Genomic DNA, 144179 nt, shown 5'->3' with positions numbered 1-144179 from the left:
TTCATTAAACCAATCTGAGTGGCAAATCTTTACAATGTACAAGAGGATTATTCCACAGCAGTCCTTACAGACACATGAGGTCAGGAGAGAAATTTGTTCTGGTATGTTTGTGCTTGTTCTGGAGGTACTACCATGGATGTGGGATGTTTTCATTCATTTTCTGTTTCTATATGAAAAATATCCAAGATTGGATCATCAGTAACAGAGAGAAATCAATTTATTTCCGATCCCAAGGAGGGACATGACCCAGCCCCTGCTTCTTGCTGCCTCAAGACAGTGTGGAGTCCATGACATGGTGAGAAAGAGGCCAAGTGTGCTTTTCAGGACTCTTCTCCTTGCTACAAACTCACTCACATATCATCTTTTCTAACCTTAATTACCCCTAGGTCTCTGTTCCACAGAACATGTAAATTTACAGATTGTTTCCAGCTCGTGAGTTCTACCAGGCACATTTGAATAACAGCATGGGAATGATTAAAATGCAGTAATGTTCCACAAAAATGCAGTTGAGAAGCTTTTAGGGATATCAGTGTTGAAGTCTCTCAATTCTGGATGGACTAACAGCCATCCGCTCTGATATCCCTCTAAGAGCTCAGGGCTTGAAGCTCTGCCCCCAGTAGTTTCCCTGGGTCATTTGTCCACAGGCTTCTCACAGAGCAGGTTTAAAAACAAAAGTTAACTCCCTACACCCACCACTCTGGGAAGAACACAGCCCAACTTGGATGCAAAAACCAATGACAGAGGGGTCCTAGGATGATGGAACATGTCACGTACATGCTTTGTTGATTTATCACTGATGGGCAAATTGAGAGGTCATGGAATCAAAATGTGAATCAGTGTGCAAAGTGTGCATATGCCCCATCTATATCACCCAGGACCTAGCAGAGAACTCCTAGAGACAAACTTGTGAGGCTCAGAAGTGGTTCTGTTCAGCAAGGAAGGCTGTTTTGACATATTCTGAGGACAGGACTAGAAATCAGATGCCCCAGACTCACTGCGTTTTTGAGTGACTTCTGCATTATGAGTTTTCAAACATAATTCACTCAAGCCTTTTATGTAACCCACTTCAATGCACTTGAATGTTCTGCGGAATGCTGTACATTTTGCCTGATGTATTACTTGGCCAAATAGAGGATGGACTTGAGTCTCCTTGTGGCACAAGTACACCTGTCTCACATAAAAACATTTTCCAAGATGTTTATTCTGTTTTTTTTTTCTCCAAAGCTCCTATGGTAGCCTCTGTCCAGTTTTTACAAACTATGAAAAGTAGATTTAACTTTATCATTGGATGCCAGCAGACGAATTCGTTATCAGTAAACCTGACATCAAAGCCTCACAAATAAAGAAGTCAAAAAATAAAAATAATAAATAAATAAAAAGAAGTCCTTCAGATTAAGAGTTCAATGCCTGAAATATATGTCTTTCCATAGCCAAAATATTCCCCATTTATAACCATAACCATTTAAATGCCATTCCTGGAGACTGGCAGATCCCAATTTCCATGTCCCTTTACAGAATAAGGAGTCTGTGGTATGGGGAACTCGGCACCTTCAGCAGGCTTTCAAACCCACAGCATGCACTGTGTATTTCAGTGGCTTCTCTGGCAAGGGGATACAACCAGGAGCAAATATAAGCCCTTCCAATAACAGTGCTCATTAAAATTTAAATGCAATAATTTGATCAAAACTACTCTCACCATCATAGCATTTAAAAGAATTCTGGGGGCCGGGGAGACGGTTCCATTGGTGAAGTGCCTGTCACACCAGCATGAAGACCCAAGTTCAGATTCTCAACACCCAGGGGGAAAAAATGCAGACATCGTGGTGAACAGAGACAGGAGGGTCCCTGCACCTCACTGGCCAGCTAGTCTTGTCGAATCATGAGCTCTGGGTTCAGTGAGAGACTCTGACTCTAAAAACTAAGGTGGGGAGCAACTGAGGAACACACATGCATGTAAATACACATGCATGTAAACATACATGCATGTAAACACACATGCATACACCACAGTGAGGAGGAGAGTGCAGAGAAAGAGGATTCTATTATATGGCACTCAGATCTTAATCACCACAAGTCATGGCATGTGGAAGGGATGTTCTGTGATGCTCGAATGCTCCTGTGCTTGGGGTAGGGAAGGTAGGACACACAGAGTGGAGCCCTGTGAGAAATACCCGTGCTCCACCCATCGATGGCAAATACTTGGTTCTATCCTCAGCAATCAACTTTCCTTCCGTCAAACTTAGCATTCAAAAACCTTCCCATGTGTAACAGAACACTGGGGCCTGGGAACTCGGGAGAGATCCTTCTTGCTCTGTGTAAAGAATAAGCACATACCTTGCTATCAGTGAGAAGCCAGTGGCTACTCCTGAAAGTAAAAAGAAAACAAACTGTCCTTGTAGGAACAGCAGCCATCAAGGTTTCCAGCAAACACCCAGCAAGTGTGTGAGCGGCAGATTATAGTAAAAGGAACATCAAGGACAAAACGATGTCACACCATAAAAATGAATCAGATATGAGGAGCCTGGTCCAGGTCAGAGAAGAATCTTCCCTCTCCTGAGACCACAAGCTATTTCATCCTGACCTCATGATAATGGGAGTAAAGAATTAGTGACCACATCCCTCTGTTTGTAACATGGTTGAACATAACTATGCTAAGTTTATGGAATAAATGAACTCACAGGGACTTGGGATGTTGAAAATGTTCAACAGACTCTCAGCCATACTCGAAATTTGGCACACATTGACATATAAATGTCTCCATCTAGACTCCAGATTCAACCTGGTCTTAGTTCCACTCTGGGAGTCTGGGTTTGGGAACTTCCTGTGATGTGAAAGCCAGTACTGGCCTAGAGACAGATGAGGGTCTCCAGTGATCTCAGGGGTTAAGACAGTCTCAGCATCTCATGGGTTCACATGTCCCCAGATGAGAAAAATGGGTTGTGCTTCAGTGAAATGCAAATAATTGTCTTTCAATTTCTGTGGATTATTTTTAAGACTGGATGGGAAAAAAATACATATTAGGTGATTTGAGATACTATTAATTACTAAATGAAATGACTAGACCTTTTAATGTAAAGGGCCTTAGAGAAAGTAACTGAGATATTCCAGGGCCACCAAGCTGCATAGGCTGCTCCATGACCACATAATGACTTAGTTTCTATAAACGAATCTTTGCATCTTAATTTGGTGCAATAATAAAGTGTGTCACATGGTTGTTTGTGTCTAAAGCAAGTTGGGGGGGGATGAAAGTCCCTCATCTTCCTCACTGACTTATAATCTACCCTGTTGATCTCTGGAGCTGTCTTTCCAGATGCCAGAACCTGTATTTCATCTTCAACAGTGGTGTTTCCTCCATTCAGGCACTGTTTACTGTTGCCTCTATCACATCATTTGGTCGGTTTCGATGGGGATGTCATCCTTAATGTGGGAAAGAAGCAGACTTCCAGGTGTCTCTGAAGACTATCCAGGAAACCCTTTTAATTTTAAATTTTACATGCAAGCTTAAATTTAAAAAAAAAAATTGTAAGAGTAAACAAAAACAAAACAAAACACAGCAGCAGTGGGTGAGAACTCATGTAGAGAAGATCATCATTTCTTTTTAATTACATATTTACTTAGTGGGGAGGGTGTGCAGGTGTGTGTGTAGTGTGTGTGTGAGTGTGTGTGTGTGTGTGTATGCATGAGCACGTATGCATGTGGACATACAAAGGTCAGAGGATAACCTACAGAAATTAGTTCTTTTTTTCCTTCACATGAGTTGGAGCCCACCAAGGTTTCCTAGTGGCTTTACCCAGCAGGGCTGCAGAAAAGGATGACTGGACCACAGGCCTGAGTACCAGGTATTTGGAAGGGTCTGCACTTGGCTCTATCTAGAAAGGAGGAGGAGGTCTTTTGCCCCTCCCCTTGGCATTGTTATAAGAAGCCCTTTTGAATAAAGTTCTGGGCTGGTGGATAAGGATCCAGGCCCACCGGAGGCTATCCTGCATTTCTCTGTTTATCTCCCCTCTATATTTCTAACTAAGTCTCTTACCCCTCACTCAAGAGTTCCTGAGTTAAACAAACATGGGAGCTCATCTCCTACACATGTGGGTGGGCTCCAGGGATTGAACTCATCCTTAGAACTGGTACTGAGCCCTTTGCCACTAAGCCACCTCTGTGGCCCAAAAAAAGCCACTTCTAGAAAATTAAACAACTTAGATCTGTAGCTAAAGTTTTCCTGCCTTGCCCACAGTCAGGACAAATCTTTGTCACCCGCCAGTCCCACAGCCACTCAGACCCAACCAAGTAAACACAGACACTTATATTGGTTACAAACTGTATGGCCGTGGCAGGCTTCTTGCTAACTGTTCTTACAGCTTAAATTAATCCATTTCTATAAATCTATACCTTGCCACATGGCTCGTGGCTTACCGGCATCTTCACGTGCTGTTTCTCATCATGGCGGCTGGCAGTGTCTCTCTGCTTCAGCCTTGCACTTCCCAGTTTTTTCTCCTCCGTGTCCCGCCTATACTTCCTGCCTGGCCATTGACCAATCAGTGATTTATTTATTGACCAATCAGCAACACACTTGACATACAGACCATCCCACAGCATAGATCCACACCTTCCTTCCAACTACAAGGAGGAAAAGGAAATACCGTGGCTATGCTTAGGCAGCTTGCTGCTTTCCCTTAGTCCAGAAGATGTGGGTAGGAATTCCTCAACTGAGTTCTAAGATGGAGAGTATCCAGGCAAGGCACAGCACTGAGCTGTGAGTTCTGGCCCCAGCACCCTCCCCATTGGTTCAAATCCTTCCCTCTGTGATCCCTCAAATGAGGGAACTTTGGGGGATCATGGAGGCCTTCTACTTCTGTAAAGAATGTTCCTGACCTGTGGCCAGATTGGGGTACGGGGTGTCTCTGCTTTATTAACTCTGTGAGGTCAGGGGATGCTGACCCGGAGGTATGTGATCCATATCAGAAAAAAACAGTTGGAGAAATAAGGCAGACTTGCCTTGGGGACCAAATGCTGAGAGAAGCAGCCACATCTAGCTTCTGAGTCCAAGATCTGATCTGGGTCTTGGGAGCAAAACTACCCATTTTCACATGTCTAGGGCAAGGGTAAAGCATGGGATGTTCATGATCCACATACCACAGGTCCATCCTTTGAGGGTAGCAAAACAGACTCATATCAAATGCTAAAATGCACTTTTCCACAGACGAACACAGCACTCAGCCTGAGAGACCAACAGTGGAAAATGGTCAAAGTCAGGACTCACAACTGGCCAAAGTCCTGAAAATAAGCAATAGCTGAGCGCTGGGCCCCAGGACATAGACATCAGCTCCTCCAAAGCCCAAGAGATATGGAAGAGGGAATGGAAAGGACCACGGGAGCCAAAATATGAGAAGGGGTGTGGTGGGGCACTATGGCCTGGATGTGACATGATCATTGTGACTGTGAGCACACGGGAGCTGTGACTTCCTGAATGGGGCCTAGAAAATAAAAGAGAAAGGAGAGGGTAGTCAGTCATGGGTGGGAGAGGACTAAGGGAGAAGAAGGACGTTGGTGGGAGAGAGAGAGTAGATGAAAGAGGGTTTGGGAGGAAGTTGAACATGATCACAGTGCTTTGTAATTAAGTACATTTGTGTCAAAAATAAAAAAGGAAAACTGAAAAACCAGCGTCCCCATAAAATTTTACAGCGGTAAAATGTACAATATGCAATGGGGCTTTTGGAATATGTTGGCAACATACTTCAGATTTATAACTCCAGATTTATGAGAGCAACTGGAAAGAGCTCAGCTATCCATTAATGAGAAATTAGCAAAGAAAATTCGAGCACATACATGTACTGTCCCGAGTCTGATAAGATTGGAGAGGTGATAATTTTATTGACAGGTACAGAGTTCCATGGACAATTAAGTAAAAATAAGTCTCAGGGAAGCCTTTACTCTTTGACCCCACACATAGAGGAGGTCAGTGGGTTTTCCACAGACATGAGCTGGGCCACTTGTGCCCTTCACGTGTTCTTACTGTCTTACTTTTACAGAGGGTGTATACTACATTCTTAAAACCAAAGAAGTAATCATAAGAAATAACCTTTTTCTACCACAATGTATCCTTAGTAGAAACATTAGAAAGTAAAACAAACCCAAGAAAGAAGTGACAGAGACTCCCATCCTCAATCACCACTTTCTTCTCTGTGGTCTGTTTATCTACATATTTATTTACATGTTTTTAAATAAAAAGAAGAAAATGATAAGCCTGTTAGATAATGACTTCGGCGTTTCCTCTTACAACTGATCATTAGTGATTTTTTAATGTTTCTGCATATTCTCACAAAATGTACTTTTTAATGGCTGCACATTGCAAAATATACATAATTCATTTAACCAACTACCTATTACTGAACAATTAGGAGGGGAGCTGTGTTTTAAAACAGCCATTAGGAGTTAATGACCTACACTTGTGTTCTTTCCAAAACAATATACACTCATAAAAGCACACAAGCCCCCGTGTGCTCTGTATTCTGTGCAATGCCTGGTATGATGAGTGCTCAGACAGAGCCTGATGGCTGCAGCCAGCCAGGATCAACACAGCACAGACATAATGGAACATGGGCTTTTAGAGCTGGGGAAAATGTAATACTTTCCCCCTCTTCTGCACATTTCAAAGCGCATTTAGATCAGTCTAAAAGGTCTCTCAAATTGCTCTATTTACAAAGCTAAAGGATTCTGTAGTTACACACACACAGCACCAGGCTTGAGAGCCAAAGAGACTCAATAGCTGCATTAGCTTGAGCAGGTTACACAACATCTTTTGAGCCTTGTTCTCTCATTTCTAAATGGGTGGGTGGGGGCAGGAGTGTCATCTGCAGGTAACACAACACTGGGTCCACAGTGGTTCTCCACGGACTATCTTACTGCTAATACATCTCCTACTACTAATGCTGGTGTTTAAATATTATACGCAAGATGGTGGCCAGGTCCATGCCTGGCCATTTCTGGAGACCTGTGAGGGTGCCTCTGTGGTGCCATATCTTGTGGATATAAGGTTGTTGGAACACACAGCTCCATGAGAAATGCCAAGCCCAGGTACAGCTATGGTAGGAACCCACGGGCAACCTTCTGCTCCTGTATTTCTAGTACACAGAGATAGAGTGAAAAGCAGGGAGACACCAGCTGCCCCTGTCCTCCAGAGTCTGCCTCAGTGAGCCCATCAGGAAAGATGTGGCTCTCACCCAGGGGTGAAGCTGCATAGACACACCCCTTGGGGCCACAAGTCCTGCTGAAGCTCACTTGTCTCGGGTTTGAGCAAGTGTCTCCTATGAGCTGGGCAGCCCCGCATCACATATGCTCTCAGGAGAGGGCCAGGACTCCAACTTCATCGGCAGTTAAGGGGACAGACTGGCTTCATATGGCACTAGATGTGTCCATCATGAGGAGTAACAAATGCACACCGCCACACCCCATACAAACCCTCAGATTTTAGAATCAGTTACTTCCCAGAAGCACTTTCTTTACTGCTGATCAAGTTCCCAGAACTCTGACTTCTGTCTCCAGGGGCAAAACAGGTCTAAGGGACAAACAGTGGACAAACAGCTCCATCCTGTAGGGACTCAGCTTCCTCTTCCCTCTGCTCTACCACAGGGGGTCAGCTGCTTTCATCTTTCAAGCATCCCGGGAAGACTCCCTCTTTATTATCCCATTCATCATCGCATGAAACTGTAGGTTTACCCCACAGACACCCTAGTCTCCTCTTTTGAATAACTGTGTTAGCTATTTTTTCATATTGTCATATCCTCTTCGACTTATAAACACGTGTTTCTCTTGCAGGATGAGAATCTTCACAGTGGTCCAGAGAAAGGGCCTGAAATTAATAGGAGCTGAAGTTTTCTATAAGGCAACATCATTTAACAGCTGCTATTCTGAGCTTCAGCTTCCCTTCCCCTGGTTACTACACAGAATGTTGAACAACGCCTGTAATTTACAATGTTTTGATTTGGAAATATGTGGGGAAAAAATACTATTTTATTTCTTCCGAGAGGGAGAGATGGAAAGATCCAGAGGCAACGGATGACCGCAAGGAAACGGTCTTTTCCAGACACACCAGGGGCACAGCGGTGGTGGTATGGTTGAGCATAGCAGCTACCTTGTAGACACTGTGTGGCAGATACACATACAGACTCATGACCCTGCACAAGCTGAGGCCACACAAAACCCCAGCATGGAGAGGGGAGGTGGGCATGAAGCCCCACCCCTAGCTGAAGAACTGTAATTGATAGCTGCCGAGAGAGTGAGAGTCGGTTTTCTTTAAGGGTCAATCCCTTGTAGGTTGACCATGCTCCGGTGGAAGGCCACCCAGCCAAGAATGTATGGACAGTGTAAATTGGACTATTATAATAAAGAAAAAAAAGACTCAAAGCTGGGTAGGGAATGGATGAGAAAGGCATGTATCCCGAAGGAATTGAGAGAGGAGGAACATGATGAAAATGCATTACATGTATGTGGAATTCTTAAAGAGCTATTTTTAAAAGTTGTCATCATAACACACTGGAGGCCAAGGCAGGAGGACTGTAAGTACCAGGCCAGCCTGGGCAATGTAGTGAGACCACGTTTCAAACACTAAAACAACAAACTAAAATAAAATATCCCAATGTCTTTGGGTTACAAGTCTGTCCTGAGGAGCCCATTTTAAATCCTTAAGACAGTCACATGTGACTTGGAATGTTGTAAACAGAAGCCTGCGGTACAGAAACCCTTTCGAAAATTATCCCATAAAATATGTGTGTTGTGTAGATTAAAACATACAGTATGAGCCACCACCTTGACTGGGTAATCCTTCTGGTGATTCGGACTATTAGACACAAAACTAAAACTCAGGAACTCGTGAGAGGGCTCAGTGGCTAAGAGCACTGGCTGCTCTTCCAGAGGACTCAGGTTCAGTTCCTACCACACATGCAGCAGCTCACAACCACCCATCACTCCAGGTCCAAGGACCCAGTGCCTTCCTCTGACATGGGCACCAGGCATACATGTATATACATACATACATACACATATGATTAAGAAAAACTAAATCTAAAAATGTTTTAAAAGCTAGAATCTCAGAAGACACCAAATGTCAATCTCTAACCTCTACAAACATGCAAATATACATACACACATGCATATACACACATATACACATACACACACACACACACGCATACATACACATACACACACACATACATACACACAAACTAGGACCTCAGATGTGTTATCAACCTACATACTTTGTTAGAAACCTTTACCTGACTTTAACATAAGTTTATATTTAAATGACCATTTTTTTCTTTAAGCAAATTATTTTACAAGTACAGTATCTCATATTTCATTTGGTAACAGATTCATAATCACATCATATGTTAAGTTCCTGCCCCAGCTGAAGCAGCAAACTGCCCATGTCTTAGATATTCATGTGTGCTCACAGCCTGTGTTTTAATTACAGAGACCAGTTCTTCAGTGTGTCATACATGGGATGTAAAGAACAAATGCAATAAGAAATACATTGCTGTTGTCTTTAAATGCTTATTGTCTTTAATGAAAACATCAATCGAGTCACATGGCTGGAAGCTATAAATGATTAGGCACAATCCACACCCCCACCCGTTTCCACAGCCACCCAGAGTATTTCAAGGTAGCATTCCCTCCAGGTTTGGGCTATAACACATCAGATGCCTCCTAGTGCACAGTTAAAACAACCAGCACATTATTGTGAATGTAACTGTAGTGGCCTTGTTTTTCAAGACATTAACTTGCCATATTTTATACAGCGTGGCAATCTTTGGGTAATTCTGTGACGTCTGGTGTCTCATAAGAGTGAATAATGCTCTGTTTTCTAGGCAGTTATGGGTTTGCTCGATGCAGAGGTGTGGTAGGTGACAGCTGCCGCTGGCAAGGGAGAGTCCTCTGCTGTGCCGTAGCTCTTATCCCTGAAGTTGAACATTCTCTCCCGGAGCAGCTACCTTTGAGCTGCCTGTGCTCCTGTAAGTGACCCCAGAGGCTCACTGGGTCATCCAACTAGACCCAGGTGGAATCATTTCCTCCGCCAATCAGCAGTGTCCTATCTGGGGGAGCAGACATCTGTTCACATCTCCTCAGAAAAAGACACCTATACTGAGCTCCCCGGGAAGATGCAACTATTCACATAGACAACTTGACTACAGTTCGCAAAGTGACCTGCGATCCCACAGTGCTGACTGCTCCATTTGAGATAATTCCCTTGGACAGAGTTCTTCCTGAAGGTCTAATCACTGAGTCAATGAATAAAGACAGAGAGCAGACTGGGGAAGGCCAGGCAGGTCTCTATAGGAGCAGCATTACATGAACCCTGGGAAGGGGGTGATGTTGGGAGATTCCCCACCAGACAGCATTCAGTAAGGGGGAATACCAGGGGGTACTGGGGGATATTGGCAGGTACTGGGGGGATACTGGGGGTGCTGGGGGATATTAGGGGTGCTTGGGGTACTAGGGGATACGGAGGGGATACTGGGGAGTAGTGAGGGGATACTAGTGGGTACTGGGGGAATACTAGTAGGTACTGGGGGATACTGGGGGTGCTGGGGGATACTGGGTTGTACTGAGGGGATACTGGAAGGTATTGGGGGTTATTGGTGGGTACTATGGGTTACTGGGGTTGCTGGGGATATTTTGGGTGCTGGGGAGATACTTGGGGTACTGATGGGATGTTGGGGGTATTGGGGTTCTTGGGGATACTGGGGAGCTAGGGATATTGGGGTACTGGGGGATACTGGAGGTGCTAGGGGATACTGGGTGTGCTGGGGGATATTGGGGGTACTGCGGGTGGTGGTGAGGGATACTGGAGGTGCTGGGGGGATACTGAGGATCTAGAAATAACAAGCTAAGTAAGTACCTGCCATTTCATCCCTGCCTCCTACAGCTTCCGGGGATTCACATGAGCTTTCTCTGTTGGTAAAGCAGGGGCAATCTGCCGACCTTGTAGGATGGCAGTGTAGACAAGCCCAGGATTAAAATCACTTAAGCATTCTCTCAATACTACCAAACCCAAAATGGTTGCCAATATTAAAGACACAGATAGCCTGGCTCTGTGGCATTTGTGAGGACATTTTAGTATGTTCCTGTGTTTCTGTTAATTGTGGAGCCACCTGAAGAGAAATTTTTTCTTAGACTTACTGGAAGGTGGGGTTTTTTTTTTAATTCTATTCTAAATCAAGATGGTATGTGCATGGGTGTGTAGGTGGGTGAGTGTAAAATAAAAATAAAATCCATTAAAAAGGATATGTACGAAAAATATTGTCATGTTTTTACTTCATCATGTTATAAAAAAAAAAGTGGGCAATTAATCGATTCAAAATATTTCCCACCCCCTATTTTGTGCAGGACAGTAGCAAGGTACACCGAGTAATAATATCAGCAGTACTCGGTCATTCGTGACTTTCAGACAACCGTGACAGTATGAGGGGAACACAAGAAAGAGCTAGGAAAGGGACTCTGACACACGCAATGGTATTAACATTGCACACCGCCTCGAACAGGAGAGAGCAGAAACAATTGAAAGAGAAATCAAACCAAGCCGAGGCACAGAAGAGTAACCATTCTGACCAGTAACACAAGATCTTGGTGTCTCAAGTCTGTCTGCCTCCTCTTTCCTTGAGTGGACAGGGCTCCACAGAGTCGAAGACACAAATAACAAGTGGAGAAAGTATCTGTGGTGGGGATTGCTGTTGACTGTGCAGGACTGAAATGTGTGGGGATGGTGTTGGTGTAGAGTCAAAGGGTCTGTACTGTTAGGACAGACCGGGTACAGCATGCAACACAATCAGAGGACCAGGCAACCGCCCAGGAAACCCTTATAGAAGGGAATGGATACTGGAATTAGAAAAAGGAGGAGCACATGAGAGACAGATCAGAATGTAATGGCCAAATGTTTATGACACTATTTGGAGAAATCGTAGATATCTGTAACTTTTACAGTGTTATTTCATAATATGATGGAAAGATCAAAAGAACCAGTACAGTGGGTGTCAATAATTTGGGAACTGCGGAGAACCAGCTGTGTTTTCCATGTTAACAGAACACTTTGGAAGGTTTAAACCTGTGGAAAATGTAAAATAAAGAGGGAAGCATCCGCACGTCATAGTGCCCACCTTCAGCATGTCTAGAAACATCAGAGGAAACAACATCCTCCTGACTAACAACTCTCGGACTCCAACCAGTGGCCTTCCTGCTAAAGACAACCCCACTCATGTCCAGAGTGTTCGCTGATGTACATGTCAGGGGAAAGTTCTAGAATCCTAATGCAGCAGTTAAAAGGTAAAGGGATGGTTGTGCCATACTCAGCCATTTGTTCACGCTTGAGTGTGCGGCAGGGTGCCAAGGGGCCCATTAGTTTGAATGTGGATGAGCACCAGGCATACCCAGATGAGAAAGGAATACAATCTAAAAGCTGGAAACACATTTACAAAAAGATATTCACAAATGAAAGCATGCTTTTCTATGCTGTTTTTTGTTCATAAAAGATAAAATGCTGTTTAGTTACAGTAGTAGTGCAGTCAAGGTGGATGGCCGAGCAGAATGCGTGGCAAGTCAGCTGCCATTGCAAATGGAACAGAGGAGCTTTGGTGTGGAGAGATGTGGGTAAAAACACAGACGTAAACTTAGACGTCTGTTTTCGTTGCTTTGAGTTTTGGTGAAGCAATGCTGAATGTTGGGTAAGAATCGATGTTTTCTTATTTGTCCTTACCTTTTTTTAAGTTGTTTAATTCTTTCAGAGTCCAACAGAGAAAAGAATCATCATTAAAGTTTCCTGAGTGCTGCATGCAATGTGAGTACTTCAGGAATCATACACACACACACACACACACACACACACACACACACACACACACACCACATATAGACACACAACACACACACATACACACAGCACATATAGACACACACATACACACAGCACATACAGACACACAATGCACACACATGAGCAGTATGTGCTGACATAACTAAATTGGTTGAAAACAGAAAGCAAGAAATTCTTTCTACTAAAACTTTGGATTCTACTAAAACATTCACGGGTTAGGGGATTTAAGACACCGTATTCTTGACGTTTTTTCTTATGAAATATTAATCCTGAATAATCTCACTGAACAGCTAACTGCAGTTGAGGGAGGCTTGCCTCATTTATTGATAGCAGCACATGATAGACTCATCAAAACATCTATCAGCTCCTGTGCTCTTAGCGGGTCTCTGCACACATCCACAGAGCGTGCGGTGGCACACACTCAAGAACAGATGGCGGAGACAATTAATAAGGCGCCTCGAGTTATTTGCATATTCATTAGATAATATCAGTTATTCTTCAGCCCGAACAAAGAATTACACAAACGGCATTTGTGTTTCCTCCCATTAACACGTTATTAAAAGCAAAATGTCTGTGTTAAAAATGAGGCAGAAAGTGATCCTTGACTGCATGGCACAGTGGCATTACCCATGCAGGTTTTAACATGGTAATAAAAGCAGGCTGCCCTCCTGTTATTTATTCCTGCTTTTATCAGAGAGCAGAAAGAAAGCCAGAGTTCTTCGCATCCTCCTGGCTCCCTGTTCTCTTTCTCCCCACTCCGTAGATGACTGCTAGGAGAGAGGTCACAGAAAAAATAAAAGATATTCTTATCTCAACTCTTAAAAAAAAAAAACCAGAGAACTAAAGAAAGAACTGAATGACAACATTTACTTACAAATTAAAAAAAAAAAAAAAAAAAAACTTTGTGCATTAGAATATATTTTTAAAGACTTTCTGGTGATTATTTTGTTGATAAAGCCAGAAGACACAGATTTCATTATTTTTTCAAGAAGATAGATAACACTGCATGTTTTTATCATGCATGACATGATATTTTGAGGTACAGATACATTGTAGAATGGCAAAAAAATCTAGCTCATTTACATTGACTTTTAGCACAACTAAAATCAAATGAGAAGTTAAAATTCAATGCAGATCACACATTTCACTCTCAACCTGACTTCTGAAGCATTCATACGTGATCACTTTCCTGTTATACCACAGATTATTCATTCCCCATTTGACTAATATAAAGAAGGCTGGGAGACTGCCAAAATTTGGAAAGAAATAATCTATGCATTGATTAAAAAATCAAAATAAAGTATAACAACGAAAGCAAAATAAAACAGCTAGGACATTGAAAATTGTTATTTCATTGCAGGAAATGGGTAGAAACAGAGGTACCACACTCAGCAAATTAAGCCAGGCTCAGAAGGACACAGATAACATGTTTTCTGCTGTGTATGGAGGTAGAATGGGTCCCATGAGGAGGAAAGGGAAGGTCTAAAAGAATGTTGTCCTTCAGGAAAGGGTTTACATGTAAGACCTCCATCTCCCCTCACTCACTATACTACCTGTCATGCAGTATTCGGGTGTGTGTGGTAGTGTATTGTTTGTAATGAATCTGAAATCCAGACAATCAGTTCATTGCTGAAGTTGAGTCACTAGGAAATCACTGAGGAGGAATTGAAAGAAGGCAGCTTATTAGGAACAGAGGTGTTCTTGTGACACAATGCTGTCTCATGCCTTCGGGAATTGTGTATGTGCTCCTGGTATGGACATTCTTGTTTGAGGGAAATAGACTTTCTCTACATGCCACCAAGAGAATGTGGTGAACAACTGTGGAGAAATCACAGCCACACCTCTCACACCTGGTATACTACCAAAGCCAAACCTAGAACCTTGATCGACACTTCTGAAAGAAAAACAGCAAAAGATAACACCGGGATGCATGGTGTGCGAATACCATGATATGTCAGACCCTTAAGTAGGTTTGAATGTCTTAAAATGGAATAGAAATTGGCATACATAACCTGAAATATATGGACTCAACTTTGCTAGCATATGGTTTCATAACAATCTATCCCAGATCCAATAACCACTTATGAAGTATGTAATAAAAACAAGGAACCTGTGGGTCAATAGGAATCTCTCTTGGCTTCCTGGAAGGAAAATCAGATCTACCAAGAGTAAAACTGTAGGACAAGATATCCAGACAGCTACCAAAAAAAAAAAAAATCGGGAGTATCAAAGACTGATAACAAAGTGAGCCATTCAGCCAAACTGAAACAGGGAAATGCTTTAGCAGTTACAGGAAATGGGACTGGAGACCCAAGGAATTGTACATTGGTGAATAGAACCCATTGGCAGAAGTTTCTGTCCCACCAGCAGCTCCAAAATAGACACACAGAGGCTTAATATTAATTATAAATGCTTGCCGATAGCTCAGGCTTGTTACTAACTAGCTCTTACAACTTAAATTAATGCATTTCTATTAATCTATGTGCTGCCACATTGTTGCAGAATATTATTTTAAGATGTGTTGCATTTGTTTATGCTGTGGAACATTTGTTTTAGTGATGCAAAGATGTGTTGCATTCTTTTATGTTGCGTTTTTTAACTCTGTGAAGCTGTGTTACTATGCCTGTCTAAAACACCAGATGGTCTAATAAAGAGCTGAACAGCCAATAGCAAGGCAGGAGAAAGTATAGGCAGGGCTGGAAGTCAGAGAGAATATATAGAAGGAGAAATCTTGGAGAAAAAAAAAGAAGAGCAAGAAGGATTAAGGAGGAGGATATTGGGGGCCAGCCACCCAGCCATACAGCTAGCTACAGAGTAAGAATGAAATATTACATAAGTAAGAGAAAGGTAAAAGCCCAGAGGCAAAAAATAGATGGGAGAATTTAAAGTTAAGAAAAGCTGACTAGCAACAAGCCAAGACCAGGCATTTATTCAGAATAAACCTCCATGTGTAATTTATTTGGGAGTTGGGTAGCAGGCCCCTCAAAAGACCAAAGACCAAAGAGCAAAAGAGCAAAAACAACCAAAACTATACCACATGGCTTTTACCTCTATCCCATTTTGTGTGTCTGACTCCTGGCTGGCGAAGTGTTTGTCTCCTCCCTTCTTCATCCTAGCATACTTAGTTTGGTTGCCCAGACTATACTTCCTGCCTGGTTACCAGACAGTCAGTTTTTTATTAAACCAATCCAAATGACAAACCTTCACAGTGTACAAAAGGATTATTCCACAGCAAGAACCCACATGGCTTTGGGGATTCTCAAGCACACTAGGACATAGCAAAGGAAGAGACTAAGAAGCAGGACTGTAGAGAATGGCTGGAGTGAGACCTGTGAGAAGCAAGTGAAGTCTCAAGAGAATGTGGATTATTGTTTGCCACAGACATGACAAGGACCCCAGTGGGAATGACAACGCCTTCTATGGGTAAGGCTCAGGTGAATGGCTAAGTCTTCTTCTGGTCTCTGTGTAAATGCTGATAGTGTATGCATAAAATTTCCACTGTATCTTTCTCTCCCTGGATCTTCCATGCTGAAGACTGTTCCCCCGCAGCAACTGCTCCTACCAAGCTCAACCAAATCTGCCTCTTTGATCCAGGTCTATACATAAGCTTAGCCTCCTTGTTTATCTGTATGTAATAATCCTAACTTCTTGTTGAATTGTATGCAATATCCTCACCTCCCTCTTCAACTTCATATGACAAACATGCTAAGCTCCTCTGTATCTGAGTCTGTGGCTGTCATGTCTTCATTTCCTCATTGCTCCTAACTAGGGTTCTGGGACCCAAGCTGTGCAAGAATGCAGCAAAGTGGCACTGGAACAGAGACCAGGACAGTGAACACCGAACTATAGGGAACTCACAGTGGTCAGCAAGGTGAGTCCCATGGCTGCCAATTAGGGAGGCAAATTGCTCATTCCTCATCATCTGCTTGTTTACGGAAAACAAGCATCAGGAATGCTTACAACAAATACTTAAGGCACTTCTTGCTAGCCCTCGCAGTGATGCTAACAGATTTTACAAATGCACCATCAATGGCTCTTAACATCTGCCCATGCTCCTGAAACAGGTCATGGAGATCAACCTCATCCCTCACATAGTCACTTGGCCTGTGATTAGTACCAAAATTGTTGCTAAGGAGATTGCAATAAAGCACATGCCTTAGCCGGGCGTGGTGGTGTACTCATCTGTAATCCCAGCATGCAGGAGGCTGAGGCAGGAGGATCTCATGTTGGAGACCAGCAGGGCTACATACATACTTCAGGGCTAGCTTAGACTACATAGGCAGAACCTGTTTCACAAAAGAAAACAAGACACTGTGCCTTCTTCTTAAGAATGAACTTTGAAAATAGTTTTAAATTACTTTATACTAAAAGGCTTGAGTAGACTCAGAATCTATTTCAGCATCACTGAGAAAATTCAAGACCATGTTTGTCAATAGAAATCAATTATAGGATTTGGATTGCTGTAAATATTTTCATGTGTTTTATCAGCTTGTGAAGATAAATATTTACATCCACATGATTGCTGAGAGTTAGAGGAGATAATTAAGCATTTGTCAGGAGTCAAGCATGGCCATTTCAAGCACAAAATCTCATGTAAACACCCAAGCTCAAACTTCTCACTAAATGTGTTGAAAATACTAAAAGTATTTTCTCTGAAAGTTTTACAAACAAGTGGGATGTGTGGTAGTTTGATTGAGAATGGCTCCCATAGGCTCATATATTTGAATGCTTGGTCTCTAATTAGTGGAACTATTTGGGAAGGATTAGGAGGTGTGGCCTTGTCAGAAAAGGTGTATCATTGGGGTTGGGCTTTGGAGTTTCAAACGCCTACACCATGCCCAGTTAGTACTGTCCATCTGGTGATTGAGGATATGACATCTCGGCTACTACTCCAGTGCCTGCTTCTATGCTTTCCACCATGGTGGTCATGGACTCACCCTCTGAAACTGTAAGCCCTAAACTCCTCCTTCTGTAAGTTTCTCTGGCCATGGTATCTCTTTACAGCAACAGAAAACTAACTGAGGCATAAATCTAACACTTAAATGCTAGGATATCTTTCTATACCTGAATTTAAAGAATTTTTTGCTTATTCTCAACACCTATCACTGAAAAGAAAAAGTTTCAAACAGATAACAATGTAACCAAAAGAATATTTTTGTGAATTAAAATATATATATATATATATATATATATATAATTTCTCCCAAGATAAATATACTTTTTCAGCTGCATAGTTAAAATCCACTCTAGCAAATCATACTATGAAACATTCATTCCAATCACAGCCCATCTCTGTCTCATTTTATTTCATAAAATGTTTAATAATTTTGACTCCCTACTACAATAAAGTCTCATCCTGGGTCATAGGCCAATTGCACTTTTGGAGGTTTTAATCTTTCTGCTACATTACACACAAAAGAAGAGTTTGGGCTCCGTGTCTCATGGACTGTGAACTAAATGATCAATTTGAAAAGCTAATCTTATCTATTAATTTCTAAAACCTTATCAGTATTGTCCCATAAGCAAGTGCATATGAATGTATGAATATTCAGAAAACAATAATGTATATGTGGGTCATTCTTCTCGCCACAGGAGCAATTTCAAATCACATTGCATAACTAAAAGCCAGGATATGCTTTTAACAGGTTATTCAAAGCACAAGCTGGTAACCTTAAATCCTGGACATTTTAAATATCAATGATTTCCTGATTTAATGAGTTAGCTGCCGTCAGTGCTTTGTGCTGAGGTGTTCACTTCCACTGAAAATGGTTATCATACTTCTATTCGCAGAAAATACACTGATTGGTACAGAAACCAAACTTGCTTTTAACAAATGGATTACAGAGAAAACATAGCCTCCTAACTGGAGAGAGTAATGTGAACAGCACAAAAGATACACTGCGTTGGTAAAAATATGCTGAAATTAATGTTTTTGTTTTTCCAATCTATGGTTATACAAAACCAACCTAAATTTCAGTGGTTTCAAAAAGCAGTTCCTGGGTCTGGTGAGATAGCTCAGTAGTTCAGAGCATTTGCTGTTCCTCAGGTTCAGTTCTCAGTTCTACATGGTAGCTCATAACTGTAACTCCAGTTCCAGAGGATCTGATGCCCTCTTCCAACCTCCACAGATACCAGGCACACTTGTAGTACACAGATATACATGGAGGCAAAACACTTACACGCTACAATAAAAATAATTAAAAAAAAAAAAAAGAAATTTCCGGTAACCAGTCAGTTGGAGGGTCCTGCTGGCTGTAGGTGGAGCAGGCTTTACTCCTATAGATATATCTCTGCCCAGTGGCCAGAGATGGCCAGCTGGGTTCTGAGACATTTGCCTCCTGTGTGATGGTCACGGGCAGTGATCCAGCCAGAGGCTTCATCATCCTGCATGAGGTGAGACTTCAGTCAAGAAGCCCCTGAGAACTCAGGCTTTGTCTGTTGGCCTCCCCGGGGCTGGAATTAGAGGCATGCACCACCACACCCAGCTCATTTTGTTTTTTAAATTTTATATGTAGGAGTCTATATCTATAGCATGTGTGTGGATGTTGCTTGTGTGAGTGATGACTTTCAAACACACCTAAACTCTGGAGACGTGTGATTAAAATGTTAAGTGAAGGGAGACGACAACCCATGATACAAAAGTTCTGTTAAAATAGAATTTGCTTAGGGACAGGCATGGGTGCAGGGTGCGTGCGTCTTAGTTAGGGTTAATTGTTGCTGTGATGAAACACCATGACCAAAAGCACCTTGGGGAGGAAAGGGCTTACAGTTCCATCTGTAGTCCAGCACTGAGAAAAGCCAGAGCAGGAACTGACACAGGGTGAAAACTGGAGGCAGCTGGTGCAGAGGCCATGGAAAGGTGTGAGTGGCTTGTTCCCTGGCTCAGCCTGTTTTCCTATAGAACCCAGGGCCACCAGCCCAGAGACGGCACCACCCACCATGGCCTGGGCCCCTCCTATCAATCACTAATTAAGAAAATGCTCTACAGGCTTACCTACAGCTCAATCTTCTGAACGCATTTTCTCAACTGAGGCTCTCTCCTCTCAGGTGACTGTAGCCCATGTCAGTTGACAAAAAAAATTAGCCACCACACCTGTCCCCTTGTCAGCTTGACACAAAACACTTTTTAAGACATGACCTTTCTTTTTTGAAGGGGTTCATCCCCAAGATCTCAGATTAATAAATACCACAAATATAAAATACATTAAAAACTCAAAAGCCCCACAGTCTTTACTAATTCAAACACTTTAAAAGTTCAATCTCTGAACTTTTAAATCCAAAGTCTCTTTTAATCCAAAATCCCTTTTAAAAAATTCAAAGTATCTCAACTGTGGGCTCCTACAAAATAAAAAAAAAAAAAATAAGCTAAATACTTTCTTACTTCAAGAGGGAAGAACCAGGGCACAGTCACAATCTGAACAAAGTGAAACCACACGAAACACGCTGTAAATAATTAAATGCCCAGTATCTGGGATTCACTCACCAATTCCTGGGCTCCTCCAAGGGGCTTGGGTCACTTCTCCAGCCCTGTGCTCTGCAGAAACAGCTCCTGCTGTTTCCACTCCATGCCTACTGTTGTTCTTGGTGCTCATCCCGCGGTCCTGCCATTTCCAAAATGCTGGGGTCTTTTGCTGCAACTGGGCTGCACCTCACCAGTAGGTTCTCATAGGCTCTCTTCATGGTGGCAAGTCTCAACTTCTCTGCATGACCCCTTCAATCCTGGGGCTTCATCTGCTACTGAGGCTGCACCTTCACCAATGGCCTCTTCTGGCCTCTCACATAGCCAAGCCTCAGCTGCTCTCCAAGACCCCTTCATGTCTTCAAAACCAGAACCACCTGGATGACTCTTGCACTACCAAGTTCTGCTGCCAATAGGAGGTACAACCTTGGCCACTTCTGGAACACAGCTTCTGTGTGTTGACCCTAAGGAAGCATTTCCCAGAAGACCTCACCTTAATGATGCTGGTCTCTTCTTAATCACAGATTATTCTTAATGAAGATTTTTCTTTAGTGGTTCTAGTCTCTTGTTGATATTAATCACAGCCAATTCTTTAGCTCCGACTGGCCAAACACCATAGATTCTTTAAACAAATGGTCTGGTAGGGTCTTGGTTTCCCTCTGAAACTTCACAAGCCAGGTCTCCATCACCTGCACTGCTCTCAACACTCTTGTCTTCAAGGCTACTAAAGAGCAGCCCGCTGAGCTCCCAACACTCAATGGCTCTTCTAGCCAAATGTTCCAAAGTCCTTCCACAATCCTCCCAAAAAAAACACATGGTCAGGTCTGTCACAGCAATACCCCACCGTCATAGTACCAACTTGTCTTAGGGTTTCCATTGCTGTGACGAAACACCATGACCAAAGCAACTTTAGGAGGACAGGGTTTATTTGGCTTACACTTCCAGATCACTGTTTATCACCAAAGGAAGTCAGAACAGGGCAGGAACCTGGAGGCAGAAGCTGGTGCAGAAGCCATGGAGGAGTGTTGCTTACTGGCTTGCTCCCCATGGCTTGCTCAGCCTGCTTTCTTATAAAAGAGAGGACAACCAGCCCAGGGATGGCACTATCCACAGTGGACTGGCACCTCCTACATCAGTCACTAATTAAGAAAATGCCCTACAGGTTTGCCTACAGTCCAATCTTATGGAAGCATTTTCTCAATTGTGATTCCCCCCTCTCAGATGACTCTAGCCTCTGTCAAAATTTCACAAAATTAGCCAGCACAGTATCCATATTGATGTATTTATAGTTTACACACATATTGATCATGCATTTTCCAACTGATAATAGTGGGCAAAATGCCACTATATTTAGAGGGCTTTGGATTTAAAAGAGCTTTGTATTGGAGCTGGAGAGATGTCTCAGAAGTTAAGAGCATATATTGCTCTTCCAGGGGACCACAACCCATGGTCAGTTCACAGCCACCTAAACCTCCAGCTCTAGGGGATTCGATGCCCTCTTCTGACCTCCTTGAGTACCTGCACACAAGTGCACATACCCCACACGAACATACACATAATTGAGACTCAATCTTTATAACAAGAGCAATACACCAATTCTATTATTTCAATGACTATCATCACTACAGTAACTATAGTAGCAATTGCATTTTGTATTTATTTAAATTTATGAAATATTTTAAGGGTCAGTCTGAAATGTGCCATAGGGTACTGCTCGGTTGCTTCTCATGTTGCTGTGACCAAATATCTGACAAGATGCCATTTGACAGACACAGGGCTTATGTTGACTCACACTCTGAGGGTACGGTCATCATGACAGGGACGGCACAGTGGAGGTGAAATGGTCTGTAAAGACCGCCTTCTATCTCCAGCGGGGCTCTGGTCTGACCCTCCTCCAAGAACAGAGTGGACAGACAATAAAGATACAAAGGGGAGTACTTGTTCGGCAGCTCAGGATTAACGACCTTCAAATGGTATGAAAACATCCTCAGACAAACTGCTATACAGGATTTAAAGGAAACTTGTTTGAACTCTCAGAAGAGGAGAACCCTAGCTGAGAGCCGTCATAGCCCTGAGAACTGTCTACAGCTCGAAAGGTCTTGGGAGGCTTTGGGGGTTTGGGTGGGTGTGCCAGCCAAGAGCACTCAGGATGCAAACTTTGGATAAGCAAAAGGGGGAGACATTAATGCACACATTGGGGGCAACAAGTTATGCCAATTAACCCAATTGTGGAAGTCAATAAGTATATGGGCACATGGAACTGGAACACTGTACACTTCACATATATTCTACCCTTATTTAACGATTACACAATGTAAGAGGATTAAAAAAAAAATCAAGTCGTGGATACTGAAAGATGTTCAGACCTCCAAAGATTTATTGGAAATTAAAACATCATAACAAAATCAAAATTCAACACATGAAAAAAATAGCCAATTAATTCCAAAGACAGCAAAGAAGAAATGTGTAAGAAAGTCAATGTTACCATAGATCTCTGCTTGTCAGCAGATAATACCCAACCCGGAAGCCAGAAGCTGAACAGCAGACCCTGATTAAGCTAAAGAGATGTGGTGAGACTGATGATGACGGGGTGAAGAGGGAGCAGAGTGTGGGTGTAACCAAGTGAGTTTCTAACGTCCGTGGCAGAAACTCAAAAAGGATGACCAAAAGGGGGTGGGCTGAGAAAACCCGGAACAGCAATGTTATCCAGACCTGTGATGCTAATTTAGAAAAATATAAATGGTCAGAATAGTACAGGAAGTAACCAGGGTGGCGGCGTGTGCCAGTCCTGATTCTTCCACACCATACCTCTCCACCTACACTACTAAGACAATACCCCATCAGAGCTTCTCTGCGGCTGCATGTAGGAGAGCTGAAAGCACTCTCCTCTGGGTACCGCACACCCACCCCAGGTCCTGTGGCTCAGGGCAACATTAGGATGCTGTCCCCAAATCAGATCCTCTGTACGCATTGCCTTCAGGCCTCTTATCCTCCTGAGCACTGTGTGAGTGACATGCTAAGCATGAATGCTAAGCGAGCCCTTCTCTTCAGAAACTCTGAAATGGTTTCTCTTAGAAAGCAATGTTGCCGGGCGGTAATGGCGCACGCCTTTAATCCCAGCACTCGGGAGGCAGAGCCAGGCGGATCTCTGTGAGTTCGAGGCCAGCCTGGACTACCAAGTGAGTTCCAGGACAGGCGCAAAGCTACACAGAGAAACCCTGTCTCGAAAAACCAAAAAAAAAAAAAAAAGAAAGCAATGTCTGTGGGTGGTGAATGCACTTAAAATTGAGTCTTCCTTCCCACTTGAAGCCATGGGCATGAGAAAATGGAGCATTTTCAGTAAAATCATCTACAAAACTTAATGTCTAGTGCTCGCTCCAGAAGAGCAACGATGGAAGCTCCTTAGTCAGCTGACCCACAGTGACAGCAGTGTGAACGCCTGTTATGGTGTAGTGAGGGGGACAGCTGACCTCCGCATTTCCTCCCTGGTTAGTCATGAGAAAACCCCCAGCTGTCCCAACGGTGGGCCATCACTCAGGTGTGGAACCTCACAGTCTGGTACATTGTACATTATTAGTTCATTAGTCCATTAGTACACAGCAGTAGTCATAGGAAGAGCCAGAGAAATGACCTCAGGCAAGGGCTTAAGAACACAAAACTACCGAGAAAGACGGCAAGCCCCGGAACAGGACACAGGCACTAAAAACCACCAAGCAGCCAGGCAGTGGTGGCGCACGCCTTTAATCCCCACACTCGGGAGGCAGAGCCAGGTGGATCTTTGTGAGTTTGAGACCAGCCTGGTCTACAGAGCAAGATCCAGGACAGGCTCCAAAGCTACACAGAGAAACCCTGTCTCAAAAAAACAAACAAACAAAAAACCCACCGAGTATGATTGAATAAGTCCTGGGCTTCAGTTAAAAATAGTCACTCTGGCTCCATTAACTGCATCATACCAACCACATTAAGATATGAAAAGTAAGAGAAACTGGGTGTGTGTGGAAACAGTGGTCCCTCTTATTGTGTATGTTTCTGTAAATTTTAAGGCATTCTAACTAGGGATGAGGCCCAGGTAGAGCATTTACGTAGCATCCCTAAGGAGACAGGTTTAATCCCCAGTGCGTGTATAACCGTGTGTGTCTTCTAAATATATATTTATATGTACACAAACATATATTCATATATTTACATATAATTCTAAACATTCATTAAGATACTTTTTCATTCAGATTTCTCATGAAAGAAATTTTCAGGGTATGCATTTATGGCTAATTTCAGTATAAATATTGGCAAATTAATGATAATATATTTCCTAACACCATGAGTTAAATATAAATACAAGTAAGCCTCATCTTCAAATGAAAATCTGAAGTCCTATGATGACTGGGAATTTAGCAAAGTTTTGAATATCATATATTATTTCTTTAATGTATATGTTATTTCTCATTCCCACAATTATTGATTAAGCCCTGAAAAAATTATATTCACACATCTTTTCAACTTTTACTGGCTCTGTTCAAAATATAATAATTTAAATATTTCTCCAGGAAATCAAGTTTTTAGCATAAAAACATAGCAAACAGAATCATATGTCCCAAAGGTGTATCTCATATATACATTTTTATATTCCTTTGAGAAATTAAATGATGTGTCAACTTTAAGTTGACAATAAATACTGTACTGTCCACCCTGCCAGATTTGTGCTCAGGAAACAGCCAGATACTCGGGGAGTCTTTGACATCCACCCTGACTGCAGGGTCTGGGTCTCATCTCCAAACAGCTTTAGTCAAAGCTTGTGTCTGAGCTGACTGTTCTGCCCTTTGGAGAGTAAGGGGTCACACATGTTCCTGCCATTGTCTGAGCAACTGTTACAAGTGAGAGGCTCTGTGTAAGGACATAAGGATGCCCACAGGGGTGTGCGTACCACCTGAATTAATATGTGTAGGTGTATGTGTGTATACTTGCCTATGCGTGTAGGAGGCAGAAGCCAGCTTCAGGGGTCATTCCTTCGAATGCCATACACCTTGCTCAAGTTTTAAGAAGCTGGAAAAATAAATGGTTCAGCAGCTAAAAGCACTGGTTGCTCTAAAAGGGAGCCAGCACCCATGTTAGATGGCTCACAAGATCCATAACTCCAGCCCCAGGGGATCTGATGCCTTCTTCTGGCCTACACACACACACACACACACACACACACACACACACACACACACACAGGGAGGATACACACACAAAAAAAAAACTTTTTAAAGTTTTAATTATTTTAAGCTCACATGTGTTTAGTAACAAAAGTGCTGTTTTTTTTTTTTTTAAGGTTCTTTTAAAAACCTGAAACAAAGATTTCCACACAAGTTAATCTAGTATTCTGATGGGTAAAGTACGATGTTAAAAGTGAAGCCACCTCAAGGGGAAGTCATGGTCACTTACTAGGGGTTGGAATAAGCGCATGATGCCGCCTCAAAGAAAAATGATCACTGGAGTCAGAATTTTGGGGGGGGAGAAGAAAAGAGATTTATGGGGTTCCATCCATCTCACGTAGACGATGAAAATGCAGCAAAATTATGAACTCTGAGTTTGTGAGAAACAAAAATGGTGTAACATTAGCAGGTGTTCATGCATGGGTCTCCACTGTGAGCAAATGCCCTTCTTCCTAAGACAGAGTGGGGAATAGCACGCACTGGGAACATGCCAGGAAGATGGATGGGGACTCTGCAGGTGAGGGGATGGACAGGGTGACAGTCATGGTGACCCAGACTGAAGTGGGATAGCAGACAGCAACACAGGAAAATGAACGTGTCTGGGGATACTTGTTCAGGATCTTCTTTGGATTGTCAAAAGCTGGGAATCCATTAGAAAAAAAGGAGGGAGGGTTGTTTGGTTTTGTTTTGTTTTGTTTTTATGCTGACATGCATCCCCGAGGTTTTCATTGCAAAGAAGCCGAGGAGGAGAGCCCTCTCTGTATTCACTGCTTGTAGACAATGTCCCTTACTTGGAATATGTTTTGTTGGCAGGAGTGGAGCATGATGGGAAGAAGGGGCTGGAAATAGGAACCACTGCCTCTGGCTCCTGGACACCGTTAAAACCTATGAAATGAGTTCTACTTTATATCGTGAATAATGAATTTGTAATGGGGCTGATGGCATTTGTGAATGGCCTTAGCAAGTTTTGTCAAACTAGTATCTATTCTTGCCATGGAAAAAAACATCACAAAGAAATTGGCTTAAAGAATTCATATAAATAGCAGGAGGAATGAATGCATCATTAATCATTTGAATGGAAATTCCAGGTTTTCATAGCTACAGAAAGTGACAAATATTTCCAATGATTTAGTAGAAAGGTGTGGCAAACTAATATAAAGCTACCAAAACAGACAGAAAACCACTGGAAAGGGTTTTAAGTGGTATGTAAACACTAAATATTCTATCATGAAGCATTGCAATGGCAGAAAGAAGCCCAGAGTTTTGTTTGTTTGTACCTGTGTCAGGGATGGCTCTCTGTGTACTTGATGTACACTCTTTACCTTGTTTAGTCTCGTCAAGGAAGGCTGGCTTCCTTTGGGTGGCTATGTGTCCACCGTAACACAAACAGGGATGTCACCTAGCATGATCCTGTGGGTGGAATCCCTGTGGGCACGTGAGAGTCGGCCTCAGGGGCAGGGGCCTCCACTCTCTTTCTCCTTGTATGGAAGTAGATAGGAAGCTGCAGGTGTCCGAGGGAACAAAGAAAGGGGGAAGCCAGCCAGGTCCCTCCCTAATCTCCGGAGCTCACACTGCAGTCATCAGACTAAGCCTATCCTTTTGGCTCCTTTAACCATTGTTCAGGATCCCTGAGGCTTGATGCCTCCCTCCCTCCCTCTGTGGTGTGATAGCGGAGGCTTGAGGCCTCCAGGGTGTGATGTGGGAGCTGGGATGCACTGTCGGGCCCCAGTTACAGCCTTCAGCTTACCTGTTCATGGGGAAAAGTCACTGGTGGAGAAACAGCTTCAAGTATTTGGAGGTTTTGGTCTATTTTCCTAAATTTTGCTCCTGAATCACTAATTTGTCCTTTCACCTAAAATTATTTATGCTATACAAAAATTGGCAGATTATTTAACCTTAGAATTCATGAAATTAGAAAGATCAGCATCAAATGGTAAGGTCTTCAAAGGATACCAGCACTGGTTAAAGTTTTTAAACTCTTCAGGGGCTGGAGAGAGAGCTCAGTCAGTAGGGTGCTTATTATTATGCAAACATGAGGTCCTGAGTTCAGAGCCCACATAAAAAAGCTGCATAATATGGTTCCTACTTGTAATCCCAGCTCAGAGACCGTATAGCATGTCAAGGCAGAGAGAGGAGCCAAAGCTTTCCAGCCAGCAGTCTGAACTTATTGGTAAGGCCCAGGTCCCAGCAAGGAACCCAGTCTCAAAAACAAGGAGGATGGTTCCTGAGGAATGACACCCAAATTTGACCAGTGGCCTACACATACATATCCATGTATGTGCATATGTACATATGTACCTACAAATACATGCACGCACACACATATACATAGACAATGATATGCATGTATAAAAACGTCCAATGAAACCCATTATTTTATACACCAGATAAAAATAACGAAAAAAAAATAGAGAGCTAATAAATGACCTATTGTTTTAGTTAGAGTTTCTATAGCTATAATAAAACACCAGGATGAAAAGCAACTCAGGAGGAAAGGATATAGGGTTTATTTCATCTTATAGCATGTAGTCCATCATCCAAGGCAGTCAAGGCAGGAACCTGGAGGCAGGAGCTGATGCACAGGTCATGGAGGGGTGCTGCTTACTGGCTTGCTCCACATGGCTTGCTCAGCCTGCTTTCTTTCTTTCTTTTATTTATTTATTTATTTTATTTATTTATTTTTTTTTTTTTTTGGTTTTTTGAGACAGGGTTTCTCTGTGTAGCTTTGCGCCTTTTCCTGGAACTCACTCTGTAGGCCAGGCTGGCCTCAAACTCACAGAGATCTGCCTGCCTCTGCCTCCCAAGTGTTGGGATTATAGGCATGCACCACCACCACCTGGCTCAGCCTGCTTTCTTATAGAATCCAGGAAAACCAGCCCATGAGTGGAACTGTCCACAGTGGGCTGGGGCTTCCCACATCAACACCAATCAAAATACTTTTAAAAAAATGTACCACAGGCCATTTTCTCAACTGGGAGCATTTTCTCAACTGAAGTTCCTTCTTCCAAATGACTATGGCTTGTATCAAGTTAACATAAAAATATAGCAAGCATACCTATCAAATGGAGAGGAAAAAGATTATTTCCATGTGCCAGGAAAGCTGACATTTAAAAAAAAAAAGTATCAGGCCAGGCACTGGTGGCACATGCCTTTAATCCCAGCACTCGGGAGGGAGAGCCAGGTGGATCTCTGTGAGATCCAGGCCAGCCTGGTCTACAGAGTGAGATCCAGGACAGGCACCAAAACTACACAGAGAAACCCTGTCTCGAAAAACCAAAATAAATAGATAGATAGATAGATAGATAGATAGATAGATAGATAGATAGATAGATAATCAGCATTTTATTTAGACTATTTATTATCCAGTTGATTAGCGAAGTCATTGTAGATTTTGATTAAGTTGAGAGACAGGGATGGAGACTCAACATGTAGTGAGATAGTCCCAAGTTCATCAGACTATGTGAATTTTAATCTTATTGACAAAGTTTGATGATCAAGAACTGTGTTTAGAATGTCTATACTGGGTGTTTAAAGAAGAACATGAAGGATCCTACCTCACTCACATTTTCTTATTCTTCTGACACAATAATTTCATGCAAAATTGATTATTTTGAGAAACTTTCAATTTGTTAGAAAATCACAGAAATATACAAAATTCATACATCTAAATCAGTGGTCCTTAACCTTCCTAATGCTGCAACCCTTTAATATAGTCGCTCATGGTGCAGTGACCCCCAACCATAAAATTATTCTTTTGCTACTTCATAAGTATAATTTTGCTACTGTTATGAATCATATTGCAAATATCTGATATGCGGGATATCTGATATGCGACCCTGTGGAAGGGTCATTTGACTATCCCAAAGGGACGGCGACCCACAGGTTGAGAAAGACTGATCTAAATAATCGTGGGGGTTGTTGGCCCACCTCTGAGAGCTCCAAGTTCCTGAGTCCTGTAAGGGGCATTTTCTTTTAGCACCAGGGAAAGCAAACTTTGCTTTGACACAAGGCCCTGCGAAGGAATTTCAGCAGGACAATGCTTTGTCTCTTTGACTGACAGGTTTGGACTGCCTGTGGCCATCTGCTTGCACACATTTACCTTGTTTACATTATAAGAAAGCAAGCAGCCACACATGTTTCTGCGGAGACATCAACAGTGTCTGCCTTTTCTGGCATGTCACCCTCAAAGGCATCTTCGTGGAGATGGGCATGTAGCCACAGGAACCTGAGTGGCTGAGAGGAGGAGAAATTGGAAGGGGGCCCTGATAGGTTTAGTTGGGCTTCTGTCTGTCTCTGTGGCCTTGGATACAATTGGGGAGATGCTAACTATGGCATGGACCCTCCCCCCTAAAGTTCTAGTCCATTTTAAGTTGTATCAGAACACTGCAGAGCAAAGTTATTTTGGGAAAATCAACTTGGAGGAATTGGCCATGAGTGGTAGACCTGTACCAAGCTGCTCTGGATACAAACCTCTTCCTTGGGGCTAGTTCATACACACACACAGGACATTCCTTGGAAAACAACCTTCCTTGCCCCACCCCCACCATTCCCTGGCATGATAAGAGAAGGAAGAATGGCATCCTTTCTGCACACCTACCTGAAAAACCATCATAGAAATACTTACCATCTGCTTTAGCTGAAGTCTGATGGGTGAAGTCAGAGCTGGCAGAGAACTACCCTTCAGCTGGAGGAGACGGAGGTCCCTGGCTCAGGACATGAAGCTACAGTGTGAGAAAGGCAGGACCTGAGAGGACCCTCCTGTGACAAGGCTCTGTCCTGCCTCACCTGTGCACTCCCAAACTTGAGTCCTACCTGCATGCCTCTCTTGAGGCAACCCTGATGAAGCCAACACACTCATCACCAGAAGAGCTTCATGTTGATGCAACAGATCAAAATGACCTTACAGATATCTGGAATATGCAATCCAATTGAAATGAAATATAACTTCATCTGAGCAGCACAAGAAGCCATTTCTAATCATGGAATACATTCTTAGGTCACAAAGCAAGTCTTAGTAAATACAAATGAACCAAAATCATTTTATATATCTTATCCAAATGTACAGGAATGAAACTACAGAATGAAACAAGAGAAACTACAAATACTTAGAGAATGCTGAGCAAAAGAGTTGTGAATGAAGAAAACACGGAAGAAATTTTAAAATCCCCCAGAAGGTAATGAGAATGAAGCACAGCTTTGCCAGAATCCTTTGGATGCAGTAGAGGCAGCTGTAAAATTTATAGCATGGGTGCTTATATTCAAAATCATATCCTACTGGAGAGATGGCTCAGAGGTTAAGAGCACTGGCTGCTCTTCAAAGACCTGGATTGGGTTCCCAGCACCCACATGTTGTCTCACAACCCTCTGTAGCTCCAGTTCTAAAGGATCCAAAACCTTCTTCCAACCTCCAAGGCCGCAGGCACACACACAGTGCACAGTCATACATGAAGGCAAACATTTATACATATAAAATAAAAGCAAATAAATGAAATTAATAAATCTCTTTAAATCACATCAAATGGAAATCAAAACTTCTTCGATATTTCACCTTATCTCAGTCAGAATGGCTAAGATTAAAAAGCATAATAGATGACTACAAATGCTGGTGTGGATATGGGGAAAGGGGAACATTGGTTACTACTAATGAGAATACAAACTGGTACAGCCACTATGGAAACCAGTATGGAAGTTCTCCCAAGAAGCTAGAAACAGATCTACCACAAGATCCAGCTGTACCAATCTTGTATATAATTTCAGTTCTAGAGGGTCCAAAACCTTCTTCCAACCTCCAAGACCCCAGGCAGACACAGTGCACAGACATACATGTAGAAAAACACTCATACATATAAAAATAAAAGTAAATAAAATAAATAAATCTCCCAAAGGACTCCATATCCCACTACAGAGATACTTGCTCATCTGTGTTCATTTATGATTTGTTTACAGTTGCTAGGAAATGGAAATGACTTAGATGTCCATCAATAGAATAATAGATAATGAAAATATGGTATACTCACACAATGGGATATTACTCAGCTGTTTTAGAAAAAAATGGAGTTGTGAGAATCACAAGTAAATGGATGGAGCTGGAAGCAGTCATCCTGAGTGAGGACACCCAGACACAGAAAGATGAAGGTGATATGGTTTCTCTCATTTGTGGATGCTAGCTTTGAATCACTGGATTTGTGTGTTTCATTGGGGATATCCATAGGATCGTGAAATTAGTAAGTAGCCATGTGGGGACACTTTCAAGAGAGGGGAGATAGAATACAGTAATACAAAGGTGAGATGGAATATAATGGAATAGGAAAAGTTCAATTGGGTGGAGAATGGGAGAGTAGGTGGCAGGGAGACCATTGGGTAGAGGTTAACTAACACTAAACACCTTTTGTAAAAGTCATTTAAAAACCTATTATTGTAAAGGCTTCCTAAAATACATACACATATGGATATAAAAAGTGTTTAAACTGAGTTGTCCTATAATGGGATGACAAGGCCTCTTTTAGACAACAGAGGCTAACAAATAAAAAGCCCGTTGCTGGGATTGGGTTACCTTTTGGGAATGGTTGGCCTTTGTTGTGGGGAGGTCCCACAGACAACCCAAATATTATAGACAGTTGCCAGTGCTGGTCTCCCTCGAGAACTTGAAGGTAAGGCTTTATTGCTGAAAACAATGCATACCTGAGTATTAGAACATGAAAGAATCAGGAGTATTAGAACATGAAGAAATCAGGCTGGCACTGATTTGGAAGCACCATCACTTCTGGATAGCTTTTGTAGTACTGAAAGGTGCTAGGCACATGACTAGAGTAAAATTATTTATTATTATTATTATTATTATTATTATTATTATTATTATTATTTATTATAAATAGGTTTTACCCAGCTGTGAATTTTGCAGGCTACAATGATTACCATCCTGGAGAGATGTGCCCACTGGTCAATAGTGGCACAAACATCATGGAAGTAACCAGTGATTTTCTGATTGGATTTAAGGCCTGACTCAGAAGATGGAATCCATATCTGGCTCCATTATCAAGACCAAGAACTGTGGCTAGTTGGCCATACACCACAGAGAAGGATCTACTACTACTATTCTGCTAAATAGACATAATGTTGAAATGACTTCTAATAACTTATCCATATATCCATAGTTTATGATCTATCTCAAGTCACATCAAAGAAGTTTCTTTTTTGCAGTAGACATAAGTTAACACAGAAACCCTCAACTGGTCAAGGTGCAGAGAATAAAAGACTGCAGAATTCTCAGCCTTACATGGGATGGCCATATTATACCCCTTTCTACCATGTTCAGAGATCACTTAGAAGAGGGGCCAGAAAGAGTATAAGAACCAGAGGTGGGGGGGGTGACTCCAGGGAAAACAGTGTCTCCTGGACACTGCAGAGAAGCTAGCACAGTAGTTGAGACAATATGCACAAGACACGGGCAAGATGGAGTCAGACAATGTCTCAGCACTGAGTGGGGAAGTATTCAGGAAACCCCACCCCTAGCTAAGGATCTGTTGGCGATTGAGAGCTGCTGAGAGGAAAGTTAGGTCTTTTTTTAAGGGTGTGGCTCCTGTTGAGTCCACCAGAGTTGGGGTTAGGGATGAATATGACAAAATACAATGTAGGAGATTCTCAAAGAATAAATAAAAACATTTTAAGTCAGAAAAATTCCAAATAACTTAATGATGCACCACAATATCTTTAAAAATACAAGAACAAGACAAAACCCCAGAACAGTGGGTGACAAGGAGAAGTAAAAGTCAGAAATGAATGACAGGAGACTGAGGGAACATCGTGGGCAATAAATCAGACAAGTGTTGGCTCCTTGAAAAGATAAACAACATTTAAAAACCCCTACAGAAACTAACTAAAAGGAAGAGAGAGAAGACCCCAACTGATCAAATTATAAATGAAAGGGTATGCAACAACATATTCCAAAGAAATTCAGAAAGTCATTAGGGAAGACTTTACAAGTTTATATTCCAAAAAGATTGGGAAATCTAAAAGAAATAAACCAAGTCTAGATGTGTAGGACATACCAAGATTAGAACAATGTCCATCAAAGCAAAAAGACTGAAGCAGTTGTGAAAAGTCTCCCCACCAAGAAAGACCGGGACCACGTACACTCACTGTTAAGTTCTACCAAACCTTTAAGGAATAGCCAGTACCAAGCCTCGTCCACTGGCTTCCTGTCAGGTATTCGATCCTAGCGATGAGCTAAACAGCCAACGGTGTAGCTTAATCCTGAGTAAAGGGCCCTGATCTGGCCACATGCGCCTGAATATTCTCTGGCAAGCTCCAAGGGCAAGGGATTTTCTCAGGTAAGTGCTACATACAGTGGCTCCCACAGCCAGAGAGCTAGTGGAGATCACAGGAAAAAAAAAAAACTTTTTAAGCTAGTGGTGATAGATATTGCAATAAAAACACAACTGAGAAATTCATTACCAGGTCTCCTGCAGGCAATGCTGAAGCTGGAGCGGTCTTCTAAGCAACTCACTTCACTTTGATAGAATCAGATTTGAAAAAAAAAAAAAATCAATTTCCCAGCATGGATCCGAGCTTCTTTTGAGCTATCTAGTTAAAATATTTATCTTAAAATAACAAGGTATCAAATAATTTTACATTGCTGATTATAGAAATGCCCCTAATCTTGATGGACTCAGAAGTAATTCAGGCACGGTGTGTTGGGATGTGTATTGCAGATAAAACCCATCTATTTATTTCAGATGGTACAGATATTGGCTACAGCAGTATTTTCAGAACCCTGGAGATGAGTTATCTGCAACGTTGTGTGCAGAATGCAAATGGCCTCACTACTGCTAAAGTCCCAGGCATCAGGGTAATAGCCCTTGTTTGCATTCTGAGCTGACCTGTGCTCAGTGTCTTGTGGGTTTTGTTTGTTTGGTTTGAATTGGTTTTTCTTCTGGGTGAGAAACAGTATGGTAAAACTGGATGTAGAATTCTTGAATTACTGTCATCGGCTAAATTCAATTTGGTTCTAAATAAATTGAATGGACACTAAAATTATTTCAAGGCTGAAGATGATTTTCTATACTGAAACATGAAGTATTTATAATTCTATATTGAGTGGAGATGGCTACAGAACAAGATCTGCTGGAATAATGCAGTGTATAACTAAGGAAAATAAGAATAAATGCAAGCCCAGGCTTCAGCTTTGGGAAGGGGCAGGTCATGTGGGAGTTTTCCTCACTGCTCTACTCCACCGCCCTTGTGTGGTACTTCCAATTCAAGCTAGAGTTGGCCTGTTTGGACCACTGGACCAGTGGAGCATCCCTGGGAAGTATTCCTACCCTCAGTGACCAGTCAGAGTCACAACAGTACACACAACTGCTAAACTCAAATGCGGGGCTCCTAAGCCAAACTCTTCAGAACCAGTGCCCAAAATGTGAATAGTCAGGCCTGTGCAAAAGCCCCAGAAGAAGTTAGGACATGTGGAGGGACATAGGGAGGAAGCATGTGGAGGAGACAGGTGGAGGGGGCAGGTAGAGAGGTCAAGTGGGGAGCATGTGGAGGGGATAGGTGGAGAGGCATATGGAGATAGAATGTGGAAGGGTTTATTTTCTCTGAGAGTGTCATAAAAACACAACCCTGGGAAAGCATGTGAGGTCCTTAAGTAACTTTGGAAAGGAAGTCCTACTGCACTTTGGACCCTTGGATAGGCCCTGATAAGGCTGACAGGGTAGGACTGTGTCTGTAGAGAGGATGGGGAGCAGACGGCACACACAGGAGAGTTAGCTAGACCTTTTCCTTGGAGGGGCTGCTTGATGAGATGCTGCAGAGAATGAGGAACAGAAAGTTCTGAGTCAGCTCCCGAGAGTCTCCCAGGAGAATCTCAGACAGGAGCAAGAGAAGAAACCTGCCAGGGGACACAAGGAGAAGGTGGCCCTGAGCATAAGGAACAGGCACACCCCTGGCACTACCCGCCCTGATACCTGAGGAGAACGCCGAAGACTTCTGTCAAGGCAGCCTGGGAGACGCCCTCCACAGAGGGTCCTCACCTGACACAGAGCACGGAAGGGTGTAGGGTGGATGGATTCAAGGCTGCAAAATTGAAGTCAGTAACACAAGTAATTTCTCAGGTCTACGTTAAAATAGAATAGATCCAGACGTACACACACCCAGAACACAGCCAGGCACACTGCATATCGTCTACAGAGAGCAAAGGAAAAGTAAAAACATCACGGCAACTGGTAGAGAAACAAGATGTTCTAATTCCTGCTATTTTCAGCAGCCCTTTTCTCCAGCTCTGTTCTCCAGGGAACAGTGAGTTTGCATTGAGAATCGGAGAAGCAACAGAGACAGTTCCGTGACCTAAAAATTCCCGCTAGCCTCACTTGGGGAGCAATGACTGCGCTTGGATTTGGTAGATGAGGATATACGATGCCGGGCGAGGGGACCTGGGGCTGAAGAGTATGTCTGGGCCAGAATGCTTGACAAACGACAGTGGAGAAAGGAGAGAGGGGGCACGCACTAACACGGTCAGGGGGTGTAAGACGGTTCATGCTGAATCTAAACAGCAGCCGATGGCTTACCCTATTTCAAACCAACACGTATTTGGTTTTGCACTTTTCACTCTACAAAGCGCGGGTCCGAGGGCGTGGCTCCTCAAATTTATCCCAGCTAAACACCACAAGAGAAAAGAAAAGAAAGGGGCAGGGGTATGGAAATCATAAAACCTACAAAGCACAATAACTTACATGCAACTACTTAAACCTTTAGAGTGTTTCTCACAGGTTAGAGAGAGAGAGAGAGAGAGAGAGAGAGAGAGAGAGAGAGAGAGAGAGAGAGAGAGAGAGAGAGAGAGAAACCAAAGAATCCCATTGTCTGAAAATCAGAGTTCAGAAGTTCCTGCACTGCGAGATGACAACGTGAGACTTTTCCTGGGGCTTTCGGCAAACAGTCGTCTCTTCTCTTCTGTGAGGCGACGGCCTGCACTGCACACGGTGTAATTAAAATAACTGACTTGCTCAAACATAGCCCCATTGTACTAGCTAAGCCCTGTGCTGAAGAATGTCATCCTAAAAGGTGGCAGCAAAATGAGCCAGGAGGACAGAGGGGTCACCAGAAGGCTGACATTTGGTTTCAAGAAAAATAAACAAAAACTCTGAGAGAAGAAAAAAAAATACCAACTATAAAATGTTCTTGAGATGTGTGTGCATCTTGGTATCAATCACTCTGCAAAGTGTGTGTCAAACTCTTCTCTGAAGAGCTTGTTTGTATTAAAAAAAAAAACAAAAAACGAAGTCAGCCATTATTGAGAAAAAGTGGCATGTCAAAAAATAAACATGCACAGAAGTCAAGGCTGAGGGCGGCTCCACAGGTTACTGTCAAAGCATGTGGCAGAAGAAGCTGAGACATTTGAGATGGGCATTTGAGCCTGTGCTCTGGTGCCCAGGCTCTGCCGAGGCAAGAGCAACCACTAAGGATACAGATAAGTGTGTAGAAGAATTACGTAAGGATGGGGGGTAGGGGTAGGGACTGGAGTGAGGTGGGGGTAGGGTTAGGGGTGAGGGTGGGCATTTAATCATGGCTTCCTGTGTCCGTGGTTCAAGGTCCTGCTCACAATATAACTTGGGGCTCAATTGTTCAGCTACTGCAACAAGACGCTTGTTCATTAAGGGTGTGGGAGAGAGAAGGACCCCTGGGTATCACCGACCAGACAGCCTAGCTGACTGGTGAACTCCAGGTTCAGAGAGAGACCCTATAAGAGAAAAAATAGAGAGAGTGGAGCATGATAAAGGACGTCACCCAACAATGACATCAGGCCTTCACATGCATGTGCACAGACATCTATACACTCACACATGCATGTACAGGGAAACACACACATGAAACCTACCTTATTCATAACAGTTCATAACACTTCCCACCTATTTCTGTACTTGTTCATGGAATGGGGAGTGCAGCTCAGGCGCTCTGGCCTGGAGGACAGTAAGAGCCATTGATCCCGTTCAGTATTTTATTTCTGTCCCTAGTCATATCACAACCATCTGACTACGAGGTACCATGACTCTTAATGCACGTGGTCCTGCTGACTCTCCTCTGGGAGCCGGCACACACGCTGCGTAGCTCTGTGCCCAGAAGAGGCAGAATTGAGATTTCCCCTTGGAAAGAAGACATTTGTTTTTATCTGTTTGTTTTTTCAGATCGTTTGAACAGGATATCGTGTATTTCTGTGTAAACAGAAACAAATCACAAAACCTACAAAGCAGAAACAGAGCAGCAAATGTCAGGCGTGGTCGTAGGGGAGAAGGCATGGAGAAGCCGCTCTGCAAATCATACCTGGTGCTCTTGCACAGGTTGTGGCTAATTATAAGCGTTGACATCTGTCGTCTCAGGTCAGCATCTCTCGAAATTTTAGTCTCATTTTACACAGTGGCTACCATGGCTTTAAAAAGTCGGCAGTCTGGTCTGGAGTCAGATAACGACATTGAAGTCTCAGACGTTCTTACTAAAAAATCTGAATTTTCAGCAAGATACAGCCTCGCACAGAATTTCATTTCTTTGCAGCAATAAAAATGTGCCTCACACTTTGACCTTGCTCAATTACTTAAGAGGTGACTGCTGCTTGATCCTTCTAAACAATTCATTGTTCATGGCCATGAAACCAGTGAGGCCATGTGTGAAAGGAGTCTTGGATGTATCGAGGTCCACACCCCACCCCCACCCCTGCAGAATCCAAGTCATTACTAAATAATTCCATCAACAGCTCATGGATCCCTGTGGTGATGTATTGTGTACCCTAATAAAATTTTCCTGAAGATCAGAGAACAGAACAAGCCACTAGATTAAACATAGAGGTCAGGCATTGGTGGCACATACCTTTAATCCTAGCACTCAGGAGACAGAGATCCATGTGGATCTCTGTGAGTTCAAAGCCACCCTGGACTACATGAGATTGATTCAGTCTAGGAGAGAAAACAGAACCAGGCAGTGTGGCACACACCTTTAATCCCAGTACTGGGAAGCACACACGGCTTTAATCCCAGGAAGTGACAGCTAGGTGGAGAAAGGTATATAAGGCGTGAGGAGACAGGAACTAAAGACTTTTCAGTTGAGGAAGCCCTTTTGGCTAGAGGTCTTTTGGCTAGGCTTTTCGGCAGAAGCATCCCTTTCAGCTAGAGGCTTTTTCCGCTGGAGCCTTTCGAGTGAGGACTCAATGACATTCAGTCAGAGGATTCGAGGAGTTGGTGAGGTGAGCTGTGGCTTGTCCCTTTGTCTCTCTGATCTTTCAGCATTTACCCCAATATCTGGCCCCGGGTTTTTTATTATAAGACCTTTTAGGAATTCATGTTACAGATCCCTGCAATAATGTATAAGAGCTTAATTTCCTTTTTAAATTCGATGCTAAGATTTAAAGTGACTATCTATCCACCATTGCAATATTGTTTTATATTAGTCCAATATTGTCCTGTTTTATATTAGTCATTATATTCAGCCTGACCTTGCTGTACACTCTCAAAAGCTTGCTTTTTTCCTCTTAGCATCCTTTCATTTCAACTCAGAGAACAATTTTAACAATTCTTCCTCCTTCTATTTTTTTTTTTTAATATCTTACTCTGTAGCCCAGATTGGCCTGGAACTCACTATGTAGCCAAACTATTGTACCCATTTCTTGGAAACCCCCAGAGACCACCAAGGAGCCAGTTTCCATGTGTAGAGAGTTTTTATAGGGAAAGACCACAAGCCAGGAATTGCATGCTTTGACAACTTGGGATTGGGTAGAAGGGATATGGGGCAAGGTGATTTTTTTTGAAACTATTGGTCTAGACTTTTAGAGCGAAACCACATTTGAAACTATTGGGTTGTACTTTCTGGAGGGGAACCAGGATTATCTGGACTGCTCAGCAGGATTAGCTGGGCTGCTGAGCAGGATTTTCTGGATATCTTCAAGGGCCATAAATCACAGACAGAATGTCTGCAGGAGCATACTGTCCTATATCTGTTCAAGTTGTCATGGCACATTCCTGAGGTCCTTTCTGGAACTGAGTACAGCAGGTGGTCTAAGATGGTGGCCCTACTCTTAGATGGGGTCTTTATTGCCTTCACAAAACCTGATCCAAATTCATGGCAATCCTCCTGCCTGGATTAAAGTGTTGGGATTATAGGCACAAGCCACTGTACCCAGCTCCGAAGCAGGTCTTGTGGTGAACTGTTTCAAGACTTGTTTGCCTGGAAAAGTAGAGAAAGCATCTCTCCTTTTGAAGGACAGCTTCATTGCGCTTAGTATCGTGTGTTAGTAGTCTTCCACTTTCTGCTTTTGAATTTATAATCAGCCATTCTATTCTTGCCTGCAATTTTTCTTCTGGAAAAAAATCCACTGAGAGACTAAGGACGGCTCTGGTCCATGTGGCAAGTGGCTTTTCTCTCTGTTTTTGTAATTCTCTTCGTCTTTTAACTGTCTGATGTGTCTCCCTGAGGTGGTTGTTACCAATGTTCTCGTTTTTGGACCCTTTTGTTCTGCTGGATCTAAATATCCTTTCCTACAGTCGTGAGAGCTGGTTAGCCACCACCCCTCTCGGTGGTCATTTGGTCTCTCTCTCTCTCTCTCTCTCTCTCTCTCTCTCTCCCTCCCTCCCTTCCTCTCCCTCCTTCCAGGCTTCCCCTCACAGGTGCACTGACCCCTTTACACTGTGTCACAGGCCCTTGATCTATTCTGACTATTCTGACTGAACAGTCTCAAGTGCCCTGTCACAGAGTCACATGCTCTGCCCTCCTGTGCTATGCCACTGAGCTTTTCAATTTGGTTATTGGATTCCCTGACCGACCTCAAGTTCTGTTTGATGCTTCTTCAAAACTTTGCTAAAATTCTAAATCTGTTCACACACTTTCAACTGAGCTCCTTAAGAGTTTTGTTATGGTTATTTTGAATTCTTTGTCATGGAATCAATATTACACCTTTTTGTGTATTTGCATATTTACATCATTTATATATTAATAAGGTGCCATTGTTTCATGAGGATCAGTTCCTAGATTCTTCTCTTACTTGTTTGGATCGCATTTCTGCATCTACCTTTTCCTTGACTTGTAGGCAGAAGTTTCTGTCCCATAAACAACTCCCGACTATCCAGCAGCTGCTTCCCAAATTACCACACAGAGGATTCTATTAATTATAAATGCTTGGCTTATTACTAACTAGCTCTTACACTTAAATTAACCCATAATTCTTATCTATGTTTAGCCACATGGTTTGGTACCTTTTCTCAGTATGACAGTCTCATCTTGCTTCCTCTGCATCTGGCTGGTGATTCCTGACTCTGCCCTTTCTTTTCCCAGCATTCTTAGTTTCATCCTTCTGCCTATACTTCCTGCCTGGCTACTGGCCAACAGTGTTTTATTAAACCAATTCAAGTGACAAATCTTTACAGTGTACAAGAAAGATTATTCCACAGCATTGACTCATTAATGCCAAGTACACATTAGAAAATCCTCCCTCTCCCCCAATTTTCACAGACTGACCTTACCAAATCATCACTAATACACCCATCCTGTGGACCTCTCAGACCTTCACACCTGCCCCAATAGTTCTCCTCACCCTTCCAGCCCAGAGGCATCTAAAGAATGTTGCATCTTATCAGTGTGAGCCAGACAAGACAGAAGCCAGTCCATCATGTAGTACTCAGAGCAGTGGGGAGGTTGTCTTTGCCATCAACTCCTTTTCTGTGAGCAGGTGGGGGCTGTGGCTTCTCAACCAATGCACTAGGTAAAGAGAGGTGCTCTGTGAAATGGTGATTGTTGATCCAGTCCACCTTCTCAGTACTCAGTGGTTTGAAGAATCTTTAATGTACCTACTTTAATCATCCCTACTCTTACTTTAGAATATGCAAGATAAAGCCCTTTCATGCCCCTACAGAAGGTGGAAACACTTAATGCACTATAGAGTCTCTCCTTCCCAGAGGAGTGTTAGCCCATGCACTCTGCACTGAGCCAGGGTCAACAGCTATAGTGGCTATGGGGTTCCAGTCCTCTTCCACCACCAGGGATCTGGAATAGTCTGGGTCTCATTGCTGCTCTTACACTAATGAAACAGAAACCAGTTCCTAGGGAGGAATCCCCAAAAGCTGAGTATGTGGTCATTCTTTGCCTTTTGAGACTCTAAGAATGAAGATTCACTCCAACTTAAATAAAACTGGGCTGGGGGTAAGAACAACGGTAAGGGGATGCCTGGAGTTTTCCTACTGGTTTTCAAAGTAACTATTCTTTGTGTTCCCCAGAGGGTAGGAGGGTGGTGCTCAAGTATTTCCTGCATCTCTTATGGAAGAAACTGATCTGTGTGTCCCTGCTCAGAGTTGATGGGGAGGGGGAGTTCTGGGCCTCTCCACCATCTCGCTAATGTCGGTCATCAATATTTAACATTTTCCCTCTCTTCAGTTTTCTCTTTCCCAGATCTAAAGAGACTCTGGAATCATTTTTAAACCACTGAGTGGGGGAAGAGTGGAGGGATAAGGGAGAGACTTTAAAAGTTTCTCTTTAACCAAGCAGCCATTGAATTGAATAAGTTAGTTGTTGGTGTGGTACGATGCTCAGTACTGTCTTCCTCTGCGGTGTCCCCAGTAGAAAATGCTGCAGAGCACATGAAAGCCCCTCCTTTCCCTGTGGGTACCAAAAACTTGACTGACAGACAGCAGGAGGGCAGCTCTGTGGATCTGAGGGAGCTTTTGCTTTGTTGTTAAATGCTGTGCTCTTCTCCTGTCCTGCAGCAATACTGATCTGAACGTGGGAGAATTTGCCTGAGAGCAAGAGGTAGGGATTAAGTAGAGAACTGTGCTGAGCCCATGTAGTGGGGTCTCAGATGCCCAGGCAGGAATTTGAACTTTATTCTATAGAGCAGAGGCAAGCAAAGCTTTCCATAAAGGGCTACGGAGTAAATATTTTAAATGTTGTGAGCCATATCTGCTCTCTGTTGCATTTTTTTCCTTTTTATTTATGTTTTACAATCTTAGAAGAGCCAAGGATTGTCTAAGCAGTTGGCCAGACCAGTCTTTGGGCTGTAGTTTGCTACAGGCACTCAATGTATGATCAAAGTATTCTCTAGTGAAAAAAACAAAGCCAAGCTGATTTTAAATATGACATCAGCCACCACTGAGGTTCTAAATCCAGATGCTATGAGAGAAATACACTGAGACAGAGACACTATGGGCTTCTAAACTCAGCAGCTGAAGACAAATGTATAGCTGGTGTGCTGAGAGCCAGGGCCCTAATGCATACTAAGAAGCAAGAATTTGGGAAGAAACAGTTTCTTGCCTCAATAGTTCTGTAGCCACTTATTACAAATACTTACAAATCTTATTGCCTGAGTAACTTGCTTTTGTAATTATTTCTAGAAAGTCCTCCACCACCAAAAGTTTTGTTTAAAAGTCTTACACATTGTTCTCCCTCCGCCCCAGGACATCCTTAAAATGGAGATCCACTGTCTCAATTTTTTTTTGAACCAGAATATTCTGAAATAAATAATGATCTTAACAGTTTTATGTCACACCATCTGTCTATGTCTTAGACTCCAAGATAAAACCTTGCAAGGAGCTACTGGCTACAGAATGCAGCCTGCAGCCGCTTGCAGAGCCTTTGTAGGCCCTGCAGCAGAAGCCGAATACTGCTTCACAAAATTAAATAATATAACACATTTTAATTCTCCTTAAATAACTAAAAAGATTACATTATCATCTAACCGCTTGTTGACTGGAGTGTGTACATCAAGCCTTACAAAACGCATCTAAGAAAATAATATTTTGTGCAATTATTTTATTTCACAGGAAAGTTTCTACATTATCAATATTTAGTCCTTGTGGTAAATCACCTTAGAAAGTTATCTGATTCATTTAGGTATGAATTTTGCACCAAAAGTCCATTGTGTAGAAGTAGAGAAACAGGTTTACCCAAAGCACTGGAGAGGTGGTGACTCAGAGGTCAAGAGTGCTCACTGCTTTCACAGAGGGCCTGTGTTCAGTTCCCAGCACCCACAGGGTGACTCACAACTGCCTATGCCTCCAGGTCCAAGGGCCCTGTATGCATGTGGCACACATAAATTCACACAGGCACACTCACAAACACATAAATAAAAAGTAAATTTTAAAAACAACAGCAAATTTGTACCTAAGCAATTTTAAATGCAGAGGCCCCAATAAATAAGATATGAAAATATATAGGACAGAAAAGGAGGATTGATGGGAGAAGGAAGGAGATAAGAGAGGGTAGTGTGTGTGTGTGTGTGTGTGTGTGCGTGTGTGTGTGTGAATATATACATACATATTATCAAAGCACATTATATAACAATTATATGAGACTGTGATAGAACAATTTAAATACAAGTAAAAATACCCATTTATTTGATTTATAGTGAGTTTGTCTATAATCTTGGGATGAACTAATGAAGAATTTAGCAGCTGCTGGATGAGTGACGAAGGAACTGTCTTCTTATGGCATTGCTCATTTTCTGTTTTACAATAGTTTTGTAGATTTACATATTATTTATATTTTCTTTCATTTCATTCCTTTTTCTTACAATTGGTCTCATTTGAAACAAGGTCTACCTGGTAGCCCAGGCTATCCTCAAAACCTGTAGGTAGCTGAGGCTAGCCTTGAACTTCTGACCCTTCAGCCTACAGCTCCTAGATGCTGGGATTACATGCCTCTGCCACCATGCCTGACTTTATATTTTTACAGAGGGTGAGGTGGAATCTCATCTTGCAGTGAACTATGAAATAAGGTAAGAAAGACAGAAGCTTTCCAAGAAGCACCAAGAAAAAACACCTTTGCGTGTGTATAGAGAGAATTGATTTCACAGCTCGTTTGAGGTGCTTGCTAATTATTTTAACTGTTAGGTTTATTTGGGCCAAGATGACTAAAATAATTCCTTTCGTGGTGAAATCTGCTTGTAATCACAAGTTCCTTTAAAGCCCCTTTTTAATTGAGCCAAAGCCAAGAAGATCTTGGTTCTCCCCGCATTTTTCCTGCTGTGTATTACGTTGTATCACTCGTGGGATGGCCTGGAGGAACTATTTTTCCTCCCCTTCCACGGCCTCCTCTGGCTTCCTGTCATAGCTGCTTTTGTTACCTGGTTTCTTTTACTTTGCTTTTCCTGAGGTTGCCATCACCCCCTCTTAGCCCCTCAACCCACCCTCCCACACCCACCCCTCCTGCAGCTCACAGGCTGTAGAGAGCTCTAAGATTCTACTTCCTGATCAGCAGATTTGTTGGCTGGAAGGGAACAGGGAGAAGGTAGTTCCACCCTCCCAGGCCTGTTGCCTGTGGTGGTATTGTGTTCCCCAAAATATTGTGTACCCTAATAAACTTATCTGGGGTCAGAGAACAGACAGCCACTAGATACAAAGGCTAGAAAATGGTGGCACTCACACCTTTAATCCTAGCATTCCAGAGACAGAAATCCTTCTGGATCTCTGTGAGTTCAAGGCCACATTGGAAAGGCCAGGCATGGTGACACACGCCTTTAATCCCAGGGAGTGGTGGTAGAAAGCAGAAAGGTTTATAAGGCGTGAGGACCAAAAACTAGAAGCATTTGGCCTGGTTAAGCATTCAGGCTTCTAGCAGCACAGTTCAGCTGAGAGCCATTTGGATATGAGGACACAGAGGCTTCCAGTCTGAGGAAACAAGACCAGCTGAGAAGTTGGCCAGGTGAGGTTAGCTGTGGCCTGTTCTGTATCTCTGATCTTCCAGCTTCACCCCAATACCTGACTCACAGGTTTGATTTTATTAAGACTCTCTAAGATTCCTGCTACAGTTGCCTGCAGCAAAGGTGCTGTCTACCTCCAGTTTGGTTCATTTGCAGCTTCTGGCAGTGCTGTCTTCTTTGAGGAAGCTTCCTGGGACTTGGCTTTCCGTGCTCTGTCAGGCTGGTCGGAAACTGGGAGGAAGGTGCCTGGTTTGTGTTGAGACTTAGAACCAGCTGCACCTGCAAGGACTTGGGACACTCATTTATTTATTCTCGGAAATCACATGGCCCAGGACCAACTTGTTCAGGCAGTGCTCGGGGGCTGAGTGGACTTTGTTTGTTTGTTTAAAGCCACACTATGCTTTAACCATTGTGCTATTTATTAATTGATAAAATGCATGTAAAGAAATTAAGATACATGGAGAATAATGCCTGATTCTCCCCCTCTCCAAACAAAACAGCCCTTTTCAGAGCTGCTTATGGATCACATCACCAATTTAACCTCTAGGCATGTCATTTTATGATATTCATCAGTAAATGGCCCGGTCGTAACAACTGATTCCCAGGCTCCAGCACAGTTGGCACTGGCTCCTGCAGCAGCCCTTCTCATGAAGAGAGTTGTGGAGATGGAGACTGTGGGCCAGGCAGGAAAACTCTAGCTACACATTTGTTTTCATGCCTGACAAGTTTAATAAAAACCTGAATGGCCAATAGCTAGGCAATAGAAGGATAGGCAGGGCTGGCAGGCAGAGGGAATAAACAGGAGAAGGAATCTAGACTTGAGAGAGAATGAGGGAGAAAGAAGGAAATGCCCAGGGCCAGACAGACATACAGACGTGGAAGAAGCAGTAAAGTAGGACATACAGAATGAGAGAAAGGAAAAAGCCCTAAGGCAAAACATAGATGAAGAGAAACAAGTTAATATAAGTTATATGAGCTAGTGGAACAAGCCTAAACTAAGGCTCAGCATTCATAATTGAGAGTAAGTCTCCATGTCATGATTTGGGGGTTGGCAGTCCAAGAAAGCCTGCTACAAGGGAGGGCCACCATCAAGGTACAGAGCAAAGAACTGGAAACCTTAGAAACTTCAAGCCTTTGTCTGGGGAGGAGTGAGCCCAGCCGGGCACTGTCTACCAACCCACACAGTGAGCTAAAGTGGAATGGCATCTCAAAGTGTCAGGGCAAAGCAGCTAGGAGAAAAACAATCCCTCCTCACTAACTCCACTGGCCAAGATGCAGGTAGAAAATGAGGCTTTTTCTGGTCCAGAATTAGAAGCATCTCCAGACACACAGCAAACAGATTCCAGAACCACTGGGGGTAAGAGGGGGCTCACCCCATGCTGGAATCTGAGCAACTATGAGAGGCACAGGGAAGGGAAGAGGAGGGAGAGAGAAAGGGAGGAAGGTGGAAGGGAGATATAGGGGTGGGGGAAGGGAGAGAGAGGGAGGGAGGAGAGAGAGAGAGAGAGAGAGAGAGAGATGAGAGAGAGAGAGAGAGAGAGAGAGACTGAAATTCAGAGGACAGAGCATGGTTAATTTTTTTAACGACTCCCAGAGCTGAACAAAGATTCCCCCTCCACATCTTTGTCATTTGTTGCCTGCAATTATGTTCAACTTAGCGGTGTTTCCTATAACAGATTGATGGTGATAATAACTTTTGATCCTTTGCATGTTCATAAAACATCAATACAAACAATATCTCAAGGTAGCTGAATGAGGTGGCTGTGTGTGCTAGTTATCTATTGGTGGGCAGTAAATCACCTTAAACTTAGCAGGTTACAAAAATATGTGGTTGTGTCCACATATATATGTGGCTTTGGTAGCTCAGAAGTCTAGATATGCTTGGCTGGACCTCTGGTCAGTACACTCCTCCATGCTGGCCAGGCCCAGTGTTTCTGAAGATAGCTCATTAGGAAAGTGTTGTTTGCCAGCCTCTGCACCTCAAGGACTGTTGGACTTCAAGGTCCTCACTGACTCAGTTTCTCCACTCTGGAGCAGAGGCATTCACAGTTCAGAAATCACATTCTCCAACATGAGGGGTTCTTGCAAGCCCCAAAGACAGCATCTTCCAGCAAGAGGAGGTCAAGCTCTTTTGTGACCTCATCAGGAAGTGGCATTCTCACCAAGTGTATTCAGTCATCTCTCCCTGGGGGTCAGCAGCCGTGATCCCCAGGGAGAGATGACATGGCTTGTGAGTGTCCAGAGGTGGAGATGAGGTCATCCCAATGACTTCCTGCCACTCTGTATTCCACTCTTGCATTAGAGGAGCACGTGACTGAGCAGATAAAGCTGGAAAGTCAATTAAGCACTATTCTTAGCTCTTCCAGGAGCCCAGTGCCCCCTACCCACCTTCACTTATTACCATGACAGTAGCTGCCCTTGAAAAGCATCAACTCTCATCCATCTGGGAAAGCCACACTGACCTGACCTCTGACTACTTTGGATATCCTCCTACTAGGAGAATCAATCCATCCAGATTTTGTCAGTTTCTCTCATGTGCTGTACATTTGCGTGCATACACACACACACACACACACACACACACACACACACACACACACACACACACACTCTGTCCCTTAGGAGCCTGACAAATCCTACTCCCTTTCAACCAGTCTGAGAAGCCCTGCTGAACATCCAGAATCTGGGTTTTGGTGTGTTTTCACATAATGCAGTTTCAGCTGACAGTCCTAAACACTGACCGCTGTTGCTGCTACCACATGGTTTTGTTGGGTGGAGGACAAGGAGATGTTTAGGAGTGTGGGTGTGGCAACCATTATCAGGCTCTTGAATGGGAAGATGAGAGAAGTGCTGGGTGTGGTGATGTGTGATGGATCTTCCTCTGGGCTCTCCACCTCATCTCTTGGTTACTTTTCCTTTGCGTGTGATAGAACATCACAACTAAGGCAACTTATAGAAGGAAAGGTTTATCAGGGCTTGAGCTTGTAAAGGGTTGGAGTCCATCGCAGCAGAGAAGCACAGCAGCAGGCAGGCATGGTGGCTTGGAGCAGCAAGCTGAGAGCTTACATCTTAAACTGAAAACATGAAGCAGAAGGAGCAATTGGGAAGGGTGGAGGTATTTAAACTCCCAGAGCCCACCTTCAGTGACATCTCCTCCTCCGGCAAAGCCATGCCTCCTAAAACTCTCAGAGCAGTGCCACCGTGGTCTCTTTTTTTTTTTTTTTTTTTTAAAGATTTTATTTATTTATTATGTACACAGAAGAGGGTGACAGATCTCATTATAGATGGTTGTGAGCTACCATGTGGGTGCTGGGAATTGAAACTCAGGACCTCTGGAAGAGCAGTCGGTGCTCTTAACCTCTGAGCCATCTCTCCAGCCCCCACCGTGGTCTCTTACTCAGCATTTAATTTGCTTTTCTGGAGTATGTGCTCCTGGGTCCCCTCTGCAGCCTCTCTTACCCAGTATTTTATTTGCTTTTCTGGAGTATGTGCTCCTGGGTCCCCTCTGCAGCCCTTACAGAACTCACTAGCCTGGACACCAACATGGTGGTTTTGCCTTTTTCAAAATAAAAGCTTGTGCTGGTATGGCTTGATTTAGGGGATGTGGGGATGTGGGGTGGCTTGGGAGGGAGGGAGGGCTGGGGAGATGGGAGGAGGGAAGAGGTGGGGTCTGTGGGTGGTATGTAGAGTGAGTGGAAAAATTCTTAATAAGAAAAATGGGAAAAAAATTGTTAAGATTATAGAATTTGAACCTAAGCAAATATTTCTTTTATGGTTATGTTGATCTAATTATGTGGAATTTTTATTTGTGAGTTTATTACAAAAAGTGATTCTTGCATAATAAAAATAAAATAAATGGTTTAATTTCCAAAAAAAAGAGGTCAATATGAATATTTTGAGTTTCATATTGTACTCACAAACCTGTACATAAAATTAAAAAAAAAAAGGCTTGTGCTTCCCTCCTCTGAACTCAAATTGTAGTACCAGGAGCCAGGGGGTGCTTTTTCTCCTTCTCTAACACTCTGATGCATTTCTCAGGACCTACAGTTTTGTTTCTTTCTCCATATTTGTTGTTTTAAGTGTTGTCTATAACCTACAGGGTGCCCACTGGCCCTCTAGCCTTTGCTGGACCTGCTGTTCTCCTCCCACGACAGACCCATGCTTTCCGGTTTTAATGAGAGGCCAGAGTAGACCACGCACAGCTGGCCTCCGCTCTCTGTGCTGTGTTGGTTTGGTGCTGCCTGCTTACATTTTGGATTTACCGCTGTGAATTCCAGGAGCCCTTCGGCTCCTTCTTAATTGTATTGTGTCCATTTAATGACAGACATAATGAAAAGCTCAGAATTTGAATGCTTGCCTGGGATTCGGAAGTTGTGTTACTTTGTTTAATGTTTAATGAAACTATCGCAGTGTGGCTGCCACAAAATAATTTCCTTAAACACAGATCCTTATGGACTAGCATGAGAAGTAGCTACAAACTTCATTCTGCCCATTTCTATCCTCCTTCAACCCACTGGCCTGACGGCAGCTTGCTTCTAATTCAAACATCAATACAATGCAAATTGGGTGTGTCATACTAATAGCTTTCCTTGCTGGGGAAATCCCATGCGATTATTGTTTCTTTGGTCATTTTCTTTTCAACTCTGTTTTGAGCTAATCTGAATGTCTTATAGTCATTAGATACGTAATTCATCTATTTGCACGGCTTCAGTGTTTAGTGCATGTGTGACAATACACACCAGTGATCATCATCCACTTAAGTTTGACACTGAATTGCTTTACTGAAATAGAGAAAGCTTGCCTGATTTTTCCTAAATTTGTATCTAGATATTTTATAATTTTAAGCCACCATACATTTGCTTTTTTTAGTTCTGAATTTATGGCGTGAAATGAGCACAATTTGGTTTTGTGCCATGATTTCATATCTGGGGCCTTATTCGTTCTTAACGGTTGGGTGGCCGACTCTTTGAGGTTCTCTGTGCATACAGTGACAGCAGCATGACCTAAGGCTGGACCTCTCTCTTTAAATATACTGCTTCCGCTTCCTGACTACAGCACTGGGTAGAAATCTCTAGTCAATTTTGTGTCTCTCTCCTAATCCACCTCACCTCTGCAAACACCATTCACCTGGCACACGATAACTATCATGTCAAACAGAAGGACGGGTCCCAGGAAAATTATAAGCAAAAGTGAACCTACTTGCAGTCATTTTTACTAATTTAAATATTTTTGAGAATTTCCGACATGAGTACTGTATTTACATACTTTCCACTCCTTCCATTTCCTCCTCCAACTCCTTCCCTGCCCCCAATTGCCTCTCCAGTTTCTGGCCTCTTCTTTGATAATTACTATCGTTACACACACACACACACACACACACACACACACACACACACACACACACATATATATATATATATATATATATGAATGAAACCTACTAAGTCCATTTAGCGATGCTCCTATGTACATATGTTTAGAGCTGACCGCTTGAGGTTGAATAAACTATTCGAGAGCTCTTTCATGGAGAAATGGATTCTCCCTCTCTTGGCAGCCACTGAGGGCTGGCCTGTGGCTCTTCATCTAGGGGTGGGATCTTGTGACATTTCCCCCATCCACACTGGTGTGTAAACTAATGTCACCATTGTGCAGGTCTTGTTTAGGTGACCATACAGTTGGGATTTCATGGGTGCAGGTTTTCCAGCATCTATATGATACTACTACTATCTTGCAGAAGGCATCTTGATCCTCCAGCTTTTTGTCTTCCATAATGTTCCCTGAGCCTTAGGTATAGGAGCTGCATTATAGATGCATCAGCTAAGGCTGAATACCTCATGGTCATTTATTCCTTTCATTTTGACCAATTGTGGATGTCTATAAATAGCCTCTTCCAGGTGCAAAATTAAGCTGTTTTCATGTGGGTTGAGAGAGCTACACTTACCTGCAGGTACAATGGTAAGTATTTAGAAAACAGTTGGAAATTATATTGGTTTGGGAAAAATGACAGTAGTAGACTCTGCTTCAGGATGTATGACCTCTCCATCCACTGGCACATAGGTTTATAGTACCAGGTATAGATTCCCTCCCACTGAGTGAGACTTGAGTCAAATTAGACGGCTGTTGGTTTCCCCTAAGATAAAAGTTCTACTGTTGTACCACTGGGGTACTTTGTCAGGCCAGTCATTGCTGCGGTTCATAGGCTGGGTAGGACTACCAATTGCTTTTCTGCCTTGGCAGCTTACACAGCTCCTTCAAATACTGAGAGCCAGTCCTCCAGGAAGAGACTTCTAGGTTAGTTCCAGCTCAATTGCTCCCAGTCCTATTTCCAAAATACGTGGTGTCTTTTCAATAATAGGGACTTACCTTCAAGTTTTAGAAAACAACCAAGGATAGTGACAAAATAGCCTGAATTATTTGTGGGGGTGGGGCCTTGGACCTACCATTACCAACAACTCTAAGGGAGGTTTCTCATGCTGGGCACTGGGGTTTTCATTAGATAGTCTATAGCTCCCTAGGGAAGTATCATCTCACAGTGTGGCACAACTCCCATCGACATATATAACTATTTATTAAGTATGTTTTCAAATAAGGTTATAAAATAACATTTCCCTATGGCTTTTTCAAACATCCTTACTACCTAACCAACATGAGAATGATCTGTCCCCCCCCCCCCCCAAATTTCCTGGGTCTAAGTGATGTTGGTGTTCTTTCTAGCCAGTAAAGGGTGAAAGGGAACTCTGTGCCTCCTGGCCAGTGTGAAGGGTGTGGTCAGCCCCATGTGAGGGGATCTTGCATACCAGGGGTTCAGACAGCAGTATGGACATGAAAATGGGATGAATTTCTGAGTTGCCTCTTGGAGGGAAGCCTGCAAGGAACATCCACCCTGAACTCTACAGAGCAGGAGAAAACATTCATTGGGCTGGAGCCCTTGACACTTGGGTCTGTTAGAGCAGCAATGAGTCTCGGTCACTGACACACCTGCCAGCCATCAGTACAGTGGGTGGAGGACACACGATTGGGTTAGAATCGAGAGCTGGGTCTCCTGTTGGTTAAGCCACCAAATGCATGTCTTTTAGCGCCTTTACCGTAACTTCTGACAAGACAGGCATTCTGATAGGAGCCTTTGGATCTGAAGCCACGATCTTTTCACAGCATTTAAACTTCTAGGACTTCAGCTCCACCTCTTTTCATGTGGGCCACATAAAAAGCAAGGTAGCTGGTTTCTTGGTGTCTTTAAACCATGTGCTAGGTGCAGTTATTGGGGTAGGGATTCATTTGGCAATGTCTGGTGACAGTTTGGGTTACCAAAACTGGGGAGTGTTACTGACACCTAGTGGGTGGAAGCCAGAGATGATGCTAAATGCCCCCACATTGTGTAGCACAGCTCCCCACAGGGGCCAATACCCTGTAGCTGAGGAACTCTGCAAAGGGTGACTTACCTCCATGTTGCGGTAGAAGATTCAGATTACCGATGTGTTGCTGCACAGTAAATCTGTCCTAAAAGATGAATGAACGTTCACAAAAAAATCTTGTGCTCCAGGGATCGCCCAATGACAGAGAAATGGAATGAGATCTACATGAACAGCCTGGACATGAGTGGGGTAATGAAAGGCGAGGGTCGAGGGAAAGAGAGCTTGGGGGAGCGGGAGATCCCAGCTGGATCAACAACAGAGAGGGAGAACAAGGAATAGGAGACCATGGTAAATGAAGACCACATGAGAACAGGAAGAAGCAAAGTGCTAGAGAGGCCCACAGAAATCCACAAAGATACCCACACAACAGACTGCCGGCAATGGTCGAGAGACAGCCCGAACTGACCTACTCTGGTGATGGGATGGCCAAACACCCTAATTGTTGTGCTAGAAACCTCATCCAACTACTGAGGGATCTGGATGCAGAGATCCATGACTAGGCCCTGGGTGGATCTCTGGGAGTCCAATTAACGAGAATGAGGAGGGTTTATATGAGCGAGAATTGTTGAGACCAAGGTTGGATAAAGCACAGGGACAAATAGCCAAATGAATGGAAACACATGAACTATGAACCAATGGCTGAGGGGTCCCCACTGGATCAGGCCCTCCGAATGGGTGAGACAGTTGATTGGCTTGATCTGTTTGGGAGGCATCCAGGCAGTGGGACCAGATCTTGTGCTCATTGCATGAGTTGACTGTTTGAAACCTGGGGCCTATGCAGGATTGTTTGGCTCGGCCTGGGAGGAGGGGACTAGACCTACCTGGACTGAGTCTACCAGGTTGACCTCAGTCTGTGGGGAAGGCTTTGCCCTGGAGGAGATGGGAATGGGGGGGGGGGGGGCGTTGGGGGGAAGGTGAGGGGGACGGGAGGGGGGAGAACAAGGGAATCCGTGACCGATATGTAGAACTGAATTGTATTGCAAAATAAATTAAAATAAATTAAAAAAAAAAATCTTGTGCTCATCCTTTTAACTAACGAAACACATATGATAGAATACTGTAAGCAATTCGATCATTCCTAGACAATGAGCAAGTGCAGGGACAAAGCCACTTCGAGGTGTCCTGATGTCTTGGGCCAATCTTATTATGCAGTAGAGTATGATCAACACACTCACTGAAATCATATGTGAACGGCAGTGAGTTTTATCTCTCTCAGGTTGACACTAATTTAACTACTTGTTAAGCAAGCTGTGTTTTGCCCAGCATGTACACTTTCCCTGTTTGATCCAGTGAAAGCCAGTGTGGTGCTCTATGCTCGGTCTTCCAATGGGATACCCCGCATCTTTGTTTTTGAGTAGAGGGGCCCCTAGTTCCCACCTCAAGTTCTGAGACTCACTTCTTTGCACTCTTGTGTGTTTGCAGCTGCCTCCCCATTCCCCCTGAGTCATGGGATTCTCATTAGTTGCTTTCAATGGTTTTCACCACTGCACCTGCTTTTGCTGTCTGGGTCTTTACTGTGTCTGGTTTGTTTGTTTTTTGTTTTCTTTCCTGCCTTCTCTCCCTGCATCTTTCTGCAGGCTCTGAGTTTCCATTGTGTCCTTACTCCCATTGCTGAACAGGTTCCCTTGAGCAGAGTGTTTCCTTAATTGGCACTTTTGTGTTGAGGGTTTGGGGAAGCCAGTTCCTCCCACTCTGTCCCCCTTGGTTATTGTGCCGACCCACCATGTCTGAAGGGTCTTAGAGACTGCCCATCAAACCCCTTTCTCTGCAAATGTCACTCCTTAGCAGCTAACTATCACCCTTAATTCAGAGCTGTTGGAGTTTGCAATCCTCCTGAAACACACACACACACACACACACACACACACACACACACACACACACACACACACCACACCACACACACAATTTTCACAGCTCAGGAACCCACATGTTATCTGAGCCAGATCCGAGCTGTTTCACCCCATTAGAAAAATAAATGACTATGGGGGAAAAGAGAAGAAAAATATTCTGTTCCAGAGCTCCCTCACCTCAAAAAAGGTGTTATTCTGTGTGGGAAGATGCATGGTCATTTCAAACAGCAGGCCGCAAAGTCAGCCATGACAATGGTTTGGTTTCTGAGCTGGAGTGTCTTTTCCTGTTGATATCCCTTTCTGTGTCCTTTCTCTGCAAATGTCACTCCTAACAAGAGTGAGAGAAGCTAACCTCCAGGTTAGATAGTGGAATTTGTAAAATTCTCTTCCTCTAGATCAGTGGTTCTCAACCTGTGAGTCATGACCCCAAAAGAGACTATCAGAAAAACAGAGATATTTGCATCACGATTCCTAACAGTAGCAAAATTACAGTTATGAAATGGTGACGAAATAATTTTGTGGTTGGGAGTCACCACAATATGGAATGGTCTTAAAGGGTCACAACATTAGGAAGGCTGAGAACCACTGCACTAGATGAATTGACATTCTTCTTTAAATCGTTGTAGCTTCCTAAACGCTGCTCTTTCTGCCACTGATGTCTCTGCTTTTATACAGTGGGCTCCTTGAAGAATGTTGTTGAGAACAAACTCCACTTCCCCACAGGTAAAGAGAATAGCTTTCTGTCTTTGCACTTCACTTACCTGAGATTGAGTTCAGGCAGAAATGTGAAGGCATTGGGGGATACGATGCCCTTATTTGGGGATGGTAACGGGGGTAAGACATCATGCCTGAGCCTAAACACAGAGAAACCTTCCCATAATCTGAACTGTTTCACCTGAGTACAGAATGCTCACTCACTCAGCCCAGGTCCTCATCTGCATTGTTTAGAGGAAACAAAGTTTCAATGGTTATTTTTTTTCCTAAAGTGGAAAGAGTCTGTGTTCTCATCTGCTATGGTCTTTCTGCTGGTACCCTCTACTCCTGCATGTATCAAAACCCATCCCAAGTGAGTCATTTCTAAGAAGTATTGCATTCAGGAGGTCATTAAGTCTTGAGGGTGAAGCCCTCACTGTCGAGTGGTGGTCCTCGAAAAGACCTACTGGGAATGTGGGTGGTCCCATCCCACAGGCTAAGGTCTTGTCCTGGGCTGAATAAAAAGGATAGAGTGAGCTGAGCACCAGCATTCATTGACCTCTGCAGCCTGACTGAAGATGCAATCTGACCAGCTTCCTCAAGCTCCTATTCCCACACCTGAGTCTGTGCACCAGAATAAACACTTCCATTATTAATGCTCTTGTCCGGGCCTTTTATTCCAGCAAGGAAGAAAGTAATACAAATTCTCGTGATGTCAAAATCAGTCTGTGACAAAGCAGACCAGGGACTGTCTCTTCACCCTCCTGTGGTATCAGCCAGTGTGCTTTGCTTCGGAAGGCACTCGGGACACATTGTGGGGCTCACAAGTCTCCTGGCCATGGATCACAGGTCAAGCACAGGAGACATCATCAACCTGAATTTGTGTGAATTTGGTTCCTTTATTGCTCATGATTCCCCGCCAAATTATTTCTCTCCAACTTTGCACTTGGATCTTTGACAATAACAAGTGCTCAAGCGGGAAAGTCACCGGGGAATGGACTCAACTCCTAATGGTCTTTCCGTTTGGTTTCATTTCCTTCAAAGGGCAGACTGCACTTTCGGATCTCAGCACCGTGCTAGCACGAGTTACTGTCATCCAGGCAAAGAGTCTACCATGATGCTTGCTGTCAGAGTACTCTCTAAGTGCAGCTCTGCTCTCGGCACAGGCCTGGAAGGTTCGTGCTATTTCCAAGAGAGGCAGCTAAGGATCCAGGCTGTTTCATCTTTAGAGGACACTGATAGTTCAGCATATTAAATGGCAAGAATGGAGGATAGGAGTTTTTGTGTATGGTGGGCCTCTGCTCCTAATTTGGTCATGAGTGCATTTATTTGCTTGAATCACCACCCAGAGGCTGCTGTGGGAGGCACATTTGTTTTTAAAACTCCAAATAAAAACAAAATGTGAAGGCCCACGGCATTTTTCATTCTGACGTTGAAGATGTATACGCAATTTAGAAAAACACTGTCCGTACATCTCACACTGATATCACTGAAGGATTTGTTGTTTAATGAGCAATCTTCCAAATGTATAATCCTAACCTAAGCTTCCTGAAGCTCCATCCATATTTCCTCTTAAGTTCCACAAAGTCTCTGACAGCCAAAAGCTGATGGATTCCATGCCCAGCCTGGAGCATCACTAAGGTACCACCTACCCTATAGGTTCTCCTTTGAGCCCCTCAAGAGCAGAGAAAGCGTTATCAATGGCCCTAGGGAGGGATGAGACTATATCCAGCCACTTATAACTTTGTTTCCAGCGCATAAGTCCATAATCCACTGTAGACAGAATTCTAAACAGTCTTAGTAAATAAGAAACACAGAGCCCAATACAGAGTTAAAGCCTAAGAGATCAGAGCAAAAGCCACAACTCGGTTTAGCTTACCATTCACTGCCGCCGCTTCCCCTGAGAGAGAGAGACCTTCTCCTGAGTGACCTGTCTTTTTATTGCCTTTCTGTTCTGCCTTCTCATTGGCTCTAAACCCAACATGACTTCCTCATCACTGCCTGTCTACACAGACCTCCAGGTCTCTATGGTTGGTACTAGGATTAAAAGTTCAGGTCACCTTGCTTGGCTGTGTCCTTGACCACACAGAAATTCTGCCTGCCATGTGATCAGATTAAAGGCATGTGCTACCACTGCCGGACTTCTGCTTAATGGCTATGACCTCTGATCTCCAGGCAACTTTATCAACATACAAATAAAATCGCAGTTCAGCACAAATAAAATATCACCATAATCCATTGCACACATGGCCCTAGATCTTCATCTTTTCCTCCTGTTGAAGGCACTTCCTGTGCCCTCCTCTGCCTCTTTTCTCCTGACCCTCCTGGAAGGCCTGTCCCTTCCAAGAGCCACCCAGAGGCAGATGCCATTGGGACTGAGGGTAAGGATCTCAACATCATCAGGAGAGGGGGTAACCTGGGACAGGGACAGCACAGGAGCATCATGTCTAGGGCCCAACTGTTGGATTTAAACAAGACAGCTTAGAGGTACCGACCCTTTCGTGACCGCAGAGTGAAATCAATACAGAGCTCTGTTCCGGGGCCTTTTCCATGCTCCCCTAACTGGGTAACCTGGTGATCTGTGATGCAGCCATGTCGGGAAATGTCTGAGGAGTAGCATCTGACTTCTCAGGACGTATCCCTAGGGAATCGCCGGCACTGTGTAAGAGTCAGTCTGCCTCTCCAAACCAGCTCAAACCTGCACGCAGTGTGTGACCAGGCAAGTCCCCACTGGGTTCCAGCCCCAGCCACCTTATCTGTGAGATGAAACCACTTTGATGGTGACTTCCTCGTGTGAGTGGGGTTGGGGGAGCACGGAACACGTATCACAGTGCCCTCTACACAGCCAGTGCTTAGACAAAGCCAACCACCTTGCCACCCTTTACCTATAGATCCCTTACTGTGGAATTCAAACATGCCCACCATCTTACCTAGTGGGATTACTGTGTGTGAGAACATGTGCATGTGTGGTGTGGACCCAGAAATGTCACTGTTACATGGAAGAAAACAGTTTCACAAAGAAAGCACCTATTGCTTCGATGGCAAAATAACCAAAAAGAAATATAGAGACCTTTGACAATTTGGTTTGGTTTATGTTGGGCAGATAAAATGCTTAGAAAGCCAGGCATGCCCAATACCAAGTAAACAGAAGAAGGAGGATTGCTACAAGTCTAAGGTCAGCCTAGGCTACATCACAAGACTCTGACTCGAAACAATTATGTTTATAATGATTATAAGTATTATTGTTTAATTTTTAATATTATTTGTTATATTATTATTGTGTGTATTCATGATGGGCTGGAATGGGCAAATGACACAGTGTTGCCTGTGGAGGTTGAAGAATAACTTTGTGGCACTGGTTCTCTCTCCCTACCTTTGCATGGGTTCAGGAGATCAAGCTCAGGTCAGCAGGCTTGCGTAGCCAGGGCCTTCAGGCAGTGAGTCATCTCACTTCCCCTTGAAATCTGTTTTTAATAACACGGGGAAATACTGCTGCCAAACTTGTAAAGCAGCCAGACAAACCTCAGGCATAGAAAGATGCACAGAGAACGGCACCAGTTACAACCGGTGTTTGCCCCTGTGCGACGAGATGGGGTTGTCGTGTTACTCTACATATTTTCGTATTTATTAGCAATTTTATAGTGAGCGAATTCTGTTTTAATAGACAAAGGAGTTTTAAACATCTTAGGCCCCTGCTTTATGAAATATTTCTTTCTTCCGGGATCTCTGCAATAGTAGGGGGCCCAGGCCACCATAAGGAATTTTACAATGGCTGGTATCGACTCTGATACCCTCAGATCCATGACACTTGACCATGCCCATAGTGATTAAAATTATCATGAAGAGAATGGCAAATATTTATTAAGTAAATGAGCAATTGCATTAAGATGAGAGATTTTTGTTGGAGGAAAAACGTTCAATCCCCATAACATTATCTGAAATTGAAGGGGAAAAAAAGAGTCTTAGAGCTAGATAGTGCTAAGAGGAAAACGATGGAGCTGGAATTCCAGTCCTGACTTCTGTACATGGCTGAATCCGAAGGCTGTGAGTGCAGCTCACAGCTTAGTCCCCATGTCTCCTGTTCTATCTCCCCTGTGTGTGTCTGTTTCCTAAGCAGTACTACTTAGGTGAAGATTTGCACAGGCTGAGCATGGGTGTGTCTGGAGTCTCAGCTGCTGCCACATGGCAGTCTGGAGCCTCCAGAGGACCTCTTGTCCATCTTTGACTCCTAGCAGTGATCACTCACTTCCTCTACATAGCTGTGGCAAAACTGGAAATCTGTCCTCAATTTTTATCCATTTTGAAGAAGTGTAGAGGTGTAGAGGTTATTGTTAGAATCTCACAGTTAGGGCAAGTCAAAACAGACATGTTGATTGAAAAAAAAAAAAAGCTTCTGAACATGGCATTTGGAATGTTCTCATGTTTTCATTCTGTTTCATCAATCTTTTCGTACAAATGTCCTGAATCCTAGAGCACATGACCAGGGGAAGGCGTGTCCCTTGGGCTTCTGAATGCAGCAACCCTGCTGCCTTCCCAGAGAGGAACGCCAACTCGGCTGAGTGTTCAGTTAAACAAAACTTCCTGTGCTTTCTGCCCAGTTTTTAATTGATTTTTATCTCAAAACTGATGCCACAAATGCCCTCTCTCCTGTCAGTTCTCACTCAGTTGAGAGACTGATGAGCAAGTCCTCCTGACGTGCTTCAGTAATGTGCAAGGCTGTGCATCCTGAAATATCAAGTCTCTATTGCTCGATTTTCCCTTCTCGTCTGGGCCAATGGCCTGTGCGTCTGCAAATGGACCGTTTGAGGTGGGGGCCGGGACCTCATACAGATGCAAGAACTGAATGACACTTTCCACTGAAGTGGACTTAGGCAGCAGCCAGGCTTTACAGCAGTCCTTGCCCCCCACCCCTACTCAAGTAATCTAATTTTCTAATCAGTCTTCTTTCAACTCCTCGTCCAGATTCATCCTGGAGACTCAATTTCCTGGTTCAGTGGGGAGTGTTTGTGCATGGCCGACTCCACAATGACCCTGCACAAAGGACAGCCATAGCAGACCTGCAGGTGCCTGTAATCTCTGGGTGGAGACAAACTGAGGCAGCTGCAAAGTAGGCAAGCACAAACCAGCTCAGCCCAGTTGCAACCAGCTATGTCTCAGCCTCCCCAGCTGACAGCAGGACGTGATTGTTCTACGGGCAAAAGGGGGCATTTGGCAGAGGGTTGTGGCCCCGGGGCTCTGCTGGGACGGAAGTCTGAATGCAGGCTCTGGTCAGTACACATTGCTTCCGACTCCTCTCTCTCTCTCTCTCTCTCTCTCTCTCTCTCTCTCTCTCTCTCTCTCTCTCTCTCTCTCTCTTCCTGTTTTTCTCCTCTCTCCATCTCCTTCTCCCCCTCTCCCTCTCCATCTCTCTCTAGCACTTGCTTTCCATCATGGACAATTAATTTTTTAAGGTCTTGATTGCAAACTATCTTTGGCAGTAAACCCTTTTCCACCAGGCAACATTTTCATTTCCTTGTTGAAAAGGGCTCAGTGAAAAGTGTTTTTCTGTTATACAAACCTTTGTTGTATCGTGTTTAAGAATAAGAAGAAAAGAGTCCCTGGCAAGCAGGAAGCGGGGGATTCTGGTTAATCTGCAAGAATTTTTTTTTTTTGCATTTGCCAATTGCATAAAGTGAAATGTAGGTTTTAGACACACAAAATACTGAACAATGGGGGGCAAAGGGGCATTTTTATGTCAGATAGCTTTTAATTCCATTTTTATGAGATTTTCTCTACACTTAAACAGTCTTTCTTTTTTTAACTTGAAGAAAAACCATTTATTTCAGCATGGTTAGGAATAAAGAAAGGGGACTGGGAATTGTGCATTCATGAAGTTTTAGCTAATTAAGCAGAACAGAGGACTCACAGTTGGGGGGGGGGGCATAAGAAAGGGCTTCATGGGTGAACTGCTGATGCATTACTGATGCGTGTGCATGGGCATTTTACGGAGGAGCCATGGGGGTGACATGTGAATTGACAAGACTTAGGATGGGGCACGCATTCTGAGTGTGTGTTGATGGTGCGTGGTAAAGTCTGTCAGACAAGGCTGCACAGTGCTTTAGAAACCTTTCTGTTCACCCTTGCAGCACTCTGTATAGGCAGGAGATGGATAAGCACCGTTTCCCTCCTATGTACGTTGAGAAGGTAACTCAATGGTGAAGAGCACTGGCTGCTCTTCCAGAGGACTCGGGTTTGAGTCCCCACACCCACAAGTCCCAGCACCCACATGTCAGCTCCCAACTGTCTGTAACTCCAGTTCCATGGGACCCAACGCCCACCTCTGGGCACCAGGCATACACTCACACAGCCACAAATATAAATAAAAATACATCTTTAAACAAAGAAAAAGACCCTATAGTTTCTTGGTTTATTTAAGACAATAATATTTATACTGAAATAAACTTGAATATATGTACATATTTTTCTACGCACATACATATATACATATAAATAACATAATTTTTTCCTCAAGTATTCAAATAATGTAGCTGCTGATTCAATTAATGTTTGGTAACGATTAAGCATGTTAAAAATTGGTTGTTTTGACTAATTGGATATGAAATGTTTTATGGCATTTAAAATTTGAGAACGTTTTCTGATTTAAGGCCAAGAATTTAGTTCTGCTCAGTAAACATCACATGTGTACTGTGAGCACATGCTCTCCACTTAGATCTGACGTGCTATAAATATCAATTCAATCTAAGCGGCTAAGAACTGTGTTCACACCTTCCTCCATCACTCGTGTGTGTGTGTGTGTCTGTCTGTCTGTCTGTCTGTCTGTCTGCTTGTGTGTGTGTCTGTCTGCATAATGCAGGTGTGCGTGTGTGTCTGTCTGTCTGTCTGCCTGTGTGTGTGTGTCTGTCTGCATAATGCAGGTGTGCGTGTGTGTCTGTTTGTCTGTCTGCCTGTGTGTGTCTGTCTGTCTGCATAATGCAGGTGTGTGTGTGTGTGTGTGTGTATGTGTGTTGCAGTGGTGTGTGTTTGTGTATCTGTATGCATAGCACAGGTATGTGTGTGAGTGAGTGTACTTGTACATGCATGTGGAGAAGAAAGGTTGACAGTCTCTTCCTTTACTGCTCTCCACCATACCTTCTGAGGCAGTGCCTCCCTGGATCTAGAACTCACCAGTTTGTCTAGACTGTCTGGCCAGCTGGTCCCAAGAGACTCTTGTCTCTCCCTGTTCCGCACTGGGATTACAGATCCAGAAGTTTATGTGGGTGCCAGGGATCCAAACTCAGACCCTCAGCGTATGCAGCATGCACTTTGCTAACTAAGCCATTTTCCAGCCCCTTAGTTATTTGTTTTTTAAGAGAACAATGTTTATCTTTTAAATGAATTCAAATACACATTTATAAGATCTATAAATTATACAGTTTTTTTCTTGAACTTGGGTATTCAAGTAACAACTATTAATTCAAGTGTTTTAATAAACATTAATCATAGCAAAAATGCTTTATTATATGAAATAGTTTATATAAATCACTTAAAACTTGAGAGGGTTTTTTTTTAAATTTATTTATGGGCCTGGCTTTAGTCCTACTTGGTAAAACTATAAGAATGTAGAGTTTTGAGCTGGATATGTGACTTATGCATATAATCCAGTATCCAGAGAGCTGAAGTCAGATGACGACTCAGGTTCAGCCTGGACTACAAAACAAAACCCACATCAGGAAGAAAAAGGAAAGAAAGTCAGAATGGGAAGCCTGTAGTTAGATGTCACGTTCTACCCATGCCAATCAGATCAAAGTGGCTGACAGCTTTGTCTCTGGTATCTACACTTTCTATCACCTGTTCTCTGGTCTGATCAGTTGCTCCAGAAGCAGAAAGACCTTGATGTTTGGCATTAGGGTTCATCTACACTCAGAATGGAGATGTCGTGAGCATCTCTGCTTGACACCCGGTTCTTAGCCACACTTTCAGTGTGGCATGCATGCCTAGCTCCAGGTCAGCGGGATGTGCAGGTGTGGTTTGAGTACAGGCTTTGGAGTTCTCTCCTTCCCCTTCTTTCCAAGGTCCTCCTACTTCTTTTGCCTTGCTTGCTCTCTCCTCCTTGACTTGGGTCCTCTGGACAGGAAGCCGACACATTCAGGGAGTGTTAGTGTTCTCTTGTACTGTTGTCACTAGGAAAAACTTGTCCTCTGACCTTCACATACACACCAACACACGCAAACTATTTTTTCACGACTGTCTATACCCATGTTCTCTTCTTTCTTTAGATGCCAGGAAACTCTGAAGAAGTCGGACATATGGAACAGAACAGAGGTAACCGAGCCACATGCAAAATGTAGATTAGTAGAAACAGGTTTATTTAAGTTATAAGACCTAGTGGGACAAGCCTAAGCTAATGGCCAAACTTTCATAATTGATAATACATCTTCTTGTCATTTTTTGTGAGCTGGTGGTCCTGACAAGAAAGTACTGCTACACATATATATGAATGTGAGTAATTAATAGATAAATATAGTGAAAAGGTTAATGTGGTTAAATTTAAAACCTTACTTTTTAAAATTTAACTTTCTTCTTTAATTATGTGTACGTGGAGGTAGGAACCTTCAGAGGCTAGAGGTGTGAGATACCCTGGAGCTGGAGATATAGGTGGTTGTGAGCTGTCTGGTGTGGGATCTGGGAACAGAACTCAGGTCCTCTGTGAGAGAAGGACTCCCTAACCACTCTCCCCCAAACTAGGTCTCCCACCATGTTTTGTTTTACTCTTTGTGAACCTTCCACTCCCTTCCTTGTCCATACCTGTGGTGGTTTGAATGTATTTGGCCCCCATAAGCTCATAAGGAGTGGCAATATTAGGAGGTGTGGCTTTGTTGGAGTAGATATGGCCCTGTTGGAGGAGTGTGTCACTGTGGAGGTAGGCTTTGAGGTTTCATATATGCTCAAGCCAGGCCCAGTGTTTCAGACCACTTCCTGTTGCCTGCAGGATCAATGTGTAGCTTCTTCTCCACTCTCAACTCCTTCTCCAACACCATGTTTGCATGCATGCTGCCATGTCCTGCTGTGATGATAATGGACTAAACCTCTGAAAATGTAAACCACCCAATTAAATGTTTCCTTTATAAGCATTGCTGTGGTCGTGGTGTCTCTTCACAGCAATAAAAAACCCTAAGACAACACCCTTCCTATCTACCTGTCAATTCCTCCTATTAAGCTGGCAAGGGGACTTGCTCATAGTAGGTACACAATGTATTTTTATTAGAAATAGTGATCACTTCCATTTTCCAGTGTGTCTGCTTTTAAAGCATTGATTCTCAACCAGTGGGTTGTGACCCCTTTGAGATCAAATAACTTTTTCACAGGGATTACCTAAGACCAGAGATATTTGCATTATGATTCATAGCAGTAAAAAATTACTGTTGTGAAGTAGCAATGAAAATAATTTTATGGTTGGAGGTCACCACACCAGGAGGAACTGTATTAAAGGGTCACAGCTTTAGGAAGGGTGAGAACCACTGCTTTAAATGGACAAGCACACTAGAAGTTGTCCACTCTCTTGCAGCCTAAATCTAACGATAAAAAACACATTCAATGATTACAGAAGGTTTTTGCCTTTCATTTTTCTAGTTGGTTCAACTATATTCACTGTGAAATTATAATGTAAATTAAAGTGACTGCTTTTTGTTTTATCCGAGTTAATGCTACTCAAAATTGACTCGCAGATTTTCAGAAACAATGGTGCTTTGCACATCATGAATGAGAATATTGAATACACAGTAACCTAGCTATTATCTTCAATGGCTGAAGGCTACAGGCGTCTGTGGATCTTTCTGAAAAGGACTTTCTAATTCTGATTATTGTGGAGAGGGGCTTGCCAGCAAAGTGACAGACATTAAGATCTGCAGGATTCCTGCCCCTTGTTCACAGAACATGTCCAGCCAATGATCTACACATTAGATTATTTAGATGTGTGTTACAGTACAGGGTCCAGAAGCAGAAAGGATGGCTAATGACAGTGTTGGCTTGACTATTGCATGAAGACAGCCAAGAATATTTACAAGAATCCCCAAAACACAGTCTCTCTTTGTCTGCCTCTGCCATTCCACCTCTCTCTCCCCCTCCCCCTTCCCCAAAACAAACTGACTCTTGAGGGAATGCATGGAAAGCATGGGGAAGGCAGACAGTACAGAAGGTCCCTGGACAACATATTTATTACCTATATCTCTATGGTGCACTAGGTTGTGTTCAAGGCAAAAACTCCTGCAGTGGAGTCCTACAGAATTTTTAGCCACAAATCCACATGAAGTTTCCTGGATCATAGACTTAAGAGTTAGGTTGCCTTGTGAAGACCACAGATTTTGTTTTCATTCTCTTCTCAGCCTCCAGGATGTAAGCCTGAGACAGGAAAGTAACTCTAGATGGTGAGCACAGGTAGACCTGTGTTTAGACCCTGAGGTCAAAGGGCTCCTCCCTCTCACCTGCACATGCAGCTTAGGATATTTGTGAAGAACAGTCTGTTTTCTTAGTGCTTCACTGGGAAAATCACTTAGTGTTTCTCGAGAGGATTTTTCTAGAATACATTTTTTTTTATGAGCCCAGAAAAAAAGGCCTGCATCTGAGTACCAACAGTTCTGTTACACAGCTTGAAGAGACAGAGCCTCACATCCCTGAATGAACATTGGTACCCAGCACTGTAGACATGGGCTTCAGAAGTGGGGGAAGGGACTTGTGAAATATTGGAACCCCACACACTCGTGGAGCTTAGGAACTTCGGCACTGAGGGAGTCTGATGGAGTCTGCAGAGCAGCCTCACGTAGCCAGACTTCCTTTTGCATTTGGGCTTGTTAATAGTCTGTAAGGAAGACAGGGAAATCTTCTGGTACAGATTTATCCATATTTTTTCCAAAATACAGGAGATATCAGACCTGGTTTTTCAGGGGTGAGACCTGGGAGGAGATATTGCACCCTGTCTGCTCATTCCTCAGTCTGATTTTCCTCCAGGGTCACAGCTCTACTTGCAGACATGGGTCTCTGTGGGCACGGCATAGGCACCAACAACTGTGGGAATCTGATGGACCTATGGATGTTGCCTAGAGGTAACAGCGTCTTTTATTTCTGTCTGTTGTGCCCTTTAAACCATACAGATGGTGCTCTACTTTGAGAAAATACAAAACCATGTGTGATGATTATTCTACCTTAAGTGAATCTTTACCATCCGTGTCCTCAACCTATGCCTGTTAATAGTGCACATGTTACTATGTGGAGTTTGTCAGAATTTCTAGTGTTTCAAAGGAGCCCTTGTGCTTGAGAAGGCTGGAAGATCTGGGCTTAGTGTGTAGAGCTCTGGAAGCTTGCAAGGCCTCCTGTTTATGCCCAGGAATGACATCATGGATGTTTGTTCCAGTGGCTGCTGCTGCTGGACTTCTGGAAGGACGGGTTGGGGTGGGTGTTCACCCTGCTGAGCCTAGATTGGGTTTGTCCAGGTCTGAACGTCCCAGCCAGGACTTCTAATTGGTGAGGTTGGCACTAGGAAGGGAGGTTGCAGTCAAGGTCATTTGGAGGCTTGCATAAAGATGAACTTGGCTTCAAAAAAAAGATGAACTTTTTACCGCTAGCGATCAATTACTGAATACTAATGCATCCCCATTTTCTTTAATATCATTTAGTATTGACTAGCAACAGCTGACCACACTATTTTCTGGGTGGAAATGAAGGCTCCCTTCTTAGTTCTATGATCCTTACACACCCAAACACACAATGCTCTAATTAAATACGTTCTTACAACTCCATGCAGATACTCCAGCTGCTTTTCATAAATTAACTCTACTCAGATAATAACAAAACTTCCTTTTCTTAATATGAAGCATGTGCATGCTTTAAGTGAGCTCCAGAAACTTCCTCGGGGTTGAATGTGTTCCCTATTTCCTGTGCGCAATGGAATTGAGCAGAACAGTGGCCCAGATGCCAATGGGCGCCATCATTCAATCCAAGGACCATGTGCATGTCAACTTCCAACAACAGCACCTACAGAACACAGCTGCCTTACTTTGGAAATAGGACACTAGGCCTTTTTGATTATTTTCCATGGGGTAACCCTGTGCGGTGAGGGGCTCATTTAGCAGATAACCTTGGTCTTATAATGTCTTAAGTTTTTGAAGGTGAAAAGGTGTCTGTGTGAGGCTTGTTGGTACCTCCACACTCACTAGCTGCAGGGGAGGCTCAAATCTGCTGACACACTACTGGCTGCTCAGGTCCAGAAACTCACCGCCTCCATTCCACACAGATCTCTGCCGCTACTTTCCATAAACTAATCCACCGACTCGATCCAGCGAATGTTCATCAATACCAAGCAGCCGATGCTTTGTGTACTTTGGGGAAATGAGAAGCAAAGAAATCAAAAGCTGCTTGAATTCCGGGAATATTCTGCATATTTCTGCCCAGCTGATTTGACCACAGATTCCTCGAACAGTGTCAGAATTGCTTTCTGAGCTCTCGGGGCAGAGAGACCTTGATCGATTTCCCAGCATTGGCAATATACCAAATTTTTCTAGCCTTTAGTTTCCTTGTCGATAAAATGTACATTCTGTTAGGACAATTGCACTGGGTTGTGACAAACACTAAAGGCCACTCAAACAAACTGCTTCCATTGATTTATTCAACAAATTTTCCTTGTGTGCCTACCATTTACCTGACAGGGGTCTAAGCACCTGGAATAGTGTCCTGTTCTCCTCACACCCCAGGCTGCTGAATCTTCACTGTCAACTGGACAGGATTTGGAAATGTAGAATACATACTTCTGAACAGGTCAGCGCCGATAGTATCAGAGAGTTTTGACTTAAAGGGAAAGACCCACCTCTAATGTGAAAGGCACAGTCCTATGGAATGAGGTCCCAGACTGAATACAAAAAGGAAGCCAGCCAAAGGTGAGCATCCATCTCTCTCTGCTTCCTGGCTGTGGACACGATGTGAGCAGATGCCTCTCACGCCTACCATCATGCCTTTCCTCTAGGATGTATGATATCCTTAAACTGTGAGTCAAATCAACCTTCCCTAGCTTAACTTGCCTTTTTCAAATACTTTGTCAAAGCAATAAAAAAAAAGAAATGACACACTCCCCACGTGTGTGGGGACAGGAGTGGGGAGAGAAAGAAAAATTGATGTTCTGGGAAGACGTGGCCAATGGTGGGGAGTAAAGAAAAATAGAATAAGACGTATGAAAGGAGACATTTGGGGTCAACCCTCTGTGATGTCATTGTGTGCATGTGTGGTACACATACATGTTTGTATAGGTGGTGTGTATGTGTGGAGACTGTATGTCTTCTTCAATCCCTTGCTACCTGCTTTTTGAGAAAAGGTCTCTCACTGACCCTGGAGTGTAGCAGGAATCTTAACAGGTCTTATTAATAAAAACAAACCTGAAGCCAGGTATTGAAGTGAATGCCAGAAGATCAGAGAAGCAGAACAAGCCACATCCACCTCGCCTTGCCAATTCTTCAGCTGATCCTGTTTCCTCAGACTGGAAGCCTCTGTGTCCTCATCCAAATGGATCTCAGCTGAACTGTTGCTCAAAAGCCTAAAAACTTAACCAGCTCTAGTTCCTGGCTTTCATGCCTTATATACCTTTCTGCTTTCTGTCACCACTTCCTGGGATTAAAGGCATGAGTCACCATGCCTGGCTGTTTCCAGTGTGGCCTTGAACTCACAGAAATCCAGATGGATCTCTGCCTCCAGAATGCTAGGATTAAAGGTGTGAGTGCCACCATTTTCTAGCCTCTGTATCTAGTGACTTCTGTTCTCTGACCCCAGATAAGTTTATTAAGGGCACAATATTTTGGGGAACACAATACTACCACACCGGAGCTCACAGATTAGGCTAGTGAGGTGGGCCAATGAACTCCAGGGACCCTCCTGAAACTGCCTCCTCAGTGCTGTGAGTACAGATGCATATGACTATTGTCAGGTTTTCCATGGGTGCTGAAGACCTGAACACAGATCCTCACACTTACGCAGTGAGAATATCACCCACTAAGCCATCTCCTCAGCTCTCAATTATGATGTTAAATGGAATAAATTGGTTGGGACTCATGAAAAGGCTAATGGATTTTAATGTTGACTATGAGGCAGAGGAGGGTCCTGGAAACCAGGGTCTTAGGGTGGGAGCAAAGTTCCAGTGTAACTGAAGCATGGAGGGATTATATTCTGAGCATGGGCAAGAGGTAGGAAGGTACCTATCACTAAGGAATGCAGATAATGGCCATTGTACCCATGCTTTCTCAGCTTTGAGCCCAGCTGTAATGTGACAGTAGTGTGTAGATGGCAGGCTCACTCTGATGGCTGCTTGGAGACTAGACACCTCAGAGTGTATCAGTTCTCCAGAAGAATGCATCCAATTGTGTGTGTGTGTGTGTGTGTGTGTGTGTGTGTGTGTGTGTGTTCCTTCCTCTAACTATATGTTATATATAAATAATATGAGAAATTACAGGAATTATAATTGCATGGTCCTCTGAAGTCTAAAAACTTGACAAAACTGATAGCTTCTTGGTCCAAGAAGATCAGAGCCACTGTACAAGAGCGACCGATATGCAGCCCAGACTGAAGCCCAAGCCTGGAAGTTGCTTGGAGAGTCACTGGTGTGAGTCTGCTTTAAAAGGGTGAAGTATCTCAAGTCTGATATCTATGAGAGCCCACTTGCCTAGGGATAGTTCTGCCCACAGTAGGCTGGACTCTCTCACATCAACCATCATCCAAGGCAATCTCTCAGTGATATGACTGCAAGCCAATCTGATCAAAGCAATGATCAGCTGAGGTTCCTTCTTCCCAGGTAACTCCAGGTTGTGTCAAAATGACCATAAAAACTAATTAGGACATCCATATTTTTGTAGGTAACCCCAATAAACTGGTTGGGTCACCAAAACAGTTTCTGGTGGAACTGGGTCTGTCATCAATACTTCATCTAAGATACAACCTTACTTCCCAGTCTCTCTCATTGATTAGGAGGGGAGGCAGAGCTGGATTTTGCAGGTACATGGTGAACTCCATACTTTTCTCCTTTGGGAATTCCTGCCTTGGGGTACAATGCCCCACCACCTGTGATGAGCAGATGACCTTTGCCCTCATCCTCAGATCAGATGACATTGATGAGGGAGAAGTCTGTTTGGAAGAAAGACTGTGAGCTGTTGAAGCTGCAATTTCCAAAAATGACTTGCTGTGCACAATGGCTGCTTTGACATCTGACCGCTTCTCCAAATTGGTCCTGGTAACTCAAAAAATTCAAACTCTCCCAAGTACTTCTTCAGATACTAACATTCTGTCGACTTGTTTGGGGTAAATCCAAGGTCAGACTGCTGCCTCTTATTAGATTCCCTTTCTCTTTGGGACTATTGGGGGACACTTTGCTGCAAAGACATACAAAGTCAGAATGGTTATTCAGAGTGATTTAGATGCCCCCATCCCAAGGAACAGAGTGACATTGCTATTGCCTGCATAGCCTCCAGCTTCTGTGTGAATGAAGGGACCCCTAGTCTTTTACACAGTCCTGAGCCCCAGTTACAGAGAGGGCCACTGGGGATGTGACAGCGTTTCTCACCTCCAAGGGTCTACGAAGAGGACTCCTTGTACCTACACTGTGATTCCTCTGCGGAAACGATGGCTGTACAATGACATCGAGTCACATCTTCCACTGCCTCATTTGGAAACTCAAGTTGCCTTGATGTACAGCAAAGTTCAGGGTCAGGACTTTAAATGAAGGACCACCTAAGCCTGGTTTACAGTCATCACATTTATTCCCTTTCTCAGCACGTGTGCAGTTTCTCTTCCTGGAAGGACACCAGGAGGACGCACATCAGGCTCTGTCAGTCCTACCATCTGGTGATGCCTCCAAAGGGCTCCCCACAACACCTTTTCAGACTAAGGGTGGTTTTGTAGGCACATAGGGCAGGAGGCCCAGTTACCAAGAGGCAAGCATTCCCAGAGTTCCCCTGCTGCCTAGAGAGCTCCTTGCTCCTTGGTGAAAAAAAAAGTGTTGACAATTTTTTCCCTAGGAAAGAAAGACAATTTCTTCTTCTGTCCTTATTGGTGCAATTTCATTTCACCATAAATGATCCAAATCATCTGAGAGTCTCACAATATTTCTTCTTCAGAGTAAGCAGGACAAAATGCTGGGGATACAAATCCCAGCCAGGAGCCTCCAGCCAGTGTTTCCTGGTGCAGGGAAATGATAGTGCTTCCCTTAGCCTGTCAGGAAACTCAAATGCAGGAGACATGCACAGTGCAGTATCCACCTTCCAGGGAGTCGTCTGACAAATGTGAATTTTCCTTTTCAGTTCCATTCTGGGAATGATGAAATTACAGAGTCAAATCTCATTCTTAAGCAGTTAAGTGTGCCATCAGAACACATTTGGGAGCACAGTTTTGTTCAGGGAGGAGGGGATCCCAGGCTTAAATATCAGCCAAGTGAATCAATTTATAAGAAAACCCTGCAGAGCTGTGTTCATGAGTTCAATGTTCTACTCCGTGATGCTTTATTTGGGTTTTATGAAGAAAGTAAGACTGCAACAGAATCTTCATCTAAGAAATACAACTTGTGTCTTCTGTGGACATGCAGCTTTTTAATCCATCTTACTTCACTGCAAATGTATTTTAAATGAATTTCTTCCCCACCCCATCACACATAAACAAAGCATGAAGGCAAATGCCTATTTCCTGTAGTTGAGAGGAGAAGACAAGAGAATGAACAGTGAGTTCCCTAGATGATGATGATGATGAAGATGATGATGATGGTGATGATGATGATGGCAGTAATGATGGTGATGGTGGTGATGGTGGTGGTAGTGATGATGATGATGATGATAGTGATATTGATGACAATAATGATGGTGATGATGATGGTAGTGATGGTGATGATGATGATGATAATGATGATGATGATGATGGGGAGGAGGATGAAGGTGATGATGGTTATGATTGTGGTGGTGGTGATCATAGTGATGATGATGGTAATAATGATGATGATGGTGATGATGATGATGATGATAATGATGATGATGATGATGGGGAGGAGGATGAAGGTGATGATGGTGATGATTATGGTGATGGATGGTGATGATGATGATGATGGAAATGATGATGATGATGATGACAGTGATGATGGTGGGAAAAAGATAAGCCACTTTACTTAGTTATTGTTCTCTCTTTGTTTTGTCCAGGAAAACCATGTTTAATATCTTAAAAGAAGGGAGCAAGGTTTTACAGTGAGGAGATGGCTGGCACTGGAGTATCTGACAGCATGTCTGGTGACATGGTGACTTCAGGTGGTGCTGTCACTCTGTCAGTCTTGACCATCACAGATTTGATTTCATCATGTTATCTCATTAAAATATATGAGTTTCGTTCCTGTTTATAACCATGCCCCTGTGTTCACCACTGTTTCCATAGCAATCCTTAGCCTATCAATCAGACAAGATGGATACAATGTAGAGGTTTTGCAAGCTGCTAGTGTGAGACACATCAAGTTATGTCAGCCAAACCCCCGAGACTGGACAGCTCCAACAGCATACTTTTGTTTTCCACAGTTCAGAACGCCAGAAGTCCAAGTTCGAAATGGCTGGCAAGTGAGTTTCTGTAGCTGGAGGCTTTTCTGGGTCCTGCCTGGTCCCACAGTCACTTATAACATGATTACTCAGAGGCTTATATTAATTATAAATGTTAGGCTGATGGCTCAGGCTTATTACTAACTAGCTCTTACAACTTAAATTAACCCATTTTTATTAATCTATGTAATGCCATGTGGCCATGGCATTACCACTCTGCTGGCATTTTGCCCCTTGGGTTGTTGGATGACATCTCTCTCAACTCTGCCCTTCTTTCTCCCCGTATTCAGTTTGGCTTTCCTGCCTTGCTATATTCTGCCCTGCCATAGGCCAAAGCAGCTTTATTCATCAACCAATAAAAGCAACACATATTTGCAGCATACAGAAGGACATCTCACATCATTTCCCCTTTTCTGTCCAATTAAAAAGGAAGGTTTTTAGCTTTAACATTGTAAAATTACATACACTAAAACAGTTATCAAGCAAGAATTACAGTTACAATATTTAGTCTATCTGTATTTGGCAAAATTAAAGAAAATATCATCTATCCTATCTTTGTGAGTCTAAAGTTTTATATCTAATTTATCTTTTATTGTAACTAAGGAAAACCATAATTATAATCATCTAGTCTTCAACTCCATCAAAGACCCCAAAAGGATATAATATTACCTGAGTAAACAGGAAGTGCATTGTAAGCAACTTCCATAATTCTAGAAATGACAGAGACATCTGGCTGCCTGGACAGTCACCCAAAGTTCTTCTGTAACATTGGGTTCATCTTCAGCCTACAGGCCTAGAGTGTCTGGCAGATTTCTCAGTAAAGTAGGAAATTTGAAGGACTGTCCCACCTATTTTGGCAAAATTCGTCAGTTGCTTTCTTCTGTGTCCTACAGTATGTCTGGCAGACTCTTTCATGATGCAGAAACCCTGAAGGACTGTGTCACTTTGTTTTGGCAAGTTCAGCAGTCATTTTTCTGTGGGTCTTGCATTTCAGTTCATATGAATACTGTCAAGCAGTCCAGGCAAGAGCAGTTTCTTGCCCAAATGGCTAGCCTTACAACATAGAAAGCAAACTCCATAAGGAGCTTCTTCAATGCCCATTATCCTCTTGAAGTAATTGGTGTGGCCAGGAACAGATGTGTCTCATTGTCAAGAAAAGTCTAAGTTCTTAAAACATTTTAAATGTCTTTCTTATTCTGTAGGTCTTTGAAGTGTTTGAAGATTATCGACCCATCTAAAATATACCTCTGTATATCTAGAAAATCTTATTAATGTGACTATAAGTTTGACTATTATAGATGACTATTAATTTGTATTTCTTAATTATATATTATACTTTTAAATGAGCTGTATAAAGATAATATCTTAAACAAGAGTAGAAATATGCATATAGTATAACAAAATTGACCATAAGTTTGTATCAATAAATCAAAATTGATATCAATGTAAAGTATTTTGAGATTAATAGTTGTTTTTTGGATTAAAGTGGATTCAATAATAATCTTTTTTTCCATCATTTCTATATCATATCCTCCTTTTTTCTTCAGAAAGAGATTGACTATGACCACTAACCACTTATGACCAACCCCCTTTAAATGAAAGCAAACATTCATAAACAATATTTTGGGAATTTGGGCATAGTTTTTTATATTATTTCCTGCTGACTGGGGGTGCTGGTAATCTTATGGGGATCCTGAAAAAAATTAGAATCAAGTCCTGACTGGAGTATTCTGTGTGGTTGGTCCATCTCAGCCAGTAGCCTTGAAGCTGTTGTGGGTGTTGGATCACCTGGGCCATCATTCCCATTGGAGACCTTTCAGGGGGTCTTGTTCAATCAAACCATATTAACCTGGAAGCAATCCACAGCTTCTCATCCTCTGTGGAAACGAAAGCAGAACCTCTTTTCCAAAGCAACATATCCAAATTTGGAAGTCAAGATACCTTTAAAATACATAAGTTGGTTTCACTTAGCAGCCCCCATAATCAAATGCCTCTCAGCAATTAGCTCAGTAACACTCATAATTCAAAGAAAACATAATAATATATATAACTCAGACTCTGTGTATTTTCCATCTTTATGTGGCTTATTTTTTATATTATTTTACTGTCTCTTTAAAGACTTTATTTTTTAAATTATTTATTTCTTCCTATAACTGTCTATATTCTTTTTCCTTTCTCTCAAGCCTATGTACATTTTTTAAACACATTGTGACTCGTTTAGGGAGTTTTTTTGTCTGATTTTGTCTTTATTGTGTATCTGTAATCCTTTTTCGATCATTGCTTTAAACTGCTAAGCAGACATGGCTAGGACCAAAGCAGTGGCTTTAGCTGCTGGCTCTGCCCTGTTTGGCTTCCCAACATGGCAGAGGTAACCAGGAGAGTCATGTTTACATCCTCCACAACTCTGTGGTCCATGCTGCCACCAGGTAGCCTGCAGCCAGCCAGCCTGCCCCACATTGCTTGGATACCAAATACAGACAGAGGTCTTTCTGCATCTTGCCCAGTCCTGAAGCTGCTTATAAAATAATCATTCAGAGGTTTATATTAATTATAAATGTTTGGCCATTGGCCCAGGTTTATTACTAACTAGCTCTTACAACTTAAATTAACCCATTTTTATTAATCTATGTATTGCCACGTGGCCGTGGCATTACTGGTCTGCTGGCATCTTGCTCCTTGGGCAACTGGATGGCGTCTCCCTTGACTCCATCCTTCTTTCTCCCTGTATTCAGTTTGGTTTTCCCACCTAGCTATATTCTGCCCTGCCATAGGCCAAAGTAGCTTTATTCATTAACCAATGAAAGCAACACATATTCACAGCGTACAGAAGGACATCCCACATAAAGGTCCCTTGAGGACCCTTTATCCTACAGTTAGCCACCTTCATCCTGTGTCATCACATGGTGTAATGGGTGGTGAGCAACATCTCTGGTCTCTTCCTATGATATAAACCTGTCTTGAATGGGCCCCTCCTGGTCATATCTAACTAGGTATTACTTCCAAGTTCCATTGCATTGGAAATCGGAGCTTTAGCATGTGAATTCTGAGAGAACACAGGCCTTCCTCCCACAGTAGCAAAGTAAAGGTGAATTTTGGGACATAAGGGAATGAATGGCTCAGTCAGTAAAATACCTCCTATTCAATCATGAGAACCTGAATGCCATTATTAGAACCCAGGTAAGAATCCAGGCATGTTGTTAAATGCTTATAACACTGGATCTGTTGAGGTAGAGACAGGAAAATCCCTGGAGCTCTTTGGCCAGTCGTTCTAGCTTAACTGAAGACAACCTCAGCCAATGAGAGATACCTTGTCTCAAAAGCAAGGTGGATCACTCCTGATGAATGACAACTGAAATGGTCTTGTGGCCTCCACGTGCACACACATACACATGCATGCCCGAGCACACACATGATGAAATTCAGTCTTGACATCCATTTCACAAGTGTGTCTCTTGGAAATATGAAAACGTCTTAGCACTTGGCTGAGCCCACTAGACCAGGTTTCACCCACCCCCTTTTATCCTGTGAGTTTCTCTTCCAAAGCAATTATGACAGCAATTTGAAGGAAGATTGTTATTTCTATTTGTCTGAACTGATCGTTCTTTTTCTTTAAATTGCCTGTCATTCTTTTTCCACACACTGGGAAAAAAAAAAAAAAAAAAACCTCATAAAATGTGTCTATGGTGAAAAGAAAAGCATCAAGTTCAAAGCCAGAATCTCAAAAATCTAATTTTAGCTTGCCCAAAGCACACACCTGAAGCAAGGCTCTGACCCTCTCTCTCCATAGGGGAAAAGGGATAATACTCTCAAATTTTCGGTAAGATTATATGATAAAGTATGCATTTAATTCTGCTATAGTGTTTGGGACTCAGGTATATAGTAAATAAATGTGCCTCTCATTTCGCTCTCAATATAACCATCACTTGCCTCTAATAAAGCACATTTTTCTTTCGATGCTATAAGTCATTTTCGATGGAAGTCATAAGCATATTTGATCACATTTTTTTTTAAAGTAATAGCCAGTTGTCAGGTGGAGGCCACATAAATGGTGAAGGTTCTGGACGAGGAAGAATGAATTGATCAAAACGGAGGGGTCCAGGGTCACAACGATGTGTTAGTGACTTGCCTGTTGCTGTGACAACAAAATGCTATGACAACAGCGACTTAGAAAAGACAGAGTTCATTGGGGCTTAAGGTTCCTGAGGAAAGTGTACCACAGCCAGGGAGGCATGGCAGCCGGCAGTCGGGTGAAGAAGCTGGGAGCTCACATCTTCCACCACAACCTTGAAGCAGAGAGAGATCTGGAAGTAGGGTTGGGCTGTGAACTCTCAGAGCCCTCCCCTAGTGACATACCTCCTCCCAAACATGGCCACCAACTGGGCTCAGACGTTCAAATATCTGAGCCTAAGGCAGACATTTCTCATTCAAAACACTACACAAAGCATCCACAGGAGACATCTGGGGGTAAGCGGTGTCCAGAGCTTTCAAAAGGTGCCTGAAAAAAAATAATAAGTTATACTGGTGGATTGATGGGAGACAAAATGAGAGACGTGTAGATGCCCCTCAATTTAATTATGGACTAGGATTAGCCGATCTTAAATGGCATTGAATTGCAGTTTTAAAAATATTCCACTCAAGGGTTCTTGTTAATTTTCCTCACCTTCAGGGCCTGTGAGTCTCCGCTGGGTCTGTCATTATCAACTCCACTTCTGTTGCAATGATTTATTTAGCTGTCTCTCATCAGTATGTAAAATATGTGTTTCTTATACCGAAGGAGACCTTTCTCTCCGAGATGTCGACTGTTGTTGTTGATTTTTTTTTTTAAGTAGAACCAGTAGTAACAACCTCAAGATACCTGGCGAGCAGCTAGACACATGAGAAGTTCCAAAGGCGGAGGTCGTGGTAAAGAAAAACAAACTCAACTCCAACCTTGAGGAAGAAATAGCCTGTGAGCCTAATTAAATGCAGCTAAAATTAGACAGGATTTTAAAACCATACCTGCAATGAAAAGTTGGAAAATTATTACAGCCAACTAAAGAATCAGATAAGTTTAAAATATAGAACTCAGTTTTCATAATTAACTCCAAAGCATAGGAATGTATCTCTAATAACGGGTATGACAAGGGAATTAACTAATTAACATGTAGAAAGGAGCCAGGCCTTGCAGACAAGGGGTGGCTAATTACAGAAATGGCTTCCATTCCCTTGCAGATCCTGGCTTCCTTGGTGATTTCCTGTGCGGGTCGAAGAGTTAAAAAACATTTCCTGAGACTTTCGAGCAAAGGGAATAGTGTGGCAGCCTGGAACTCACCTGGCTTGAGGTATGCACATATAACCCTCTTATAACAATGCACTTGGCAGCCTCAGACAATTTCCCATATGCACACCCATCTCCGAACAATGAAATAAACTTCTCCCAGCAACCCCTGGAGCTGCAGTGATGGGCAGATACAGATCCTCTTCATTTTCCACCTGTGTCCAGCTATGGAAGCAAGGAGGCCAATTTAGCCTGAGCTGATTCTGAATGTGTGGTCAACAACGCAAAGCTGCGTCCCCAAGTGAACTTTTAGAGGGGATTCCCTGTTTACCAAAGTAGTCCTATGCTTAATCGGGCATGCGTATGATTAGAATCAGGTGCATTATGGGAAGGGATGTAAGCAGGTGAAAAATAAGTACGTAACTTAATCTGTCACTCAAAATAGACAACCACACACGTTATGCCTCTGGCAATTAAGCTCTTCCTTCTCTTGAGACCTATGAAAGGAAACCCCAAGCAACAGTCAGAGCTGCTGAGGACTGCTGTCCTGCTGTCAGTCCTGACAGTGTACTTCTTTCTGACCTGTAGTATCACTTCACTTTGAAGAAAGTTGCTTTGCAGCTTTGCAATCTGTGCGGACCTTTATTTCATTCTTGAATAAGACACCAGGAGTCTGCAAGCATGCCTCCCAGACCACTGGTAGCAGCTAGACTTAATGGGACAGAAACACTGGTTATATTGTGGTAGGAAATACTACCCCCCAACACCCACCACCATATTACTACTGAATCCCCGTGGTCAGTAGATGCATGGAGCCCTCTGTCCCACACATACATACTCATGCTTACCTGTGCACTCCTCAGATGCTCTCAGTGGGAACCCCAACGCTGAGACTCTGGGGTACCTCTGCCTGCTGTACACTGAAGTATGACTTATAAGTGAATGTCATTTACTCACAGCCACTGATGAAAACAATTTCTATAATAAATGGCTATATGACACTTGGAGAAAATGAAGCATTCCCAACATGAAATTACAGAATGTGTACATTTGATATCCAATCTGCCACAAAATGGAAACCAAGGACAGATTATATGTCCAGTGGGTTTGGTTAAATGCTATTAGAAGGAGGGCACTTCCTTTTCTACAGGCCAGTCTCACCCCTCTCCAAGGTGCAATAACTGTGGATATTAGAAAGAGTACTGTCCCCACAACAGACCAGGTTCTGATGGCCTCTCCCCACCTTCCCTCTGCATCCTGGAGGGAGCGCTGACATTTCCTGAGCCTCTGTTTGTTCAAGTACATGATTCCTGTGGCTATTGTGAGGGTCACCCAAAGACACTGTAAAGGGCCAGCCATCTGTTCCATAGTAAGAAAGTGGTAAATGTGAGTACCTTTCTCTCCATGGTTTTGGAACAAATGTCACTTAATCATCTGCATGGTACACACCTTGTGTGGTATTTTTATCATTGTTGGGACATGACACATAAAAGGAATCTTTCCTAAGATTCATTATCTCTAAAGAAAGAAAGGATCTATTGGGGTGTACAGTTCAAGGGGTAGAGCCCATTGAGGTGAGGAAAGTATGGCAGTGGGAAGGTGAGACAGTTGGTAACGTGGTGTCTAGTCAAGAAGCAACGAACAGTGAGTGCTGGTACTCAACTCTCTTTTTCCTTTCCATTCATCTGGAACTCTGCCCTTGGAATGATGGCACTCACAGTCAGGGTGGGGCTTCTCACCCTAGATAACTTAGTCTAGAACCCATCTCACAGATTTGTCTACAAGGTGATTCTAGTTCCTGTCAAGGTGACCATCAGTCTTAACCATTATACTCTACCTACACACAGAGAGAGAGAAACACACACAGAGACAGAGGGAGAGGGAGAGGGAGGGAGAGAGAGAGAGAGAGAGAGAGAGAGAGAGAGAGAGAGAGAGAGAGATCTGAGTCAAATCACGTGAAGAATTATCTACGAAAGGAAAAGTAGACACAACGTCAAGAATATGCCTGAATTAGCAGACAAGGTGGGAAAACTGCCCTGTCCCCTAGATATGCCTGTGTTTCCTCTGCAGACAGTGTCCGCTACATAAGAATATCCCTGGGAGGCCTGCTCTTTTCTGAAGGGAAACAAAGGAGTGAATCTGGAGAAGAGCTGATGTGGGGAGGAGTAGTGGAGGGGAAACTGCAGTTGGGATGTATTGTATGAGAGAAGAATTTTTAGAAAAAAGAATTCCCATGTTTCTCCTGCAAGATTTACAGCCTGAGAGACAGCAGAGATGTAGCAGGAAATAAAGAACCCAAAGCAGCCCTCAACTAAGGAGAGTGCAGTTCACTGATCAACACTCAACTAAACACCCCTCAGTCCTTTAAGTCTAAGGCAGCCTCAGGAATCCTTTCACAAGACCCCAACACTACTTCTGCCTTGGATTTCACAGTAGTAACCTATCAGTGATGAGTCTCTCGTTGGCTTTCCTCTCTGAACTATATCTCCCAACCCTCACAGGGCTGCCCATAACCCCTGCCCAAATAAAATAATGGAGTAGGCCTCCACTCAGGGTCTGCCATGGGTCAGGGACCACGGGAAACCATGAAAGGGTATGCATAAGTAAGTAAATCTGTCAAGGGGTTTACATGAGAATCATAGGCAATTCACAGTGCATAGTTGATTCTGGAAGAGTTCAGGACCTACGTCCTGCTCTGAAGGAAGAGTCTCCTCAGAGACAATCCCAGATGTCTGGCTGGGAATGAGAGTTTCAGAATTACTTCCCAAAGCACTATTGGCCAGAATAGGATCTCTGAAAAGGGATAAGAAGTCTAGAGCAGTGTGTTGATGGGAAGTCATTGTATCAGACACTCAGGGCAGCTGGTCACATTGCATCTGCAGTTGGGAAGCAGAGAGAAATGAATGCTGGTATTCAGCTCACATTCTCTTTTTTCTAGTCTAGGGCCTCCAGGTGCTGTTCACAATCAAGGTGGGGCTTCCAATCTCAATGAACTTTATCAAGATAATCCTTCATGGACATTCTTAGAGGCTGACATAATCTAAATAATATTTCACAGGTTTGCCTGGAGGATGGTCTTCTAGATGATTCCAGATTCCATCAAGTTGACAATCCAAAAGATATGCCTACCATAGTGGCATGACATTTATGAAGGCAACCAATCACTTTCTGGTTCAATATGAGGCCTTCTCCACAGGAGAGATTTCATGTCCAGTACTGCAAGCCTGATCAAATGTCCATGAGTGGAAGATTACCAGTCCTAGGGAAAGACCTACCTTTGTCTTCATGCTAAGTGCTTATGCTGATAGACTGCCTTCTAAGTTTATATCCATGGATCTGTATTGCTCTCAACTTTGATTAGAGAAGCTTCTTTTTGCAGTGGGTGATGGTCAGAGGCTCACAATAGGTCAAAGTGGGAGTGTAAGTAACCATGAGTGCTCAGCTGTGGGTGAACCATCTACATCAACCTCCTCCCATCCAAGGCTCACAGAATTGCAAAAGATGGACAGAAAGAATGTAAGAGCTCAAAGGTGGAGGGAAACCATGAAATACTGACTTCTTGATTTGGACATACTATTACACATATCAGCTCACAGTAGCTGGTGTTACCTACACAAGATCAAGCCATTCAGAATTCCAGCATGGATGAGGGACGGGGCCCCAAGGCCCCGCCCTTGAATCTGTTAGCAATAGATAGCCTTGATTCCCAGGCTCTATGTCAATGACACAATCAATGAAGTCATTCCTTCATGACTTCATGATGAGCTTCCTGGTGTGGGCCTCAGGTCAACATCAGCAGCCTTCACATCTCCAGCAACTGCCAGGGAGATGAGACAGATGGGAAAGGTCTCTCAGAGGAGAATTAAAAGTCATGGTGCATTCCACAGCAGAAGGAGGTATAGTGTGCAGACCTACACAGAATAATTCTAAGTCTGACAGCAGATTTATATAAAAGTATACAATTTATTTCAATCAAGAGGTGTGTCTCTTATAAAAACATGTCACCCCCAACTTCTGCTCTCCCCACCACGGCCATTAAAGTGAGCTTCTCTTCCTCACAGGTTAGATTCAGTGGTGAGGGTTTCACTTGATAACAGAGCTAAGCATCCTCAAAGCCACACAATGAGGTAGGTGTGCTGTGTTTAGAAAAGGAAATGAAATCAGAGACTCGGCCATTAACCTTCAAGGAAGAAAAGCTGGATCTGGTGCTCTCAAAATTAGTGAGGCCAACATTTCACCATGACAAGCATTAGTAATGAATAATTAAATGTTCGATATAATGTCACTTTGGTAAAAAAATGACAGTTTTACAGCGGATGAGCCCTGGATCTGTTCTCTGTGATGACATGGCTTTGGGGCAAAGAGCAGGCCACCAGTGAAAGGAAAGACTTTCTGATGGCCGAGCTGGAGCTCTTCTGATGCTCCCAGTCTTCCTAGGAGCCAGCAGTGATTCCGCTGGGAGAGTTTCATGAAAAATCTAAAAGGGGATTTCCACCCAGAATACACCAAGTCTCACCAGCTCACTGGAGGTCAGACTGTACTTGGCTGTAATGTTCAGGGAATGTCACAGGTGTAAACCAGTCAGCAGCTCCCCCAGTCCATTTCTGGAAAGAAAAGTCGCTTTCTCTCAAATCCTACTTTACTAGACACTGCAGTCATTGAAAGTAATTTTAAAAAATGCATCCATGCATACCTTCCTGTAAAACCAGGCTCCCTGTGAGTCTTACTTCCTTTTTTCAGTCACTGAAATCACAATGCTGACTGGCCCTTGGATCACTCAGATGGACACAGAACAGAACCCCTAATAGTCAGCAACATTCTTGCCATAAGGGGTCACCACTATTCAGAAAAAAAAAAAAAGGTTTCAAACCCGATCTCCTTCCAGTGACTCTTCAAGTAAAGGGAAGAGTGATTTGTTTAATATGCAGGAAGTGCTAATTAGAATCCGCATTTTTATTCACTCATTCTAATTTGGTTAAAAAGTATGGAAAGTTCTAGAGAAAGGTTTAATCAGGGCAACCCTGAGAATAAAGGCATGAAAGGTTGACTGCAGAGGTCACCCCAGAGAATAAAGTGAATTAAGACATTTTAATTGTCTCTATGCACTTGTTGATCCTGAGGCATGAGCTCTCTGCCACCTGAACAATGGACAGCCTGGTTTGTCGAGTGACTTGTCACAAAAAGCAGCCAGGGGCCTGAGTCACCACAGTGACAACCATCTGTGCTGAGAGAACCAGGGGAAGAGGCTGAGGAACCCCAGCTGGAGGCTTCCCGTCATGGATGCCCACACCACTAGCCTCCCCTTGCTCATGCTCTCTCCCCTGCTGCTCTGCAGTCTGGTATTGGCTGATCCATGGGCTGCTATAGACATCCTGATCCAGCCACCGCGTTCACTCTAGATCGACACTTGCCCAGCTCATAGAACCCTGAGTAAATCCGTGTTCACTTCCTGAACCCTTAGTCCTGAAACAAGGGCCATTGTGTTCATTCCTCCATTTCTTGAGATGATGAGATTTGACTGACCTTGTCTATGGTGATAGTCTGAAAAACTGTAAAGCTGTATGCAAAAAAAGAAAGAAAGAAAGAAAGAAAGAAAGAAAGAAAGAAAGAAAGAAAGAAAGAAAGAGAGAAAGAAAGAGTGTCAAGTCAGGAGGATGATGCTGTGCAGAGATAATGGACAGCGTAGTATCCCTACAGGACTCTGAGAGGGGGCCAGAGTAAAAGACAGAAGGAGAGGAGGCGAGACTAAGTAGAAAGAACTCCCTTGGGGTCAGGACGACATTCTGCACGCATTCCACACTGGTGTAGATCCCTCCCTCGCGGTTTACTGGCGAATTTTGCAGCATTTTTTTCACAGCCTGCTGCTGTCAGTGCCTGGAACTCCCATCATGCCTCGTTCACGTTGCTCACCGTCCACAGTAAAGTATGCTCATCTGCACATTTTATTTGCTTGCTCACAGTGAGAATTTCAAAGGAGCTTTTGAGCTGCCTAGAAATCTTAGGGCAGATTTTTTCTTTTAACTGAGACCAAATATAAAATATTTATTCCCAGGAAGGAGACTGTCAGAGCCACTGGAAAAAATCTTCTGCTTTTAGGACCTGGATAGCCTTGGTCCCCCGGTTTCATAAAGGGGATTTTATTTATTCTCATGAATAAAAGCAAAGAATGGTTGCTTTGTGTGTGTGTGTGTGTGTGTGTGTGTGTGTGTGTGTGTGTGTGTGTGTGTGTGTGTGTGTGCGCCTGTCAGGCAGCAGTTCTCTAAGAGGGAGGCCACGCTGAAACACTGCATCATCTCCCGAGGGACAGATGGCATTAGTAGTCACAACCTTTTCCTGTGATGCCCCACCTCTGTGGAATGGCTATTGTCAACACCTCTCAGGGAGTGCTGAGGACCAGGACCAGGAAGGAACAGATACAGCCTCTGACTCCCTTTCACTAGCCTATCTCCTGCTATGAACAGTGTTCAAGCCTATGAGCTGGTGGCGGGGGAGGGGATTTCACATCCAAATCATAACAATTCCCTGACTTATGACATCAGAAAGACCCTTCAACCTTGTAGTCCTCGGCCTGCACATGTCTTCATCAGCTTGGGCTGTAGGACAGCAAGAAGCCATAGACTAGGAGGGAGCACACAGATGGGCAAGAGGGCATGAAGAGGGCAGACCGTGTAGGAACTCTGATGTCTTATTCCTCTTGTAAGGCCACTAATTCTGTCTCAGGTCTCACCCTCACAGATTCATCTCAGCCCGGTCATCTCCCAACACCATCAAAGGAAGGGGTCAAGATTCCAAGATGTAAACAGGCAGAAGAGGGAGAACTGGTGACCAGTCTGCAGCACAGCACCTGTAAAACAGAGACAAAAATCTCTTCCTCCTGTACTGTGGCAAGAACTCAGTTTAAAACACCAGTCACAAAAAAAAGGGGGGGGTTGGGGATTTAGCTCAAGGGTAGAGCGCTTGCCTAGCAAGCTCAAGGCCCTGGGTTTGGTCCTCAGCTCCAGAAAAAAAAAAAAAAAACACCAGTCACGGAGTGTCCCCACGGGAAGCTGGCTGTACGCGCTCTGTTAACAATACCTTCATGTACAGCTGGAGCTGTCCTTGCAGATGCATTTATGGACATTCCTTATTGAAGCCTCACTGTGTAGCCCGTGCTGACCTGGAACTTACTACATAACCCAGGCTGGCTTTGAACTTGCAATGCTCTTCTGGCAGCCTGCGGCTCATCTCCCAAGTGCTAGGATCATTGACATGAGCCACCTTTTTGAGGAAAGACAAGACTTTTTTTTATCATATCCAACTAAGATCATCAGTGTTGCTGACACAGGTTCATGTTCATTTGTATATATTCAGACTGTTGAGTATCAAACCGTTGAAACCTCAAAATAAGTCCTCTCCAACATCCAATAAAATAACTTTAAATGTATTTTCTTTCACTTCCCTTAAATATACTTTTCTTCTGTAAAAAGTACTCACAGTGTCATCAACCCTACATTCGGAAGCTACAGTCTATAGGGAAGGCCTGGACTGTTCTAGAAACTGAGTCGTTGGCGAATGCATGGTTTGGCAGAGACACAGAATGTACATTGGCCATAATTTTCCAGTCTGTTCTCCATCCACCAAGGTCAGCTCCTCCTTATCCCACCCATTTCCTCTCTGACCTTGGCTTTAAGTAGAATGATTTGATTCTAATCCATCCCAGAAAGAGACTTCAACATCAGCAACGCCCAGCCCCTGTGACATCATAACACCCAGAGGCACAAGGACCCTCTGTTCACATGGTAACTTAGACACAAACATACTTAGTTCAAACAGCTAAAAATGACTTCTACAAAGAATATCAATTTGGAGGTGCACACATTAACAAAAAAATCCACATTTGCATGTCCCAAAATATATTTCTCTGTCTGCAATTATCTCCGATTAAAAACTAAAGCTCTTTTCTGTTTGTCGATTAGCCTGCTTTGAGCGGGTGGCTTCATCCTTGGAGGGTGTTGTCATGGCCGTGGCTCAACCCTCCTGACTCTTGTGAATGCAGCCTTTTGCTAACTTCCCAGACTTTGAGACTTGAGATGGGACCCAGCTTGAGCTTGGATGCTGCATTTTAAGAAGTTGCCCTGCCGGGCGGTGGTGGCACACGCCTTTAATCCCAGCACTCGGGAGGCAGAGCCAGGAGGATCTCTGTGAGTTCGAGGTCAGCCTGGACTACCAAGTGAGTTCCAGGAAAGGCGCAAAGCTACACAGAGAAACCCTGTCTCGAAAAACCAAAAAAAAAAAAAAAAAAAAAAAAAGAAGAAGTTGCCCTGATCTCTCCGTGGGCCAGGCCCTGGTGCCTGTCTGCATAACAGACTATTCCAACCTTTACCTAGACCCTTTCAAGCTTGGAGTCTCCCAGATGAATAAGTTCCTGCCATGTCACCATAACAACAGGAAGGACCCCCCCCCCCAAACCTCAGAACAAATCCCACTGATTCCTTTCTGCTCAGTTCGAGATGTCACAGCACAGACCCACCAGACTATGTCTGTCTTTATGGCATGGGCTTCCTCTAAGCTGCCTCGTCTTTCACAGAGGTGCACTTACCTTACGGTCTCTGGGGAAAGTGAAAATCCCATTAGTAGAAGGCACTGCACTGGCAACTTGGCCAGTTGCAATAGCCCATGGGAACAGCAGGGATCCTCTGCATGGGTGTAGGTTCTGTTACTGTCCTGTCCAGTGACTGTCCTAGACCCAGACTGCCTGGATGTCTCTGTGCCCTGTGTAAGCATGGGAATCCCTGAGATCCTATGTGGCTCTTGAGTCAGTGACAAAGCAAGCAAATATTTACATACAACCAAGACTCCAGGGTTAGAGGACAGAGTTCTCTCTCTGCTTCAGTCAAATCATCAAGACCCTCTTGATATTAAGCCACATGTCCCTCCCCCACTGTCCTAGAGTTAGATAGAAGAGGAAATGGAGGTATATGTAACCATGGTCAGCCTGGGCCTGGTCCTTCTTAACTGACCACAGAGGAAGAAAAACGCTGCCCTTCCCTCTTTCAGGAAATGAATGACTCACAACAGCCAGGATGGCAGGCCACTATCCCCACATTGGTAAAGGCATTTTCACATTAGTTAATGCATTGACTCAAATTTAAGTCTACATGTCCAAAATCAGCAACGAAAGCAAGTACAAGACTTCCCACACATATCCTAAGATCCCTAGATAAGACCCACACATGCACAGAACACATGGGAAACACGTATTTCACAAACAATAAGATACAAGACTCCATGAACATGTAGGTTGAGCATATAGTTTTGGTTGTAGAGTGTGAAATGATGGGTAAGGTTAGTTCGGAGACCATTGTCCCCTCTGCCCTAAGTCAGATCAGCATGTGTCATTTATTACAAGTGACAACCTGAGAAGTAGGGCTATTCACACCTCCTGATGAGGAAGCTGATGGAAAAGGCTGAGTGACATCATCAGAGAATTCAACAACATTGAAAGAGAAGACACAAACCTGAGCTTTGACATAGGAATCATATCCTAAGCATGAGTTAGAGACAACAGAGAATCTTCTCTGTTGAAGAACAAGGAAGGAAGCGGCAGAATGCCAAAGAGTTTATTTCAGGAGGTTGTGGTTTCAGATGCCAACTCATATAACTAACTGTGCAAGCCGAGTCAGGTCATCTACTGAGCCTGGACTGACTTCCTCATCTGTAAAATGGGTACAATCCCCCCCCAAGCCCCACTACAAAGCAGCTTAGCTGGTAAGTCTGTGGTGGGAAGTGTGTGTGTGTGTGTGTGTGTGTGTGTGTGTGTATGTGTGTGTGATTTTGATGGTTGTTTATCACTGTGATTTTTAATATTGGTTGCTAACTTCACAGACTAGAGTCACCTAGGAGAGAAACCTCTCATCCTGTCTGAGGGAGTCTCTGGGTTCATTAAGGGGGGAAGACTCCCCCTACATGTGGGTGGCACCACGGCTTGGAGTCCCCAACTGAAAGGAGAAAGATAGTTGGGCACCAGCATCCATCTCTCTGCTTCCTGGCTGTGGATGTCATGTGACCTGTGGCCAAACATTCCTGCCTCCATGATGAACTGTACCTCAAACTATAAGCCAGGAAGAAAAAAAAAACTTCCTTCTTAAGTAGCATCTGTTGGGTATTTCTTCACAAAGATGAGAAAAGTAACGAATGCAATCACATTCAAGTGTAAGGCCATTTCTTCTCTGATTTACAGAGTACATACAACAATTCTATTATCAACTTGATAATAAACACATGTTACATTAATGGAACAATCAGAAAATAATCTAGACATGGTTAGTAGTGAATCTCAGGGCTAGAAAAAGCCTGCTGGGGACTTCTCCCAACGGTATTTTCAAGTGCACATGAGTCATTTGCAGTGTTCTCTAGGGAAGAGGGCATTGGAACCTCCACTGTACTGAAAACACTCCTGGCTACCAAGGCTTAGTGCAGATTAGACATGTGAGCAGAGATGACAGCGTATTTCCAACAGTGGCCTTGAGCTAGGGTCAACTACTTATGTCCCCTCAAAGTTTTTTTATTGAAACTCCAAACCCCAGTGTTACGGTGTTGGGGTAAGGCTCTGGGACATGGTTGGACATGTACCTCTTTCAAGGGTTGTCTCTCCCTCTGTCATGTGAAGATATGAGAAATTGGCCTCCCACACATGGAAGAGGGCCCTCACCAGAGTCTGACATTACTAGCTCCCTGATCTTAGACCTCCAAACTCCAGAATAAAAAGAAATAAATTTCTGTAAATGGACATTTCCTGTCCCTACTGCTTGCTCCCAAATAACTAGCAGCCGCTTCCCAAATAATTGACTCAGAGACTTGATATAAATTACAACTGCTTGGCCAATAGCTCAGGTTTGTTACTAGCTAGCTCTTACATATTAAGTTAACCCATATTCCTTATTTATTCTCTGCCACGTGGCAGTACCTTTATTAGCATGGCACATTCATCTCCTGCTCCCTCTGCGTCTGCTGGTGACTCCTGACTCTGCCCTTCTCCTTCCCATCATCCTTAGTCTGGTTGTCCCACCTATACTTCCTACCTGGCTACTTACTGGCCGATCAGCATTTTGTTAAACCAATTCGAGTGACAAATCTTTACAGTGTACAAGCGGATTATTCCACAGCAGATTTCAGTTATTTATAAGCCACCCAGTCTTGTGGTGGTTGGGTACAGCAGCCCCAAACAGACTAAGACATAAAGTCTGACCTTGTTAGCCCCCTCATTTTCCCACAGAGACACCCCTTACCCATCTCCGAAGACTAGTGTAAAGATTAAACAGAACCATGTGTGCACTTGACCGACACACAGGTGGGATTATCCTCTAAGACACAGCATCATTGAAATTTGCTTTAGATATTTGTTTCCTTTTGAAGTGGAAGGTAGTGGCCCATCTTTTTGTGACGACTGTTATGTCCTTGAGGGCTTAGCAGAATGGCTTATGGGAATTTGTAGCTCCCCTGGGGTGCCGTCTCATCTGTATCTATATGTTCCTTTGGCAGAAACTAAAACCAAAATCAGATTCTCGGTGGCTGGTCCTCACTCTCCTCAGCAGCATCGAGTCTGCCTGAAACTGTGCTTTATGGGGAGATTCTGAGTGTACAGGAAGAAAGAGACCGATAAAGCACATGACAGCAAAGTGCAGTGAGCACTCCTGGAGTCCAGGGTTGTGGGAGGAGGAGGGAGGGAGGCAAGCGGAGGGGTGAGGAGAGGAAAGGAAGACCAAAGAAAACAAGTTATGAATATTCCATAATGAAGCCAATTACTTTGTATACAAATTTGTTCAAAGCAAAAAAAAAAAATGCTTTGGGGGAAGGCTTACAATTCCTACTCACACCAAACAGACATGACTGAATAAATATAATTCACCGAAAATAAACTGAGTCTCTGATGCCATAGAGAGATGGTGGGGGTGGAGGGTTCTGTCTTACTGTTTTATCTGTGACCCCGCCCCCAATAACCTCAGCAGCAATGTCAAATCCAGGGCACTGAGCATAACAAATGATGGCCAGTGTGAGCGCTGGTGTCTGTGGAGAGACTGTCCCTGGGTGGACAGCCCGCTCCCTCAGCTTGCTCAGCAGCCGGGACCTCCCCACCCACAGACCCGCTGGGTCTGCTGCCAGGCTTTAATCGACCCCATCATTTACTGTGTTTGCCCTGACAAGAAGAAAGCGCTGCTGCAAACAGAGAGCTTTTAAGCCAGCGTCCTAGAACAACAAAGAAAACACGCTTCACGCCGCTATCAGCTCCACTCACAAGAACGCATTCTTCCTTGTCAACAGAAATAGGTCTTGAGACTAGAGGACACATGTGTACAATGCCATGAGGGCCATTACTCCTGAAAAAAAAAAAAAAGACTTCCATTAAAAACTGGACCAGCACAGAAAAGTCATACCGAGTGGGCTGGCAAAGGGAGTGTGCTCCACCTTCAACCCATGCCATCTGTCACCTTGATTGTCTGAGCTACACCTGGAGACATGAGGTGAGTGCTCACCAAGGGAGTAAGTGAAACAGGAGGAGATGGAGGGATGATGGAGGGCACTCACCCTGACTGACAGCCCTCTGTGCGGACTGCAAGCACTGTGCAAGATCTGGCGCGGTGCTCACAGCCTCGGGGCAGCGCAGCTAACATGGATTTTTATATGCTTTATGTCAGGATGTCATAAATCACAAAATGACAAGAGGAACTCGATGCTTATTAAGCCCTCGCCATGTGCCAGGGTGTATGCTACGTGCGTTCAGAACACGGCAAAGCATTTCAAACTTCATGAGACTTCATAGATCTTTAAACTGCTTTTAGCTTTCAGGATGGTGAAAGCCTCCCTTTTGTAGAAAAGTGAATGGAAATTTTTTGAGGCCATTTGCTCTCCATGGCAACAGCTCATGATTGAACTGTTTTGCCTCCATGGTCTTCTGGGCCTGGAAGGGAATTTGTTTTCACAGTAAACATTATTGAAATGTGAACCCCAAACAATGATACTCGGTGCATCACAGACTTGAGCAACTCATCACCTTCCAGCCACTAAACCTTAGCCAAGCCCCAACTCCCTCATCTTTGGAAAGGTGGTACAGCCACTGTGTCAAGACACGTCCACTTGTGATAACACACAATGTCACTACATCAATTAACTCATCCATCACAAACTCATGATGGGGTAGCAGAGTCACCAGTTGTTCCCAAGTCAGCACTCCCCCCTGTTCTGGTTCACAGGCAGATCAGGCCCCAAAGCTCCTGACATTCTAGGGAGGTCGTGTGACCAACCTTGAGCGGTAGGTATGAAGAACATGACAAGTGGCCCTCCGAGTCATGGAAAAGCCTGCATGCTTCCTCTGCCAGGGCATGCTTCCCCTTAGGAAGGAGGGGGAGGCCAACAATAGACAGATGCTGAGGACAGCAGAGTGCCTATCAGTATGTGGAACTGGGTGGCTTCCAGTGGGAATAAGGTTAACAAGACAGATTTTTAGTAGGTTTGAGTCAGCACACACTATCAAGTGTAGCTGGAGTTTTCTCCAGTCCTGCCTGGCTCATGGTCAGGACAAATCTCTCTCACCTGCCAGTTAGACCCAACCAAGTAAACACACAGAGACTTATATTGCCTACAAATTGTATGGCCACAGCAGGCTTCTTGTTATCTAGTTCTTCTATCTTAAGTTAACCCATTTCTATTAATCTATACTTTGCCACCTGGCTCGTGGCTTACCAGTACTTTACATCTTGCTCCTCATCATGGCGGCTGGCCACATCTCCTTGACTCCACCTTCCTCTTCCCCCAGTTCTCCTCTCTGCTAGTCCCACCTATACTTCCTGCCTGGCTACTGGCCAGTCAGTGTTTTATTTATCAATCAATCATAGCAACATATATTCACAACATACAGGACATCCCACAGTAATCGAGTCTATTCTTAAGCCACCCAAACAGGTAATGAAGGCAGAGGCCCATTAAACTTGCCGACATGCAGGTGGGTACAGCGGGGATCCAACTTTAATCTACATGGAATCATATTGATAAGGTTTCTGACAAATGCATTGGGCTCAATACGTACTAGACATTATTGCACACTGTTTTCTCATGATAACGACACCCTCGCCAAAGTGGGAATGGTGGCACATTGGTACAGCAAAGCATTGAAAGCTTGGGGGGGGGGGGGTCCATTCCTTTCAGAATGCAAAGCTCGGATAATGGCCAGGACCTTGGGACACTGACCAGTAGAGTTCTGTGCAAGAAACAAGAATCCATCCGAGCTGAAAGGGCTTAACAAAGGACAGATAGTCCAGTACTGGAAAGAGTGCTACTAGGAGATGGACTTGCTGAGAACCTACTCCAAGAGGAAGACAAGAGAAGATGACCATTCATAAACTGCCTCCTGGGGAGAACCAGGAGGGGAATGAGAACACTTGGCTGCCTAACCATTCCTGCCTCCTCTCTACTCCATTCATGGCCATGACGGTCTCCTTGGCAGACTGAAAAATGGCAAAAATAACACAATCCCACAGCTCTGGGGAAAGGTGACTGCCATGGGGCAAACATGTGTGCCTCAACTCCGTCCCACCTGCCAGAGTCCCTGAGATCTCCAGTGTCCTCAGAGAATGGAGCTGTTAGTGTTTCTTATTGACAACATTTTTTTTCAACATTACAAACTCAATGCATGCATATCTTGTTAACTTTTTTGGACTTCCTTCAAAGTAAATCATAATCAATACAAACAAAGAGCTATTTATCCTGAAAAAAGCACAAAATACTAAGCATTACATGAAAACGGGTCACTGTTTTGTCAATAGGGAGGTAGTCTACACAGGAATGATTACTTTCCAAGTAGCTAATTATATTTGGATTGCAAGTCAATTGGAAGCCTTTTTTGAGAAACCTCAGCCAATTCTAAATTATATGCTAGTTCACAAAGTTTATACCTTACTGGATAATTAACAAAATGTAAAGTTGGCTATTGGGCATTCTTTGTGGGATACAGATGCTTCGAGTTCATGAACTTGAGATTTGGCTCAAGGAACACTGTTTTCCAATGTTTTTGTTAGGTAACAATATTTTCCTCATTGCAGGGAGTTCAGGAAATTTTGTTAAAGGTACATTAGTCCTAGTGAAAAACTAGAGAGCCAGCTGACTACACATGCTGACAAAAATCCTTATGACATCTTTTGATCCTAACACAGCATTTACCACCATAACCTTTCCGTCTCTGACACATTTCACACAATGGCTGTCACTAAGAAGAGTTTAATATGCAGAATTTTATATTAGATTTATATTCAATTCTCTTCCAATAAAGAGGACTTCACTAGCACTGAGGAGTTACCTAGGTTTCCAGTACCAGACATGGTCTCCTTCCTGTTGGGTGGGTCTTAAGTCTAATTAGAGAGCAGTTGGTGACTGCCAAGGTATGTGTCCCACTACTGTACCTATGGGTTTATTGTACCGTGCTGGTTGTTGATTGAGTCCCTCGGTGTCATAGATGGGCAGGGCTGTTGGTTGTCTCTCTCCTTTGGAAGCTTGCATGGCACCTTTGGGCGCCATGGAAGCTAGTCCTGAGGGAGGAAGCTGTCCTTCTTGTTCTGCCCATGTTTGGAGGTCATGCTAGGGAGACAATGGGTGTAGCATCTGATGTTGCTAGGAGACAGAATCTCGCAGCAAAGCCCTGATGCCCTGGCTCTCACAATCTTCCTGTTCCCTCTTCCTCAATGTTTTCTGTGCCATGGGTATGGGAATGTTTTGTAGATGGATCCATTTGGACTGAGCTTCACAACTCTGCGTATTAATTGGTTGTGTTTTTCTGTAGTGGTCTCTGTTACAAAAAGATGTTTCCTTGATGTGGGGTGAAGACTGAACTCATCTGTGGGTAGAAGGACAAATGTTAATCAGTCATTGTTAGGGATTTTTTTTTTGAAATTTTTAGAGAAATTTATTTTGAAAAATGCTACCTGAATATGGACCATTTCTCTTTGAATATCATGTCTACTTCTTTTGTAATTATTATTTCATCCCATTTTGATATACCATGGATCAATCTGGAAACTTAAATATATTCTAAAGCCTAATTTTTTTATTTTATAATTTAATTTTTACATATCAGCCACAGATTCCCCTGTCCTCCCTCCTCCCGCCCCCCTGCCCTCCCCCAACCCACCCCCCATTCTCATCTCCTCCAGGGCAAGGACTCCCCTGGGGATTCAGCTCAGCTTGGTTGATTCAGTCCAGGCAGGTCCAGTCCCCTCCTCCCTTCACCCAGGCTGAGCAAAGTGTCCCTGCATAGGCCCCAGGCTCCAAACAGCCAGCTCATGCACTAAAGACAGGTCCCGGTCCCACTGCCTGGGGGCCTCCCAAACAGTTCAAGCTAATTGACTGTCTCACTTATCCAGAGGGCCTGATCCAGTTGGGGGCTCCTCAGCTATTAGTTCATAGTGCATGTGTTTCCACTAGTTTGGCTGTTTGTCCCTGTGCTTTTTCCAATCATGGTCTCAACAATTCTCACTCATACATTCCCTCCTCTTTCTCTCTGATTGGACTCCCAGAGCTCCACCTGAGGCCTGGCCATGGATCTCTGCATCTGCTTCCATCAGTCATTAGATGAGAGTTCTACCATGACAGTTATGGTGTTTGGCCATCTGACCACCAGAGTAGGTCAGTTCGGGCTGTCTCTTGACCATTGCCAGTAGTCTATTGTGGAGGTATCTTGGTGGATTTCTGGGGACCTCTCAAGCACTTTGCTTCTTCCTATTCCCATGGGGTCTTCATTTATCATGGTCTCTCTTTCCTTGTTCTCCCTCTCTGTTCTTGATCCAGCTGTGATCTCCTGCTCCTCTAAGCTCTCTTTCCCTCAACCCTTGCCCTTCATTACCCACCCCCATGACCAGTTTGCTCATGTAGATCTCATCTAGTTCTCTGTTGTTGGGCGATCTCTGTGTCTTTCTTAGGGTCCTCTTTACTAGGTAGCCTCCCTGGAGTTGTGAGTAGCAGTCTAGTCATCCTTTGTTTTACAACTAGTATCCACCTATGAGTGAGTACATACCATGTTTGTCTTTCTGAGTCTGGGCTACCTCACTCAGGATGATTTTTCTCTAGATCCATCCATTTGCCTGCAAACCTCATGATTCATTGTTTTTCTCTGCTGAGTAGTACTCTATTGTGTATATGTACTGCATTTTATTTATCCATTCTTTGGTTGAAGGGCATCTAGGTTGTTTTCAGGTTCTGGCTATCACAAATAATGCTGCTATGAACATAGCTGAGCATGTGCCCTTGTGGTATATGATTGAGCATTCCTTGGGAATATGCCCAAGAGTGGTATAGCTGGGTCTTGGGGGAGATTGATTGCCAGTTTTCTAAGAAAGCCCCATATTGATTTCCAAAGAGACTGCACAAGCCTGCATTCCCACCAACAGTGGAGAAGTGTTCCCCTTGCTCCACAGCCTCTCCAGCATAAGCTGTCTTCAGTGGTTTTGATGTTAGCTGTTAAGAAACTGAAGAAGATGTCAGAAAATGGAAATATCTCCCATGCTCATGGATAGGCAGGATTAACATAGTAAAAATGGCACTCTTACCAAAAGCAATCTACAGATTCAATGCAATCCCCATCAAAATACCAACACAATTATTCACAGACCTGGAAAGAATAATACTCAACTTCAAATGGAAAAACAAAAAACCCAGGATAGCCAAAAGAATCCTGTACAATAAAACAACCTCTGGAGGCATCATGATCCCTGACCTTAAGCTCTACTATGGAGCTACAATAATAAAAACAGCTTGGTACTAGCATAAAAACCGACATGTGGACCAATGGAATCGAATTGAAGACCCTGACATTAATCCGCACACCTATGAACATATAATTTTTGACAAAGAAGCCAAAACTGTACAATTGAAAAAAGAAAACATCTTCAACAAATGGTGCTGGCATAACTGGATGTCAACATGGATAAGGCTGCAAATAGATCCATATCTTTCACCGTGCACAAAACTTAAGTCCAAGTGGATCCAAGACCTCAACATAAATCTAGTTACTCTGAACCTGATAGAAGAGAAAGTAGGAAGTAGTCTTGAATGCATTGGCACTGGAGATTACTTCCTAAATATAACACCAGTAGCACAGACACTGAGAGAAACAATCAATCAGTGGGACCTCTTGAAACTAAGAAGCTTTTGTAGAGCAAAGGACACGGTCAACAAAACAAAGCGACAGCCTACAGAATGGGAAAAGATCTTCACCAACCCCACATCTGACAGAGGGCTGATATCCAGAATATAAAAATAACTCAAGAAATTAGACATCAAAATGCCCAAAAAAGTCCAATTAAGAAATGGGCTATAGAACTAAACAGAGAATTCTCAACAGAGGAAACTCAAATGGCCGAAAGACATTTAAGGAATTGCTCAACTTCCCTAATCATCAGGGAAATGCCAATCAAAACGACTCTGAGACGCCACCTGACGCCTGTCAGAATGGCTGTTAGGGATTATGACGAGGAAAAGAGGCCATAAATCTGAGGGAGAGTGGGGGAGGGATATACGGGACAGTTTGGAGAAAGGGAAGGAAAGGGAGAAATGTAATTAAAATACAGTCTCAAAAATAAACAACAAAAAAACCATCTGCACCTGCTTACAGTTAAAACTTGCCTGCCTATTTCCCCCATCTTCTTGCTGGCCTTCAGCATTTATATGGGGCTCCTAGTCAGTTAGAGTACTTAGAATACAGATGCTTGAGGCCTCGGGGGCAATCCCAAAGCCTGAGCTTTTTTGGCCACTCACCATAGCTCCCCAGACTATAAAGTAAGGGCTGACACTTTTCAGACATTTGGTTATAAAGTACTAGGAGTTGGAAATCTGAGAACTAATTTTTTTTAAATATCTCTCCTACTACAGGAATTGGCTGTTTTTCTTATTGACAGATACACAAAATAAGCAATGTTAGGTTCATAGTTCGAGGGTACAGTCCATCATGACTGGGAAGGCATGATAGGAGGAGCCTGGGGAGGCTGCTCATATGACATCCTCAGTCAGGAAACAAAGAAATAGATGAATGCTGGTCCTCAGATCACTCTCCCCTTTTCATACAGTCTGAGATCCTAGTCCAAGGAACGGAGCCACACTAATTTAGGGTGGGCCCTCATACTTCAATGAACTCACACTAGAGACTCTCTCATTGATATCCCCAGAAACCTGTCTCATAGGTGATTTCACTTAGATCCCGTCAAGTTGACAATCGGTTTTCACTATCACACTCACCTCCTAGTTCTCCAAAGAGTTAAATGGGAAAATTTAGGGATGGATGATAACACAAAAGTTGTTGTTACCACTGAATTTTTAAAAAACGCACCAAATATAATTTGCAAACTGTAAAGCATTCTATAACTTATTTATACAATTATGCATCATCACTTGTGGCAGGGCACAGGGGAGAAGACAGAGATCTGTCTGACCTTCTAAGACTGTCAGAGGTACGTTGAGCAGTGTCTTCTGTTTGTCTTTCTTTTCTGAACAAAATGCTTTCCCTAGCGTTATAAAAAAAGAGAAGCTTCCCTCCCATGGGCCCTGCCTCATTTATCAGTTGGATCTGATTCTCACAGCCTGGCCCACAGAGAGAGGAGAGCCATGGAGCTGGGCATGCTCTTTAATGCTCCACAACATCTGGACCATCTAGACTCAGCCACCTCACCTGTGAAATGAAGTCTGAGAATAGTGGACATTCTCTATGAGAGAGAGAGAGAGAGAGAGAGAGAGAGAGACCAGGAGGTCAGTTGCACTGAAGGACGTGTGTAACTGTGTGAAGGGGACATCCAGGCATTTGCTGTAGCTGAATGGAACAGTGATTAGAAAGGACTTTGTAGTGACTCCGATCCCCATGCATTCACAGCCTTGCTTATGGCTGCTCTCCAGCCATTTAATCTGGCATTCAATCACAAATAATAGTTCTATTGAGTTGTGTAAAGTCAATACTTCTTACGCTCCTTAATTCAGGCAAAGCTCCAGGAGACAGTGCTCTGTTTGTTTAATGCTTTCATGGGCTATTCAGGGAAATCAGATTTACAAGGTTCCGTTATTCCCAAGCCACTTCCCAGCATGCTCTTATCTCGTATTCTCCCTCCACTGAGGAAATATGCCTGTCAACCTAAGTAGCATTTTCTTAGAGGAATAAAAAAATTAATTGGGTACAGCACTTATGCTCTGGGACCTCCCAAGGCTATCACTAAACATCCACATCACCGGGCCACCCAGGAGTCAGGCCACAAGCTCCAAATTCTAATTATTTACAGAATCAAGAAATATTAAGAAAATGGCATTTTAGGATACCGCCATCATAAAATCAGCAAACACTAGTTGTCAAGTTATATGAAGGTGAGCATCCATCTTTTTGTGCCTGGGTGTTCAAACCCAGGGTGAGAGGAAATCTTATATTTATGATTCTTTTCACAGTAGAAAAAAATGTACACACATATTCTTACCAAAGCAGGACTGTAATGTAAATAGTATTTTATACTCCATTTTACCTTTGCTGAACACATGACTTTGTGAACAAGCATATATATTTTTTTTTCATCTATAAATTTTTCAGTGGGTAGATAGTGTTTCAGTACACAGGTGGGACATATTTATTTAATCAGTTCCATGTCACTAGGTACCTACCAAAACCCCAATTTCAAATATTGTGTGCAAAATAAGATTAAGAGTTTCTTATTTCCCCAGGATATCAACTTAGTCATACCGGGGCACATACATTATTTACACTTCTGATAAGCAGATTGTTCTCCAGCATATCTGTACCAGCTCACATGCCTGTCCAACAGAAAGGTGTAGTTGGGTTTTTTCCCCCTTTGTGGGGGGCCCACCACCCAGCTCCCAAATAAATACACTGAGACTTATTCTTACTCATGAATGCGCAGCCTTAGCTTGGCTTGTTTCTTGCCAGCTTTTCTAACTTGAATCATCCCATTTCTCTTTCACTACACTTTTGCCTCTTTTTCCCCCTTTATTCTATATGTCTTTCTTCCCTTCTTACTCCAAGGCTGGCTGTGTGGCTGGGTGACCAGCCCTGGCTCACTCCTCCTCTTCTCTCTTCTTCTATTTATTCTCTCTTTCCACCCCCAGCCCCGCCTATTTCTCTCCACTGCCTAGCTATTGACCGTTCAGCTCTTTATTACACCAATCAGGTGTTTTAGACAGGCAAAGTAACACAGCTTTACAGAGTTAAACAAATGCAACATAAAAGAATGCATCACATCTTTACATCAGTAAACAAATATACGACAGCATAAATGAATGTACCACATCTTTAACTAACATTCCACAACAGACAGGGGGTCACGGCTCTATGCTAGAAATGATTATGGCCATAGTTACTGATGTTGTAGGGTGAGGAATGCTAACCCCACTGGCTTAATTTTCATTTCTTTAATGACTAGCCAAATTCAACCTTTCTTCCTTGCGTTTATCCACTATTAGATTTAAATCAGAGCCCAAGAGCCTTACCACGCAGTACACAACTTCAGGGAGCATGAAGCCTACAAGCTATGTCCATGACCTTTGCAACATGTGGAGAAGTCACTGCAAGATAGAGTACTTGCTGGGCTGGCCACAGGCTCCATGACTTCCTAAAACCATGAAGGCAGTTAGGTATTTGTCTAAGTATTTAAGAACTTTTGAGGGAATAACACAGTGTCCTTAACTAGCTTTAGAGTCAGAAGCATATAATGGAACTGCTATGAGTTGACTTGTGCCCTCCCCCATCCCAAAAAAAATGCATACAATGAGAAAGCCCCCAAGCTCAGGGGTCAAGAGGACTTTTTAACCTGGACAAAATGTGAAACTTTTTTTTTAACTAAGACACTGCAAAGACCAAAGCTGCCGTTACTAACTTTCTGCCATTTGGTTATCAGGTCTGTCATGCCACACCTGTTAGTTTGGGACCTCGGGTCCTGCTTCTCTAGATCTGGATGACTGGCTCCTTAGCCATCCCAGCTGGTTGCCACAGGGGCAAAGATTGTCTGTTCTACATAGTTAATAAAACAGGTGTGCAATAGGTACATAAATAGGCTCTATTCAAGGGAACGATGTCATTGATGTTGTCAGGTTTTGTGGGGTGGGGAGTGAGGGTGAGTGTGCATGAGTGTGTGTGAGTGTGCATGAGTGAGTGTGCATGTGCATAGGGGAGGACAGAAGCCAACCCTGGATATCCCACCTCAGAAGTCATCTGTGATGGTTTGAATAAAAATGGTCCCCATAGGCCCATAGGAATTTGTACTATTAGGATGTGTGGCCCTGTTGAAGTAGGTATGGCCTTGTTGGAGGAAGTGTATTACTGGGGGATGGGCTTTGAGGTTTCAGAAGCTCAAGCCAGGCCTAGTGGCTCACTGTCTCTTCCTGCTGCCTGTGGATCCAGATATAGAAATCCCAACTACCTCTCCAGCACCATGTCTGCCTGTGTGCCACTACGCTTCCTGCCATGATGATGATGGACTAAACCTCCGAACTGTAAGCCAGCCCCAATCAGATGTTTTCCTTTATAAGAGTTGTTATGGTCATGGTGTCTCTTCCCAGCAATAGAAACCTAACTAAGATATCATCCATCTTGGATTTTCAGACAGCTTCTCTCACTGGCCTAAACTCTCCAAGGTACTAGCCTGAGGCCTCCAGGGATCTGCCTGTCTCCACATTTTCAGTGTGTAACAGTATTACCACGCCTGGCTTGCTTTTGTTTGTTTGTTTTGTTTATTTGTTTGGTTTGGGGTTTTTTTTAATGTGATAAATTTTAGGGGTTTAACTAAGGTCCCTGTGTTTACAAGACAAGCATTTTAACATCAGCACCATATTGTCAGTATTAAAGAAGTCAAGAAAATGTCTCAAAAACACTGGAGGATGTTGTAGCAATGCATACTCTCTTACTCCATCTTATTTCACACACACACACACATACACACACACACACACACACATGCACACCCCAGAATCCATCATCAGCACATTGTAGAAGATTTAAATTCATATATAAAATATATAATTAAATATATTTAGACATATGTCACTATAGATGAAACTCATTATATATATATGTATGTATGTATGTATGTATGTATGTATGTATGTATTTAGATAAGGTCTCACTCTGTAGCCCAGGCTTGGCCTGGAACTCCCTATGTACCCCACACAGGCTTCAAATATTTGGTATTCTTCCTGCCTCGACCTCCCAAATGCTGAGATTAGAGTTATGAGCCACTTTACCCAACTATGCACTTACGTTTTTAAATATATACCTCACTCTATGCCTGACCTCCTTGCGTTTTCTACTTTCCTGAATTTCTCTATATAGACTTTGTTTCTAAATAACAAAACCAATCTGAAATTACAAAAAATTTCATTTATACTAAATAAATGATTGCTTCACATGTTATTCTAGAATCACAAATAAGTAGTTTCATTTCAGTCTCTCTTTTCCTTCCTCTACCTGCCCCCATATGCACTCATGTGCACACACACACACACACACACACATCAAACACACCACATGCACATACACACACATATACACATACATACACACACACCAAACATATTACATACACATATATACACATGCACACACAAAATGCATCTATTCCCCATATGCTCTGATGTGCACACACACACAAATGCACCACACACACACACTTGCACACACATAAATACACCACACACCCACACATACACACCAAACACACCACACACACAAATGCACCACACACACATACTTGCACACACACAAATGCACCATATACACATACTTTTACATACACAAACACACCACACACCCACACATACACACCAAATGCACCACACATACAAATGCACCACACACACATACTTGCACACACACACAAATGCACCATATACACATACTTGTACACACACAAACTCACCACACATGCACACCAAACGCACCACACACATGCATATCTGGCAGATGCATGCTCTCCTCCACTCCCACACTGGCTCATACCACCCAGTCTCTCTCTTACGCTGTGAACTCTATCAGGACATGTTTTCCCTTTCCAGAATGGTCTCGTTGTTCACGATTTGAAGGTGAGGGTTTTGTCTAGTGGGAGCCACTGCTTTCTTTCAAGGTAAGCCCGTCACATTGCTGTTGCCTGAAGTTTTGTTTATTTGCTTTGGTTTTCATTAAATGCTGCTGTTTAAGATATTCTTGACATCTTATTTGCACTATTTCAGTAGATCTTAGCCAGCCAAAAGAAAAATAATTCATGCATAGACCAGTCCAGAGAAAATGTGCAGAGCCCCAGCACTGGGCACTTGGACCAGGACAGCAGTTGGAGATCTGTTTAGTCTGTGATGGGGGTTGGGAGTGTGAGGGGGGCTAACAGGTACTTAAAGACGACAAAGAGGGAGACGCTGGTAATGGGAAGGGCTGGCAACGGGTGTTCAAGAGGAAATGGGTAGTTGATTTTACCCAAGGCAGGTAGGGAACTAGCCAGTGCATGTGGGACAGACCACCCAGGAAAATCCAGACAGTGGTATGCTGGTCAGCCGAGAGCCAGGCATTGGGAATGCCCATGCAGGGATGCTCTGATGCAATAGGAAAAGGCCCTAGCTTGCAGCTTAGCTTGTTTCCTCCACGCCTTGGTAGAACCCTAAAGAACGTCTTCCTGGATGGAAGATAAGCCTTTGTGCTTCAGATCCTCCCCTGAGACTCTGAGAAGGTGGGGGAGAAGATCAGGAAGTTCTGGTGGTCTCTCCAGGAAGGGCCCTGCTGGCATTCTCCACTGAGCACACTGCTATTCCCTCTTAGTAATACCTACTCATCACTTTCTGTGTGGTCAAAGATGACACTGATGGCATGTTGATGGATGAGCTGTACTAATGGTATGCACTAACACACTTTAGGTATTACATAGCTCATGGTTTTATGTTACATCTTGAATATCATGCGTATTGATAGCATATATAAGTACATATATGTGCTGTTTTCTCTGTATGCAATATTACATGTCTATTGATTTTTCATATTCATATATAAATCATCATTATGTGTCAGTGTATAATGCCATAGTCACATACTGTGCTGGATAATTATGTGTCAACTTGACACAAGCTATAGTCATTGAGAGAAGGGCACCTCAATTAAGAAAATGCCTGCATAAGATCAGGTTGTGGGCAAGCCTGTAGAGCATTTTCTTAATTAGTGATTGATGGGGGAGGGCCCAGCCCACTGTGGGTGATGCCATCTGAGCTGGTGGTTCTGGGTCTGTAAGAAAGCAGGCTGAGCAAGCCATGAGGAGCAAGCCAGTGAGCAGGACACCTTCATGGCTTCTGCATCAGGTCCTGCCTCCAGGTTCCTGCCCTGTTTGAACTCCTGTCCTGACTTCCCTTAATGATGAACAGTAATGTGGAAGTATAAGTCAAATAAACCCTTTCCTCCCCAACTTGCTTCTGGTCATGGTTTTCATCACAGCAATAAAACTCTAAGACACTTACTATTGTAATTAATTATGAATAAAGTGTTCATTGCTAATTATTATAGTTATTGATATTATTGCAAATCATACTGTTCAAACTTTTGCCCCAATGTAAGGACACCACAGAGATGCTTATGAAAGAAGTCCAGTGCAAAGCTTTCTAACTTACAAAAGATCCCCCATGCTGTCTCCAAGAGCAGGCACCTGCTGTGGACCCTCCTCTGCAGATCCTTAAAGCTCACAAAAATGGCCAGGAATACATAAAGAGCAACAGAACTGAAATAAAGTCCACCGACCCAGTTACAGATCAGCCAGACAGTACGAAAAAAAATCAACACAAAAATGCAGTTTACTTCATGAGGGAGCATGACATACATGTCTACTGTGTGTTGTGAAGCAGGCAGCTGGTCACTGGAGATGTGGACACAGGGTTCAGCGCATAGGATAGAAAATATAACTCGGAATTTAACTGAAAACAATCACACAATCAAAACTGTGGTAGAAGGAGCACCTATTATCAGTATATAGCACATGAGTGATTGCTTAAGGACTTCCAGGCTGGAGGCCACTTCCTACAGACATGGCTGAGGCAGCGTGGTGATATGACCTGGGTAACAAAGGAAAGAAAATGGCCTCCAGACTCGCTTGTCAACCTCAAGCCCAGTCAGCAGATGGTTTGTACCTCTGCTAAACTGCACACCTGCCTCCAGTGCACACCTATGTCTAGTACACACCTGCCTCCAGTATACACCTGCCTCCAATGTACACCTAATTCCAGGATATACATGCTTCCAGTGCACACCCAGCACACACCTGCCTCCAAATCACTCCTGACTGCCGCCAGTACACACCTGTCTCCAGCGTATACCTGCCTCCAACACACACCTGCCTCCAGTGAGACACGTGAATTCTGAGATTGCTCAGGTGATCTAGCGTCATCAGAGTGACTGAGATGTGAGGGCAGTGACAGACTGACTCATTGACAGGAAGATGTTCAGAGGGTGAGCCTGCCTCCATGCCTCCTGGCCTTCAACTCCTAGATTTTGGCCAAGCTTCTCCTCCTGGCACCTTGGGAATGTTAGTCTGTGGTCTGGGTCTCAAACTGCTGCTTCACTGTTCTAAATTATTCTCATTTTAATAAAAACAATCATAATTCAGCCTTATCTGTGAGGTTTTTCACCCACAATTAATAGAACTGATCCCATGGAACCATTTCTTCTCTCTTGGAACCATTTATTAGCAGTGAGGTCATGGGCCAAAGCTCTGAGCAACTTCTAAATCCTGTATTATGAGTTGTGAAAAGTATTTGTGTATACATTAATATGTATGTATGTATGTGTGTATATATGTGTGTATATGCATATATAATATGTGTATATATATGTGTGTATATATATATATATATATATATATATATATATATATATATATATATATATATAGGTTTACACAAGTGCACATGTATACACACACATAGAGAGAGAGGAGCCAGAAATCAGTTTTAAGTTCTGTTCTTCAGGACACTGTCAACCTTGGTTATTTTTTGAGACAGCGTCTCTCATTCATACCTGAAACTCACTGAGTGGACAAGGCTAGGCTAGCTGGCCAGCAAGCCTAAGGGATCCACCTGCTTCTACCTCCCCAGTGCTGGGATTAGAAGTGTGACCCTCACAAAGGTTCAAGGGATCAAACTCACGTTTCTTGGGCTTGGGTGGTATTACCCCAGCTCCTGTACCAAGTCAATCATGACACCCGGGGGCTGACAGCAAGAAGGAGACAGACAGATGAGTAAAGTGTCAGTGATACTGGCATGAAGGGTTAACACTGGGATTCTTTAAAGAGAAAACCCAGCAACTTGCTCTAAGTGTGCCAGACCCTCTAACACATCTGTGACAATAACCCTCGTGAAACCAGTAAAAGGGTGTTGGAGAGAGGGCTCATTGGCTAAGAGCACTCGCTACTCAATCACTTAATCGTGAGAACCATAGTTTAGTTTCCAGCACCCACACGGCAGCTCACAAACACCTGTAACTCCAGCTCCAGGGAATCCATTAGCCTCTTCTGACCTCCTCGGGCAATGGCATTCACATATACTGACACCGACACACACGGGGAGAACACACATGGGGGTGGGGGACCAAAACCAACCTGAAAACAGAACAAACTGAGCAAAGTGTCCCTGCATAAGCCCCAGGGTTCCAAACAACCAGCTCATGCACTAAGGACAGGTCCCCGGTCCCACTGTCTGGGGGCCTCCCAAATCTACCAGGCTGAGCTGAATCCCCAGGGGAGTCCTTGCCCTGGAGGAGATGGGAATGGAGGGTGGGTGGTGGGAGAGGGGGCAGGAGGAGGGAGGACAGGGGAATCCGTGACTGATATGTAAAATTAAATTAAATTATAAAGTAAAAAAAATTTAAAAAAAAAAACAGAACAAACAAAATGGAAGGAATGGTACAGGTGGGAGGCCTAGGCCCCTCAGGAGCTGGACAGCATAAGGCCGGTTACCTGCTAACAACCTCATCGCCATACGCTGTAAAAAAAAGCTGTCATTTTCTATCATTTCATTAAATTTGCTGTTACCCCTAACCCTTGTGCACACAGCTAGCTGGCAAACTTTCACCACAGGGCCCAAACCTCTCCTGGACTGTACTCTGCTTCCTGCCATGGGGCGGCCTGCGCACTGATGGATGGGAGACCCTAAACTCCTTAAAGCTGTGAACACAGAGTCTTTTATCTCCTTTCACCCCGGAATTGGCCTGTTGTAACGACATGGGTGTGCAGAGGTGGAACCAGCCCACAGATGAGTGGTGGAGAAAATGCCTCTGGAGAGAGAAGTCAAGGATGACCCCACATCGGGCCATGTGGCCTGTGGCAGGGGATGAGGCTAGAAGAGGAGGCCATGGCTGGTGGGACAGGAGCAGAGGCGGCTTTCAAAGCCTAGAGTTTGAGTCTGCTCATAGAGTCAACCAATTGGTCTACAGTGTGGAGCAAACTAAGCATCCTGTAAGACAAACTCAAGCCTGTTGTGTGGTGGTACTTTATTTGTGCTCTAACAAATAAAGCTTGCCTGGGGATCAGAGGACAAAGCCAGCCACTGTATTAAACATAGAGGTCAGGCGGTGGTAGCACACGCCTTTAATCCTAGCATTTGGGAGGCAGAGATTCATCTGGATCTCTGTGAGTTCAAGGCCACACTGGGAACAGAGCCAGATGTGGTGGCACAGGCCTTCAATCCCAGCACTAGTTAACCACAGAGGTCTGGAGGTCTGTACAGACAGACAGGAAGTGATAGAACTGGGCGGAAAGAGGAAGTGATGTAGCTGGGCAGAGAGAGGAAGTAAGATGGCAGGGCACAGAAAGGTATATAAGGCATGAGTATACAGGAAGTAGTTCTCTTGGGCTGAGGATTTCCTAGTGGTAAGAACTTATGACTGGCTTGTTCTATACCTCTGATCTTTCAGCTTTCTTCCCAATATCCAGCTCCAGGTTTTTTATTAATAAGACCATTTAGCAATTCATGTTACACTGTTGTTTAAACACTGCCTTTCCTTCCTGATGGGGCATTTATGCATTCGAGCACACAGCTGTAATACACAGAGAGTTAGGGACTAATGTCTGTGAACACCTACATTAATCCAGCTGTGTGAGGTTTTCATGTGTGATTTCAATTCAATAAAGTGATTTTTAAAAAAAGAGCTTAGATTTGGTGTGAGTGAAAACATGCCATTTTTGAATCAGGATGTGGCTCAACCAGCCACTTGTGTTTAGCATCAGTGCCTGGGGCAGTGTAGCACCTGGGTAGAAAGGAGAAGGAGTGGACACCAGGGGACATGTTGATAGGTTACCCACAGGGGAGTACCACTGAAGAAGACCAAAGCCATTAGGGTCAACTGAAGGAAGAGGCAGAAAAGGACTGGAAGGAAGTCCTGGATGAGCCTGCCTGGCTTGGACAGCCTGGGGGCTGCTCAGAGCCCCTTTCTCTTCGTCCTAAACCTTGAATAGAACCTGCTGGCCAAATTATCATGCTATCAAAACATTTTCCACAAGAGCAGAAGGCAAACAAATCAATAACTTCTGAACAAGTTGAATATGCAAATATTTGAAATGTGGTTATTAAGACTCGTAATTCAGTCTCAGAAATCCACCACCGAGGCCTTTATTAAAGACGTTTCTCAAGGCCTTCGTGGTGTACTGTGTGGGATATGAGGTGACGATATTCACAGCCTGCTCTGAGAGGAAGAATGCTGAATATTTATATTTTAAAGAAATGGATGAGTTATGTACTATCACTTTTCAATAATTTTATATGAATCCAATAAACACATTATGAATATCATAAATCTCAGTTTATTAAAACTAATGATATCTGTTGGGTAGAGCAACAGGCTATTCAGTCAAAGAAGGAAAACACCCCTGTTTGATAAATCAGTCCTTTTTCATTGACTCTGGGTTTCCATTTGTTTGGGCACCTATGGCCTCTTGCCTAAGGAAGGACTATTAGGACAAAAGGGTGAGATCCCAACCTGGGAATTAGAGGAGAGACATAAGTCAATTCATTCCAAAAGGGCACAGACAATAAAACAGTCATTAAAAATATGTGGCTGGTGCACACCCAACTGTGAGGCTGTTCTAGGGTAGCCAGAATGGGATAGATTGGGGCACATAGACTGAGGCAGGAAAGAGCCAAAAGATCTTGCCCTTGTGTGATAGATATACAGGAATTCTTTACAGTTAGTGCTTTATGTGAGCAGAGAGAGGGGAGCGGGGACAGACAGGGAGAGAGAGAGGAGAGAGAGGGAATGAGTACTTATTAAAGTTGTAGATAGTATTGGCTCAATTGCTGTGGATATCGTTCTGTATAAATAAAACACTGATTGGCCAGTGGCCAGGCAGGAAGTATAGGCGGGACTAACAGAGAGGAGAAATTGAGAGAACAGGAAGGTGGAGGGAGACACTGCCAGCCGCTGCCATGACAAGCAGCATGTGAAGATGCTGGTAAGCCACGAGCCACGTGGCAAGGTATAGATTTATAGAAATGGATTAATTTAAGATATAAGAACAGTTAGCAAGAAGCCTGCCACAGCCATACAGTTTGTAAGCAATATAAGTCTCTGTGTTTACTTGGTCGGGTCTGAGCAGCTGTGGGACTGGCGGGTGATAGAGATTTGTCCTGACTGTGGGCCAGGCAGGAAAACTCTAGCTACACTCAATGTTCCTGGTTAAGGGATATATTATATAGAAGAAGTTAACCAGACACAGGCAAGGATAAAGAGATAAACATAATAGAGTCCTGGTGGAGCAAAGCTGTTAGAGTATTGGGGAAGTAATATTAGAAAGATGAGGAGGAGGAGGAGGAGAGGATGGGAGGAATGAAGAAAGGGAGGAAGAGAGAGAGAAAGAGAGAGAGAAAGGGAGGGAGAGAGAGGAGAGAAGACAAGAGGAGGGGAGGGGGAGAGGGGGAAGAAAGGAGGGCAGAGGAGAAAAGGGGAGGGGAGAAGGGAAAGGGAGTGGAGAAGAGGAGGGGAGGGGAAGGAAGAGAAGAGAAGAGAAGAGAAGAGAAGAGAAGAGAAGAGAAGAGAAGAGAAGAGAAGAGAAGAGGAGAGAAGAGAAGAGGAGAGAAGAGAAGGACACACAGACAGACAGACAGAGAGGACCAATGAGAAGGCTCAGCAAGCGAATGTGACCTGAGCTCAGTCCTGGGATCCTCATGGTGGAAGGACAGGGGCCGCCCCTGACAGTTGAACTCTTACCTCCACAGCACTGAAAGAGGCACCTGAGATTATGACTGTGCTCCGAAAAGCTTGGTCCTGGCTCACAGCTTCAGAACTTCTAGGTCCACAACAGGCACAAGGTTGTACTTTAGGCCATGGCTAGCCAGGAGCATGGCCCAGAAGGACAGAGGACCAAGAGAGGTTGCTCCCACTTTCCCCTTCAAGGGCTCATCCCAGTGACCTGAGACTGCCCACAAGGCCCCACCTCCAAAAGGTTCCACCTGCTCCAAGGTGCCATCTAGGGATCAAGCCCTTAGCACATGGCCTTTCCAACCTACAGATGCCACACAGAAGATGCTCATAGTTCAAGATTACAATGAATAATATATACATGCTCATTAAAAGGAAATTCCAACATGGGAAAGCGATGGTATTTTAAAGGCTGGGGGAGGAGCGTGGAGTCTGCAAGTGAGCTAGATTGCCACCTGTGACGCAAGACACCAATAATGAGTTATGTTTACACTTAAGCAGCAAATGCCTCTGTCCTGCCCGCCCCGCCCACCCCACCTGCCCCAGCCTGGCTCCAGAGCCAGCTGCTCTCTGCTCTGTGGTTTCCGTCCACTCTGGTCCCAGTCTGGTTTCCTGACGGTCATGTTAACAGTGCTCTGCTGTGTTTCATACCCTTCTTTAAGCCTCACACCCTACTTGTTGGACATTTTGGTTAAATGACTCTAAAAGGTTGTTTTTTCACTTTCCATCAAACAATCCACCTCCTAGGCCCTCGGTAGATGCTGAATGTCAGCCTCCTGCTGTGAAGCTGTAAACTCCAGGGACACATTTTACTCATCTTCGTCTTCCCACGGGGGGCAACATTGTAACAGACATTAACAAATATTTGTTAAATGTGTATCGCTCCAGGATTGGTACGTCCCAATAAATCAAACAAGGCTATCTCCCGGACCCAGAATTCCCAAACACGGCAGTGTTGTCTACACTTGGGAAAATCGAAATGTAGTCCGGGGGGCCACGCATCAACAACCAGCATGTGACTGTGTGATGTCCCCGACTGGGGTAAGGGAGTCCCAAGATGTGTACAGATCCCAGCCACCCAGCAGCAGCAACAGCAAGTCCAGGACTCAGGCTCATGCTTCCAAGCCAGGCACAAAGCAAAGCACTGACCCTCCTGCAGAGAGAGTGCAGCATGGTTTCCACCCTGCTCCACTTAGGAAAATTAGAGGCTGAGATGTGGTGAGATATTTTAGAAACCTAATGAGGAAAGATAAAACAGGAGGCATTTGCTTGGCTCGTTTTCCAGGAAGCAACTGCTGGTGCAAGGTTACCCCTGTACCCCAAAGGGAAAGAAAAGGCACCCTGTCAGCCTGGAGACAGTGTCTGCCTTCCTGGAAGGGTGGAAATGGACTCCCTTGGGAAATTAAACCAGCCAACTTCAGCAAATCTTCAGCAGTACATGCAATTAAAATGCCATTTTTAAAAAATGGCATTTCTACCTCTCCGCTTTGCAGAGGCTTCTGGAATAGGCCCTCTAGGTAGATCTGCCCCCTTCCACAGGCCTGAGCTTGCAGAGGAATCCCAGCCCACTCCAGGGAGGGAAGAAAAAGCCAGAGACTTTTTTTCTGAGGTCAGACCTTTGAACTCAAAAGTAGCAAATGTGATCAAATCACCACATTAAAGCAATAACTCTTAGCAAATTCATATTTTCCCAAGATCGGGACCAGTCAAGGCCACAGAAAATGAACATTCCGACATTTTGAGATGTTATGTAAAGATCTTCGGTCCTGAGGAAGTTCAAGAGAGTAGTAATTACAGTGAATTGCCCCATTCAGGGAATCTTAAAGCCGGCAGTGACTTAGTCACGATACCATCTTGATGCCTGTCAGGGCAGAAAGGAAATAAGAATAAAGGCAGAGACAGGGCTGTGTCTGCTCTGCTCAAAACTAGCTCACTCCTCAAACTGCTTCCTTCTCCTTCTTCTCTTTCTTTCTCATCTTCTTCCTTCAGTCAGATTTTAGCAAAACATTAAAGAGTGTGACATTCTCGGAACACAAAGGAGGAAGCTGGTGTCTGTGCCAGGGAAAGTCTTTGAGATGGCCGCAAGTGGTTGAGAGTTGTCTTGCAAAGTTTATCATTCTCATATCTGCCCTAGTTTCTTAATCCATTCATTTCGACTCAGATACTATGTATTTGCACAATTGCTATAATTAAGTCTAATTATATAATTAGCATAACATATGTGATCACGGAGTTAGAATGTGTAATTACATAATTACACTGTGTAATGGCATCGGGTGTAAATATCCTTCTGAAATGTCAAGAAGAAACATCCTCCATTTGCTCAGAAGGTAGATTTAAAGTTCAGTTTCACTGTTTTTTTGCCACAGTGGAAATTCAAATATTATTTCAATCAAGCACCTTAATTAAGCTTGAGAAAGAAATTTTCCTTTTTCTCTTCATATATCATTCCTAACTGTGGTACAAAGAAAGAAACTTTGTAAGACACCAATACCGTTTAACATAACTTTATAAAATAAAATTTTAGAGATCCTGACCAAACGGGCCAGACGTGTTAGCTCACCTGTAATTTTAACATTTGAGAGGCTGGAACAGGAAAATTGACATAGAGAGAGGCCAGTCGGGCTACATAGACAGACGCCATGTCAACAACAACAAGGAGCTAATGAAGTGGGAGAGGAGGAAGACAGTGGGAGAAGGGAATGGAGGAAGAGAGGGATAAATTCTGGCCAAATGAACACATCTGATAAACCAATAAATGTCCACCTGAAACTGTCAGATTTCCCATAATCCACACCGGCTTGGCTGCCTGATTCTTCACATACAATCCAAATCCCAAAATAAACAAATCAAGCACACTGAATTTTTTTTTTTTACCCTAACTTGTTCTTCTACTCATATTTCCTACCTTAGAGGGGCTCAGGCTCCAGTATCAACCAAGATGTGCTGAAGGGCTATGAACACAGACCACTGGGGTCTCTGAGCAAGCTGTCCTGGAATAAGTGGGAGAATTCTCATGCACAGTGCACTCTCAGGTCACCCCTGCTGCTCCCACACAAGGCTGGAGCGACACTGTCTCACCTATTGCAAGTATCCCAAACTAGACACTCAATTCCACTCCTGACCCTCTGTTTCTCTGGCTCCTGGCATCTTGTTTCCACATCACTTCCTTGGATTCTGCCACAGGAAACATATCTCCCAAGTTAATGCCCAGCTTGTCCCTAGCTCCTCCAGATTGATTCAGTTCTCATTTACCTGTGCATAAGAACCTTTTCTAATCTGCTCCCATGGATTAAACCCTATACACACATCAACCTAACTCCACTGTACTACCTCCTTTCCAAAAACATCATCCCTTGGGACTCAAAGGAGAGTTGTGACTCCTCAACACAGCCTGTGGCAAGGCAGCTGGATCTCAGCTCCCCTTCCAGACCCACTCAGGACCCGCTGGGCTCTGATCCACTTCCAGATCAACTCAGGACCTACTGTGACCTGCTATCCATGTATAAGTTCAAGGGTTCAAGGTTCTGCTCCCCCAGGAATCAAGAGGCTAGCAGAACAGGGTCAGTCCACAGGTAGAAGGCAACAAACCCTTCAAAGCAAAACAGTGAAAGAACACAAAGAAAGGCAACCATAAATATCAAAGCTGGAGAATGGAACTCATTCTCAACAAAATGCAAATAGGAACACAATGAAGAAACAGGCACAAGCTGGTTTGAAAACCTGCAGGAAGTAATGGAACATCTGTAAAATAGAAGAAGCTCTCTTGAAATGATAGCGATGGAGAGAAGAGAGCTGACTAGAAACAATGGGAAAAAATATATTCGTTAAAACAAAGTTATCAGGGCTGGAGATGGCTCAGAATTTAAGAGCATTTGCTGCTTTTCCAGAGGCCCAAAGTTCGGTTCCCGGCACCCATGTTAGGGAGTCACAACCACCTATAATTCGGGGCCAGAGTATCCAATGTCACTTTCTGGCCTCTGTGAGCACCAGCATACATGCACACCCACACACAGATACACATACACACACATAATTAATTTTTTTCTATTTTAATGTATAGAAAAATAAAATGATTTGCTTTAGGTAGACATGTAAGACAAATATTAAGTAAAATAAGAGAATCTCTAAGTAATTCAGGAGAATGGATTTGCAGCAAAGTCATGACGTGGATAGGAACCCACGGATCTCCAATTCCTATAGAGAGAGAAATAGCACGAAGTTTGAATAGGACAATATTTGAAATGACGAAAACCAGATGTTTATTGTTAACGAGTTAGAGAAGGAAAAATGATTTCCAAAGCAATGAGTAGACATGAAAATTCCAAAACGAACTAAGTTCATATTGAGATGAAGGCCAAGGAAAGTCCAGAAGGCTAGAGTCTAGGAAAGCTGAAAGCCACCAGAGGGGAAACAGACCACTGCCATCGCCAATTAGGTCATGAGGAGAAAGGTATCAATAAAGAGATGGCAGAGAGTGCTGAGTGGAGCCTGCAGTGGGTTGAGGGAATGGGATGTTCAACAAAAATTCTTTACCCAGCTAATCTATCTTTAATGTGGAGAACATTTTCAAACACAGTGAAATTGGGAATGGCAGCTGGCATAGTTTAAGAGTGTCTTTTTAACAAGGAGAAAAGTGATCGCAAAGGAAAGAAGATGTATGAAGTATGTCTATGTAAACATACGCATTTGGAGGCTGAGGCAGCAGGATCATGAGTTTGAGGTCAGCCTGGTCTACAAAAACCCTGTCTCAAAAACAAAACAAAACAGCAAAACAACATAATGATACACTCGACTGAACTCCATCCATCCAGAGGCAGAAAGATGATAGAATTCAAGGCAGCCTGAACTACATAATAACTCCAATTGTGAGCCTATAACTTCCATTATTATAACATACATGGTTTAAAATTAAATTTGTGTTTAAAAATACAATTTATAAATAATAATAACCAATATAAAGGGGAGTGTATTTAATAAATAAATCTGGCTATTCTTTACTTAATTCAGAAAGACTATAAAAGCAATAAAAAGTTAAAAAATATTTAATAAAATTATATTTGTTAAATTGCAAGTTAAACATAAAAGGCTAGAAATATAGCATATTCTAGAAAATAAGGTTAAAATATGGAAAAAATTTAAAACCTATAGCAAAGAAGTCAAAGACAGCATTATAGTGGGGTTAAAATGCATTTATGAAAAATAAAATTTTAGGAATGAGTCTGCTTGTATCCTTAACAACAATATAAATAGGGAGGCTAAGTCTGTAATTTTAAATTTTAAAAATAAATTTTACATTCATTTCTTCCTTAAATAAAAAAGTTTACCCAATGCCATGGTGATCCTGACAGACACTGTGTCCTAATGACATTTTGGTAAATTTGATTCATTTGAAGGAATGATTTTTCAGTATTTCTTAAATAATCCAAGTGGTCACTCTGAAAAAAAAATTGGAAAAAAAATGCAGGAAAGATAAAATGGAGAATTCTAGAGTAACCAGAGGTACCCAGGGAAATTCAGACACACAATTTCCCTGTCACAGAGCTTGTGAAGCAGCCAGTCCCCTGTGGCCTGACTCCAGGCTGGTTTGTGCTCTGACTTGGTATCCTGTTCTCAAGAGTGGAGTCACAGCAATGGCTACCTGGGAGGGATGGATGCTTGTGGGTGTTTCACAACCTGGAGGGGGATCCTCTCCTGGTGAACGCTCTGCTGATGGAGCCCTTGAGAGTGGAGGAAGTCAGGTACAAGAACAAGGCTCTCTGGCCCTGGAAGTTACAGGCCCCAGATGTGCCCCCCTCCCCCCCACCCTCCCACCCCCCTGCATAACAAAGTGAGAGGATAATTATTTGCACATGTCAAATTGGAGGCTGTGAGAACAAACCCAGGGAGGCCCCTTTAACCACAAACACCCCCCAACACTGGGTCATTATCCAATTTCTGATCTTCACCCCTTAGTTACTAAGTCATAGCAAAGGGGAGGGGAGTTGGAAGCCAGGTTCGCAGCGATGGCAAACCATGAAGAACTGCACAGCTGTATGTGCACACTGAAATGCACAGCCCACTCCGCAGAAGGGAGGTCATGCAAGAAGACACTTAGGTTGTGGGGGAGGGCAGGACATGGGCGGTTGGGGCAGCTGAGGAAGTAGCTCTGCCATAGCGCAAGAAAGGAGGGGGTTGTGAGACAAGGAAAGTCTGTGTCAGAGGGTCAGCAGGGCCCCATCCACTGCCTACAGCCCTGACTCTGCTAAAAGGGCTGCATTGTACTTGCGTCTGACCCCGTCCAGGATGGTCAAGGAGACCTTAAGAAAATTAAGGGGAGTCCTACAAGTTACCCCAAGCTGGTCCCACTGGGTAAAAGGGGATACGTATAGAACTTCCTGGGTGGCAGGCTGAATACCCACAGTGGGAACCTACAGGGCCCCAGAGCTGCCCTGCAAATAAGTCAGCAAATAAGTCTCTTCCTCCCTCTCACACCCCTCCTCTCTCCCTCCTCCCACCCTCTTCCGTTTTCCTTTCTTGCAGCCCCTTTCTTCCACTCTCTTCCCCCTCCTCCCGTCCCCTCCCTCTTTCCCTCCTTCCATCCTGAGTACATGGGTACCCTCTGCTCATCCTACACTCAAGATGCAGTGGTGAGAAAAACCAAGCCATGGCCTTCGTGAAGCTGACATATAGGCAAGGACAACTATTGAATAATGGGCAAATAAGAGAATGAGGGGTGAAAGAATGAATGAATGAGGAGTAAAAACACTGGTATCATCTTGCAAAGCGATTTTTTTTCCAAGACAGGGTTTCTCTGTATAGTTTTGGTGCCTGTCCTGGATCTTGCTCTGTAGACCAGGCTGGCCTTGAACTCACAGAGATCCACCTGACTCTGCCTCCCAAGTGCTGGGATTAAAGGCATGCACCACCACCATCCAGAATAATTTTTTTTCTTTTTAGGGGTGACAAATGAAGCCAGTGCAAAGAAGCTGAGCACGTGTATGGGAATGGCAAGAGAAAATGGCAAGACCCAAGTGCCCACTTGGGTCTCCTGCAGCAAAGAGGTATACCCCTGAGGAAGAGGACTTGTGCTGTGGGTGACAAATTGGGAAGGCAGGGGCTCCATTCCCAGCCCTGGGGAAGCATGCAGCCAAGCATCAAACAAATCAGACAAGGTGCTGCCTAACCAGTTCATGGGACATGGTCTGAGAGAGCGACAAGGTCAACGTGTTGGTTGTTTATTTTGTCCAAGTGACCAAGTAGCTCCGGGGAGGGAGCGCTTACTTGAACTTTGGTTTGAGAGGACCAGGTCCATCCTGATGAGGAAGGCATGGTATCAGAAGCAGCCGTGTCCATGTGGCAGGCACCTGAAGCTGCTTGGAAGCTCGGGAAGCAGAGAGAACTCAGGCCTCTTCCCTCTGCTCCCAGCCTCGTGTAACTGAAGCTTCACCTTCTATCCCAGTTGTGAGCTGGAGCTCAGCGATGGAAAACCAGGGCTGCTACAGGAGTTCTTGACCCTTTACTTCAGAGACAGGAACTGTCCCTACTCCACCAAGGAGATCCTGAGAGAATGGAAGAAGACTCTCATGATACTGAAAGAGAGAAACAAGAACATTGTGTTGTCCTTTTTTAAAACGGTTGCTGCCTTTTAAGCCACAACAGTTCAAATCAGCAACTGCAACTCCACCACTACCAGCAGCTGTTAGGCCACAAGGGCTGTAGCTGGAGGAAAATCTGTTCCCTCCGGCTCCAATTCTCACAAAGCTATGAAAGGAACTTAACTAAACCTCTGTCCCTCTAAAGAACTCAAGATTCAAAGGTTAAGGTGGAATTCTGCTCTTCAGGGGCTGAATAGCAAATAGCTCACCTCCTCTCCTTGCTTGCATCCTCCAAAAAGCCCTCATGCTTCTCCTCACCCCTCCTTATAAACCCTCTCTCACCTGGCTCCTCCCTACCACTTCCTATCAGCTAGTTGCTGACGCAGTCTCCTGACCACAGGTGAATTTTATTTAATCAAACACATCTTTGCATCATTAAACAAACATTCCAGAGCATAGACAAAAGTAAAACACCTTGAAATAATATTCTACAACAACACTGTCTACAAATTATGACACAGTGTAGAGTTTTTGGACATATTAAACCAGAAGACTTAATGTAATATCAGGTAGACAAGCATTATAAGAAATGGAAGATGAAACCCTATGGTACAAGGAGAGCTGTGTGACGTTTACAGGTCGACCAGCACAGAGAAATGAACAGAACTGGAAATTTCATCACCTCATAATGGTAACCATAGAAGATGAAATTTCCTTGGACTTTAAGCCCCTTTGAGTAATGATTGTTTGATAAATGCAAAAACAATCCCAATGTGTTGTGCTGTATCTTGGTTGCTCTCCTCAGTACCATGATAAAAAATAAAAATAAAAATAAAAAAAAAAAACCTGACCAAAGCAGCTTAAGAGAGGGGTTATTTTGGCTCAGAGTTTGAGAGCACAGCCCATCATGGCAGAAAATTGAGACTGCAGGAGTTTGAAGTAGTTGGCCCCACTGTGTCCACGGTCAGGAGACAAAGGGAGATGGACGTTCACACTTGCCTACCCTCCTCCTTTTGTGCAGCCCAGGAGCCAAGCTCAAGGAACAGTGCCACCCTCCCGTACAGTCGCGTTTCCTTCTTCATTTAACCTAGTCAATTAATCCCCCGTGGACATGAAAGTAATCTAAATAGTCCCCTCACAGGTGTATCTGAAGGCTTGTCTCCTAGATGGCCTGTCAAGTCGACAGTCAATATTAACCATCACGTGCAGTTTATAATACACGAAGAAGAAAAATGCCTCAAGGAAACAGATGTCAGTGGAGAGATGGAAATATACTCTCAGAAAATTCTTATACTTCTTTTTGAAGTTAACTAATATTGCTTGAAGCTACACTATGTTAAGAGTGTATCGTGTAAACTCTAAATTCACCACTCAAACAAAAATTCACTGAGTTCTAAGCAAGAAATAAACCAATAAGAGAGAACAAATAGAACAAAAAGAAATATTGAATTGCTAAAAAAAAACTTGTAATAACAAAATGGTAAATTTAAATTAGATCATCGATAACGATCATCCTAAATACAGCATAAAAACACAATTAAATGGTAATGGCTATAAAGCCGGATGAAAAAGCAAAACTGCAAGACACCGAGGTGTGGTGACTTGAAGGAGAAATGCCCTCCCCTGGGCTGGCAGCCACGGTTAGCACTGTTTGGGGAGGTTTGGGAGGTGTGGCCTTGCTGGGGGAAGTACGTGACTTGGGGGCAGACTTGAGAAATTAAATCCTGGAGCCACTTCCGGCTCATTGCCTCTGCCCGGCATTTGCAGTTCGAGACGTGATCTCTCAGCTTTCTGCTGCCACACCTGCGGCTTGCTGCCATCCTTCCTCACCATGAACCTCTGGAGCCGCGGTCCAGGTAAACTCTTCCTCCTACAAGGCACCTTGGTCATGGTGTTTTGTCACAGCAGCATGAAAGCAGCTAATACAGAAGTTGTGGAGAGCGACTGTTACTATGTAGACCCTGGCCACGTTGTGTTCAAGAAAAATGTAAAAAAGACTTCAGGAGTTTAGGCTCAGAAAGGAGTTGAACTCTCTACGTAGAGTTTAAAGGGCTGCCCTAGCAGGAGATAAGAAGACAGTGTTGAGAGTCATGTGGACTAGGGAGACCCAGCTCAAGAGGTTTCAGAGAGGAACAGTATTAGCAACTGGGCTGGAGACCATTCTTGTGATATTTGGGCAAAGTATCTGGCTGTCTTCTACCCTTGTCCTGAGAACTTGCCTCAGGCTAAATTCAAAAGTTGTGTGTTGCTAGAGTTTTCCTGCCTGGCCCACAGTCAGGACAAATCTCTCTCACCCGCCAGTCCCACAGCCGCTCAAACCCGATCAAATAAACACAGAGACTTATATTGGTTACAAACTGTATGGCCGTGGCAGGCTTCTTGCTAACTGTTCTTACAGCTTAAATTAATCCATTTCTATTAATCTATACCTTGCCACGTGGCTTGTGGCTTACCGGTACTTTACATCTTCCTTGTCCTGATGGCGGCTGGCAGTGTCTCTCCCACTCAGCCTTCCACTTCCCAGCTCTATTCTCCTCCTTGTCCCGCCTATACTTCCTGCCTAGCCAATGGCCAATCAGTGATTTATTTATTGACCAATCAGCAACACATTTGACATACAGACCATCCCACAGTACTTCCCCTTTTCTTTTCTTAAAAAGGAAGGTTTTAACCTTTACACATCTCCAAAGTCAGCTTGGTATATTTGGGAATTTGGGCGTAGCTTCTCTTACTACTTCCTGCTGGAGGGGGGCGCTGTATCTTCTGGGGAAACAAAGAAAATTTTAGGATCATGGAGTAGTCCGTGAGGCTGTATCATCTGAGCCAGTTGTCTTGAAACGGTTCTGGATGTTGGATCATCTGGGCCATGGTGTCATCGGAGACCTTTCAGGAGGTCTTGGCTGGTCAAACCTGATGTATCTTACTCTGGAACAAATCCATAGCCTCTTGCTTTCTGTGGAAACAAAAGAGACTCTTTTCCAAAGCAACATATCCTTACATCCAAATTTTGAAGTCAAAGTATCTTTAAAATATACATACTGGTTTAACTCAGCTTCCTTTACAATCAAATATCTCTCTGTAGTTAAGAATCCCAAAGACAACACAATCCAGACTCTCTGTGTAATAGTCATCTCTACGTGGCTTATTTTTTATATTAATTTTACTGTCTCTTTAAAGACTTTATTTTTTAAAACCATGTATTTGTTTCTATACTGTATATATCACCTTTTTTTGTCTCTTTCAAGCCTACGTATATTTTACACACATTTTAAACTATTACATCTGAATCTGTCTTATTGTGAATCTATTGCTTTAAGCTGCAGCAGCTGTGGCTGCTGGCTCCGCCCACCTCAGCTTCCCAACATGGCGGCAGTATGCTTACCGCCAGCTCTGGGAGCCATCGTGGGTCTATGCTTTTATCCAAGCAGCAAGTAGCCCAGAAACCTCTGTTTTTGTTTTGTACTAGGAAAGGCTAAATCCACAATGTAGCTTAATGTGCCACTTGCAGAGGCTTCATTCCCGCCATACGGGGGCAGGTCGAGCGCACACGCTAGGAACCCGCCAGTAGCTCAAACCGGCAGCTGCCGCTCATTTGAGAGAGACAATTAGGAAGCTGTTTTTAGCTCCATTTTAGAATCTTTTTTCTCAGTTTTTAGGTGGAAACTCTTGCCACCACGTTGGATGCCATTTGTTGCTAGAGTTTTCCTGCCTGGCCCACAGTCAGGACAAATCTCTCTCACCCGCCAGTCCCACAGCCGCTCAAACCCGATCAAATAAACACAGAGACTTATATTGGTTACAAACTGTATGGCCGTGGCAGGCTTCTTGCTAACTGTTCTTACAGCTTAAATTAATCCATTTCTATTAATCTATACCTTGCCACGTGGCTTGTGGCTTACCGGTACTTTACATCTTCCTTGTCCTGATGGCGGCTGGCAGTGTCTCTCCCACTCAGCCTTCCACTTCCCAGCTCTATTCTCCTCCTTGTCCCGCCTATACTTCCTGCCTAGCCAATGGCCAATCAGTGATTTATTTATTGACCAATCAGCAACACATTTGACATACAGACCATCCCACAGTAGTTGTGTGCTGATTTTTTTGGGGGAGCAGAGGTGATTGAAAGGCATCATAATCTAGAATCTGCGCTGTGACCAGCATTAATGACTGTTACGTGGTTTTGCAATGAAACGGCTTGAGTGGAGGAGAAAGAAGTACAAAATGAAGAGCTTGAAGGGAAAATTAGCAAGAAGAAATGGTATTGAAGCCAAGTTTCATGCTGAAAGAGACAAGATTAGCGCCCTTACTAAAGGAGAGGCCTCTTTCTCCATATTGGAACAAAGGGAAGGGTGTCCTCAAGGCAAGACTCCACCCAGCCAAGCTCCTAACTTGTGAAAGAGCAGACGATGTTTCCTACCCTAGAAAACACCTGACTAGAAGCTGCTGCTAATGTGACTCAAGGGGGGGACCAAGCTGGTAGCTAAACTTGGCAGTGTCGTCCACATTGTGCTGATTTTAGAGGAATAGAGGAGGCAAGCATGAGGGGGTCATGGATTCTTCCGCTGTGGTTTCAGATACCTGCTGAGGCCAGGCAGCCAACAGTATGGGAATCCTTGCATGAAAGCTCTGAGAAGGCAGAGGCTCTGAAAGTTCACTGCACAGAGCTGTGAAAGAGAAGACTCGGGTGCATTGGATACTCCAAGATGTTGGAAATGCCAGAGCCATGAGATATTTGCCAAGGAGAGTTGAGTAGTTGGAGTGGAATCAGCCCAAGAGAGAGAGAGATGAATGTTGCAAGCAGGAAAACTGGAAAAGCAGACCCATCCAAGCCCTTTGACCTCAGACACAGAGCTACAGGATTGGATGTTTGCCCTGCTGGGTTTCAGTCTTGCTTGGATGTACTTCTTCACTATGCCCCAATTCCTCCTGTTAGGAACAGTAATGTATATTCTGTGCCTTGTGTGTTGTAAGTACATAATTTGCTTTTTTTATTTTATGGAGGGGATTACAGTTAAGAGATTGCCTTGAGTCTCAAAAGAGACTTTGGACTTAGATTTTGTAAACTGTGCCAGCGCTGTGAAAGACGAAAGGGCTTTCAAAGTTGGACTAAATGCATTTTGTGTTATATTATGACCATGAGCCTATGAGGGTCAGGGAGTGGAATATGGTGGTTTGGATGAGAATGGCCCCCACAGGCTCAGGTACTTGAACACTTTGTCCAGTAGATGGCGCTGTTTGAGGCATGGCCTCACTGCAGGAAGTGTGTCACTGAGGATGAGCTTTGAGAGCCTAAATCCTTGAGCCCCTTCCAGTTTTTTCTCTCTGCTTGGTGCGTGCAGTTCAAGGCGTGAGCTCTCAGCTTCCTGTCTCTGCCACCACAACTGGTGCTTACCACCATGATTCCCCACCACATGCCCAGATAAACTCTTCTATCAGGTGCTTTGTCTCAGTGTTTATCACAGCAACAGAAAAAGTAAAGTTTCCCAGAGTTACTGTGAGTGCATCTATATGTATGTTTGTATTAAAGATTCTTTGTGATTGTTTAATTTATTTTTATTTTATGTGTATGAATGTTTTGCCTGCATGCATGTATGTTCACCACAAGTGTGTGATGCCTATGGAGGCCAGAAGGGGGCATCAGATCATGTAAGTACAGGGAACCAAACCTGGGTCCCCTGGAAGAACAGACAAGCTTTTAACAGCTGAGCCATCTCTCCAGCCCCCTTTGTGAAAGACTCCTAAATATGCTGTCTTATCAAACCAAACCTCACTTCTGTGTTAATTTCAGTCACCAGGACTAGGTCTCCAGAACTTACTCAGCCTGAGATTTCAATCTTTACCCACTGATGAGCATTGCTCCATTCACCCCTTCTGCCAGGGTCGGAACCACTGTATCATTTTTCCTTCTAAGAGTTGGGTAGTTTTACATATAAGTAAGATCACTCAGTATCTGTCTTTTTGTCTGACTTACTTCATGTCCAGTGTCTCCCAGGTTCACTGAGGTTGAAATAGATAACAGGACCTCATTTTTTTAAACAAATAGTGGGCTGATACTCAATTGTCTATAAACACACATTTTCTTTATCCAGTCTTCCACTGATGAATATTTAGGTTATTTTTGTATCTTGGATATTGTTAATAGTGGAATGGCCATAGGAATGCAAATATCTCTACAAGACACTGACTTCCTTCTTGGAAGATACAGGGAAGTAAGACTTGTGGATTGAATGGGCATCCCACTTTCTTCTTTCCTTCTTTCCTTCATTTCTCTCTTTCTTTCTTTTTCAGAAATTTCATTGTTTTCTACTATGACTGTATCAGTTTTTACTCCTAATAGTGCATAAGTGTTTACCTTCCCTGGTAATTCTAATCTCTTAGGTAATCACTATCCTGGAAACTCTGCAGAGGCATCTCATTTGACTCCAATGTGTATTCCTGATGGTTCTCTGTCTGTTCATTCTATGGTGGGTCCCAGAGAAGTTGATCCCATTCATTCCTACTTTGCTTTAGGTGGATTTTAAATTCCCTAAATAGGCTGCAACATTTAGTTCTGCCCTGTGCCTGAGTAGAAGTTTATATGGGTATAAAACTCAGAGTCAACATCTTCTCTTAGCACTGAGGACAATGTCCTGGTCCTCTCTGCTCCCTCTGACAATGTCCTCGTCCTCCTTGCTTCCCTCAGACAGACATTCTGCTGTGCATCTAAGTGTAGGTGTTTTGACTACTCCAGAACCACCTCTTTCTGTACTAACTCAAAAACTAATTTTAAAAGGTTAAATCATCCAGGTGGTGGTGGCGCACGCCTTTAATCCCAGCACTCAGGAGGCAGAGGCAAGCAGATCTCTGTGAGTTCAAGGACAGCCTAGTCTACAGAGCTAGCTCCAGGACAGCCAAGGCTACACAGAGAAACCCTGTCTCAAAAAATCCAAAAATAAGTAAACAAATAATAAATAAATAATGAAGTAATAATTAAATTAATTATATTGTGCACATAACAAAATTGTGTGTGTGTCCTTTCTTATATTGCTTGGAACTCACTGACGTCATTGAATACAAGTCACCCTGGTCTCTGCTGTTGCAGGCTCTGCATGCTTCCTGTTCTGTTTGAGCCCATTAGGAACGTGCCCTGTCCTTCCCACTCCCCGCTTCTATGCTCTGTGATGCGTTCTTTGTCATTTTCTTGTCTTTATTGTTGTTCAGAGCACTGACCTGCGTCCACATTAACAAAGCTAACCCTAGATTTTGTTTCTTTGAGGTTGCATTTCATGGATAATCTTTTTTTTTTTAATCTAGGGGTTTTGTTTCGTTTTCCAGACAGAGTCTCTCACTGAACCTGGAAGTCGTGGACTTTCCAGATTAGCTAACCAACGAGCCCTAGGGATCCTCCTGTCTCCACCTCCCCAGTGCTAAGATTACAGGCATGTATACCATGCCCAGACTTTGATGTATGTTCTGGGGGGTCCAACTCAGGTTCTCATGTTCCCATATGACCAACTGAGCCATTTCTCCTGTCCCCAATGTTCTTATCTGAATTTTTGTCTGAGAACTTTGCTTTTGAATAATCTTTACAGTCAACACACACACACACACACACACACACACACACACACACACACACACACACACGCTGTTTGGTCATACAATGTCCTCCCCTAACTTACACCTTTCCTCTGTTTTCCTTCCCTTCATCTTTTCCTCTCTGCCAACCTTTCACCATCAGACTAGCTGTGGTGGAACACACTTGTGTTTCAGACCCTGAAGGGGAAGGGGAAGGATGAATAACTAAGGGGAGGAAAGTCTCGTGGGTGCGTGAGTTGTACACCTGCTGATGCAACTCATTTGCGCTCTTCCCACTGGCTTTCCAGAGCTACACGTGGATGGGTGGGTGCAACGTGCTCAAAACATGAACGGAGCCAAGCAGAGGCTAAAGGCAGCATGATGGCTGTAGCCTGCCAGCTACCAAGTGTCGGACATGGTGCTGTCTAAAAGAGGGTGGGGCTGAGCGTGCCACAGGCTAGAGGGACACATATTCTGGCTGGCACAGGAAAGCACGCTTTTACTCCAGAGCACTTGGACTCTTCCAGAGTTTGGACAACTTCCAGGATAAATTCAAAGTCATCACTTTCTAAAATAACTTATTCTTGTGGGTGATTATTTAATGGATTTGATATTATAACAGGAAATGTGAGATGTTTGCTCAACTCTTTGATACTTGGCATATCACAATTAAGGATTTGAAGAAGACAGCTAGCATTTGTCAAGCAGCCACTCTCCCATGCTCTGCCATGAGGGATACTCGCTGGACCCGCAGCATATTGTGGGTGGTGTTGTCAGGGCTGATTCAGATGGACGCACAGAAGCTCACAGGGGGCAACAGGATCTCTCAAACAATTTTTATGTAAATGACCGGGTAAGGACGGGAATCAAGGTTGTGCAGGATGCATCTAAAGCCTACACTGAGCTGAGCCCACGCCTTCTTCATTCAGTCCATTCTCTCTTAAGAGTGCTGCCTCTTGAGCTGAGATTTAAGCCCTGAATCTACTTCTGTGCAACAAGCCATTAAACTCTTTCAAGCCTTGGTTTTCTCCTCTATGAAAGGAAGACAATGTGCCCTTGTCCTAGTCTGCCCATGGGTCCCCCAACATGCAAACACTAAGTCGTCTCAGGAATACTGGACAGTGCTTTCCTGGAGATTCTCTACCCCATTTAGGGAACAGCACAGTTGAGCAGAATAACATGGTCCAGAGAAGATAACAAGGCCAGTCACTGGACATGGAAGAGGAGAATCACAACCCAAAGATCCAGCAAGAGAGCAATATCTATAGCTGTTGGTTTTACAGATCATTAGACATAACAGCAAATGTTATGCAAGAGCGTCTTGCCCAGATTGAAAAGGCAGAGGTGGAGGGCAGCCTTGTAATGGGCTGAGTGCCCATTGTCTAGGTCACTGTGTGGAAAGCTGGTGTGGAAAGGATTCTGCTGAAGATCCACCAGCAACAGACACAGCTAGCTGCTGACTGTCTCAACACAGAAGCCTGAACACCTCCTGAAGTCAGAGCCAAAGAGATGCCTATCAAAGTCCAAGAGGCATAAAGAACACCAAATAGTCAGGATAAGAAAAGAAACTCACCACATCACATAATAGTCAAAACGGTAAATGTACAGAAGAAAGAAAGGATATTAAAAAGCTGCAAGAGAGAAAAACCAAGTCACATACAAAGGCAGACCCATCAGAACAGATACTTTTCCAACTGAGACCATGAAAACAAGAACAGACTGGACATCAGTCCAGTCAGCTCATTTTGTGTTGGTCATCTACTGGTCGACATGGGGCCTCCCCTTAAGAGTGTTAAGCAGGGGGAAGGGGCTTGGTCCTGCCTCAACTGAATGTACCAGGCTTTTCTGACTCCCCATGGGAGAACTTACCGTTTTGGAGGAGGGGATGGACGGTGGGTTGGGAAGGGAGAACAGGAGGAGGATGGGAGGGGGACCTGTGGTTGATATGTAAAATGAGTGGAAATTTTTCTTAAGTAATAATAAAAAAAATAGCAGTTTGTTTCCCCAGTGAGACTCCCCTGGAGAAAACTAATTTTTCATTTGCAAGTGGTTATCAACTGGAGGTGGCTCTGGGTTAGGGACGGGGGCATGTGTCCACTCCTTTCAGCTCTAGGACCCCATCTAGTGCAGACCTGTGCATGCCCTTCTGAGGCACAGATGTTTTAACCCAACACAACATGTGGCTAGCAAGTCACTTTGTGAAGCCCAGTGACTATTATAGTCACATCAGGGAGATACTTGCCAAAGCAGACGTTGTCATCAGCTAGGGTGTTTGATAGGGTATACCAAGTTCTGTGTTAACAATGTTGACGGACTCATCTACTGATCACATTTTACATATCTCTCATCTTTCTGTCATCTGCCAATATGTGTGCCCATCATCTACCTACTTGCCTATTATCTGTCTGTCCATCTAATATGCATTCCTATGCAGAGGCTAGTGTTAGAGATGATGGTGTACAGCAAATGCTCACAAATGAAATTTAGTCAACACCTCCCCCCTCTGGATGTGAACACATTGACACACAATGCTACTGTATTCATCATTTCTCCCCAATACACAGAGCCTATCTGCCCCTGAAGAGGATCTCAGGATGTACCTTGATTGAAAAGTGCTAAATGGAGTGTGGCAGCTCATCAGGTGATTTTCAGCTCTATACAATGAAACATGTAGTTACTTGCTGGGGCATTGTGACCTGTCTCTTCCTTGGAACAAGGCATGAAACCACTAGAAGTTGGCAGAGCTGTAGGGTGTCCTGGCAACTACGAGGATTATCTATGGTGTGAGCATTGGAAAATCGAATCCAAAGCCCAGCAGACAGTGCACACTTAATTACAATTATAATTACAAATGTCACCCTTAGGAGGACGTCTGACATTCTAAACTTCTGTCAGGTGACCAAATGCTTCTTTATAAGGCTAGTTGGTCCTCATATCCCTTCATACACACCAGGGAACCCAAGTAGGGCTCACACAGAGAAACTTCTCTACAAAAGTCCTCCCGTATCCTCTCGGCTGAGTCTTCTTAGATCCTATACAGAACAAAAAAATAACATACAAGCACACAGTGTGTCACTACCTAGATACCTGGGGAGCTATATAATGTCAGAAGGAAAACTTAAGAAATGCACACCGGTTCCATCACACAACAAACACAGGCAGACGGCCTCGGGATGCACAGCTCACTCCTAGTGCTAGATATGCTGGGTGACTTTCACAGAAAATGTTTAAAAGGAACAAAGCAGGAGAGTCACCTCACACCTGCCACAGTGCCTCTGCCTCACACCCTGTCTCAGCTGCGAGCTAAGAGATTCACAGCTGGACATGCTTTTTAATGATGGAGAAACTTGCTCTGAAGAAGGGGGCAGATTGGCCAAGAGTACCACGGTAGCAGACTGTCAGCTGTAATTCCTACTCAAATCTTCTGGTTATAAAGCCTGCTCTTTACTCTGCCCCACATCTGCCTGCCAAAGGACTGGTCAACAAACTCCCAGAGGACTTAGCAGAGCATGAGGCCAAGGGTGATGTAGGTTGCCAGTAAGACACTAGTCTTCCAAAAAGGACCTGTGTGCACCAAGAGTGTACAAGGTGTCCTAACCAGAAGTACCCAGACAAATGTGAGCACTTGGTCCTCCCAGTGTGGCCAGTGTCCTGACTAAGAGAAACAATCCTGAAAACATTCTGCCAGGCCTCCAAAGGGATGCTGGAGAGTCTGTGTGAATCAAACTTGGGTGTTGCCTATCTGAGAAGGAGCCTTTGCCATGAAGGTCAAGATAGCATTTAGCCAAGGTTATTCAGAAAACACCCAAGTGGGGAAAGGGGTTTTCCCTATACTAACAAAGGTCAGATAAGAGTCAGAAGACACGTAGGAAGGGGAAGCCCTGCTGGGACCTCAGGCCTTTCCCCCACTAACAAGGGTAAACCAAAGGTCAGCGACCACTCAGTTAAGCCATCTCAGAGGAATCCCATTGCTGAGCTCAGGCTAAACATCCCCCCACAGTCCTCTACAGCTAAGAAGGTTCAGACACAGTACAGTTGATTCCTGGCCCAAGGTCACAAGGCAGAGAGGGACATTCAGAGAGTGTCTGGATGTAGTCTGATGAATCAGTACAGACAATGACCAAGTCATCTACAAAACTCAAGCTACGGCCAGAGATGGCCAATGCCTTCTTAAGTGGCCTATGCTAGCTCTATAAGACACACGTGTGAGCATCATTCTTTCTGGCAAGTACGAAGACACACAAGAATCCTATGAAACTCAGCCCAAAATGGCCAGGACATGAATCATGGCTCACAGCCATCCAGATCTTGCCCTTACTTCCAAACAAGGACCCACTGAGAAACAAATATTGAGGTATCCAGGACCATGTGATGACCCTGTTCTGATGCGATCCTGATTCCATCAGACTGACAGTCCCCACAAGGATGATCTGGGGCCTCTCTTTCTCACTTGCTGTGGGTCTCTGTCAAACGCAGGTGACAGTGGCCAGCCCGTTGGCTTTAGCAACTCCACATACACAGCCTCCATCCATCCCATCATGGGGCTCCCATTTACTTCTGCAGGTCTCAAACTGTCACTCAGGCTCCTGATCATCCTGGTCTCCAGCCATTTCAGATGAAGGGTACATAACCCAACCCACACTCACCTCACTGGAAGCTCACAGAAGGGAAAGTGTCAGTTCCTGCCACCCAGCACACGCAGCCACAAAGCTGGACTTGTGCTCCATCTCTCCACCTAGCCACCCACATAGCTCAGACATCACACCTGTGTGGTATACGGTACACACACACACATACACACAACACATGCACATCATACACAGGTGCATAAACATCCATGCATACTTCACATACTATAATCACGAACTCACATACATGACACTCATGTACATACTATACATCGTACACATAGACACACTATCCCATGACCCCACCCTCCACAGCCAGGTTGGAAATCACACATTTGCCCACTCACCTATATCCCAACTTGCAGGATTCTCAGGAAAGAGTAGTTCACTGAGAAAACATGTAGAGAAGAAATGAGAACCCGTAGCCACAGAACGAAACCTCTGACTGTTTCTCTCTTTTTGAATGTGTGTTTAAACTGCAGCATGGATACGAGTCTTCCTCTGTGCTTACCCAGTGGCTCTGTGCTGCAGGCAGCCCTGACACTCATCCACAGCACAGCAGTCAACAGAGGACCTTGTGCAGAATCAATTCGTCAAGAATGTTTCAGACATATCGAATTGGCCCATCTTGAAAGAAAGACAAAAGCTAGATATAGTGCCACATGCCTTCAATTCCAGGCAGAGGTAGATGGATCTCTGAGTTCAAGACCAGTCTGATCTACAAAGCAGAGTTCCAGGACATCCAGGGCTACACAGAGAAACCCTGTCTCAAAAAAAAAATTAAAAACAAAGAAAATAAGGTAGACATCCAAATCTGTTCTGCATGATACAGAACATGACCCATTTCCCAGCAGACGTTAGGGAGTCTTTAACTTCACATCTTTCCTGAAGGTTTAAAAAAATCCTATTTGAAATGGATTTTTGTTTTGTTTTGTTTTGTTTATTAACTCAGAACATTGAAAACATCAGAGGGAGATGAGATAAGGAACTCCCCAACCTTTACCTTCACTCCAAGTACCTCGGAATCCATTAGGGGCTAATCCTGTACAACCTGGAAGGCGCACTTTGTTGGTATAAGTTTCAAGCCCAAGTTCATGAACTGTGACCCTTCCCCACATTAGAGAGCCCAGGTAGACAAGCATCTGGACAGACAGATCAATACACGTCAGAAAGACAGGGCCAACGTGATTATCTACATTAATGGAAAGATCCACACAGATAAAGTCAGAACCACAAAACACTCAAACACCACTTTAAGATTGTACGTCTCAACTTTCCTTCTCTTCCCCAGGAATGACTTGAAGGGAACTGAGAGAAAATAGAAATACTGCTATCCTTTACAGGGAACTTCACACTGCCCTTCTCTCGGAGGTGCAAACAGCCCAGCAGCGCTGAGGTTTTTATTAATATTTTGGAGGCTTGTGGATCTGATTCTAGTCTCAAATGAGCCACTGAACTGGAGGCAAAGGCCTGAGTTCAAATTTTTATTTCTTTCTCTGGAAGAGAGAACAATTATCCCACCTTCCAAGCCAAGCAGGCACAGGGGACAGGCTTGCCTGTGACAAATGCAGGACCCTTATCTCATCCTATGTGTGTGGGCAGTGGTGACCAGCTGAGACTTGCATCTGGACACACAGTAAGTAAACTCCCTACAGCCTGCAACTTCACCATAACCAAGCCTACAATGGGTAACAAACTGGTACCTTCCCTCTCTGTCTATGGCAAACCCTGCTGTCTTGAGAATTTCTTGTACACAGTTGCCCTTGCCTTGATTAGACAGAGCTAGAATACAGACAGAAAGGACCACTGGGTACATCCTATCTGAGTCAGCTCATCGTGGAAGGAATTATTTGCATCTGAGGATGGTGAGGACACAGAGAGGGAGACTCTTGGCCAGGTCTAGATGGCCCAATTCCTGCTAGACCCAGCCCACACCCCTGGAGTATCAGTGTCTTCCTCAGCCCCAGGGTGCTGATAACCCGCACTGTTAGAAACACTTTGAGCCAGGCGGTGGTGGCACATGCCTTTAATCCGAGCACTTGGGAGGCAGAGGCAGGCAGATCTCAGTGAGTTTGAGGCCAGCCTGGTCTACAAAGCGAGTTTCAGGAAAGGCACAAAGCTACACAGAGAAACTTGTCTCAAAACAAACCAAAAAAAAGGAAGAAACACTTTGATCTACGTCATGGGCACTGGCATCAGAACATTGTGGTGTTGAGATACAGTCTGTATCTTTTATCATATATGCAAGCTTGAACAATGTACTCCACCTTCTTGTGCCTCAGTCTCCCCATTGGGGATCCCCCATATTCTGATACCATGAACACCACCAGATCTGGGGTGGGTGGCATTGCAGTAAAGAGCCCAATGGGTGCCAGTTATCATTTGTGGGCTCTCATGATGAGTAGAATGAAAAGTTCAAGTAATTACTACTCCCATTATGCTGACCTGGGACATCATGGTGTCCAAGCCCACAGTCTGAGTGGGAACTCCTGATCAGTGTCTCCATCAACCCTCACCAGAGAAGTTTCTTCCTGCAATAGATGGCACAGATGCCCACAGCAGGCCAAGGTTCAGATGCCCAGCCCTAAATGGGGTGCCTATGTCACACCTTCCATCCAAGGTTTGGGGATCCATGCAGAAGAGGGGGGGAAAGATTACAAGAGCCAAAGTGGGTGAATAACTTAAAGGAACCTGTGTTTCCTGGACACAACAGGGCAGCTGCCCACAAACTCATGGCAATTGTGACAGCACACACAAGATCTGTACAAGTTCAAACCAGACAAAATCCCAGCATGGCAGAGGAGTGGTGGGCACAAAGTCCTACCCCTAGCTGAAGAGCTATTGGCATTTGATGGATGCTGGGAGAGTCTGTTTTCTCTATTGGTGTGACTTCTGGTATATCAACCACACTCCAGGCCCCACACCCAAGAATAGTCAGCCAACACAAGTGGTCCTGGTTAGGAGAGAGAGAGAGAGAGAGAGAGAGAGAGAGAGAGAGAGAGAGAGAGAGAGAGAGAGAAAGGCATTCTGGGAAATGTAGTTCCCAGTGCAGTGTCTATATATATATATATATATATATATATATATATATATATATATATATATATATAGAGAGAGAGAGAGAGAGAGAGAGAGAGAGAGAGTGAGAGAGAGAGAGAGTAAACATAAAGTTGGGTGGATAGGATAGGGGGACCTGGAAGGTGTTGGGGAAGGGGGATGAACATGATCAAAATACATTATATGAAATTCTCAAAGAATTAATAAAAAGCATTCTTTAAAAAAAAAAAACCTTAATTAAGCTGTGCAAGAAGAGGAGAAGCCACATTGCAAATGGTTCCCGGGGGGTGGACAGTCTGCAGACGCTGGCCTTTGCTGCTGTAGGTATCAGAGCCTCGGAATTACTTCCCACTGCTCCTGTCCAGAATCATGTCATGGTTTCTCCTTTAGGGGAGGCAGCAGCCGTGCTGAGAAACTTCAGGCTAGGCAGCCGCAGAGGGCAGGATAGCAGTCTAAAGAACCTTGGAATGAGAGGGTCACGGTGCTGCGAGGCTGGCACTTCCATCTCAGCATCGTGTGCCCTTCAAACACTGCTGTGGTGAGCATGGCCTGTGTCTCTTTCATCCATGCACTCCTGCCCCTTTCTCAGCAGAGGAAGTATCCCTCTGCCTCTCCGTGTCCTTCTCAGACTTTCTGAGGCTGCTGTTCTTCCACATCTCCCTGACACCTAGCACCACGGGGCAGCCACACATTCTGGGACTTTGCCCTCTCACTGCTGGAAACCTGGGAGGTCAAATATGGCCAGTCAGGAGATGAATGATAGCACAGCTGGAGGGCTGAACCTGAGTTTACAGCTCTACCTGAAGAAAACGGCGCTCTATCCTTGCTCACTCCACCAAGCCAATGGTACTCTGTCCTCGCTCACTCCGCCAAACCTGGACTCAGGGCCACAGCAGCCATAAGAATTGATAGAAACAGTGTAGCACTTTGTGTGAACAAAGCTCTTGAAGCCTCCAACCCAGAGACTGCTTGGGGAGGACCCCTAGTGATCCACGGATTCAGGAGGATGGAGACGAGCACCCAGCCACTCCAGATCATCCTAAGTAATGGCTCCTGCCAAGAGGTCTGGATCATTTCTTTAGGGACAAGAGGAAAGTAGTGAGAATTCCCTCACTGAAAGGAGGCAGGCCAAGACTTGACAACCCTGGACGCAGCACCAAGCAACTGAGGGGTGCCCCGAAAGTCACTGTGTCTCACTGCCTAATGAAGCAGGGTCAGTCTCCTTGAGCCTTCAGAGACTTACACTTCCACACTGAGAGAACTCTGTTCAATTAGATAAGACTCCTTTCCAATGGGAGAGGAAAGCTGAGAATCGGCACAGCCATGGAGTTTGAACACACACTAACAGGTCCAGACTCCACCTCATGACTCATTCTGGCCAAGTAAATATCAGGAGAAGGGCTGAGGCAATGGCTCAGTTGTTAAAGCGCTTGCTGTTCAGGCATGGGGACCTGAGTTCAATACCCAGAACCCACCTTTAAGAGTCAAGTGTAGTGACCCAAGCTTGTAATACCAATGCTGGAAGGCAGAGATAAGTGGATCCCTGGGGTTCAGTGGCCAGGCAGCCTGGCCCCATCAGCAACTTCCAGGCCAGTCAGAAACCCTGTCTTTAAAAAATGGACGGTGTTCTGAAAAATGATGCCCAAGATTGACTTCTGGTCTCCACATGCATGCTATACATGTGTACATAAACACATACACACACCATGCTGCACAGCACAGCTGAGGACTGAGCAGAGGGATCGTAACTGTATTGCTTCTCCAGCCAGCCTTGTCTCCCACAAGAACCACAGTGACACAGAGGACAGGGACGAGAGGCCACTATAAGATTTGATTCCCACAAGTGAATCCTCTGCATAGATTGGCTGCTCCTTAGGACCATCTTCCTGGATGTAGGGACACTTTACGATGTGATTTGGCTCGTGAAGCCTGCTGCTCTGAGTCTGGGACAGGACATGGGATCGTGGTGTAAATGACAACATCAGGGGACACAGTGGCAAGCAGACAGACCTTCACAACTGCTGTGTTCTCCTTAGAACACTAGGTCCCACCCAGAGAGGTCAACACATGGAGAGGTGGAGAGGTGCGTGCATGCCTGTGAGCCTCTGGGGCTTCCCCATCCTCTGCTCACATGCTGGACACGCAGTCCTTTAGAACTCAATTTCTAATTGCTGCACTATACACAACCCAGAATGATGGTGAATTTATAAAATATGCAAATGAGGCAATCACAGAATGTATTAAAATTTTCCATTTAAGCTGTTAGTTAAGCTGCCCACATTTGTAAATGTAAACATTAACCCTCCAAGAAATATTTTTTAAAATTACAGTACGATTGGAAAATCCACAACCATGTGTAACAGGAGAGGGACTGTCACAAATGTGTCTCCTCATGGCCATAAAAAAAAATCTGTAGCATGGGTACTTCCTGTCAGCAACTCCCAGGGTATCTCCTCTGGGTCTCTGGAAAATCACTTTTGGCCTTCTGGCCTCCAAGAGAGGCAGCTGAACACATATCATCCCCTTATCTAGACATCAATGTCTTCAAAGATGATCATCCCCACATCCCTCAGATGGCACAGCACCGATCTTCCACCTTCACCTGGGAAGATTTTGCAGTGAAATGGATCGATACCCAGTGACACGCAGCTGGACTGGATAAAGTCAGATCATAGAAAGTTGTTGCATGTGCCGCTGTGGAAGCTTCGGCTTTCCGTTTCAGAGGCTGTCAGTACGTTTGTATCTTCTCCACTTCCACCCATGTTCGGATGGAGTCCTCGAGCCGGCACACATGAAGACAGGGATTCGATGCTGAGGGCGCAAGTCCTCAGACTACAGGAGCAAGACTGCTGTGGGGGAGTGCTGATGTGTGCGCCCCATCTGCCCCTGAAGAGCAGGCATGCCTGGGCCCTTCAGTCCAAAGACATCCTAGAATGCTCTCTTCCGGGAAAGCAGGAATGTTACCAGAGTCACTCTTAGGTGAGACAGAGAAAAACACAAACCTGCCTGCTGTTTCCACCCAGCATTGCCTGAGCTATTAGAAGGTGAGACTCAAGTGTACTGTTCTTGAGAATAGCAGGAAGACCGTGGAGAGCCAGTTCCCAGTTGCGTTGGGGTTGGGGTTATGTGTGGGGAGAACGCTTGCTCCCTCCTCACTCCCACCCCTTTTCCCTCTACTCCTCCTTTTTCCTTCCCCGTCCCTGTTCCTCCTCATCACTATCCCTCCTCTACCCCTCCCTCCCTGCCCCTCTTCATCCTCCTCCTCCTCTTCCTTCTCTTCTTTCTCCTTCTTTTACTGTAATCTCTACAGGTGTTCACTGGAAACAGCTTCAAGTTGTTTTAGGAAGTATGAAAGGCACAGGTAACAACTAACCAAAATAGGGGTGTGTGTCTGACTTCCATTAAAACCACAGAGCAAGAAAACCGTGCGACACATCCACATGCTGTAATAAACTCCATGGTTCCGCCGCTCATGTCGATAGTAAACATATGAGAAAGATTATATTAGGAAAATAAGATTATGATTTCAGATGGAGAAAATAGGAACGGTTTGGGAAAGGGCCTCGGTGATTCCTCCAAAGAGTGAGGCATCAACAGCCTCCACATGGAAGCTACATCTCCAGGCAGCACTGAGGACTCCTGCCTCCTCTTCAAGAGCCTGCCTGGCAGTTAGTAAGATGGGTAGGAAAGAAACTGCATCAGGCTAATACACACTGCACCCACAAGGCTTACTGTTCAGCATCTCACAGACAGTGACCGGGTGTAGAGGTGCAGGCAAGGCTGCCTACGCTATAGCACAGGAATAAGCAACCCAGTACATCACGAAGCTGCAGGGAGTCATAAGAAATCTACCTAATGTTGTCAAGAGTATTTTGCTCTGACAGGCTCTGTGTCCACTAATGACTGCATAATACTGTCAAACATTCACTATCAAATTTCATTCTTCCACTATTCGTTAGAAAGGGGCCCCTTTTGAAAGAGATGAAACTGAGGCTGTGGGGCCAAGCACCTCATTGGGTCACATTTGCACATATTATATAGCTCTGGAGGGAAAGGTATCCTGACTTGTCAGGAAATCAGGCTATACCTGAATCTGGGGTCTGGTGGGGAATGGTCTCCCCGCAAGATGTAGCAATCCTGCTCCTCTCCAAGAGAGTCTTAACAGCTGAGCTCTGCTCCACTGTAAGGGAATTTCCAAGCAGAGGTATCCATTTCTTCCCAGCTCCAGCCCAAGATATTACTCCTGCTTGGCTCTGCTAAGGGGGAAACCCCTGTAGAAAAGCAACAATGGGGGGGGGGCGCGGCGATGGCGGCACACACCTTTAATCCCAGCACTTGGGAGGCAGAGCCAGGAGGATCTCTGTGAGTTCGAGGCCAGCCTGGTCTACAGAGCGAGATTCAGGACAGGCACCAAACACAGAGAAACCCTGTCTCAAAAAAAACAAAAAAAAAGAAAGAAAAAGAAATGTAGCAATCTGCTCCAGTTCCAGGGAAAAGTTGTTACTTCTGCTCAGCTCCCAAGGGAGTTTCCCAGCCGAGGTATCAGTTGCTACTTCCGCTCTGTTCCCCTAGGGGAGCTCCCCAGCAGAGATTCTGCTCCATGCCAGTGATAGATCTTCACCCAAAACTCTTTCAAGACATTTATTTGGGAAGGAGTCCAGGAGAGTGGCCACCTCTGCCAGGGTGGAGAAGAAGAGCTGCCAGCTGAACAGGCATAGGACTTATACAGGGCTTCTTAGGGGTGGAGTTTTTCCAGGGAGATTTTCAGGGAGGGAATTGGTCGAATTTCCATCTCCTTGAGCTTGGGCAAGCTCAGATTGGCTAGATTTCCTGCTCAGGGATTGGTTGATTTTCTGCTCAGGGACTGGTTGGTTTTCCTGCTCAGGGATTGGTTGGTGTCATGTTCAGCTGGTCAGGAGCAGAGTTGGTTCTGGTTTCAGAGCCAAAGTGTGTTTCTTTTACTGGCCCTTGTTAGCCTTTTGGCTCTTGCTTTAGGGACAGATTATATTTCTTTCACTGCCTCTAGTTCCAGGGCCAAAGTGTGTTTCTTTGGTTCTGGTTTCATGGCCAAAGTGTTTCTTTTACTGGCTCTGGGTTCAGGGCCAGGGTGTGTTTATTTCACTGACTCTGGTTTCGGGGTCAGGGTGGGTTTCTTTGGCTGGCTCTGGTTTGGGGGCCAGGGTGGGTTTCTTTGTCTGGCTCTGGTTTCGGGGCCAGGGTGGGTTTCTTTGGCTGGCTCTGGTTTGGGGGCCAGGGTGGGTTTCTTTGTCTGGCTCTGGTTTGGGGCCAGTGTGGGTTTCTTTGGCTGGCTCTGGGTTCAGGGCCAGGGTGTGTTTATTTCACTGGCTCTGGTTTCGGGGCCAGGGTGGGTTTCTTTGGTTGGCTCTGGTTTCGGGGCCAGGGTGGGTTTCTTTGGCTGGCTCTTTTACCCCACAACACTCGGGCCCTGGTCTGTCACAGCAGAACCTTGACCAAGGCCTCCCCATCATGTAAAAATTCAGCTTTCTGGAAGTACCCTGTATGAGGCAGGGATGTGCACCTGGTAGGTCCCTCACTGCCTGCTCCTGAGAAGGTACAGTGGACCAAGTGGAGGTTCATGCTGCCCTGCTTTAAGCATCCCTATGAGGGTCCATGTTCTTCCCTCCACTGTGGAACAGCACAATATAATATGAAAGTGCTCTGGAAAGTCCTTAGGACAAATCCAGAAACATGCTTAGTACATCAAATGCAAATCCTTCATGACAAGTTTAAGTTCCACACAGTAGCCTGCCTCTTGCAATTTCATAAGATAGTGAAGTCAAGAAAATACCAGCATTCATAGAAGAAGAAGCTAACTGGGTGTCTGGTGGCCTCTAAGGAGCAATTAAGATCTGAACAGAGCATTCAAGTCTCCTGAACCAGTTCAAGCTTGCCAATCCCCAAGACCAGGAGAGCCTACGGCTGCCCCCTACCCCCACCCCTAACACAGATGACCTATTTCCAATTCAGACAGTGATGAATATTCAGTCAGGTAAATGTCATTGGCATTACCTCAATCAATACAAATGGAAACCCTAAGACAATCGATAGGCAGAGGTTGAACCCTCCAGGATACAGCTGGCTATAAATGGCAGCATCCCTCCTTTCTGCTTCTGACATAGTCAGGGATTCACAGGCTCCTCTGCTGGGTACATGCTACGTCTTCAAGCCGTGTGCACAGGGTGATGGGCTCTGTGTATGTGTTCTAACACTCTCAGCCTCCCTGAAGCCAGTGCACCTAGCCCTGTGCTCAGGAGTGAGCCTGGTTAAAGCCTTGTGACTGGCACAAGCTCTCAGAGTTTTGTCTTTGGCAAGTGATAAGTTTAACTGACTTGGTGGTTCTAGTTAAGAATGTGAGGGAGTATAGTCTCCATGACCCAGGACGGCATCCTTCAGCTACCATGGCGCTCAGCTAACACAAGAAACTAAAGGAGTCCTGGGTGATGGGTGAGGGTTCCATCAGTGAATGGCTTACTATGCAACCATGAGAACCTGAGATCAATCCCCAGCACCCAAATAAACATCTGGTGCTATGTGCACACTTGCTATCTCAGAACTGAGGGGGACAGAGACAGTTGGGGTCCTAGGGCTCACTGGCCATCCAGCATAGCCCAGTGAGCCCCAGATCCCGGTGGGAAACCCTGTCTCAAAAGGACACTGTGGATGGCTCCTGAAAACAACATCTAAGACTGATCTCTTGCCTTCGCACAGATGCACCAAAAAATAATATACACACTCGTGTGTGTAGTGGATGATCACACACTCACACATAAAAGTGTGCTGAGAAATAGAAGCTGTGCAGAGCTAACTCTTTGGACTTGTTCTGTGCAGCTCCAAATCGCTATACCAGGGCTAGGAGAGAGGTGTAGAGCTGGACTGAGGATCACCCCCTCATCCTAGTTAAAGGCTATAACATTGAGCCAACTGACTGAGTTGTAGACTGGTTTAAAAGGCAAGGGAGTCGGGCAGCTGCAGTTCAAATGGGTTTGGACAAGATTGGCTAAGTGGCTTGTGCACATATTTAACCCCTCTCTGCTCCCCACTTTTCTCATCTGTAAATTAGGGATGACTCAGAGTATCTTACAGAACAGTACTGAGGATTAAATGAAATTGTGGAGATAAAAGGCTTAGCCCAGGCCCTGTCCAGAGAGAGGATTCAGCTAATGGTGGCTTTCATTATTCACTAGTTTGAAATGTGTTTGATTCCAAACCCTCAGCTGCGATCCTTCTCATCCCCATTAGAGGACAGGAGCCGTGGTGTGTAACAGGCAGCCATATGTGGATCGGGGATGGGAAGGCTAGAGAGCAGCTAGCAGGTCTTCCAAGTGGACTCCAGTCACCAAGCCCTCCCCACTCAGATCGTAGATCTTATCCTGTAGGGAGTGGGTTAAGAAAACCCTCCAAGTGTTCCAGGTTTGCTGGTTCTCCTGGGGATGCCAGAAGCATTCAGAGAGGAGATGGGCAGGGGGTGCTTGGCAGGCTGCTCTGGGAAAGAAGCCATCAGCAGTCTTAACCAGCTGTGAACTCTGTAAGCTATAATAGTCACCAGCCTGACAAGACATGCCAATTGGTGAAATAGCGGCATGGATGTTGTGGGGGTCACCAACATCTTTCTAATTCTAATTAACTTAAGTCCTGACCCACAGGTGGGAACTGATGGCTAGTGCTGTAAACCTGGCCAAGAACTTGTGGCTGGGTAGATCTTAAACCCTACTACTATTATCTTGCTAAAGGGAGGTAACATCAAACTGTCTTACAAATACTTATCCTTATTCACATAGGCCAGAGCAACCCTTAATCACAGAAACTTCTTTATGCAGACAACAACATTTAATATAGAGATTCATAACTGGTCAAAGTGCAGAGGATACTTGACCGTGGAGGTCTCAGCTCTAAATGGGAAATCTGTATCATGCCCCCTCTATACCCCAAGGCTGAGGGAGCATCATGGGAGAGGAGTAGAAAGATTTTAAGAGCCAGAAGTCAGGAATGATTGTTGTGAAATTATGTCTTCTGGATGTTAACAAGACCACATGAACTCATAGCAGTTACGGCTGCCTGCCTAAGGCCTGCACAAAATTGCCAGGCAGTGGTGGTGCACACCTTTAATCCCAGCACTCGGGAGGCAAAGGTAGGTGGGTCTCTGAGTTCAAGGCCAGGCTCGTCTACACAGCGAGTTCCAGAACAGCCAGGGCTACACAGAGAAACCCTGTCTCAAAAGAGAGAGAGACCACCTGTGCAAGATCAAGTCAATCAACACTCCAACACGAAGGGGGAGGAGCTTACGAGCTCCCGCCCCTAGCGGAGAACCTATTGTCAGTTGATGGCCACTTGGGGAAGAAGGGTCAGCTCTCTTCAGCAGTGCGGCCATTGTGGGGTGCCCATGCTCATTGGAAGGTGCCCTCTCCTTTTAAGCAAATGGGTGACAGCAATTGTACTCAGGGGTGAAGAAGAAGAGGAGAGGAAGTTTGTAAGGAGATGTGAGAGATGAGGTCTAGGATGGATTGGAGATGGGGTAGGTACAAGGCACAGACATTGTTTAGTGCATGAAGTTGTCAAAGAATGCATTAAAAAGTTAAAAAGAAAAGGGCTGAGGACTGGAGCTGGGTCTGGGGCCTGGGAACTGGGAGCTGGGGGCTGGGGCCTGGGAACTGGGAGTTGGGGGCTGGGGCTGGGGGCTGGGGGCTGGGGGTTGGCTGGGTAGATGGGAACATTTGGTCTGAAGCATGAGGACTGAGCAGAAGTACCAGCACCCTCAAAAAACTAGGCTTTGATGAGTGTGCCAGTAAGTGGAGCATTGTGAGTCAAGACCTGAGCCTCCAAAAGGCTGGGTGACCAGCCAGCCTCGCTGAAATGGTGAGCTTATGATTCAGTAAGAGACCCTGTCTTAAAAATAAAGATGGCCGGGCAGTGGTGGCGCACGCCTTTAATCCCAGCACTCGGGAGGCAGAGGCAGGTGGATCTCTGTGAGTTCGAGGCCAGCCTGGTCTACAGAGCGAGATCCAGGAAAGGCGCAAAGCTACACAGAGAAACCCTGTCTCGGAAAAAAAAATAAATAAAGATGGAAGAGGAAGACAACTGGTCATGTGTACCTGCACACACATTCACACGTATAACACACACACACACACACACACACACACACACACACACACACACACACACATATACAAAAATGGAGATGAACTGGCTAAGCTCTCAAGGCCCGTCCAGCCTTTAGATTGTCCTTTTCTAGGTCCCAAGACAGAGCATGAAAGCCGCAGGGACCACGCACGAGTGTGACAAGCATAGCAATGGGAGCGAGGCTCGGCCCAACCCATCTTTTTTTTTTTTTTTTTTTTTTTTTTTTGGTTTTTCGAGACAGGGTTTCTCTGTGTAGCTTTGCGCCTTTCCTGGAACTCACTTGGTAGCCCAGGCTGGCCTCGAACTCACAGAGATCCGCCTGGCTCTGCCTCCCGAGTGCTGGGATTAAAGGCGTGCGCCACCACCGCCCGGCAGCCCAACCCATCTTTAAGACCCCTAAAGATACCTCAAGCTACCTTGAGGCACCCAAAGTACACAGGGAGGAGGGGAGGGGAGGCCACGTGTTCTGGGGCCATTTCATCAGCGAGGGCTTCAACCGAAAGCCCTGAGGCATTAAGAAATTTCTATTGGGACTTATAATTTCCCAGCAACTCTACATGGAGGGTTGGAAGACTGTCTGGATGACCACAAGTCGTCCAAAGGCCACAGAAATAACGTGCAGTGCAGTTTGATATCAGTGTCTCACTGCGGCCCAGTGAGAACCCAGCTTCCAGGGCCTCCCCGAAGGCACCAATCACGGGCAGGGATCCTCCCCAGTGCCTACTGTCGCCTCATATTACAGATGTGTCTAAAACCACACAGTCTCCTGGGGACCAGCGTTCACAGAATGTCCCTGTCTCTAAGGCAGGGTGAAAATAAATCTGCTGGTGTTCGTGAACGAAAACTAGGCGAGATGAAAAGGAAATAACACACACACAAAAAAAGAAAGAAAACACAAAGGCTCTGCATGTAGATTACAGAAAGGAGAAAAAAAAATACCCTGAATTGTGTGACTTCGGGGTCTTCTCCTTCCCGGGAGCACACGGGTTACTGAGGAGAAAGCAGCTCAGAATGGCAGCACCTGGACCACTTTTCCAGCCGCTTTTGTCCTCGCTAGGAGGGCGTGGGGGAGGGGAGAAGATCGGTCCGTGGGGAAACAGTGCCATCCAGTGGCCAACTTGTGCATCGCCCAACAAAACTAGCCAGAAGGAAAAAAAAAAAAAAAAAGCTTGGTGATGGTTTGTCAGTCAACTGACACTTGCCGGAGTAACCCACTTGTCAGACACGCCGGGCCAGATCATTAATATCACCCTTCGAACCAACAGAAATTCACACGCGCTCTCTCTCGTGTACACACACACACACACACACACACACACACACACACACACACACACACACACACACACAGAGTCAAACAGAAAACTGCCTGCCACCTCGGATGGCGTTCCAAAGTCTCCAAAGAGCCAACCACAGTGTGAGCAGAAAGTAGAACTCAGGGCCACTCTAGGACCCCCTACTGGCTGTAACCCAGAGACAACTGCTCCCAGTCATTCTGCAGGGGTGAACCAGAAAAAGGAGCTGCAAACAGCCGTATACACCAAACACAGAAAGGGTTTTTCCCGGTTTCTGTTTCAAGATTTCAGGTTTTATTTGTGCCTTGTTGCCTTCCGCCTTCATGAAGAGTAAATATACTTCCCTGGCTTCTTTATACACGACCCTTGAGAAAAGAAATCCAAAAGAAGGGATGGAAGGAATAACTCTTCCACTTGGGCTGGTGACCTTGAGTCCTCAGGCAAGTCGATAACCTTATGGATGATGAGTTTGTCTTTTTCTTCAAGATTGGGGTAAGGGCTAAATGAGACCTTGACTTTACTCTTTTTTCGCATTTGGAGGTACTGTTCATGTTCATGTATGTTCAGACCAGCCTCCAAGTTTGGAATTCTCACCCCTCATGGTGATGTTTCCTTACTTCCTTCCCCCATCCCCATCTGCAGTTAGGGCTGTAGGGTCCCCCTTGACAATCTAAAAATACTCCCCTCCTCCTCCTGAAAGGCACAGGCTTCCAGGATTTGCCACCAACCTTGGAGAGCTGTTACAAATTGCACTGGCTGAGATACTAACTCATAGAATGTTGTGGTCTCAGAGTAATCAATACGTACTATTTCATCTTAAATCAGATTCATCAAATCTAAGAGTTCCTTGCTCAAAATTATAGAGCCTACAATCACTCCCAAACCTGATTCTTTAACTACTTCATATGACCAGAAGTCAATTTTTAAATTAAGTTTTTCTTATATAATTAACCGATAGCTTAACTGACAGCTTCTAAAACTGTGGGTTATGATCCCATGTGGGGTCACACAGTTGAATGTGAGGGTCACAAAAGTTTGATAAGGGGAGGGTCCTCAACACACAATGACTGAAAATTAATCCAAAACCACATACAGAATCCAAGGTGTGGCTGGCAGGGCCGTCTGACTGCGTCCCAAGACCCCACTGTAGCCTTGATTCTGAGCACGCATTTCCCGGCATGTGGGATCACAACAGACTACGCCCATGAACAGTCCTCAAGACACCTCCACTTCGATTCAAGACCATTTGGATATTTTTGGGGGTGTTGTTTGATTGGTTGGTTTTGAGGCGGCGTCTCACTATGTGGCCCTGACTGACATGGAAATCACTATGTAGACCAGGCTGTCCTCAAGCTCACAGAGATCTGCCTGGCTCTGCCTCCCAAGTGCTTGGACTAAAGGCGTGCACCACCACTGCCTGGCTCAGATGCAATGCTGTGGTATCTGTAACACAAAGTCAAATTAACTGCATGTTTTTACTGTCTAAATAAAAGTTTCTTGTGCTTGTAGACACAAAATGCTTCCATTATGAAAAACAAAGATTTGTAATATTCCCTACGATTTCTTAGCATGTATCAAATGATTATATCTTTGGGTTGTATTATGTTAGAGAATTTTACTTTAAAATTTGCTAATCTGGGCTGCTGAGTTGAGTTGATTTGTTTTAACTATTCATTGGATTTGGGCTTTCAGTTAGGACAGAATTTCCATTTCTGAGAAGACTCTCAGCACACTTCAGCTCTTCAGTACTACA

The 144179-nt window shown here is 44.1% G+C and overlaps 1 long non-coding RNA gene across 1 annotated transcript; it reads right to left on the bottom strand.

Annotated features, from left to right (window-relative positions):
* Window positions 1-84181: 84181 nt before the first annotated feature.
* On the bottom strand, window positions 84182-142178 carry LOC128115265 (uncharacterized). The gene is made up of 3 exons (XR_008220056.1): window positions 142071-142178; window positions 116438-116745; window positions 84182-84805 (listed from the first exon to the last, which is right to left on the bottom strand). It is a non-coding gene; the product is annotated as an uncharacterized LOC128115265 (long non-coding RNA).
* Window positions 142179-144179: the final 2001 nt, after the last annotated feature.

This window comes from Peromyscus californicus, unplaced genomic scaffold (genome assembly GCF_007827085.1).
Source record: "Peromyscus californicus insignis strain IS unplaced genomic scaffold, ASM782708v3 Scaffold_1__1_contigs__length_55948999, whole genome shotgun sequence".
Lineage (NCBI taxonomy): Eukaryota > Metazoa > Chordata > Mammalia > Rodentia > Cricetidae > Peromyscus > Peromyscus californicus.
The sequence above is the reverse complement of the archived record's forward strand: the minus strand, read 5'-3'. Positions and strand labels throughout refer to the sequence as shown.